The sequence below is a fragment of the Amblyomma maculatum genome, chromosome 7 (assembly GCF_055883805.1).
Source record: "Amblyomma maculatum isolate TAMU_Amacu chromosome 7, ASM5588380v1, whole genome shotgun sequence".
In the NCBI taxonomy this organism is placed as follows: Eukaryota; Metazoa; Arthropoda; class Arachnida; order Ixodida; family Ixodidae; genus Amblyomma; species Amblyomma maculatum.
Window position 1 is genome coordinate 32,455,033 of NC_139350.1, and position 144,179 is coordinate 32,599,211.

The 144,179-nt window shown below is 45.3% G+C and overlaps 3 protein-coding genes and 2 pseudogenes across 4 annotated transcripts; 2 read left to right on the forward strand and 3 right to left on the reverse strand.

Annotated features, from left to right (window-relative positions):
• The first annotated feature begins 17,319 nt into the window (after nucleotides 1-17,319).
• LOC146182918 (uncharacterized) lies at nucleotides 17,320-23,022 on the forward strand. Of its 2 annotated transcripts, none has more exons than XM_084608975.1 (2): nucleotides 17,320-17,625; nucleotides 20,374-23,022. In XM_084608975.1, the coding sequence occupies exons 1-2, from the start codon at nucleotides 17,325-17,327 to the stop codon at nucleotides 22,446-22,448; spliced, it is 2,376 nt and encodes a 791-aa protein (XP_084465101.1). In that variant the 5' UTR covers nucleotides 17,320-17,324; the 3' UTR covers nucleotides 22,449-23,022. The 2 variants fall into 2 exon arrangements, with proteins under 2 accessions (XP_084465101.1, XP_084465102.1); XM_084608976.1 differs by lacking the exon at nucleotides 17,320-17,625 and adding an exon at nucleotides 18,683-18,819.
• Nucleotides 23,023-36,884: 13,862 nt separating this feature from the next.
• Nucleotides 36,885-38,063, reverse strand: LOC146182919 (uncharacterized). Its single transcript, XM_084608666.1, has 3 exons — nucleotides 37,728-38,063; nucleotides 37,468-37,647; nucleotides 36,885-37,385 (listed from the first exon to the last, which is right to left on the reverse strand). The coding sequence occupies exons 1-3, from the start codon at nucleotides 38,043-38,045 to the stop codon at nucleotides 37,140-37,142; spliced, it is 744 nt and encodes a 247-aa protein (XP_084464792.1). The 5' UTR covers nucleotides 38,046-38,063; the 3' UTR covers nucleotides 36,885-37,139.
• A 393-nt stretch (nucleotides 38,064-38,456) lies between these two features.
• LOC146182920 (uncharacterized) lies at nucleotides 38,457-47,659 on the forward strand. Its single transcript, XM_084608298.1, has 5 exons — nucleotides 38,457-38,474; nucleotides 45,666-45,812; nucleotides 45,960-46,109; nucleotides 46,250-46,383; nucleotides 47,487-47,659. The coding sequence occupies exons 1-4, from the start codon at nucleotides 38,457-38,459 to the stop codon at nucleotides 46,265-46,267; spliced, it is 333 nt and encodes a 110-aa protein (XP_084464424.1). The 3' UTR covers nucleotides 46,268-46,383; nucleotides 47,487-47,659.
• Nucleotides 47,660-70,966: 23,307 nt separating this feature from the next.
• On the reverse strand, nucleotides 70,967-76,184 carry LOC146182921 (uncharacterized; annotated as a pseudogene).
• Nucleotides 76,185-127,610: 51,426 nt separating this feature from the next.
• On the reverse strand, nucleotides 127,611-135,213 carry LOC146182922 (uncharacterized; annotated as a pseudogene).
• Between the last annotated feature and the right edge of the window lie 8,966 nt (nucleotides 135,214-144,179).

Genomic DNA, 144,179 nt, shown 5'->3' on the forward strand with positions numbered 1-144,179 from the left:
ACGCCACATGAAATCTCGGAGAGATATAAGTTCTTCAATCGGCCTCAGAAGGCGGAGGAGTCAGTGCAGGAATTTATAATTGCCATAAGACCAATAGCGCAAAACTGCAATTTCTCATCAATGTTGGACAGAATGATCAGACACCGTATTGTATGCGGTGTCAGGTCGACGAACGTAGAAAAGCAGCTGCTGGCGAAGAAAGACCTTACTTTACAAGAAGCAGAGGCTCTCGCATTAGCTGCAGAAAGTGCGGAAGTCGACGCCCAATGCATGACTGGGAACCTCGAAGAAGGGAAAGTAAATAGGATCGTTCAACGCAGTGAGCCTAATATAAAGAAGCAGACCCTTGGTGCACAGAAACAATGCCGATGTTGTGGAAACTATGGACACAAGTCCACAGCTTGCCACTTTAAAAAGCGCTGGTGCTTTCACTGTGGGCAACAAGATCTGGCAAAAATGTGCCTGTCCAAAGACCGCGTTCACAGAACAATGTCAGTAAAGACTGAAACCTTGGACGACGAAGACAGCGATAGCAACGCATCCCAGATTTGGTCCTTGCGTACAGCGCTGTTGCTTGTGCCACCCATTCAGCAGAACTTCGCGTGGAATGGCTTGAACGTAAAGATAGATATTGATACTGGTTCGCCGGTCTGCGTGATTCCAAATTAGCAATCTTTCAAAAAAGCATCGTCAGTGCTGGCCGCCTCTTGAGAATGCAGCGATGATGTTATCTTGTTACCTTGGCCCATTCTCGGTACTGGGTGTCCTCATTATGGAAGTTTCTTATCAGGCTGTGACAGTGCAGTGTAACCTGATGGTGTTGGACTGCAAAGGCCCAAGCCTTTGAGAGCGAGATTTATTACAGAAGCTGAAGGAAAGAGGCCGAGCTGTGCTACACGTGAAGGCGCAACCTGAAATAGAAAGCGTGGCGCCCCAAACGGTCGCGCTAACTGCTTCGACACTATTGCAGCAGCACGCGCACCTGTTCTCAGAAGGTACCGGACTCATTAAAGGCCCGCCGGCACGGATACACCTGAGAAGTGGAGCGATTCCAAAATTTTCCAAGACAAGAAAGGTTCCTTTTGCTCTTTGCGAAAGTCTCACAGGAGCTGGACAGGCTCCAAGCTGCTGGTATAATATCCTCGGTACCTTACTCGGATGACATTGCCTTGCTGAGTAACTCGGGGGAAGAACTGCAAATAATGATTGATTACCTAGACAGGAAAAGTAGAAAGGCAGGCTTAAAAATCAATATGCAGAAGACTAAGGTAATGTTCAACAGCCTCGGGAAGGAACAGCAGTTTACGTTAGGTAGCGAAACACTGGAAGTAGTAGGCGGATATGTCTGCTTAGGACAGGTAGTAACCGCAGATCCGAAACATGAAAAGGGAATAACAAGAATAAGATTGGGATGGAGCACATTTGGCAAGCACTCACAGATTATGACTAGCAGCTTACCGGTATCGTTCAAGAGGAAAGTATACAACAGTTGCATCTTACCTGTACTCACCTATGGGGCTGAAACGTGGAGGCTAACCAAGAGGGTTCTACTTAAGTTGAGGACAACCCAGAGGGCTATGGAACTAAAAATGGTAGGGGTAACATTAAGAGACAGATAACGTGCAGTGTGCGTCAGAGAAATAACTCAGATTACTGACATTCTAGTGGAAATCAAGAAGAAGAATGGGCATGGGCAGGACATGTAGTGCGAAGAGAGGATAACCGATGGTCGCTTAGGGTAACAAACTGGATTCCAAGGGTAGGAAAGCGTAGCAGGGGGCGGCAGAAAGTTAGGTTGGCGGATGAGGTTAAGAAGTTCGCAGGTGATTATTTGCAACATAATAATCAGAGCCGAATTTTTACTCCATGCAAGAGCGCCCATGTTTACCAAATGTTTTCCTGCAAATGCCAAACGATTAGACGCATCGATCAGATCGCGTTCTGTCAGATTTAGCATGTGCTATAATTTGTGAATTTTTCCATACCAATGCAGTACAGTTGTTTTGCTTCATGTGGTCAAACGGAAGCGTTCTTTGTATGCTTCGAAATTCTCACATGCTTCTATGTCACTTTTGCTAACATGATCAAATACCTTTCAGAGCACAGGAAGTCGAGTTGCTTCAAAACATGGTTCAAATATAAAGTCAACAAATTGGGCGTGAGTGGACGCCTGCGTGACACGGTATCTAACTTAAGGCCCCCGCACGGTCGTTTTTAGAGGCGCTGCACTCGTCCGCCCTCCGCCAGCTGGCGGACGCGTTCGGCACGGGTGGCGCATAGGGTGCTATACGGTCACTTTGGGGCATCTTTTGGGTGGCGGATTTCTCCAGCGCTCTGATTGGCGCGCCCGGCGCGCATTGCTTCGAACGTCGAAACGCTGCATATGACGGCTGCGGCGCTGGTTTGGGGAAACTTTTCCTCTTCACGGTGGCTCTCGATCGTCGGCTATCAAATTAATTTGCACCCTAGCTGTAGATTTATTGAGCCCCCGAATATACAGCACAAACAGTATAAACTGACCATTAGTAGAGCGATTAAGTCGCCGGCGATGCAATCATCCAGCAACAGCGTAGACGCGTGCACGCATGCCCCAGCGGCACTTGCTTTCGCCGTCTACTTGGTGTGTTTATGTTAGTATCAGGAGAAGACGGCACGAATTTTTTAAGTACTCCCGGACGTATACATGGAAAGGTAAAGTGTATATATTCATATCTCTCCTGCCTGTGTTCACGCGTGCACTTCGGTATAGCACTCGCGGCAAAGATGCAGGAGCTGGTCATTTAATGTTTTCATCCGAAATTACAGCCTAAACACATTTTACAACACGCCTGTTTTACTATGAGAAAATAGACTGCAAAGCATAAGCAAACATGCACATCATTTGTAGCATGTACAGAAGCACTGTTTTCCGTGCGGTTCTCCCCGGTGGTAGCAATCTCTTAGTGGCGTACATTTCGCCACGTAATCCTCATTTCTGGCTGCAACGTACAGCTGTGGTGTTGCATATGAGATGCATTTGCACGCAGAAAATGTGTCGAGGTTCATGACAGTAACAAATCTTTAAAAATGCATGGAATCATTTGTTATGGTATCCATATGCTATAGCAAATGATTCAAACAGTGAATGTTCAAATTATCTCTAAAATTCAATGTGTTTACTTTTTCAAAGACATTTAAAATAGCTGCTCAACTAGTTTATTTGTATTCAGTTTGGTTTTCAGCAGTATTCATATTTGATTCAGCAGCAAGACTATGCTATTCATAATCAGTTTGGTTGGCAAAACTACAATTCGCATGCCCCCCAGTACGTAATACTAGTTTCTCCATCTCTGTGCTCAGTGCTGCCTATATTAATAAGTGCCTTCATGTCAAGTGCAGCATACACTTCCTTTTCTTGACCTATGCCATTTGGTCTTCCTAGGTTTCATGTGTGTGCACTACTTTTGTCATTTCAGACACAGAAAGTAGCAAATGAAATTTGGCGATTGAGTGTTAACATGCAACACAGCTCAAGCTACTCAGCTGCGGCATGTACTGAAAAGAATTGTTACCGATTGAGACAGCCTCTACCAGTCAAATTTCAAGCGAAATATTTGTACAGTTAGTGCCGAGCACAAATAAACAAGAATTATGGCACAATTGTGCTGCTGGTGAGGAAGAGTCCATAAAGTTTTCGAAACATTGCATGATATGAAATGACTATTCTAAGTACAAATATGTATATATTGGATGTTTTGTGTGGAATGAGTGTTTTATTCTTCTGTTGTAGTTTTATTTCACTGTTTCATCATACTTAAAAACAATACAGCTAAGAGTAAGCACTGAAAAGTCGCGTCACTGCACAACAGAGTAATAGTGCATGGCTGGAGCGGTCAGTTGGGATAAAGAAATACTTAGCGCCCACTGCCTTGCATCAGCTAAGGGTCCCCACTTGTAGAGAAAAACTGTCTAGGGGTTAATTGTAAAACAGTGACCAAGTGTAATGGCATGTCACTTAGTTGCCAGGACAGCATGCAGACTTGATGGAATTTTGACTTGTCTGTGAACACGAAATACTATACTTCTATGACTAGTGTACTTACCTACCCCAGTCCTTTGCTTTGTTTACATAACTATCCTGCAAGCCCATACATCAAGTTCATCGTGGAGTGAATAAACAAATCCTCAATACAATTCAAGGAGCAGAAACCAATTGTAGTGGCATGTAAACACAGTGCAATTCTCCAAAAGAGTCACGACAAAACTGTACCTTGTGATATTGAATAAAAATATCCCCTCTGAGAATTCAATACTCTTCTGAGAAAGAAAACTGTGCTTGGAACTCTGAACTGACAAATAAAAGAAAAATGGAAGAAAGCGAGTGTGTGTGGATGTTAGGAGTCCATGCCACGGGAGGCTAAATGCCTTGCAAACCCAGATGTTTTATACTCGGTGGCTCGTGTAACAAGTAACGAATGCTAAGACAGAGAGGCAAGGAAAGCAGCACTGAACTGCAAGATGTTTGCTAGGTCAATATTATAATTGCATAGAGTGAGAAAGCTGCTGGATAATCTGATCAATCCAAGAAAAATGCTTTTATTGACTGTTTACAATCACCTGGCCTGTTTGAGACTGATTAAAAAAATGCTGGCTATGCCCACCATCAAACCGTTTGAAATTATGGTTGCATTTTGTATACTTACTTATTTCCTTAATCAACTGAAACTGGCAGTGTTTTTTTTCCTCAATGCTACCTATGCTTAAAAACCCATCTAATGTAGCTTTGTGTTTTGGATTGCTCATCTCAGTGAATTTTGTGTATTTACAGGCACATATGGAGGCTGCTTGGTGATATTTTACAATATCACCAAGCAGCAGGTGTACCGTAAAAAACACATTTCATGCTTTGATCAACCGCTGCAGGATCCTTCGTCAGGAAGTCTGTCTCTACAAAAGCATTGAATGTAAATGTATGGACCAGTGATGCTTTACATACCTACCAGAGGATGTATGCATATGTAATAGTCATTCGCAACTCATCCATATGTGCCATTTAGTAACTCAAACAGCATCTGCCTTGCAATGGAAACATGCCACTAGGATGCTACATGTGCTGACAATTTTATGCTTGTAGTACTTGCTGTAATGCTAGTTGGTCCACACTGACCATTTGAGCGGCGCAAGGACATGATCACAGGAAAAGAAGATGGAAAGAAAGAGCGCCTTTCAATCCCTCTTCTTTTCCTGTGATCGTGTTCTTGTGCCGTATTATTGATCATGTTATGCTGGGTTACTATTTCTTGAATGCGTAACGGCGCCCTCACTTCACTGCCACTGGAAGGTTCCAGTTTTTGCCTGGTTCAATAGCCCTTAGTTTAGATCGCCCCACCAGATTCTGCTCGCCTGAAGAGCTCATGCTGCATGATACGTCATCCTGTCCCGTGTTAGATGCGTGTAGGTTTCTATATGCATTCATGATTTTTTTTTTTTTTTGTCTGTGTTTCAATGTTACTTTTTAGATGTTTCCAGGATCATGCACAAATTCCTGTGAAGCTTTGTGGATGCGTTCCTACCTGCGCTGTAGTGTGTTCATTTCCTTCTCTGCCATTGTCATTTCCCTTCATTCACTCTCCAGGCCTTTGGGCTGCGTCGAATAACATTGGCCAGCACTACTGCTTCTTGAGCGCCTTGTTTTTGTGCTTTTCGTTTCCACTTTGTTCCCCTTAAAGCTGGATAGAAACTAGTCCATGCAGTTTCACACTTGGGAGATCCTGTCTGCTTTAATGCGTAGTCCCCAAGTAGACGAGAGGGGGGGGGGGGGGGTGCTGTTGTAATGCAGTAGTGATACACAGTGGTATGCACAACATATAATAGTGATGATCGCACCTTGTAGACTAGCAGACAATGCTGTTTTGCCTTTGAGCAGTGTGGATGACTATATTGCTGGGTTCTTTTCTATCACAAATTGGTTGTTTGGTTGGTTTGTGGGGTTTAAAGTCTCAAAGCAACTCAGGCTATGAGAGACGCCGTAGTGGAGGACTCTGGAAATTTTGACCACCTGGGGTTCTTTAACGTGCACTGACATCGCACAGCACACGGGCGCCTTGCTTTTCGCCTCCATCGAAAAGCTGCCGCCGAGGCCGGGATTCGATCCCGCGTCTTTGGGAACAGTAGTCGAGCGCCGTAACCACTGCGCCACCCCAACAAATTGAATAAATAGATAAGTTGGCAAAGCACTACTCTTGCTCATTCATTACAATTGTGTTTTCTTCAAGCATGCAGCCTTGTACTGTAGTCTCACTTCTTCACACTTGTGCAGTGTTGCATGTGGAGACAGGCTCTGTGGAATTTTCCATACAAAGGGGTCCTTGCAATGGGTGTATACAGTGACAGCTTCATTTAGGGGGACATTATAAAAATAGCCACTGAGCTCTACAGGGAAAGAGAAGTACATTGCTCTGAGAGGACACATAACATGCTGTAAGGTGCTGTGTTCCAGAGTCGTGAAGCGCACTAAGCCTTCGGTCAGTCCGAGATTGCTAACTAAGTACATGCTGACACAACTGCATCAATTTTCACTTGACAACCATATCTGTGGAGTACTTAGAAGCACTCCAGTGATTTTAGGTGTGTGTAACATGGCTTTTTTGAGATTTCAAGCTGTTTGTGTTGCCAGATAGTAATGCTGCACTGCTCTGGTTGAAGCCAGGAAATTCAACAAAGCAAAGGATATTTTATCCAGATTTCTGCATGCTATACCATGAACAAAAAATGAATGTTGCCTGTCTGTAGCAGCAAACTTAAGCTGTTATATGCATATCCCCAGTTGTAGCATCACGCATCTGTTACCAGTATAGTGGTCTTTGAAGCCAGAAAATAAATGTTTATCCTCCCCATTCTGGTTCTCCCCAACATTTGGTTCTTGCCAAGTAATTTCCATTTCCTTGCTACACTAAGCAGCAGCATTTAACATTCTCAAGAAGCATCACTTTATCCAGCTCAAGGCAATGCAAGGTAATGTGGTTGTGCGACGGGATTCTATCCAAATTATCATGCTGTAGAGGGTTGACACTATCGAACCTTCACGGTTTAGTCTCAAGGAAACTTGTTTGAAAATTCATCTTCCTCAGTTGCAACTCGTTATTTGAATTCGTCTTCCCCTCAGTGTGATCAAGGGCCTTGCCCTGGTAAAAGTGTGCAAGTACCTGTATATTGTTGTATCATTGCAACTGGAAGAATGTTTAGCCAAGTTGAAAATTCCTTTCAGATTGTACATTTTTTCTTCATTCTGCACCATAATATTGCCCAATTCATTACAGTCTTATAATGGGACTTACCATCTTTTTTAGCCATTCATTTGGTGGCATCTTGATCTGTTGAGCTAAGGATAGAACGACAGAAGTTGATTACACGGTATGTGCTCTATTGGGACATGAATCTCTCCTCGTTTTTGGCCCAGCACCAAACCCTCGGTACCCATCATAGATATATACCCTTTTCAGAGAGGCAAGAAAATTAACAGTTTTGTCGGCCCGCCATCATGATACCCAGCACCCACAACATAACGATTAATCAGAACAAGACGTGGCACAGACAAGACAGGCTTGCTATAATCTAGCTATAATTGCAAGAATTATACTTCATGAAGAATCAAGCCACTGAGTGGTGCCGATGCTTCTGTAGTCACATCAGAAAGCAGACAGTGGAGATCATTTCATTAATACAAAATAGTTTCCAGAAAGGTCACATCGCACCCAAGGCTGTTTTCAGGCACAGTACACACGAGCCACAATCAATATTAATGACGGACACGTTGCAGGGAAAAAGCCGTGCATACATGGTCACTACAGGGGGAAGAACAAACGCGACTACCTGCACAGATCGAACTTTATTTCAGCATTCAGAATGCAAGATATGTGTAGTGAGCTTTTCAAACGAATCAAATACTTGCAGGCAATTTCAACCACGAAAAAATTAAAAAGTAAAAATTAAAAAAAAAATGAATCAATGAGAGCAGGAAATCTGCAGTAAATAATAGGTGCATGTTATTGCCATTATGAAAAGCATTTTTTTTTTTGGCTGTTCATGAGACAATGAGGGAAATGTATATTGCAAAACAATGCCACTAGTCAGCTGTTCACAGGATTTCACGTGACGTCTGAAGTGCTTACATGTGCAAACTGCCTGTCGTGAGAGTACAAAAGCTTATGAGATGCTATTTTCTGCATATACCTTTGGTTTTTCATTGTAATGCACTTGAAAGAACTGTGGTAGCAGCCCATTTCTTAGCAAATTCAGTCTGAAATTACCTGCTCCTTCTTATACCTCTGCGACGCAAACACTTGTGATCCTCATTAAGGTTTTCAGGAAGCATTGAAGCATCCGGTGCTGCACGGCCGTTTTGAATGACCACTGAGAAGCTTCCTTCGTGTGCGTTAGGTGACATCGAGGGTGGCGACGCCCGCTCTCGGATGTGCTTCAAAACTCAAGAGCGCTCAGAAACAGCTTCGATCCAAGCAGGCTCGGGCACGACTGCACGAGTTGAATGCAGATCGAGTTCAATGAGGATCGAAAGTGTTTGTGTGACCGTGTTACATACCTTCTACTCATTAATTTCTGCTATGAATATCCCTAAAATCTTTGCTCCTTGATTCATACTTGAGAGTACCAGCATTCATCACTCTCATGAAGTGTTACTGCATGCAGCTTAAGGCATGCCAGATGTAAACAAATGCCTTGTGCCATGTATTTGCACCCCAAGGTTCACACTATGCTCTGTGAGCCGCATGATAAAGCTAAAGATAAAGTGCAGGTGGTTTTCTACTGAGATCTCGGTTGCAGGTACTCTTACTCTTTATTATTATGGCTTACTGTGCGTTTTTTTTTTATGAGAATATCATAAGGACTGTCCTGCACAATGTGCAGAAAACTTCCATCCTTCTAACCTTATACTGCTCCAATGGGGAAACTGAATAACACATAAGATGGCATTTCATTTCAGATTGTGTCTGTACTTTTCTTCCTGTACCATATAACACTGCCCAATCTATTACACTTGTCCTAAAAAATCTTACACACATTCTTAGCTTTCTCAGCCATTTCTACGGTAATCGTTCCATTCACAGAACAAGAATGCGTTGTTTTTTTTTTCTCGGTACTAAAACTTGGTTACAAGCCCGCCGTGGTTGTGTGCCCACAACTCATACCTATATATAAAGAGGCCAAGAACACTAACAACAATGCCGTCCGCGCACGGTTGTAATGAGAGCATTCGGAGTACAACGATTAATCCCAATAAACACATCTGTCAAGACATCACACGAAGCAATGATAACAAGCAACCATCGCAAACATACTTCACGAAGCATCAAGCAGCAGATTGGTGCCAGCTTCCCGACGCTTCTCCGTGCAGCCAAAATCGTTTCGCGCACGTAAAACACAGTTTTCAGAAAGGGCACTTCACACCCACGGCAGTTCTGAAGCACAGCACATACACGAAACACGATTGATATCAGTGATTGATCGCGATCACTGCACGCAGACGAATGAATGCGACTAGCACAGCTCAAAATTCATGTCAACATTCGGAAAACAAAGCGGCATTTTGGAATGACTGCTGTTTTGCCAAGTTGGTGAAATCGCCTGCAAGTATATCTGTTACGACGAGTGAAAAGCTCACTGCGCACGGTTTGTTTTCCGAATGTTGATATGAATTTAGAGCTGTGCTAGTCGCATTCATTCGTCTGCGTGCAGCGATCGCGAGCATACGATGTTCGTGTTACGTGCCGATCACTGATATCAATCGTGTTTCGTGTATGTGCTGTGCTTCAGAACTGCCGTGGGTGTGAAGTGCCCTTTCTGAAAACTGTGTTTTACGTGCGCGAAACGATTTTGGCTGCACGGAGAAGCGTCGGGAAGCCGGCACCAATCTGCTGCTTGATGCTTTGTGAAGTATGTTTGCGATGGTTGCTTGTTATCGTTGCTTCGTGTGATGTTTCGACAGATGTGTTTATTGGGATTAATCGTTGTACTCCGAATGCTCTCATTACATCCGTGCGCGGACGGCATTGTTGTTAGTTGTCTTGGCCTCTTTATATATAGGTATGAGTTGGTGGCACACAACCACGGCGGGCTTGTAACAAAGTTTTAGTGCAGAGGAAAAAAAACACACACAAAAAAAACAACGTATTCTTGTTCTGTGAATGGAACGATTACCGTAGAAATGGCTAAGAAAGCTAAGAAGGTGTGTAAGATTTTTTAGGACAAGTGTAATAGATTGGGCAGTGTTATAGGGTACAGGAAGAAAAGTACAGACACAATCTGAAATGAAATGCCATCTTATGTGTTATTCAGTTTCCCCATTGAAGCAGTATAAGGTTAGAAGGATGGAAGTTTTCTGCACATTGTGCAGGACACTCCTCATGATATTCTCATAAAAAAAAAAAAATCCCACTGTGAGCCATGATAATAAAGAGTGAGAGTACCTGCAAGCAAGATCTCAGTAGAAAACCACCTGCACGAAAGTGTATAAGGCTCCATGGATTCAGCTTTATCATGCGGCTCACAGAGCATAGTGGGAACCTTGGGGTGCAAATACATGGCACAAGGCAAATGCTTACATCTGGCATGCCTTAAGCTGCATGCAGTAACACTTCATGAGAGTGATGAATGCTGGTACTCTCAAGTATGACTCAAGGAGCAAAGATTTTAGGGATATTCATAGCAAAAATTAATGAGTAGAAGGTATGTAACACGGTCACACAAACACTTTCGATCCTCATTGAACTCGATCTGCATTCAACTCGTGCAGTCGTGCCCGAGCCTGCTTGGATCGAAGCTGTTTCTGAGCGCTCTTGAGTTTTGAAGCACATCCGAGAGCGGGCGTCGCCACCCTCGATGTCACCTAACGCACACGAAGGAAGCTTCTCAGTGGTCATTCAAAACGGCCGTGCAGCACCGGATGCTTCAATGCTTCCTGAAAACCTTAATGAGGATCACAAGTGTTCGCGTCGCAGAGGTATAAGAAGGAGCAGGTAATTTCAGACTGAGTTTGCTAAGAAATGGGCTGCTACCACAGTTCTTTCAAGTGCATTACAATGAAAAACCAAAGGTATATGCAGAAAATAGCATCTCATAAGGTTTTGTACTCTCAAGACAGGCAGTTTGCGCATGTAAGCACTTCAGACGTCACGTGAAATCCTGTGAACAGCTGACCAGCAGCATTGTTTTGCAATATACATATCCCTCATTGTCTTATGAACAGCAAAAAAAAAATGCTTTTCATAATGGCAATAACATGCACCTATTATTTACTGCAGATTTCCTGCTCTCATTGATTCATTTTTATTTTTACTTCTTAATTATTTCGTGGTTGAAATTGCCTACAAGTATTTGATTCGTTTGAAAAGCTCACTACACATATCTTGCATTCTGAATGCTGAAATAAAGTTCGACCTGTGCAGGTAGTCGCATTTGTTCTTCCCCCTGTAGTGACCATGTATGCACGGCTTTTTCCCTGCAGCGTGTCCGTCATAAATATTAATTGTGGCTCGTGTGTACTATGCCTGAAAACAGCCTTGGGTGCGATGTGACCTTTCTGGAAACTATTTTGTATCAATGAAATGATCTCCACTGTCTGCTTTCTGATGTGACTACAGAAGCATCGGCACCACTCAGTGGCTTGATTCTTCATGAAGTATAATTCTTGCAATTATAGCTATATTATAGCAAGCCTGTCTTGTCTGTGCCACGTCTTGTTCTGATTAATTGTTAGGTTGTGGGTGCTGGGTATCATGATGGTGTGCCGACAAATCTGTTAATTTTCTTGTCTCTCTGAAAAGGGTACATATCTATGATGGATACCGAGGGTTTGGTGCTGACCCAAAAACAAGAGAGATTCATGTCCCAATAGAGCACATGCCGTGTAATCAACTTCTGTCGTTCTATCCTTAGCTCAACAGAGCAAGATGCCACCAAATGAATGGCTAAGAAAGATGGTAAGGCCCATTATAAGACTGTAATGAATTGGGCAGTATTATGGTGCAGAATGAAAAAAAAAAATCTAAATCTGAAAGGAATTTTCAACTTGGCTAAACATTCTTCCAGTTGCAATGATACAACAATATACAGGTACTTGCACACTTTTACCAGGGCAAGGCCCTTGATTACACTGAGGGGAACACGAATTTAAATAAGGAGTTGCAACTGAGCAAGATGAATTTTCAAACAAGTTTCCTTGAGACTAAACCGTGAAGGTTCGATAGTGTCAACCCTCTACAGCATGATAATTCGGATAGAAGACCGTCGCACAACCACTTTACCTTGCATTGCCTTGAGCTGCATAAAGTGATGCTTCTTGAGAATGTTAAATGCTGCTGCTTAGTGTAGCAAGAAAATGGAAATTACTTGGCAAGAACCAAATGTTGAGGAGAAACAGAATGGGGAGGATAAACATTTATTTTCTGGCTTCAAAGACCACTATACTGGTAACAGACGCGAGATGCTACAACTGGAGATATGCATATAACAGCTTAAGTTTGCTGCTACAGACAGGCAACATTCATTTTTTGTTCATGGTAAGCATGCAGAAATCTGGATAAAATATCTTTTGCTTTGTTGAATTTCCTGGCTTCAACCAGAGCAGTGCAGCATTACTATCAGGCAACACAAACAGCTTGAAATCTCAAAAAAGCCATGTTACACACACCTAAAATCACTGGAGTGCTTCTAAGTACTTCACAGATATGGTTGTCAAGTGAAAATTCATGCAGTTGCGTCAGCATGTACCTAATTAGCAATCTCGGACTGACCGAAAGCTTACTGCGCTTCACGACTGAAATACAGCACCTTACAGCATGTTATGTGTCCTCTCAGAGCAATGTACTTCTCTTTCCCTGTTGAGCTCAGTGGCAATTTTTATAATGTCCCCCTAAATGAAGCTGTTACTGTATACACCCATTGCAAGGACCCCTTTGTATGGAAAATTCCACAGAGCCTGTCTCCACATACAACACTGCACAAGTGTGAAGAAGTGAGATTACAGTACAAGGCTGCATGCTTGAAGAAAACACAATTGTAATGAATGAGCAAGAGTAGTGCTTTGCCAACTTATTTATTTATTCAATTTGTTGGGGTGGCGCAGTGGTTACGGCGTTCGACTACTGTTCCCAAAGAGGCGGGGTCGAATCCCGGCCTCGGCGGCAGCTTTTCGATGGTGGCGAAAAGCAAGGCGCCCGTGTGCTGTGCGATGTCAGTGCACGTTAAAGAACCCCAGGTGGTCAAAATTTCCAGAGTCCTCCACTACGGCGTCTCTCATAGCCTGAGTTGCTTTGAGACGTTAAACCCCACAAACCAACCAACCAATTTGTGATAGAAAAGAACCCAGCAATATAGTCATCCACACAGCTCAAAGGCAAAGCAGCATTGTCTGCTAGTCTACAAGGTGCGATCATCACTATTATATGTTGTGCATACCACTGTGTATCACTGCTGCATTACAACAGTACCCCCCCCCCCCCCCCCTCTCGGCTCTTGGGGACTATGCATTAAAGCAGACAGGATCTCCCAAGTGTGAAACTGCATGGACTAGTTTCTATCCAGCTTTAAGGGGAACAAAGTGGAAACGAAAAGCACAAAAACAAGGCGCACAAGAAGCAGTAGTGCTGGCCAATGTTATTCGACGCAGCCCAAAGGCCTGGAGAGTGATTGAAGGGAAATGACAATGGCAGAGAAGGAAATGAACACACTACAGCGCATGTAGGAACGCATCCACAAAGCTTCACAGGAATTTGTGCATGATCCTGGAAACATCTAAAAAGTAACATTGAAACATAGACAAAAAAAAATAAAATCAGGAATGCATATAGAAACCTACACGCATCTAACACGGGACAGGATGACGTATCATGCAGCATGAGCTCTTCAGACGAGCAGAATCTGGTGGGGCGATCTAAACTAAGGGGTATTGAACCAGGCACAGACTGGAACCTTCCAGTGGCAGTGAAGCGAGGGCGCCATTACGCATTCAAGAAATAGAAACCCAGCATAACATGATCAATAAAACGGCACAAGAACACGATCACAGGAAAAGAAGAGGGATTGAAAGGCGCTCTTTCTTTCCATCTTCTTTTCCTGTGATCATGTCCTTGCGCTGCTCAAATGGTCAGTGTGAACCAACTAGCATTACAGCAAGTACTACAAGCATGAAATGGTCAGCACATGTAGCATCCTAGTGGCATGTTTCCATTGCAAGGCAGATGCTGTTTGAGTTACTAAATGGCACATATGGATGAGTTGCGAATGACTATTACATATGCATGCATTCTCTGGTAGGTATGTAAAACCTCACTGGTCCATACATTTACATTCAATGCTTTTGTACAGACAGACTCCCTGACGAAGGATCCTGCAGCGGTTGACCAAAGCATGAAATGTGTTTTTTACGGTACACCTGCTGCTTGGTGATATTGTAAAATGACCCAGAAGCCTCCATATGTGCCTCTAAATACACAAAATTCACTGAGATGAGCAATCCAAAACACAAAGCTACATTAGATGGGTTTTTAAGCGTAGGTAGCATTGAGGAAAAAAAACACTGCCAGTTTCAGTTGATTAAGGAAATAAGTAAGTATACAAAATGCAACCATAATTTCAAACGGTTCGATGGTGGGCATAGCTAGCATTTTTTTAATCAGTCTCAAACAGGCCAGGTGATTGTAAACAGTCAATAAAAGCATTTTTCTTGGATTGACAAGATTATCCAGCAGCTTTCTCACTATATGCAATTATAATATTGACCTAGTAAACATCTTGTAGTTCAGTGCTGCTTTCCTTGCTTCTCTGTCTTAGCATTCGTTACTTGTTACACGAGCCACCAAGTATAAAACATCTGGGTTTGCAAGGCATTTAGCCTCCCGTGGCATGGACTCCTAACATCCACACACACTCAATTTCTTCCATTTTTCTTTTATTTGACAGTTCAGAGTTCCAAGCACAGTTTTCTTTCTCAGAAGAGTATTGAATTCTCAGAGGGGATATTTTATTTGCTATCACAAGGTGCAGTTTTGTCGTGACTCTTTTGGAGAACTGCACTGTGTTTACATGCCACTACAATTGGTTTCTGTTCTTTGAATTGTATTGAGGATCTGTGTATTCACTCCACGATGAACTTGATGTATGGGCTTGCAGGATAGTTATGTAAACAAAGCAAAGGACTCGGGTAGGTAAGTACACTAGTCATAGAAGTATAGTATTTCATGTTCACAGACAAGTTAAAATTCCATCAAGTCTGCATGCTGTCCTGGCAACTAAGTGACATGCCATTACACTTGGTCACTGTTTTACATTTAGCCCCTAGACAGTTTTTCTCTACAAGTGGGGACCCTTAGCTGATGCAAGGCAGTGGGCGCTAAGTATTTCTTGATCCCAACTGACCGCTCCGGCCATGCACTATTACTCTGTCGTGCAGTGACGCGACTTTTCAGTGCTTACTCTTAGCTGAATTGTTTTTAAGTATGAGAAACAGTGAAATAAAACTACAACAGAAGAATAAAACACTCATTCCACACAAAACATCCAATATATACATATTTGTACTTAGAATAGTCATTTCATATCATGCAATGTTTCGAAAACTTTATGGACTCTTCCTCAGCAGCAGCACAATTGTGCCATAATTCTTGTTTATTTGTGCTCAGCACTAACTGTACAAATATTTCACTTGAAATTTGACTGGTAGAGGCTGTCTCAATTGGTAACAATTCTTTTCAGTACATGCCGCAGCTGAGTAGCTTGAGCTGTGTTGCATGTTAACGCTCAATCGCCAGATTTCATTTGCTACTTTCTGTGTCTGAAATGACAAAAGCAGTGCACACACATGAAGCCTAGGAAGACCAAATGGCATAGGTCAAGAAAAGGAAGTGTATGCTGCACTTGACATGAAGGCACTTATTAATATAGGCAGCACTGAGCACAGAGATGGAGAAACTAGTATTACGTACTGGGGGGCATGCGAATTATAGTTTTGCCAACCAAACTGATTATGAATAGCATAGTCTTGCTGCTGAATCAAATATGAATAGTGCTGAAAACCAAACTGAATACAAATAAACTAGTTGAGCAGCTATTTTAAATGTCTTTGAAGAAGTAAACACATTGAATTTTAGAGATAATTTGAACATGCACTGTTTGAATCATTTGCTATGGCATGGATACCATAACAAATGATTCCATGCACTTTTAAAGATTTGTTACTGTCATGAACCTCGACACATTTTCTGCGTGCAAATTAATCTCATATGCAACACCACAGCTGTACGTTGCAGCCAGAAATGAGGATTACGTGGCGAAATGTACTCCACTAAGAGATTGCTACCACCGGGGACAACCGCACGGAAAACAGTGCTTCTGTACATGTTACAAATGATGTGCATGTTTGTTTATGCTTAGCAGTCTATTTTCTCACAGTAAAACAGGCGTGTTGTAAAATGTGTTTAGGCTGTAATTTCGGATGAAAACATTAAGTGACCAGCTCCTGCATCTTTGCCGCGAGTGCTATACCGAAGTGAACGCGCGAACACAAGCAGGGGAGATATGAACATATACACTTTACCTTTCAATGTATACGTCCGGGAGTACTTAAAAAATTCGTGCCGTCTTCTCCTCATACTAACATAAACACACCAAGTAGACGGCGAAAGCAGGTGTCGCTGGGGCATGCGTGCGTCTACGCTGTCGCTGGATGATTGCATCGCCGGCGACTTAATCGCTCTACTAATGGTCAGTTCATACTGTTTGTGCTGTATATGCGGGGGCTCAATAACTCTACAGCTAGGGTGCAAATTAATTTGATAGCCGACGATCGAGAGCCACCGTGAAGAGGAAAAGTTTCCCCAAACCAGCGCCGCAGCCGTCATATGCAGCGTTTCGACGTTCGAAGCAGCACGCGCCGGGCGCGCCAATCTGAGCGCTGGAGTAATCCGCCACCCAAAAGATGCCCAAAAGTGACCGTATAGCACCCTATGCGCCACCCCTGCTGAACGCGTCCGCCAGCTGGCGGAAGGCGGACGAGCGCAGCGCCTCTAAAAACACAAGCGTTTAGGGGTAGATCGGCTGGAAACGCTGATTGGTCAAAAAGTGTGACGTCACGCATGACGTCACGTAAGACGTCACGTGTGACGTCACAAGTCACGTGACATTTTGTGACGTCATGTTTTGTTGGGGACACACGTGTTTTCCCCAGATTGTCTCTAGAGTCCCTGGATTCCCCGTGCTTTTGAGAGCGCGCGCGGGAGGTTAAAAGAAGCGTGCATCTCGCTGCGCGCTTCACACTGCCCGCTCCTGTCGGAATGGCTGCAGAGATTTCCAACCAGGGTGAAAGCGATCCTCGGCACGCTGACCGTGATTCCAATCACGATGATCGTCAGCTACATGATCGGCGCTGTGACATCTGCAACAAAGTCTTCACTGCGCGCAAGAACATGTTACAGCATAAGAGAAATGTTCACAAGTTGGAGGCAGAAGGAGCTGTCCTGAAGTGTGATGAGTGCAACTGCGGGCTCTCGACGCTGGAAAACTTGACTCGTCACTATAGCGACGTACACCAGTTCCCAGCCGAACATCGGCAACTGTCCTTCGCGAACGACAAAGGTAAGTAATTATATACATACTTCGTTTTTATTTTTTTTTCTGTCTCGTTCTTTGATCAGCACATGTGTGATTCCATATATATATATATATATATATATATATATATATATATATATATATATATATACGGTTTTGCGATGTGAGCATTCGCGGCTTGAATTTTGGTACAGGCGAATTCGCATGCGCAATACATGTAAGCATAATTTATTTTTTCCATGTTCTCGGCGATATGCGCTGTGTATATAATCCGCTGCCTTTCAAAATTTCGCAGGGCATTCTGCGATTCGTTTAGCTTGATGAGGCGTTTTCTGGAAGCTGTATTTAAGATGTACTCGATCATTTTTAGATATATAAATGTTAGACTAATGTCAGACTGGACTGTATTGCCGCGTCTCATATTTTTTTTTTTTTTTAGTTCTTGTTCTTTAGGAAGCGTGAATACTTCCATATATCCGCAATAGACCGTTTTTCTGAGAGCTTGATTAATTCTCATGTCTCGTTTTTATTATTATAGTGTTCATGTCCGCGCTGCACTGTTCTTGCCTGTATTTGTGGTCGGTTTTGTATAGGAAGCATAATTTCGATTATTTGATATTTTTCTTTATTTATTTATTTTCATTTATTTTTTGTTCGCTTGTTGCCATGTCAGACGCTTCGAGAAGCTTGGAATTCAACCCCATCATATACGTATATTTATACGAGTTGGGAAAAAAAATGCGTTATTTCGGCTCAGCCGCTGACCACAGGTACCTTTTGAAAGGCTACGTTTTTACATTACTAATTTCACTTTACTATGCATGCTGCATTTTCCGAAATCGAGGAAAACCTATCATTTGCGGCAAAAGCTTAGTGAAGACAATAAACCGAAGCAGAAGAGGGCAAATACGGTCTGGTTGGTACATGCTTAAGAATCGAGTAAAGCGCTAGGAGAGACGAAACACGTGAACGACAGAGCATGTATCTCTCTGTCGTTCACGTGTTTCGTCTCCCCTAGCGCTGTTTTACTCGATTCTTCAACCGAAGCAGCCGATTTTACAGGCTGCGCTACCTGGCGAACTATGACGGAATACAGTTTGGGGGCTGGTCTCGTAGTTCGTCAGGTGGAGCACCCTGTCGAATCAAGTTCTCCGCTCGCCACGGTGAAAAATTCTGCTGTAGCAGACTGCCAATTTTCGCCGATTCCGGAAAACTAAGGCAAGCACAGATGTTAAATTATATCAAGAAACTTAGAACAATGGTCTACGCTTTTCGATCGGCACTTCAGTGAAATTGCCGGTTTTGTTTAGTGCACCGGTTTTCAGCCATGTGGAAAGGTGGTGCGGAACCTTCATCAATTGCGACCGGTATTGAGACTATAAGGTAGAGGGCAGGGCGAATCTTGTATTCGTGCTGCGATCTTTTGCGTACTAGAAGCACGTTGTGTAATTGGGATTGAATTGATCGGTTAAACAACGCGCATTTGATGCCAGCGCGCGGCTACAATAAGGGATTCGACTCCTCCACATATCATGCCGCTCGCCACGCATTGCAGGCCCGTCTATCAGCTAGTTTCAGTGGTGCCGGTATCAACAATCGCACGATCATCTCTCGATCCCTATCTCCTTCTTTCGCGCGCGCTCTTGCGCTTAGAGAAGTTAACATTGACATTGAACCTACGTGGACCCCGCAAGACCAGAGTAGAGTGAACTAGTTCACTCTAACCAGAGCAAAAGCCGGAGAGCTATCGCGCGACCTTTCATTTCTTTTATCGTGGGCGTGGGTTTCGCACACCCACCTCCATTTGAGAAACGCATTGGTGTAAGGCATATATGTAAGCAACTATTTAGATCAAGCATGTATTTCAACCATATATATATATAATGTATATGTATATAATTCAAAGGAGCGAACAGTCTATGAGTCCAAGGGGAACATTTTCAATACCAACAACAAAACATTAAAAAAATATATGTCCAAATGTTCGCCTTGGGCTCGTAGACTATTCTCTCCTTTCAATTATATATAGCGAGCCCCTCGGTTCTCAGTTCCCCTTCAATTCTTTTCTATATATATATACATAATATAAATACGAATCCCAGGTCAAAAGTCCTCACAAAGGTGAATGTTCTGCGTTGGTGAAAAAAATAAGGGGGCTATATGTATATGCTGTAATAATTAATGGTCCTCAGGTGTGGCAGCACTCGGTACTATAACTGTCACAATGTTCGGTACACAAATTCGCATCTGTCTGGTGCAGTGTTCTCTAGTATTTATGGGTCCAGCCAGCGGCACAACAGTCAAATTTAATTGGTCCTGTGAATCTGCAATTTTACAGATAAAAAGGTTCTTCCACAGTCGACTGCGGTTTCTGCCACTTGAAAAAAAATGCGGGCAAATCCCAATGTTAAAATACTGTGGGGAAAAATGTGGACTAGCAAAGCTACCTTTGTGGTTGGCATTTTAGCCGAATTATAGTCGGGTAGTTTGAACAGAATATTTTACAGCCCAAGATTGATAAATATGCAGAATAATTAGTTGCAACAACTAAACCTTCATGGTAGAATTTCCCTGAACATTGCAAGATACTCAGCAATACTGGAAAAAAAAAACTATTCCACACATGCAGTTTTAGGAATGTGGACTACATTATACTGTAAGTAATAGTATGTGTTGTGCACAATGTTTTTCAAACAGTCATGCTTGATGAGTGTAGAAATTACTTTGTCAGTGATACAGAGCCCTGATTTTTTTTTTTTTTTCAATTTACAGAGTTCCAGGAATGGAAAACGAGAGAGGAGGTGAATGAGGACTGCAAATTCATAGCACCTCAAGGCGAAAAAAGGCTCGCTGGTGGAAGTACAAGGGTGTACTATAAATGCCACAGGTCAGGAGTGGCTAGGCCAAGCCGAGGGAACAAGGTACGGGCAATGAAGAGCCAGGGAAGCTGCAAGAGTGGTAAGACATGCCTTTCTTTTATGATTGTTACTAGAGAAAAGAATGAAGTCAAGGTGATGTACCAAAGGACACATTATGGGCATGATGCAGATATTGCACACCTCACCATGACCACCCAGGAAAGAGCAATCATTGCAAGTGACCTTTCAAAAGGAGTGCCCATGAAGACTATAATGAAGAAAATAAGGGCATCAATAACAGTCAAGCTGACTCCTCTTCATTTGACCGACCGCTTAACCTTACACAACATCAAACGGCAGTATAATCTCAATGTGCCTGAAAGATGTCATGACAGTGATGCTGTCAGTGTTAGCACATGGGTGCAAATCATGAGGAACAAGAACCGACCTGTTGTTCGCTTGTACAAGGAGCAGGGGGCTGTTGACTCAACAAATACGTTCAGCACGAAGGATTTTGCTCTTGCTCTAATGACGGAGCCACAGGAAGACCTTCTGAAGGTTTTGGGCTCAGGAACAGTCTGTGTTGATTCCACACATGGAACAACAGGATACCAGTTTGAATTAGTGACTGTTCTGGTGCTGGATGAATTTGGAGCAGGACTGCCTATGGCATACTTTATCTCCAGCACAGTAAATGAAAAAACTTTAACAGCCTTCTTTGAATCTGTGAAGTCTTCCACAGGAGCATTATCAACTAAGATTTTTATGTCAGATGATGCATCTGAGTTCTTCAAGGCTTGGTCAACTGTCATGGGTCCACCTCAGCACCGACTGCTCTGCTCATGGCATGTGGACAAAAACTGGAGGCGAAGGATTATGGAGAAAGTCAAAGGAAGAGAACTTGGAGCTGAGATTTACCGGACAGTTCGCACACTGCTAGAATCCCTTGACAAGAATGAGTTGACTGAGCTTCTTGAGCCATTTTTGGCCAACAACGACCCCAGGCTGCAGGAGTTCATGCAGTATTTTAAAGCAAACTATGCTTACCGCCCAGAAATGTGGGCCTACAGTTTTCGAACTGGCCTCGGGATCAATACAAACATGCATCTTGAAAGAATGCACAGGACTTTAAAGCATAATTTTCTGGAAGGCAAGAAGAATCACCGTGTCGACAAGCTCATCTCGGCACTGATGGACATGACATACCATTTTCTTATGAAGAGGATAAGCCACATCACAAAAGAAAAGAGAACCTGCAAGATGAGTCGAATTGAGAAGAGCCATCGAACTGCCATGGCAAGCCCAGCATCTATAGAGAGGAATGAAGATCGAACATGGACTGTGCAATCCCAGTCCACAAAAGGCCTCGCATACAAAGTCTCAAAGGTGAAAGATGGTGCTTGCTGCCCTCTTGCATGCAGTATGTGCATGGTGTGTGTGCATAGCTATGCATGCACTTGCTATGATCATCTGATGTCCATGATAGTTTGCAAACACATTCATGGTGTGGTCATAGCTAGCACACCAGAAATAGCAGCTGTGAAAATCCCTGAAACTGCTCTAGGAGTGTTGTCAACTTCGAAGATAAGTGAGGCTTTCCACATCTTGGAAAGTGTTCAGGCAGCAGAAGCCTCAACAAGCGTGGCAAACTCAGAGTTGGTTGTGGCCAAGATGCAAGTAATCAAGGAATATACAGTGAAAGAAGAAATTTCTCAAGAAGTGCACAACAAAGCGTGCAAGCTTTTGGACCCTGTGCTGAAGATCTACGAAGAAACTAACAAGCAACAAAAGTCCCACAACTCAAGGGAGCCAGCCAACAAGAAAGCTGGGCATCAACTGAGGTTTCATACTACTAAGAAACCTAGGTTGTCCAGCTTAGGTTTTTCTAAGCCAACTGAGCTTCAGAAAGAGAGTATCAAAAGGCAAATCCTCGACAGCACCACCGAAGATACTCTTATAATTACATCTTCAGGACATGAATATCTTTGAAAAGTGGAATGGAACCCCTATGCCACTCTTCTGCACAGATCTATGAAGATAATGTGAAGCAGGAAATGCACAAGCAAGCATGAAAATTTAGCTTCAAATTACATTTTTTTTTTAACCCAGAAAACTAGCACGTACTTGGAATAAGTGTGAATTCCTACTTCTGAGAAGAGCACTGCCTTAGACTGACTGAGCCTTTCATCTCTGCCGAAATCACCGCCACTACATTTGTAAAAGTCCTTGTGCTTCCTGTATGATCTTACCTAGCTGTAGGTGAAGTTTGCAGCTGTATGGTACCAGTTGGTTGGTGTGTGCGTTAGAGCGCGAGAAACACCTCCAAGCTGGCCATATATGCTGCAGGTAAGTACTTTTCCTTCCAGCCCATCATTGTGCACCACTAACACGCTGGTCATGTGTGCTGCAGGTAAGTATACTTTTTCTTTCAGCGCAGCATCTCGCACATCGTGCGCTGCATCTGGCAGAGCCAGACAACATTTTTTCTCTCGGCAGAGCCTGACTGCTAGAGAGCGCGTCTCCCAGGTGGCGGATAGGGAGGCTCTAACCAAGCACCTGAGCTATGAGCTAACAAAAAAAACAGAATTGCTTCAATCAAAGGAAGGAGTGCTCAGACACGAGGTTTTTTATAATGCCATGGTGCTTCGTAAGAGTGGTGCTTGCACCCACGGACCAACAGAGCTTTTACCTGAATGCCTTGTCATGTTTCTCACTTGTATGTTTTATTTTCACCCAGGTCCATGGCTGCATGCTACTGGCAATTAAAAAATTGCTGTTAGAGTAGAGCTTGCATACAAACATGTTCTAGACAAATTTTCTGGCTGACAGCATTGTGCACTATCACAAGACAGGTAAATGTATGCATACCGAAATAAACAGAACTTTCCATGCTAATTAATCCCACTGTAATGCATTTCAGAGGACAAACAGGCAAAGAGACATGGACACCATTGCTGCCTTTCACAATTGCATTCAAGAATTCAGTTAATAGGGATATCTGGTTGTAATTTGCATCCTGCACCTCATGTTGGAATTTTCTTGTCCTAGCACTTCAATAAAAATATTTATTGATTTTGATCTTGCAAAAGTGTTGTCTTCTCACTTGTTTCTACATGCATGCTTCCAGGGATTTCGATATATAAGCAACACTGCTTGCAGTGCACTGAACACAAAGTAAACTACAACACTTGGTGGTGATGTGTGTTCACACCACTGCAATGAATCACAATCGTTTATCCTAATAATGACATGTTTCAGGCATCAGACATTGCTGAACCACATTCTTCAGCACTTGTATGAATGGCAGCAAAATACTGTTGTAATAGCCAAGGGTATTGGTTGCACAGTGAATTAGATATAGTTATGTAAGCACACAAATTTGCAAAATTAACTTAACACGTAACACTTGTCTGTGTCTAGCAGCTGTTTGTCCAAACCAGTTTTTATCGTGTTCTTGTGATCTTGGCTGGTGCCTCTCTCGCCAGATGTTGCATACTCATTCAAGACTAGAAGAAAAGCTGCAATAGTGGCAAACAGCAATGATGAAATATGAATATTTGTTAACTTAATTGCACTATCTTACTGAAGAACTATTGCTAAATGAAGTTCAAGCAATATGTGCAGAAACAAGACAGCATTTTGCTAAGTGAATAGGTATAAGGCACATTCATAATGGCAGCACAACTCTTCATTATGACATTGAAGAAGAACATTTCAAACTTATATAAATAAGTGTTAGATCACCACTGAAAGTGGAATAGGTATTTGTATTCTAACTGCAATATTTAATTAGAGGCTGCAGAATGCAACAAATTCTAGGATAAGGTGAGCGATGTGGGACCATTTGTATGGTTTCCCTAATAGGACTGTGCAGAAACAAAATTCCATTGAAACTAGGTGCTGCATGCATGTTTCAGTGAAGACAAACTTTTCCAGTGACTGAATCACAGCTACCCCACACATTGTCAATAGAGATGGGAGGGCTCGCTAAAACAAACAAAAGCTTTAAGTATGATGCCCTTAAAAAAAGCTTGAAAATTTGTACTAATAGATGGCTGCTTCTAAATACAAAAGAACACTGGAAAGGGTGCAGAAAAATATTTTTTTGCTGTTATTTAGGTTTGCTTGCACAATTTAGGCTTGCCTGAGAAGCTTCGTGATCAATGCCTAATCTACTGGAAAAATTTAGTATGCTGAAATGCTGCATTTTTGTTTTTCCCACTTCCACTAGCTGAGTGTCAAAGCATTAACATAATGAAATGTAGTCTCGTTTCGCTTATTTGTATTTCAAATGAAGTGCGAAGAGAAGCTAGTCAGGTCGTAGTTTCATGCAGATGTCGAGCGTCGTTGAGCCGTTGATAGTCTGTCACGTTACTAAGATGTGATGTCACTAGCATTCACTGATACCCTTCTGTGTTTCATGTGTCATTAATTATGGTGCTAACGATGAGTCTCAGTTGGGAGAAAGATTTAACAGCTCATTGGAGATGAATAAAATATATGATAAAAGTTTGTTGCGCCCAGAACTTGGCCTTGCATGACCTTACATAAGGCAGAAACCCGTAATATGTTTGTATAGCCTTAAAATTTGGTGTCCCAACCAGTTTAAAGACATGATCGAATTTGAATGGAAGAAAAAAAAAACAAACTCAAAATGAACAGATTAGAACAATCTAGGAAGAAGCGAACACAAAAACATCGTCGATACTAGAGTGCCTTGCCATGTCAATGATTTAGTAAAAATTGTGGTGAAATTTAAACTAAGAAACATTGCAGGAAAATGTACAGAACTGACATTTCAGGTTTCTGTTTTGTATTGACTGTAAAGAAACAGGGCAGAATTTTATTTGTTACATATGGCTTCTTGTACTACTGAAAATTGTGGTCAACTTTAATGTACCATGATTACACAATGAAAAAAAGGCACCGTTCTGTATAAATGATTAGAATATTGCTTACAATGTAGAAGTGTGGTCGATACTTATTATTCTGCATGGCTTATTTAGGGACAAATGGGGTAATCTTTCAACTGCACCTTAGCGTTCCCTTAAAAACATAAACGCACTAGCAAGAGTAAGCATACATCGGAACACAAGAGGAACATACACAATAGTTGCTTGTAGATTTGATCATGCGTTTGACATAAACCTCAAACAGTACAAGATAACTCACAGGAATGTAAAATGACGAGAATACCAGGAAGAAAAAAAAAACCACAGAAACATTGTCAGACCTTATTGCCACATGATTTACTGCAAAAAAAAAGAAGACGTAGATTGAACTACACATAAGATTTCATTAAAAAAAGCTAATCAAAAGCGAAAATGTATGAGGTGAAAAAAACGCACTAGGGAAAAGAGGCACGGAAACAAACCCAGGACTTCGTCTACCCGCAATACTCCGAATCACTGCTGCTCTCATTTCTGGTGCCGCTCTCAAACTAGATGCTTTAAGCTTTACGTTAGAATGAATGAGCACAGCTTCTGCACTCTATCCCATGAACCTGCTCCTGCCCTTGGTATGCACAAAGCCAAATTTTGACCATTTCTTCTCATTGCAGTAGTGGAAGCTGTAAATTAAATAAGGCAGGATAATCTTCTAGAACCATCAGAGGTGTCATTTGTGTCTTTTATAACCATCTAAATGGGGCGCAACTTTTTCATGAGCAACAAACTGCTAGGAGAAAAGACTGTTTGCTGTTTTAATGCAAGTATATGCATTTCTTCATGAATGAAAATATTCAATATTTTTCCAAATTTTTCAATATGGTTTTTCTCAGCCTTTAAATTTTCCAGGAATTTGACATCCCTATTGCCACTGGCAAGGTGGAAGTAAGCAATAAAAAATATTTGTATACAGTGATTCTGTGCAAGAAGGGCACTCCCTGATGTCTTCCATGCACCTTTGCAAAAAAATAAAGAGAAGCAGTGCCTCATGTAGAGATGACTCCATGACGCATTGCGTATACAGCTTAGACCTAGTCATGGAGATGTACTTACGGGAGTGTATGGTGGCATATTTGTGCTTGAGTGGAAGGAAGGTCAGAAAAGGCTTTCACAACTAATGCTGTCTGCTGTTATTACCAGTGTGTAGATATGCTTTATAATATATTACAGGTACTCTGCTGGTATTAAAAAATGTTCTTATAGCTGCTGTTGGTTTCTAAACTTTGTTATTACATAGCCCATTAAGGTCTGTCCGAAAGAGAGTCCACTGTACATCAACCATTTCATGGTATTCCTTTCAGACTGCTAAGAAATTTGTGATGTAATATTTTTTTCGTCACTATTTTGGCTCATGTTTCAACAGCCGAACATGGTAGAATGTGTCTCAGACCACTAACCAATTCAAAAAACAGTATAAAATTTGGAAACCCTACAAGTTTCTCATTCAAGAACCAGCCGTCTAAACCTTTAAGTAGCTTTGACAGGTCAACATTATGATTTTGCATAAGCACGATGAAGATTCCCCTTTGTTCTGTGTTTGGCATTGACTGTATCAGAGATTGCGAGCACAGTTGTGCTGATAGACTTCTATTGGTAGCAATGATTATCATGTCATCCCAAGCAGTTTCATGCCCTTATTTCTGCATGTATTCTACCAAAGCATTTGGTATGCTGTCAAGTTTCTAGTGGCATCGGGGCTCTTTTATCACACTTGTCAAATTTCTCATCTCCGCTATGTAGACAGAGTCTAAGATGATCATCACATGGTATCTTATGTATGATACCTGGCATCTTTGAATGGGGCAAAGCCTCTTTAAAATTCAAAAGAGCCCCTCGCAGTTTACTGGATGGCATGTGGCCAGTATGCACATTTCTTGAAGACCCATGCCTTTGCCTAATTATGCCCAGAATGTACAAAAGCATGCCTTTTGGTCGAGATGATGACGTTGCATTTTGTGTAGGCATCGGCTGCAAATGCTTGTCGATCTGATGTCTGGACACGCATTCAATAAGCTTTTTTGGGTATCCGTTCTTTTCCAAGTTTTGTAATTATTTCGTCATGCTCGATTCCGCGACCTGCTCTCGGAACTGTGGTTGCAGTTCACACCACATTGACCTCCCCTCGGTCTCAATTAAGAGATCGAGGAGCACTGCATTATACAGTGAATGAAAGAAAAAAAAAGGGGGGGGGGGGACAGCTATATTATTTCTAATGAGGTGCAAAGAAACAGTATAATCATTAATAATAATTGCTGCACTGAGCATGCATGCATACAAACCCTATTTGTAAGAAAATCCTTACTGGTTCAACAGGTTTAATTAAGGAACTATTCTTCCCACCAATTCTTCCCACTTAATTTTTTATGTCCCTGGATCAGTTATATTTTTATCTGATACTGATCTTTAAAATGAGATATTTCACAGATGTATACACATACGTGCGCGTGCAGGGTTATGAATTAAAGGAAGTCCCCCCCCCATCCCTAGCTATTACGACCAAAACACCTCGCAAAGGCAAACGATGGCTATAAGACATCTGTTTCGATACAATGGAATTTCAACATTAATAAAATATTGATAAAACTTATATCTGGGCTAGATATGCATATTGCACATATATACTGCTTAAGGGAAAAACAAGGGAAAAACAGATATACAGAAGGAAGAGAATAAAGGGACAAGAAATAACTCCCATGAGAGTTAATTGTTTACAGTATATGTTTTAAGTGCGGGACAAAAGGAACAGAGTAGACTGGAGAAGGCGCTCTAACAACTCAGGTTTTATTGAAAGACCACTTGCTTAACTACTGTATTTGCTCTTATGAACGAAATGAAAGCAAGCACACACGGACAATTACTGCTCACAAGGAGACCTGTATCAAAGAAGCTTGGCCTATTGCTGAGCAAGAAAGTTTAATTCCTTTTTGAAAGCCCAGTCGAACACACACATTATCCGAACACACAATCAAATTTTTCAATCTCATCTGCTTCTATAATCTCCCGGCCTAGTTGAGTCCTGCACCTGTGCAACACTGTGGTGTTTCTCATCTCGGGAGTGCAGTTACGGCTTTTCCGAATGTGTTAAGTCATTTTGCTGCCTGATTTGTCTATAACATTTTTTTGGTATACTCCCTCAGCCTCTCATTAAGGTATCTCCCTGTCTGGCCAACATATCGTTTACCACGGGTGAGTGGTACTGAATACACTGCGCTCCTGGAACACTTCACGAAGCGCTGCTGGTGATGCATTTTACAAGCGACAGACTTGTCCTGTGCGATTAACCCTCCTGCATATCCTGAGAGTTTATCTGGTGCAGAACAAGCCACTTTTATGCCAGCCCTCGCAACCGATTGTGCGCGCACCCATGTATATATGGAATAACCGTAACTTTACTTTGATCCAATTGATCAGGCTTGATAGCTGGCTTTTTCAGCTTATCTTCAGCGACCGATGCCATCAGTGAAGGCTGGTAGCCCGCACTTGAAAGGCGCTGCACCTGGTCGAAAAACCTGTGTCCCACCAAGCGCCTTGTCCTGTCTACTCATACTTGTCATAAAGCATACTTTAAGAAATGCATCAACTTCAGTTCAGTCGTTCAGTCGTGTCCGACTCTTCGTGACCCTATGGACCATATCACGCCACGCTTTCTGGTCTCTCACTATCTTCATAACATAACATAACTTCATCTGCAACGCCCCGAGGATGCCATCTAACCATCGCGTTCGCTGCCTACCCCTTCTCTGGTGACCCTCAACCTATCCCAACATCAAATCTTTCTCCAGCGACTCCCCTCTTCTCATCAGATGACCAAAGTAGCTGAGATTTAACTTTAGAATTTGACCCTCCAATGAGCAGTCAGTGTTTATGGTCGACAATATCGACTGATTTGATCTTCTGGCCATCCAAGGAACTCTCAAGATTCTCCGCCAGCACCACAATTCAAACGCGTCAATTCTTCAGCGGTCAGCCTTCTTCACAGTCCAACTCTCGCATCCATACATCACAACTGGAAATACCATAGCGCATAGTTATACGGATCTTGGTTGGCAGACTAATGTCTCTGCTCTTTACTAGGTGGTCAAGGCTAGCCATGGCTCTTTCCCAGAAGTAGGCGTCTCCTAATTTCATGGCTGCAGTCTCCTTCCGGGGTTATCTTGGAGCCCAAGAAGAGAAAATCTGTCACAGCTTCCACTTCTTGTCCCTTGATGCTCCAGGGCTTGATGGGGCAAGACGCTATATGATCTTTGTCTTTTTAATGTCCAGTTTAAGTCCAAACTTCTCACTCTCTTCTTGTATGCGCATCAGAAGTCTCTTGAGTTCCACTTCACTTACTGCCATTAAAGTGGTATCATCCGCATATCTAAGGTTGTTGGTACGTTTCCCAGCAATCTTCACTCCAGCTGAAGACTCGTCCAGACCAGCTTTCCTCATGATGCACTCAGCATATAGGTTAAATAGGCAGGGCGACAGTATGCAGCCTTGCCTGACTCCTTTCTCAATCGGAAACCAACCAGTAAGACCATGCCCAGTTCTAACTGTGGCCTCTTGCCCTTCATACAGGTTCCTGAGGAGACAGATGAGGTGAATTGGAATTCCCATCTCTTGGAGAGCATGCCACAATCTGCTGTGATCTACGCAGTCAAACGCTTTCGCATAATCAATAAAGCAGAAGTAGATGGGTTCTCTCTTGCTTTTTCCATGATCCAGCGAAGGTTGGCAACTTGGTCTCTATAGTTCCTCTGCCCTTGCGAAACCCGGCTTGCACGTCCGGAAGCTCCCGATCCACATACTGCTGCAGCCTACCTTGGAGGATTTTCAACATCACCTTGCTAGCATGCGAAATAAGTGCGATCATGTGGTAGTTGGAACAATCTTTGGCACTGCCTTTCTTTGGAATGGGGATGTAAACTGACCTCCTCCAATCCTGTGGCCACTGCAGGGTTGTCCAAATTTGCTGACATAATGTATACAGATTGTTAACAGCGTCGTCATGGTTGAGGTTTTGATGCAACTCAGCTGGAATGCCATCAATTCCGCTAGCTTTGTTCTTAGCAAGGCTGGATAAGGCCCATTCAACTTCTCTCTTCAGGATGCCCGGCTCGAGATCAGTAATCACAGCCGTCTTATGTTGGGTTTGCACATCCGGGTCCTTCTTGTACAGTTCTGTGTATTCCTGCCACCTCTTCTTTATCTCTGAGGCTTCCGTGAGGTCCCTGCCTCGTTTGTTCTTTATCACGCCCAGCTTAGCACAGAAGCTTCCTTTGATATCTTTGATTGTCTTATACAGAGCTCTTGTGTTCCTTAATTGGCTGTTGTCCTCAACTGCTTGGCACTGTATGTTCAGGATGGCATTCTTATCTCTCCTTGCGATTTTCTGAAAATCCGCATTGAGAGCCTTGTATCTTTCTTTTTCCCCATAACTTCTGCCATCCTCCTTTCCCCAGCTATTTGCAAAGCCTATTCAGATAACCAGTTTGCTTTCTTGCATTTCTTTTGCTTTGGAACTACTTTAGTAACAACTTCTTGCATTATATCACGCGCATCAGTCCACATCTCTTCAGGCTCTCTGTTTTCTAGATCTAATTCTTGAAATCGATTCCTCACTTTAACAGCATATTTGATCCAGATCATACCTGAAAGGCCTTTTAGTTTTCTGCGTTTTCCTCAATCGAAGCTTAAATTTGGCAACAAGAAGCTGATGATCGGTGCCAGAATCGGTCCCAGGCCTTGCTTTTACTGCTTGTATAGCGCTTCTCCATCTCTGCCGGCAAAGAATATAATCAATCTGATTCCTGTACAGACCATCCGGAGAAATCTATGTGTACAGGCGCCTCTTGTGCTGTTGAAAATGAGTATTCGCTATGGTCAGGTTATTTTCTTGACAAAACTCTACTAGCCTCTGCCCAGCTTCATTTGCCTCACTGAGACCGAACTTGCCTGTAATTCCGGATATTTCTTCACTCCCCACCTTAGCATTCCAGTCTCCATTAAGAAAAAGGACGTCTGATGAGGGAGTGCGGTCGAAAAGACATTGCAGGTCAGCATAAAATTTCTCAACGTCAGCTTCTTCAGCAGTAGTGGTTGGTGCGTAGACTTGGATAACTGTAACTTGAAAGGTTGACCTTGGATCCGAAGTGAAATCATTCGGTCGTTTTTGGGGTTGTACCCTAGCACTGCTTCGCCCATTCTTCTAATGACTATGAGAGCGACCCCATTCCTTCTCCTGGATTCGTGCCCACTATAAAAGACATAATGGTCGCTGGAATTAAATTCTCCCATTCTGGTCCACTTGAGCTTGCTGATACCCAAGATATCAATGTTCAATCTGTCCATTTCTCGCTTGACGATATCCAGTTTACCTTGCGTCATAGATCTTACATTCCATGTTGCTATGTGATATATGTCCTTGCAACATCGGACCTTCCGGTCGCTTCCCGACACATCCACAACTGAGCGTCCTTTTGGCTTTAGCCCAGCCGTTTCATTCGCCCTGGAGCTACTAGGAATCGCCCTTTAACATGTGGGACGCCTTCCCCCCCCTAGTAACATGTGGGACGCCTTCCAACCTGGAGGGCTCATCTTCCGGCGCCATATCATTAATGCTATTGTGACTGGTCATAGGGCTTTCTTGGCAGGAAATACTGGAGTGGGTTGCCATTACCTTCTCCAGTGAATCACATTTTGTCAGAACTCTCTGCCGTAACTTGTCTATCTTGGGTGGCCCTACACAGCAGAGCTCACGACTTCATCGAGTTTCGCAAGCCCCTCCGCCACGACAAGGCAGTGATCCATGAAGGGGATGCATCAACTAGCCTGCAATAATGTCCTTGCAAGAGTTAATTGTCCTGTCGTTTTCTTTGTCTTATGGGTTTTTCAGTGCACTTGTTTTGTTTTATTTCAGTACAAAATGCTGTGCACTATAAAAAGAAATCAAGCTTCGCCATGAATGCAAAATTGAAAATGACATGACGATGTGCTTCTCACAATGGTTCATTCTGCCCCTGGTTTTGCAGTTTGTGCAAAACAACATCACAGGTGGCTGCCAGTATTTACCTTCGAAAACCTGCATGACCATAACTGTGCACGTTTAGAAATGATGGCACAAGTGCAACAAAGTAAAAGTACGGGCTGACTTAGTGCCCCTGAGACAATTCGGGAGGACAGCCGCCCTCCATGCGCATGCCTATGTATATATTTCACTTTGCAGGAATTGTCATTACACAAACATGACTAGAGGAGGCTGATCGGAATGCCTTGAGGATGAAGTGATAGGTGATACAAGCTGATACAAGCTGCATGTAATTGTATGAAGAAGAGTCAAAAGTGCTAGCTAGAAGTGGACATGCTAGGTCATTCAACAATTGGTAAAAAACGGAGCAAGAAAATGTAACTGCCACAATGCATAGTACTTTCATGATGGTAAGTCACTGCAACAAGTGTAAGAGAGAGCATATATAAGCAGTTACTGTTCCAAGCAAATAAATAAAGCACTTAAAAAGCAAGAAAACATGAATTGAAAACCTTTTCCTCAGGAACTGTGAGGGTAAAATAGGTTCATTCTTTTTTACTCACTGGTGGAGACAACACTAAACTGAGAGATGATTTGAACATTTTTATAGTGAGATGACAGAAAAACGACCTGTCAGTTTCCTGCTGAATTTATATAAATTTTCACCGGATCACAGAATGTGGTACAGCTAGGTTAATGCATGTGCTTAACGAAAGAAATTGAAATAACTTCTTTTGTGACTGAAAAAATAAGTACACATAACTTTTCATTCAGCTGTAGTGATAAATGAAGAATATGCAGTGGATATATCACGAGTAAAGAATGCATGCTGATCAGCGGCTGAAATAACAATTGTAAAGCCTTCAAAGATGCATGCATGATGAACATGTGTACTTTATATTTTGCATCATGGGGATATACAATAGCAATGTTACACTGTTCAAAATAGCAGCTAAAGAGGGGAAAATTTGTGGCGCTAGAAAATTTTAGGCAAATTTTATTGCCGCAGAGATGCTGAAATAAGTTTTAGAGGTAGGAAACTTAGCTGCAGAGCAAGCTTGAAAAGCTTAGTAAAGTCAGTGCTCCAAGAAAGGTTACAGTCATTCAGATTGATAAAAATATCAGTAACTATTAACTAAAACTAGCGGTATTTGTCTGACTTCACTGTTGTCAGAGTAATAGTGTATTAATTGTGCGTGTGTCACTGTGCATGAACACATGTACAACATTGTTGATACTTTGTCTTCAAAAATGCAGGTAGAAACATTTTATTTGGGAAAACATTTCATCTGAAGAAGCATAGATTGTCATCTCTTGGCATAAGATATATGTGAAAGGCTTCTGGTTTAGTCCTCACAACTCAGCTTACAGTTGTGTTGCACTCATTGCAGATGAGGTTTAGTAACACACTTTATGTGTTGAGGACAATGGAAAGCCAAGATTGCTTCCTTGTTTCTGGTTGCTTTATCCCCTTGTATCAATACACTATGGGGGTGGCTGACTGTCGCTGCATTCTCTGGGTCCAGCCTGCTCATGAAATGCAAGCGCATAGTTCTTCACAAATGATTTGTCCCATGCACTGCAAAAAAAAATGTACTGGTTTTTCAATTTTTGCCTTCTCTGCAAGTCATGTCTTTGCGTGAATGACCTTCGCTTAATTGTTAGCCTCACCCTTCCATCAAGGCACTGCGAAGAAGATACCACAATGGGTGGGTGCTGCTGCTTTCAGTTCATGCATTCTGCTCCTGGGCTCAGCCCTATGTTGAAACATGCACATTTGAATGCTTAAACGAGCCATTTGATCATATATTTTTTTTAATTTAGAATTTAATATCTGGAAATTGTGTTATCTGGAACATACATATTAAACAGGAAAGGAACAGTGCAGCTGTATGGGAGATATTTACTTCCTGCAACTCTGAACGTATGAACGAGGAATGTGTCGAGGCTCTACTGTAATTTGTAACAGGTTATTGTGTCATAAGGCAACGATGGTTTGCAGAATGCTTTAAAGATATATTTGTATAAGATGACAACTGTGGTGTCAGTTGCATGAAAAGAAATGGCATTGTATGTTTTTGTAAATGTTAGTGTATGTTTGCTGTCAATTGAGATCCATAAGGTTCATGTCTTGTATTAAGTTTGTGTTAGTTCTAATGCAACATATGGTTCATTTGAGTTCGGCCATATGTTTTTGTATGTCCAATATTTATTTATTGAAACAAACCTGTCTTGCGCGTTTCCTTCATGGCAACACGTTTTGCATTCATAACATGGCATATATGTCAAGCTATAGTTTAGTGGACCTGTAGCCTAAAACAGACTGCTTACTTAGCCACCCCAAATTTTTTTTGTACTCAATTTTCTTTTCAAATTAGAATTACATTGCATCATCTGTGTGTGTGTGCACTTGCTATGGAACTGAAGCAAGCAATAGATTGCAGAGTATACTCCTTAGCTGTGCTTTAATTCCTGGGAAAAATATAAACCTAAAAATTAGACTTTCAAATAAAATTTGCAATTAGAAATTGTGCGACAAATTTCAAAGTCCAAATTGGAGTCAATTGATTTCAATCTTATTCAGTTCTTTATTTATCAGCATATTGGACAGTCTCCAGGGATAAATAATGTTGCATCCAACAACTTCCCTGGGTGCACTCCGGAGCCATTTAGAAGGGAGCAGTAGCCGACGTTGAGTTGGGTAAGAAAAAGAAAAATTACCTGGGGTTTACTTTTAGTTAAACCCGGTAGGTTGCATATAAACAAAGCCGACGTAGCTTCTCTTTCTGTTCTTTCTTTTGTCTTCTGCGGTGCGGCGTGGCTATCGACCGAGTTTACCCGACAGCTTAACTGTCAGGCCGGGTTTATGCGACAGGCTGAAACCTGGCGTAGTATTGCTTACGTAATAAAAAAAAATAAACACACTATACAGGAGGTACCAAAAATTATAGATACCTACTGAAAGATTTATTGTGACAATCAGTATTTGTGCATTTAAAATCCTGAAAAATGCAAACATTTTATTAAATGCAGCTAGCTAACAAGAGTGAATTCAAACACGGCATCCCTTCACTTTATGCACGGTTACAATACAAAAGCACACTGCACAATTGAACCTTGCATAGTGAGGCCTTGTACATCGAATACATTTATTTGAAAAAAAAAAATAATGGCGCCGTCCACGGGAAGACACGTACTTTTCCGGTGTTGTCGAAGGGATATTCTTGGCCAGCAGACAGTGATAACCACGTCGCTGACCCTCGAAATGTCCTGCAGTCATCAAAAAAAAAGAAGACAGACCAAAACCGCACTAACTATACTGAAATATTCCTGTCGCGAGGCCTATGTGATCGTCGCGGACATTTCCATTTTTTTTTTCTTATAGATGCATGCATATTTCGAAGCATCTCGTCGCGGTGCTGTCCGAAAATCGTTTCGACAGCATGGGAAATGTAGACAGCATATTTACTACACGTACAGCGTCGTCGCTTCGACGTGCTGGGCCATAAAGTATCGCGCTTGGCCTCTTTTTTTTTTTTTTTTATCTCTCCCTTTAAGAGGAATTCGTCGAGTGACGGTAAGTAAAGTTATATATTTCATACAACATGTGCATAATACTGCTGTACCACTTATAGCTGCTTCCCTCGTGCATTATTTTAAGATCCCAGGGCAGAAATCGCAAAACACGTGTAAGAGTACATGCCGGAGCGAACGCTAGGCCTCTTTTTTTTTTTATCTCTCCCTTTAAGAGGAATTCGTCGAGTGACGGTAAGTAAAGTTATATATTTCATACAACATGTGCATAATACTGCTGTATTATGCACATGTATTATTAGGCATAATACTGCTGTATTATGCACATGTCGCGGTGCTGTACACAGCACCGCGACGAGATGCTTCGAAATATGCATGGGATTTATGAGAGAAAAAAAAAAAACACGGCAGAAAACCGCACTGTGTGCACAATACTCCTGTCGCGAGGCCTATACATGTGATCGTCGGAGCAGCGTTGAAATGAAAGACGCGGGCGGCATGATGCTGCAGAAGATGTCCCACGAGGTAAGCGGCAATTATTTAGGCTGTACAGAATCCATATTTCAGACGATTGTGCCGTTGTTATAGTAAATGGTGCTCACATTAAAAAAAAAAAAAACGACGTAACAAAGCCGTAATGAGCGCAGCCCTGTTGCAATAAGGCCTAGCGTTCGCTGCGGCAGCTACGCTTACACGTGTTTTGCGATTCCTGTCCCCAGGGACTTAAAATAATGCACGAGGGAAGCAGCTATAAGCAGTACAGCAGTATTATGCGCATGTCATATGAAATGTATAACTTTACTTACTGTCACTCGACGAATTCCTCTAAGGGAAAGAAAAAAAAAAAAAGAGGCCTAGCGCGACGCTTTGTGGCCGAGCACAGGCCTAGTGTTCGCTCCGGCAGCTACTCTTAACACGTGTTTTGTGATTCCTGTCCTAGGGTCTTAAATAATGCACGAGGGAAGCAGCGGTACAGCAGTATTATGCGCATGCTATACGAAATATATAATTTCGCTGCGGCAGCTACGCTTTAAGTACAACGATATACTACGTGCAACATATCTAAAGAGAGGGAACTGGATCACGGGACTGCAAGCCTGCGGTCTGCCAGGAAACAATGGGGTGGCCCTGAAAAGGGCCGTTTGTATGCGCAGCGTTCCATCGGTGGCTTGCAGTGGCATGGCAGCGTGGTCAGCAAAACGAGCTGCACTCTCCCGTCTCGTGGCCCTTCGCCCTGCATCGCCGACAGTGGTGGACAACGTACACCGCTCCTGGTTCTGCCCTTGACGCTGCAGCGATGTCGGAGCCGTACACTTTGACCAGGGCCGCGACGATGATCTTCGAGAGCTGATCGATGCCGCGACCCCTTGCCACGTGGTAACTGTCGGCCGCGTACAGACAACGCCTCGGCCGCTTCGCAGCATCCAGGAAACGGTGCTGCAAGAGTGTCGAAAAAGTTGCGTTATGAACTCAACAATTTGATAAATGAGTAACAAACGAGAAAACAAAGCATTCTTACCTCAGGGTTCAGAATGCGTACGTCAGGCATGCGCCGCAGCGCAGCAGTCAGGCGCCGGTTCAGCTGCCGACGACGGGCGTTTTCATGCAGCGCTTCGCTCTCGTTTTTGAAATACCGCGGCAGTATTTTAAAAACCAACACCATCCGTGCGACGTGCTGCTGCAGCTGCCGCACGAGGTCCTGGAAACACGTGGGGCAAGATGAACGGCACAGCACTTTTAAAGCAAATTGTGAGACGATTTTACGTAATTTATACGTACCTTGATGTTGGCGGCGATTTCCCGCGGGCCATGACCATTAGCGAGGTCATTGCCCCCTACATACAAAATAACAAAATCGGCGTGCAAACGCATCTGCGCGACCTTAAATGACAGTGAGGTGGCATCATAACCGCCAAAACTGAAAGTGCACGTCTCAACATGCGGCGAAAGCCGCAGGCGAGACCTGCACAAGAATTTCATTTGGCTATCGCCGATTATGACACCACGCAGGACCGCCATCATAGGAATTACGCGCCGCAACGAGACCCACGAGCCGAATACGCGCCGCAGCGAGAACCACGAACCGAATGCCGGCATATCGCGCGCGCCGCCGGAGCGGCCGGTACCTAGGGATTCCCTAGATGGGTTAGGGACGAAAAAAACAAGCAAACCCAGTTTTCATTGACGTCACATCCGGTTAAGCATCGAGCGTGACGTGAAAAACGTCACGCCAGGCCGCTGCGTGTCCACCAATCAGCGTTTCCAGCCGATCTACCCGCAAACGCTTCTTTAAAAACGACCGTACGGGGGCCTAAGGCGGACGAGCGCAGCGCCTCTAAAAACGACCGAAGGCCCCCGTACGGTCGTTTTTAGAGGCGCTGCGCTCGTCCGCCTTCTGCCAGCTGGCGGACGCGTTCGGCACGGGAGGCGCATAGTGGGTGGCGGATTTCTCCAGCGCTCTGATTGGCGCGCCCGGCGCGCGCTGCTTCGAACGTCAAAACGCTGCATATGACGGCTGCGGCGCTGGTTTGTGGAAACGTTTCCTCTTCACGATGGCTCTCGATCGTCGGCTATCAAATTAATTTGCACCCTAGCTGTAAAGTTATTGAGCCCCCGCATATACAGCACAAACAGTATGAACTGACCATTAGTAGAGCGATTAAGTCGCCGGCGATGCAATCATCCAGCAACAGCGTAGACGCACGCATGCCCCAGCGGCACCTGCTTTCGCCGTCTACTTGGTGTGTTTATGTTAGTATGAGGAGAAGACGGCACGAATTTTTTAAGTACTCCCGAACGTATACATTGAAAGGTAAAGTGTATATATTCATATCTCCCCTGCCTGTGTTCGCGCGTTCACTTCGGTATAGCACTCGCGGCAAAGATGCAGAAGCTGGTCATTAATGTTTTCATCCGAAATTACAGCCTAAACACATTTTACAACACGCCTGTTTTACTGTGAGAAAATAGGCTGCAAAGCATAAACAAACATCCCAAGCATCCTTGGCCGACCATTTACGTGTGGCCGACGTTCGGAAAATGGTCGGCAGCCTACTTAGTCGGCTAGTAAACCACGGCAAGCGGTCGGCCCGGAGGTAGCCGCCAGCCATTTCGGCAAGTAGTTCGCAGCGGCCTTTGGCCCGACTTTTTTGGCGGACTAAATGCCGGGCACGGCGCCAGGTTAATGGCAAGAGTGCGGCAATGCGCTGGCCCGACTGTTGAGGCGGTACATTGAAAAAAAGTTATGAAGAGCACGACTGCTACTTTTTTTTTAAATTTGCCTGTTACTTGGCTTTGGTTTTTCGCGATGTTATGTAATTTGCGCTTAGTATGGAACAAAATGATACATGTTATTCAGTGTAAATGTTTTGTTACATTAATTAATGCTATTGTTTGTTTAACTTGTCGCTCACATTTTTAGTGAACCTTATAGCTGTTAGTAAAATTATTTACCGAGTTCTGATAAACAGCAAGCCACAAGGTGACCGCGATTTCATGTGTAGATCATGTCATTATACTGTTTACTTATTACGAAGCGCAGCTGTAGGTGCTGTAACATCAGTTATATTTTGGCGCACAAGCTCCGTACACCCCATTTAGCCCGTATCACTCACTGAAATGCGTCCGCTATATGGCAAGGCATTTGAGTAGACGCAACTTCTCGTTGTAAGGGAGGAGAAGGCTATTGTGTAAAATAAAAGAAGCGGGCAGAAGAGAAAAAGCACACGGGGGCAGAAATTATGCCACTGGCAAGCCTTGGCCGCGGCGAACGCTCCGGCAGGCAAGCGAAGAGACAAATTCTAAAAACACTACTTCGCAGCAAGAGAAGAGAAATGCGTACACGGAGGGAGACCCGGACGAAACAAAACCGACCTCGTGCTCGGACGTTTTGAAGGAAGGGCGGAAAAGTGGGGGGAAATGGTGGGAAGGGCGGTGCAACTGTGTCACCCCCGCAGCTCGAAAGTTGGTGGCGAGCGTTCCTGACTGGGCGAGAGAAGAGATGTATACACGCCGACTTTGAAGAGAGCATGCAGTTTTGTGGTATTTGATACTATTTTTGAAGGAGCTCTTTTCGAACAAAGTTGTCTTACGATCAAATACATGAAGAAAAAAAAAACGAAGGAAAATGATTATTGTCCAGGTTATTAATCGCATACTTTTTTTCTCAAAACAGTCTGGTAAAGCTAAGAGCCGCGAGAAAACGGGCCAGCGTCCTTGTCATTTGGTTTTGTTTCTTTGCGTGTGGCCCATTCATCCTCTTTTACGACCTGCCGGGGTGGGACGGGCAGCTCTTTTCATTTCTTTTTTTTTTCGGAAGTCGGAGGGGCGCATTTTCGCAGCTAGCGGTCCGATTCTACACCGGAAACTACCCCCCTCTCCTCCCCCGCTTCTTGTCAACAGTTCTTGGAAGACTCGGCAGCTTGTGCTCGTGGGTGCGTGCGTGCTTTCAAGTTCATTGCAGAAGTGTAGAGCGCGACCAAGAGACGATCTCGAGCGGGCGAGGACGCTGTACGTGCGAACGAAATGTTGGAAATGTAAGCGCGTTTTCCAAAGTTGCGCGTTATTAGTTAAAATTACAAGACAGTCAACTTTGTTACCTTCAATAACTAGGCGCTGGACAACCAGACCTCTTTTTCATTCGCATTTATATACTGTCAGGACAAGTGACTGTAGTAGTTTTCAACCGCTGTATCCTTTCAGTAACTCCGCCAAGCCATCCTGAAGTAACGCGCTCCTCCGGCGCGTTTGGACACAAAAAATCGAAGATGCTCCGCTTTTTCTGTTTTTTTTTGTTCCTTTTTTCTTTTTGCTCAAAGAATGGGAGTGTGGTTTAATAGGAACGAAACAGTTGATTTTTATTTATTTTATTAGTATTTTGCTTTTGTTTTACAGATTGTTTTGAATTATGGCTTCTATATTTTCTTGCTTGTTACTGTCCACTCCTGGTCCGCGAGAGACATATTTTCTCAACGCATCCTGCATATCAATATGAGTTTGAGACCCCTATGTTAGACAGAGTGATTGAAAATTAAGAATATTTATTGAGAGCTACACGAGGTACGCGCAATAAAAGAAGCTAATTGAAAAGAATTCTTTCCCGAAGCAGCTGCCGCAATTTCGGGTTTTTGTTGTGGCTTGCAGACTAATAATATGGAGAACTTTTAGTTTTAAGGCGTGAACATGTATCGGAAGTGATTAAAGCGAATTATCTGTCGTACGTACTAAGCCGAGAGATCGCTTGTAGAATAGCCCTGCATATGGAAGGAATGCTGCATAGGTCCAGAAACTTAAGACTTCTGCTTGAAAAGTACCGGGATAAGAGAGTAGAAACGATCATGACGTCATAGGCGTGAACTTCAACCATTTACATAGCAGGGAACCAAAGAAATCTTATTGATAAACATGGAAATAGCTAAGCACACTGGGACAATAAATAATGTTTCAGTAAAACAGCAAACAGTACCGAACATATAAGGTAGCGGCAAGAAATATATAATGCAGTGAGTTTCTGGTCACACGTTGTATATCAATAATGCGCAGCTGCAACAGGACTCCATCGGGAGCTCTGACCCCCTAACAAATTTCCAGACAGTCGATTGCTCGATCCTTTGTGCTCACACATATACGCGTGAGCCGCAGGCTTGCGTCTTTCAAGACAAGAACCCAGTTCAAATCACTTCGATGTACAAGTGACCTTCCTGAGGTGGATGTGCCGCGTCAACAACCTCCGGATAAAGCTTTGCTCTCCAAGAACTAACAGCTGGCTATATCTAGGTGAGACGCACTAGCATGGGGAACAGTAGACAACGGGGTCACCGAAAGAATACGATCGACCGCGTTCCTATTCTGCCAAATGATCAATCCCACGGACTTCACTACACGTTGTTCGAACGCTTCGCGCGGCCTTCCACTGTGCGACGAAAAAGCTCACGGCGCTAGGCAGCGGAATGTCCGAGGAGCCTTAGAATGTCCAAGCTGCGACGCAGTCCTTAAGGACACGTGTGTGAGACTCGACCTGACCAAAGTTGATACAGTGCGGATCAATATGCCAACTGTAAAGCCTGTTTAATTTGGTGGGGATCGAATACGCCACACTCAGTGCGCCACCGAAAGTCTCTTACAGCATGCGGGAGATTGGGTGCAACAGGCGTCTCCCACTTCGCATACCTTTGGCACATATGCATAGGGGCGCAGAATAGCAGAGCGCTTTGCAGAGATTAGATACTGCTATGGCTATCCATGCTCCGTCTACGAACATCTCCTCTAACTATGCGAACACGTGCGCCTGTTTCCCCTGACCATGCACTACAAACATCTGCCTTCTACTTCCAAGCCAGTATAAAAGTAAGGCAGCCCAACGTAATCTATGTGATCCACTAACTCGGATACCCGATAGCGCACAACAAAGGGCATAATGAAGACAAGGCGGAACCCAAATAGGCGCCACCACCTAGCTATAGTGAAAATATAATCAAAGTAGATTGACTTTGCAAGAGGAATCCACAAGAAAACACGTGCTAAGTCATGCAGGGTCGTATCATTGGGAGGCTGGATCAATAAACAATCAAGGAACACAGATGTGGGAAAGTTGGCACCTGTGTGCACTAGGCTTTATCGGAAGTTTCGCGCATACGTTAATTAGCTATAACTTTAGGATGAACAAGATGTCCGAGATTATTGAGTTAATAGTCTATCCCGACATCGGCACGAAGCCGTGTGTGACGCATGCACGTACGCACGCACGCACTTACGCACGTCTGCAGTCGCACAGAGTAAATTGTTCCACGACCTTACACAGTGGTACGATGGAATAGTTAATAATATTTGAAAGAAGGAAATAAAAATTTGGGGGACGCTCAAGCTTCCCCTTAACATTCGACGGGATACAACGCCTTCTCATTCTTCTCTCTATCTCTTTATTTCGGTGGACAACCGCAGTTAATTGTAAATTGGTTATAGGAAAGTAAAGGCGCAGCATCTGTCACAGATCCCGGTGGGAACCTGGACCGCATCTCCATATTTACTACCACATTCCGAATATTTCAGACAAAACCCGACGGTACTCAAGCGAAAACCGGGTTAGCGAGGTGGCTTTTGGACCAAATGAGCTGTAACGCTTCGCATATATACATATATGCTGCACTCTCGATAGACGAAACTCGAGTATATTGCCGACATGAGGATAAATGGAACAGCTTGGGACAAATATTTGCCCGCCTCAGTTAAAACACGGGGATTAGGAAAGCTTTATTCCTTATATATCAATATGCCGAGGCCGACTGTCTTTATCCAGAACACAAATGTGGTCCTAATAGTTTTCAAATAAAAATGAAAAGCACGCAAAGAGCCGATCGCCCGGACGATTCGCCTGTCGAACGTATACTTCCTGCGAACACAAGCATTGTGCAAGAAGTAACCTTTGGTTCTTTTGAGAAAATTCAAAGGGATTGCGTTTTGAGAATCCCGCGCAACATGACGAGGATCGATCGGCTCCTGCACCAGTGGCGGTCTACATTGTTAAATTCTTCAACGTCAGCCTCACACGCAGAAATATGGTATGAAATGCCAGAATATATATAAAGTTCCTCGAATCCCCTTTTCCCCAGCCGCGTATTCACTGCTGCTATAATATATCATTAAATAACATTGTGCATATCAAAGTAAAGTCTCCTGCAATACAGCAGGTTTCCCCTCTACGTTCCATGAGGCAGTCGGCTTAGCAGGAGAAAATTGGAAAATTCGTATCATTGAAACAGCTATTTTTATGCAACATTGAGTTATACCGCGTGCATGATATATATTGACACTATATCATTTGAGCCTGCTGATAGAATTATACATTGCGCAACAGAAGGTGAAATTAACTGTTATTTATACATATTTTGAAATAAAGCTTTAACCGCGCGCTAATTGAGCCGCGGCGGGTACGGTACACTCTGTAGTTGATTGCGAGTTGTCATGAACTTATGCTTGAATTTGTGAACTGGTAGGCGCTGATTGTCTGTTTGAAGCATACTTAATACTAAGTGCCTAAGATTTGCGCGGTAACTGCTATGAACCTACGATTGTAATTGTCCATTTTTTTTTATGGTTAAATGGTAACCTCTGAATTTAAACAACCTCATCATAAAGTTAACCTATAACGTAACCTTAAGCAAACCCACGGTAAACCGAAGAGATCACGTGCCTTTAAGGTTTATATGTTAACCGTCAATTACTTTTGCCAGTGCCCTCGAAACCTATCAATCCTAAACGCCCTTAAATTCGTTTCGCAGCCTCCGTGAGTTTACATTTCGTACGGGGTCAAGAAAAGAGGCGGTGAGCTTTTATGAGCTTTCATCCGGATCCGGTGCACTTTGCCCTGCGACCTTCTACTGATTTTCATGCATCCCTAAAACAAATGGACAAAATATATTTTTGTCAGAAACTTGCAGCAGTTACTATGTGGTTCAGTCGGTATTTACCAGCTTGAGCTCGAGGTCACGGGCTTTAGTCGAGCTGCAGAAGCCGCATTATGATGGAAACCAAACGCGAAAACGGAAATGTGGTTTGCGATTAATATGACAGCCCGAGGGGTTCTAAATAACCCACGTACTGCTTTGGGAAGTATAAATCCGCATGGACTATGTAATCTCTGCAAAAGCACTCATAATATACAGTGTTCTGCAACTTAACCGTCTTGGAAAAGTTTCCAAGACGGTTCCGATAAAATTGCTGAACACTATATACGTAGCCAGGTCTTGCTATTTTGGCTAAATGAAGCTGCAGGTGTTCTACTGCCCCACACTTCGTTTATGTGGAAGATATTCGGTTAAAAGAACATTACATACATTCACTCCAAGCCATATTTTTTTCATGCAAAGAACTACAGCCGCTGGTATCAAGACGGGGGCTCTACAGAAGCCGTAGAAAAAGGAAAAGAAAAGAAAAGAAACTACCTCGACGCTTCTTGAACGACGAGGGAGGGGGGGGGGGGGGCGTGAAAAAGAAAGAAAACTGCTTCTCGCTGCGCGGGACCCGCTGCCCGCTATCGGTCCATCTCTTCTCCCTGCGGCAAAGCGGAAAGAACCACAGGGAGGCGAAAGGCATCGAGGCGCCCAACCGCGGGGGGCGACAGGAATGCCGAAGCAGAGAGAAATAGCGGCGAAAAAAAAAAAAAAGAATTGCATGCACCGCACACAGGAGACTCTCCCTGCTTTTGTAGCTTCTCTCCCCCCCCCTCCTCCCTTCTTGAGGTCACGTGGCCAAAAGGCGGGAAAACACATCCCGCGCGAGCTAAGATGCGCGGCACCACTCAGTCGACGGCCAGCCTCCGTGAGTCCGTGTGGGCGCGCGCGATGCCTACTGCCTGATTTTATCGTCCGCTTTTATTTAGCGCAAATTCAATCTGTCTCAACCTCCTGCAGCAGTCAGCGTTTGAAAAGAACAGCCCACATATGCAGCTGATGATTGCAGCCGCTCTGTACAGATTCTTCGTGCCGAAGTTCACCAAAACATGCGTAAGTACATGATCTTTCGGTCTTGATCAGAGGAGCATTTTGCTAGATTCGATATTATACTGAACATAATAATGTATTGTTTTGGAGCATATGTTCGTCTTGTTATATACTCCTTGCATCTTTCTTCATATATATATATATATATATATATATATATATATATATATATATATATATATATATATATATATAATTGGTGTGGGCGCTGAACGCGCAGGAAGACTTGCTGAGCCGTTTGGAAACAAGGCTGCGGCTGGCTGCGGTGGCAGAATTGGCTCATTTTGCTGCAGTCTGGGTCCTTGGGTATCTCCTGTCCCAAAATGCTCGCCTTTTAATATGGAGGGACACTCACTATACCGATCAGGTAAGTCCAATTAGCACATATTTTGTTCAATACGACAATATACTGCAACTGTTTCTGGATCGCGTATATATGTGCGCATCTTATTACTACGTATTTTTTTTTTTATTTTTATAATCGATGTGTGCGCATTTCGCTCTGATTGCGCAGGAAGACGTGCTGAGCCGACTTGGAAACGATGCTGCGGCGGTGGAATTAGCTCTTTTCGCTGCAGTCCGAGGTCCGATCTCCTCTGCCCCAAAACGCCCGTCTTTCACTTCTTCACATCGAAGTGCATGCACTGACATGTATACCGACCAGGTAAGTCAAATTATCGCTGATTTTCTTCTATACGATAATGTACTGCAACTAATTATGTATTGTTTTGACATTTATGTGCATCTTGTTACTGTAAATGCATATTTTGTAATTGGTGTGCGCGCCTTGCGCTGATCGTGCAGGGAGGCGATATCAGCTGATCTGGAAACTGGCTTCGACAGTGGAAGCTCGTTTCGCCGAAGCCCGAAGTCCTTGGTCTCCTCTACACTAAAACGCTGGTCTTTCGCTTCTTCATGGCGGTGCACTTGCCGGACAGGTATTAGCGCTGATTTTGTTCTATCCGACTCACATCGATGGGACGCATGCAACCCAGTTAAATGTCAAATGCTATCACTGATATAAATATTGCAGCACCCCTCGCCATAGGAGCGATCAGAAGCTGTACTAGCATCATCGCTACTGCCAAGCAAGCTCGTGCCAGGACTGAGTACAAGATTTATGCCGTGTTTATTATTATTATTATTTTTTCTGCTGTAATGATGTATATACGTGAAAATTGATGATTGAGTGATGCGGTATGCTGGCAAGGTAAGTGAGCCAGTGCGTTCATTTTGTGGATTTTGGAATTATATATGTGATGCACACAGATCTGAGCCGTTTCACATTGATTTTGCTCTGTGCGCTCGCTTTCTGGGCAAGCAGTTGTATTTTCATCGTGCGGATTATTTCCTGGTGCTTACATGCTCATGAGGTGTTCAGCTAACTTGTTTCAAGCTTTAAAAATTTAGAACGGGTTCTATAAGCTTCTAAGAGTTGGGCTGTCTAAATAGCCGTCTTGGCTGATGAGACAATTTTTAAAATAATGCTCGGTTGTTAAATAACGAAAATAAATCAGATGACTTATCGTTAAATATCCGGTCGCTTTTGCTGTAAAAGTTCCATCTAGTTTGAGAAAATTAAGCTATATTCTACGGAATAAACTTATTGTAGGTTTCATGTAAATATCGCGGAAACTGTTTGTTCAGCCGCGTTGGAATCCCTCATACGCGCTCTATGACAAGCGCGGACACTTGGTTTTGCTAGAACTATTAAATTGCAGCATTAGCATGCAAGAACGCGCTTCGGGAGGATAAGGTTTGAGTGCGCTACGGTTGCAAATTGCAACATCATGACTCCAGCAAAACAAAGTGATCGCGCCTTTCTCGCGGATTCACGGATCCTGATTACCTATTGCGGCTTTGCGCTAATGCGTTTTCAGTAGGGTCGCATGAAGTCAAGCGCATAAAATATATTGGTGTGATAGTGCAGTTGGTGGCAGTGAGCAGACATTATTTTTTCTACCTTTTCACCCTATATTTGCCTGCAATGTAAAAGTAGGCGAAAAGGAAATGTTTAATTAAAACACTTTTCTTCATACAGCTGACCAAGATGGAACCTGCCGCAGATCCGACCAGTCGCAGACATCAAGTGATCGACAGGCTGCCAAAAGAAGGAGACCAAGCCTCAAGCCCATCTTCCATATGTGGCACACGCGCAGTCATATATCCACGCTTATTAAAAAGCAAATCGCGAGCTTTTTCTGAACGCTGTTGACAAATACATTTTTCACCAAATATTGCAGCTTTTGTTTCTTCATGGCATCAGAAAAGCTACTGCTTTTCTTGATGCATTTGTATGTGCTACCCCGTTATATATGCATGGGCCACGATATATTAAATGCATGGCATGATACCTGCACGAGGGGCGATGCCGGCCACTAACCGGCGTCGGGAAGCAACCGGCCGACGTACGGTCTTTCGTCAGCAAAATGCTAGGGCAGACGAGCGGCCGACCATTCAGTAACGCTGGCAGACGGCAGGCCCACGTGCGGCAGGTGGTCGATCACGTCGGGCCAAAAGGTCGGGCCGTAGTCGATTGCCGAAAATCGGCCGACGTTAGGTCAGTGTCAATCCCCGACGCCGGCCCTCATTCGGGTGCCGAAGGTCGGCCGGCCACTTTTCGGTCGGCGAGAAAGGTCGGCCCTACCTTTTGCCACACACTTTTTTTTGCTTGGGATGCACATCATTTGTAACATGTACAGAAGCACTGTTTTCCGTGCGGTTCTCCCCGGTGGTAGCAATTTCTTAGTGGCGTACATTTCGCCACGTAATCCTCATTTCTGGCTGCAACATACAGCTGTGGTGTTGCATATGAGATGCATTTGCACGCAGATATAGTGTCGAGGTTCATGACAGTAACAAATGTTTAAAAGAGCATGGAATTATTTGTTATGGTATCCATGTCATAGCAAATGATTCAAACAGTGCATGTTCAAATTATCTCTAAAATTCAATGTGTTTACTTCTTCAAAGACATTTAAAATAGCTGCTCAACTAGTTTATTTGTATTCAGTTTGCTTTTCAGCACTATTCATATTTGATTCAGAAGCAAGACTATGCTATTCATAATCAGTTTGGTTGGCAAAACTACAATTCGCATGCCCCCCAGTACGTAATACTAGTTTCTCCATCTCTGTGCTCAGTGCTGCCTATATTAATAAGTGCCTTCATGTCAAGTGCAGCATACACTTCCTTTTCTTGACCTATGCCATTTGGTCTTCCTAGGTTTCATGTGTGTGCACTGCTTTTGTCATTTCAGACACAGAAAGTAGCAAATGAAATCTGGCGATTGAGTGTTAACATGCAACACAGCTCAAGCTACTCAGCTGCGGCATGTACTGAAAATAATTGTTACCAATTGAGACAGCCTCTACCAGTCAAATTTCAAGTGAAATATTTGTACAGTTAGTGCTGAGCACAAATAAACAAGAATTATGGTACAATTGTGCTGCTGCTGAGGAAGAGTCCATAAAGTTTTCGAAACATTGCATGATATGAAATGACTATTCTAAGTACAAATATGTATATATTGGATGTTTTGTGTGGAATGAGTGTTTTATTCTTCTGTTGTAGTTTTATTTCACTGTTTCTCATACTTAAAAACAATACAGCTAAGAGTAAGCACTGAAAAGTCGCGTCACTGCACGACAGAGTAATAGGGCATGGCCGGAGCAATCAGTTGGGATCAAGAAATACTTAGCGCCCACTGCCTTGCATCAGCTAAGGGTCCCCACTTGTAGAGAAAAACTGTCTAAGGGCTAAATGTAAAACAGTGACCAAGTGTAATGGCATGTCACTTAGTTGCCAGGACAGCATGCAGACTTGATAGAATTTTGACTTGTCTGTGAACATGAAATACTATACTTCTATGACTAGTGTACTTACCTACCCGAGTACTTTGCTTTGTTTACATAACTATACTGCAAGCCCATACATCAAGTTCATCGTGGAGTGAATACACAGATCCTCAATACAATTCAAAGAACAGAAACCAATTGTAGTGGCATGTAAACACAGTGCAGTTCTCCAAAAGAGTCACGACAGAACTGTACCTTGTGATATCGAATAAAATATCCCCTCTGAGAATTTCAAGAACTAGATCTAGAAGACAGAGAGCCTGAAGAGATATGGACTGATGTTTGTGATATAATACAAGAAGTTGCTACTAAGGTAGTTCCAAAGCAAATGAAATGCAAGAAAGCAAACTGGTTATCTGAAGAGGCTTTGCAAATAGCTGAGGAAAGGAGGATGGCAAAGTCATGAGGGAAAGAGAAAGATACAAGGTTCTCAATGCGGATTTTCCGAAAATAGCAAGGAGAGATAAGAATGCCTTCCTGAACATACAGTGCCAGGCTGTTGAGGACAACCACCAATTAAGGAACACAAGAGCTCTGTATAAGACAATCAAAGATATCAAAGGAAGCTTTTGTGCTAAGCTGGGCGTGATAAAGGACAAACGAGGCAAGGACCTCACTGAAGCCTCAGAGATAAAGAAGAGGTGGCAGGAATACACAGAAGAACTGTACAAGAAGGACCCGAATGTGCAAACCCAACATAAGACGGTTGTGATTACTGATCTCGAGCCAGGCATCCTGAAGAGTGAAGTAGCCTTGCTAAGAACAAAGCTAGCGGAATTGATGGCATTCCAGCTGAGTTGCTTCAGAACTTCAACCATGACGCTGTTAACATTCTGCACACATTATGTCAGAAGATTTGGACAACCCTGCAGTGGCCACAGGATTGGAGGAGGTCAGTTTACATCCCCATTCCAAAGAAAGGCAGTGCCAAAGATTGTTCCAACTACCGCACGATCGCGCTTATTTCGCATGCTAGCAAGGTGATGTTGAAAATTCTCCAAGGAAGGCTGCAGCAGTATGTGGATCGGGAGCTTCCGGACGTGCAAGCTGGGTTTCACAAGGGCAGAGGAACTAGAGACCAAATTGCCAACCTTCGCTAGATCATGGAAAAAGCAAGAGAGTTCCGGAAACCCATCTACTTCTGCTTTATTGATTATGCGAAAGCGTTTGACTGCGTAGATCACAGCAGATTGTGGCAAGCTCTCCAAGAGATGGGAGTTCCAATTCACCTCATCTGTCTCCTCAGGAACCTGTATGAAGGGCAAGAGGCCACAGTCAGAACTGGGCATGGTCTTACTGATTAGTTTCCGATTGAGAAAGGAGTGAGGCAAGGCTGCATACTGTCGCCCTGCCTATTTACCCTATATGCAGAGTGCATCATGAGGAAGGCCGGTCTGGACGAGTCTTCAGCTGGAGTGAAGATTGCTGGAAAACGTATCAACAACCTTAGATATGCGGATGATACCACTTTATTGGCAGAAAGTGAAGTGGAACTCAAGAGACTTCTGATGCTCGTACAAGAAGAGAGTGAGAAGTTTGGGCTTAAACTGAACATTAAAAAGACAAAGATCATGGCGTCTTGCCCTATCAAGTCCTGGAGCATCAATGGACAAGAAGTGGAAGCTGTGACAGATTTTATCTTTTTGGGCTCCAAGATTACCTCGGAAGGAGACACAGCCATGAAACTAGGAGACGCCTGCTTCTGGGAAAGAGAGCAATGGTTAGCCTTGACCGCCTAGTAAAGAGCAGAGACATTAGTCTGCCAACCAAGATCCGTATAACTCGTGCTATGGTCTTTCCAGTTGTGATGTATGGATGCGAGAGTTTGACTGTGAAAAAGGCTCATCGCCGAAGAATTGACGCGTTTGAATTGTGGTGCTGGCGAAGACTCTTGAGAGTTCCTTGGACTGCCAGAAGATCAAATCAGTCGATATTGTCGACCATAAACCCTGACTGCTCATTGGAGGGTCAAATTCTAAAGTTAAAGCTCAGCTACTTTGGTCATCTGATGAGAAGAGAGGAGTCGCTGGAGAAAGATTGATGTTGGGAAAGGTTGAGGGTCGCCGGAGAAGGGGTAGGCAGCAAACGCGATGGTTAGATGGCATCCTCGAGGCACTGCAGATGAAGTTATGTGATGTTAGGAAGATAGTGAGAGACCGGAAAGCGTGGCGTGACATGGTCCATAGGGTCACGAAGAGTCAGACACGATTGAACGACTAAACTGAACTGAAAAAAATGCTGGCTATGCCCACTATCGAACCATATGAAATTATGGTTGCATTTTGTATACTTACTTATTTCATTAATCAACTGAAACTGGCAGTGTTTTTTTCCTCAATGCTACCTATGCTTAAAAACCCATCTAATGTAGCTATGTGTTTTGGATTGCTCATCTCACTGAATTTTGTGTATTTACAAGCACATATGGAGGCTTCTGGGTCATTTTACAATATCACCAAGCAGCAGGTGTACCGTAAAAAGCACATTTCATGCTTTGGTCAACCGCTGCAGGATCCTTCGTCAGGGAGTCTGTCTCTACAAAAGCATTGAATGTAAATGTATGGACCAGTGAGGCTTTACATACCTACCAGAGGATGCATGCATATGTAATAGTCATTCGCAACTCATCCATATGTGCCATTTAGTAACTCAAACAGCATCTGCCTTGCAATGGAAACATGCCACTAGGATGCTACATGTGCTGACCATTTTATGCTTGTAGTACTTGCTGTAATGCTAGTTGGTTCACACTGACCATTTGAGCGGCGCAAGGACACGATCACAGGAAAAGAAGATGGAAAGAAAGAGCGCCTTTCAATCCCTCTTCTTTTCCTGTGATCGTGTTGTTGTGCCGTTTTATTGATCATGTTATGCTGGGTTACTATTTCTTGAATGAGTAACGGCGCCCTCGCTTCACTGCCACTGGAAGGTTCTAGTCTGTGCCTGGTTCAATAGCCCTTAGTTTAGATCACCCCACCAGATTCTGCTCGCCTGAAGAGCTCATGCTGCACGATACGTCATCCTGTCCCGTGTTAGATGCGTGTAGGTTTCTATATGCATTCCTGAATTTATTTTTTTTGTCTGTGTTTCATTGTTACTTTTTAGATGTTTCCAGGATCATGCACAAATTCCTGTGAAGTTTGCGGAAGCGTTCCTACCTGCGCTGTAGTGTGTTCATTTCCTTCTCTGCCATTGTCATTTCCCTTCATTCACTCTCCAGGCCTTTGGGCTGCGTCGAATAACATTGGCCACCACTACTGCTTCTTGTGCGCCTTGTTTTTGTGCTTTTCGTTTCCACTTGGTTCCCCTTAAAGCTGGATAGAAACTAGTCCATGCAGTTTCACACTTGGGAGATCCTGTCTGCTTTAATGCGTAGTCCCCAAGAGACGAGAGGGGGGGGGGTACTGTTGTAATGCAGCAGTGATACACAGTGGTATGCACAAAATATAATAGTGATGATCGCACCTTGTAGACTAGCAGACAATGCTGTTTTGCCTTTGAGCAGTGTGGATGACTATATTGCTGGGTTCTTTTCTATCACAAATAGGTTGGTTGGTTTGTGGGGTTTAACGTCTCAAAGCAACTTAGGCTATGAGAGACGCCGTAGTGGAGGACTCTGGAAATTTTGACCACCTGGGGTTCTTTAACGTGCACTGACATCGCACAGCACACGGGCGCCTTGCTTTTCGCCTCCATCGAAAAGCTGCCGCCGAGGCCGGGATTTGATCCCGCGTCTTTGGGAACAGTAGTCGAGCGCCGTAACCACTGCGCCACCCCAACAAATTGAATAAATAGATAAGTTGGCAAAGCACTACTCTTGCTCATTCATTACAATTGTGTTTTCTTCAAGCATGCAGCCTTGTACTGTAATCTCACTTCTTCACACTTGTGCAGCGTTGCATGTGGAGACAGGCTCTGTGGAATTTTCTATACAAAGGGGTCCTTGCAATGGGTGTATACAGTGACAGCTTCATTTAGGGGGACATTATAAAAATAGCCACTGAGCTCAACAGGGAAAGAGAAGTACATTGCCTTGAGAGGACACATAACATGCTGTAAGGTGCTGTGTTCCAGAGCCTTGAAGCGCACTAAGCTTTCGGTCAGTCCGAGATTGCTAATTAGGTACATGCCGACGCAACTGCACGAATTTTCACTTGACAACCATATCTGTGGAGTACTTAGAAGCACTCCAGTGATTTTAGGTGTGTGTAACATGGCTTTTTTGAGATTTCAAGCTGTTCGTGTTGCCGGATAGTAATGCTGCATTACTCTGGTTGAAGCCAGGAAATTCAACAAAGCAAAGGATATTTTATCCAGATTTCGGCATGCTATACCATGAACAAAAAATGAATGTTGCCTGTCTGTAGCAGCAAACTTAAGCTGTTATATGCATATCCCCAGTTGTAGCATCTCGCATCTGTTACAATTATAGTGGTCTTTGAAGCCAGAAAATAAATGTTTATCCTCCCCATTCTGGTTCTCCTCAACATTTGGTTCTTGACAAGTAATTTCCATTTTCTTTCTACACTAAGCAGCAGCATTTAACATTCTCAAGAAGCATCACTTTATGCAGCTCAAGGCAATGCAAGGTAATGTGGTTGTGCGACGGGATTCTATCCGAATTATCATGCTGTAGAGGGTTGACACTATCGAACCTTCACGGTTTAGTCTCAAGGAAACTTGTGTTTGAAAATTCATCTTGCTCAGTTGCAACTCGTTATTTGAATTCGTCTTCCCCTCAGTGTGATCAAGGGCCTTGCCCTGGTAAAAGTGTGCAAGTACCTGTATATTGTTGTATCATTGCAACTGGAAGAATGTTTAGCCAAGTTGAAAAATCCTTTCAGATTGTACATTTTTTTTTCATTCTGCACCATAATATTGCCCAATTCATTACAGTCTTATATTAGGCCTTACCATTTTTCTTAGCCATTCATTTGGTGGCATCTTGCTCTGTTGAGCTAAGGCTAGAACGACAGAAGTTGATTACACGGCATGTGCTCTATTGGGACATGAATCTCTCCTCTTGTTTTTGGCTCAGCACCAAACCCTCGGTACCCATCATAGATATGTACGCTTTTCAGAGAGACAAGAAAATTGACAGTTTTGTCGGCACACCATCATGATGCCCAGCACCCACAACATAACGATTAATCAGAACAAGACGTGGCACAGACAAGACAGGCTTGCTATAATCTAGCTATAATTGCAAGAATTATACTTCATGAAGAATCAAGCCACCGAGTGGTGCCGATGCTTCTGTAGTCACATCAGAAAGCAGACAGCGGAGATCATTTCATTAATACAAAATAGTTTCCAGAAAGGTCACATCGCACCCAAGGCTGTTTTCAGGCACAATGCACACGAGCCACAATCAATATTTATGATGGACATGTTGCAGGGAAAAAGCCGTGCATGCATGATCGCTACAGGGGGAAGAACAAACGTGACTACCTGCACAGATCGAACTTTATTTCAGCATTCAGAATGCAAGATATGTGTAGTGAGCTTTTCAAACGAATCAAATACTTGTAGGCAATTTCAACCACGAAATAATTAAGAAGTAAAAATTAAAAAAAAAGAAATGAATCAATGAGAGCAGGAAATCTGCAGTAAATAATAGGTGCATGTTATTGCCATTATGAAAAGCATTTTTTTTTTGCTGTTCATAAGACAATGAGGGAAATGTATATTGCAGAACAATGCCGCTGGTCAGCTGTTCACAGGATTTCATGTGACGTCTGAAGTGCTTACATGTGCAAACTGCCTGTCTTGAGAGTACAAAAGCTTATGAGATGCTATTTTCTGCATATACCTTTGGTTTTTCATTGTAATGCACTTGAAAGAACTGTGGTAGCAGCCCATTTCTTAGCAAATTCAGTCTGAAATTACCTGCTCCTTCTTATACCTCTGCGACGCGAACACTTGTGATCCTCATTAAGGTTTTCAGGAAGCATTGAAGCATCCGGTGCTGCACGGCCGTTTTGAATGACCACTGAGAAGCTTCCTTCGTGTGCGTTAGGTGACATCGAGGGTGGCGACGCCCGCTCTTGGATGTGCTTCAAAACTCAAGAGCGCTCAGAAACAGCTTCGATCCAAGCAGGCTCGGGCACGATTGCATGAGTTGAATGCAGATCGAGTTCAATGAGGATAGAAAGTGTTTGTGTGACCGTGTTACATACCTTCTACTCATTAATTCCTGCTATAAATATCCCTAAAATCTTTGCTCCTTGAGTCATACTTGAGAGTACCAGCATTCATCGCTCTCATGAAGTGTTACTGCATGCAGCTTAAGGCATGCCAGATGTAAACAAATGCCTTGTGCCATGTATTTGCACCCCAAGGTTCACACTATGCTCTGTGAGCCGCATGATAAAGCTAAAGATAAAGTGCAGGTGGTTTTCTACTGAGATCTCGGTTGCAGGTACTCTTACTCTTTATTATTATGGCTTACTGTGCGTTTTTTTTTTATGAGAATATCATAAGGACTGTCCTGCACAATGTGCAGAAAACTTCCATCCTTCTAACCTTATACTGCTCCAATGGGGAAACTGAATAACACATAAGATTGCATTTCATTTCAGATTGTGTCTGTACTTTTCTTCCTGTACCATATAACACTGCCCAATCTATTACACTTGTCCTAAAAAATCTTACACACATTCTTAGCTTTCTCAGCCATTTCTACGGTAATCGTTCCATTCACAGAACAAGAATGCGTTGTGTTTTTTTTTTCTCGGTACTAAAACTTGGTTACAAGCCCGCCGTGGTTGTGTGCCCACAACTCATACCTATATATAAAGAGGCCAAGAACACTAACAACAATGCCGTCCGCGCACGGTTGTAATGAGAGCATACGGAGTACAACGATTAATCCCAATAAACACATCTGTCAAGACATCACACGAAGCAATGATAACAAGCAACCATCGCAAACATACTTCACGAAGCATCAAGCAGCAGATTGGTGCCAGCTTCCCGACGCTTCTCCGTGCAGCCAAAATCGTTTCGCGCACGTAAAACACAGTTTTCAGAAAGGGCACTTCACACCCACGGCAGTTCTGAAGCACAGCACATACACGAAACACGATTGATATCAGTGATTGATCGCGATCACTGCACGCAGACGAATGAATGCGACTAGCACAGCTCAAAATTCATGTCAACATTCGGAAAACAAAGCGGGCGCAGTGAGCTTTTCACTCGTAACAGATATACTTGCAGGAGATTTCACCAACTTGGCAAAACAGCAGTTGTTCCGAACGCTCTCATTACAACTAATTGTCGCTGCTATGAAACTGTATACGCGCACAGGGAATTAATTCACTGCAGGGAGCTGCTTCTTGATGCTGTCCGTGAAAATCCTGCAGCAATCACAAACGGCTCCAAATAAATACGTCTAGGCACCGCAACCATGGTAGAAGAACAAATGGTAGCGTAACTCCCATAGAAGCCTGCGTGTCGAAGTGAACTAGAATATTGGGTAGTGTGCTCACAAGCGCCGCTCGAGGTGTCCCCGCCGGTGTCGACGGGGAGCGGCGGTGGGCGGTGGCGCTGCGCGCGTCTCCACGGTAGGTGCTTCGAAGCGCGCGCGCTCCACGGGTAAAAGCCAGTGCCGCGCTCGGCCGGCGTCGCAGTAGCCGCGCCGACAAATTGAAATATTACCGCGACATTTGCGTGGGTTTTGCTGAAATTGTTAAGCGGACCTTGAATTGAACTTTGTATCTGCGCTGTGCACATGTTCAAACAATGTTAATGCGCTTGGCTCGTTGGGACGTTCACTTAGTGTATGTCACTCGAGCCTGCATTGTTTCACTGGAAAGAAATTATAATGCACTGCATATTCGGGGGTTATACAGTTCTTTCCATTAATGCTTAAAGTCAATAGTTATAGCTTGGGATTCATGCCAGGGATAAATGCGGAGTGAAGGAGTGTCGGCCGCAATAACTGCTTATTCACAAACACCCATGCTGCAGCACACAAAAACAAAAAGGACATGGAGATGACAGGTAGAATGAATGCATGTAATTCTGACAAAGTAAAAGGAAAGATGCATTATTTACAATTCGTGTTTTTCGCAGCACGGGAGCCGCACCACAAGGTTTTTAAACCAGCTACTGCATACAGAGACATAAAGTCACTGCTTTATGAAACATGAACAGATTTGTCACCGCTGCGTATATTTATGTTCACGTATTTTGCCGCTTATTTCCTTCACTTGCTCCAGCACTTCGCAACAACGTTAGCAATGGCTTAGTTTGAGGTGTTTCGCCCGTTCTCGTTTTTCTGCCTTTTTTTGAATTAACCCCTTTCACATAGAAGTGCAGTCTGGTGACTAAATAAAACCTTATTACTTCTTCAGATCGGCCTTCTGCGTGAACGGGGCGACCAACTTCTTTATGCAGTCTATTTCTAACCATTTCCAAAACATCAAGAATACGTTCAGAATCTGTTCGTTTGGGGCCGATTCCTACTCTTCTGTTGTTACGGGTATATCGGGCAGACTAGAAAATTTTGTTTTCGAGGGCCCGTATGAGTTACAACACCAGTGGGTTTCCTCTTCCTTTGTTGTCTTTCTTTCGGTATATTTTTTGAAAGATAGGCCGGCAGATTCGGCAATAGCGTCGGTGTGGCATCGGGGGATAATGCTGGCTTCCAACGAGGGATGCGGACTTTTTCCCCCGTTCACAATATGAACATAGCCCCGTAGAACGAAACGAAGCTCGAAATGAAGCTCACAAACAGCACAGCTCCACAGCTCTCATCCAGCCGCTTGTCCGAGTGACGGAGGTTGATCTCCCACTGCTTCCTTAAAAGTCATCTTTGGGAACGCCTAGCAGGGCTATTTTTGGGCCACCTTTAGTATGCACATAGCCAGTCTTGCATTCAGGCGCGTAGCAATGGTTTTGACGACGGGCCGGCATATTTTGGTTTGGGCCTATCTGCAGTGACGCGGTAAGTTTGTTGTGCGGGTATATGTGAATGATATATGTGACCACGTGAAAGCATCCACTATATTCCTTTACGCCGATGACCCTTTACTAGTATCAGGCAAACCTAAGTTTTCATGTGCCTTGGCTAACCTTCAGGAGGCGCTATTAAATTTAATCATTGGTTTGTCTCAAACTTAATACAAATAAATGGGACCAAATCCCGACTTGTCTGTTTTCGTAGCCCGCACAAAGATGTACCAAATGTAGGTTCTATATATTTAAACCCCTCATATTGCTATTTGTGTTCTTGTCAACCTATATCTAGCGTCCCGTCGGTTACGTATCTTGGTGTACCCATATACAGTGATCTGACATGGAGTACTCAGTTGACCCACATTTGTAAGAAACTTAGAAGTGTTTCATCTTTGTTGTTTAATTTGAAAACCATGATGCCTTTTTCTATCAGAAAACTAATCGCCCATGCTCTGGGGTAGTGTTTTTAACTGCTCATTCACATGGAGTTAATAGGAGTTTGAAAAACATCGCTACAAGCGTCCTCTACATGCCACAGGAGAATTTGCCCAGCAGTGTCTTTAGAACAGCCGGTTTGCCTGCTTTTGACAATCTTTTGAACAAATTGTAGTACTAAAATATTTTTGGAGCAGTCCATACAGGCACAAAAACACGAAACCGGTACCGTTGAGACATGTTCCTCGTTATCTTAAACCGAGAGTCCGCATTCATTACGGTAAAGCAACAAGACGCTATTATATTCCAGCCATCCTCAACGATCGCTGGACGACGTATTTTCTTTGACCACCCGCAAAACATTGAGAGTTAATATGTACTGATGTTGTCAATTCATTTTTGATAGTGTGTAGTGCCAAATGTTTTTTTTTGCCTCTGATGGAGCTCTGATGGAGTTCTGATGTGGCGCGAAGATTGCAGCGGCTGCCGGTTGTCGCCGCACAAGCCCGCTTGTGGCTTCGGCGCTTCCGTATGTGTATGTTGTTCTAACTATACGAAATAAATATTGTTATTATTATTATTATTATTAGCAGTCTGCCCCAGTGAATTAACCGGTTAGTACAGGCCACATGTCCGCTTACCCCCTCATGTGCGAAAGAAAAGCACAAAGAGTTCTGATCTCCAGGCAGAACACGCATACACCGACGCACGTGGTGTAGTCAACACTCACTTTCGATGGGAGCTTAAACAAGAGCCTGAACTGGCCTTTACTGAACAAACGCTTGAAGTTACCTCCGATAAGCGCCAAAAGAACATGCGCACAGCAAAGTAACAACGAAGCCACAAATGCGCACAACGCAGTGACAAATTGAACCGGCTGACAGCGACGGGCGGAGCAAAATTCTACCGTGAAGTCTACCGTGGCGCCACCTGGTGCCGGCGCCGCGAAGCAGTCGCCTGTCGACACACGCGGGGCCTCCGCTCCCCGTAGAGCCGCCGCGGAGTGAGCACACTACCCAATATTCTAGTTCACTGTAGTGTCGACTCTGAGCGAGGATGGATGGATGGAATGGATGGATGGAATATAGGAGCGTCCCCTTTGAAACGGGGTGGTAGCAGTAGCTATCATGCTCATTGTGAACGAGGCTTTAGTTTCCCAGCGCCCCCTGCGAACTGTGAGGCACAACAAACATGTGACGTTGCTTGTGACGTCACAGTGACGTACTTTTGGCGGGGAATTTGATTGTATTTTTACTTATGAACGAAAAACAAGGCCAACAACGACGGAGGCAGAACGATGCTCGGTTAAGGCAGAAAAATGGACACCGTAACTGTTCAGCCAACTTTACTTGACATGGATTTCTACTGTCAAGTTTTAGGTTAACTGAAATGTTACGGCATCTTTAACCACCTTATCATAGCATCGTTCTGCCTCCGTCGTCGTTAGCCTAGTCTTTCGTCGCGCGTCATGTAAACGCATTCTGGGGCTTATTTCTTCGGGCACGTTTGTGAACAAGGGCCTTCAAGTGAATTCGGCAAGCACATGGATAGAACCACATGACTTGAGGCATTTCACTAAGGGCATAAATGAGTGAAGCTGTGCTGCATAGAAAGCCAGGCTTTATTAATTCACGATTACTTACATAGACGCTTCACGGCAATGAAATCTTTAAGTGTAGGAGAGCGACCACCGCTCATTCGTCACGGTCTTCATGAAATCCTCGTGATAACAAAATGACCTGAGCGTAGGTCTCCAAACGAGATGCGGTGAGATTATAAAAGGGTAAAAGATCTTGCTAACAAACAAAGTATACATATCGGCGTCAAAGAACAACAAAAACAAACGAACGGAATAACTAACGCTAGCGCTAGAACGCCAACCTGTAAGAGCTTAGGTAAGCAATTCAAATTGGGATTGCTAGTATTTAGAAGTTAATGCGTCTGAGAAGTGAAAATATCTACGATATAGCTTCGCTCCAATAAATCTCGCCCTGTTCATGATTCCGATATTTTACTCGCGTTTCATTTGCCACTGAAAGGAGTCAATGTGAGGTTACAAATTTACAACTTAAGCATTTAACATGTTCATGAGAAAGATCCCATTGACAATAGGAACATCACTGTAAAAAAAAAAATGCACGTTCAGCGAACGTTGGTGCGGTAATACGACGCAGTAAGCAAAACACGCAGCAAGGGGAGCGGAACGGAAGGCTTTGAGCAATGCGACACGCTTCTTGGGGGCAATAAAATCTCACCTTGACCGCTCAATTAAAACATGCAGCGATACGCCGCTCATGCAGACGTGTATCCGTAAAACAAGCCACCACTTTTGCGACGTGCCTGGGAGGCCGAGCCGAGCCGCCGAGCTGTGACGCAGCATTGTCCCATCGTCCGGAAATGCGCACATGCAGCGGCAATCAGTTTCTCATCGAGCACAGACAGTCTTCGCCTTGCAGTAAAGCTCTACCAAAACCAGCAGAATGAAATACTGACTGTTTGTTACAGATAACCCACTCTGTACGCAGCACGCAACGATGAACGTTGAACCGGGGCCGACGACGCACCCATTCCGCGGATGAAAAAAGCTTCGGTCTGTACAGTCTGAACCATATCTGAGCTGTCTGAGCTTTGGGCAACTACGCAGCGGATAATAAGTGGCCGAGAGAGGCCGTTAGAAACAAGTTAAAATATTATTGAAAACGTGACACGTTTTTTCTTACGCAAGAAACAAAAACTGCATTCATTCTTGAGCGCGAATATTATGTTTACTTTCTAGTTCTTTGGAGTTCTGGCAGATCTTATTTTCTGTGCGTTAGTAATTTGCCTCACAGTTCGCAGGAGCCCTCATCATCGAGTTGATGCCGCTGGCAGTAGGCAGCTGCACGCGTTTTCTTCCAAGTTGCGCGACCAGTTGTACATTGACCTTGCCGCAACTGTGTAGCAGTAGTACATCTTCCGTAGGTTTGTCGGCCACTCGTCAACTCGGTGCAGGCCAACTCAGCTGAGGGAACTGTCACTCGATGCTTGTGCACATGGCAAGCCAAACTTCCAAGTCGCTTTGAACAATCGTAATAAACGAGCAATAGCGACATGAAGTCTATCTTTCATCGACAGGCACCGTCCGCCTAGGCCTTGTTTCGCCTACGCTCGGTCGGCGGCCATCTTTGAAAAAGTAGGAGGAGCTTGCGATGCGCCTCCAGAACGCATGCGACAAAAGTTGAAGTTGACGAACTCTGTGCGGCAGCCGGGCGGAGGACGCATGCCTCCGTCCGCCCCATTGTTTCTAGGCACTATAGTTAGGACCTGGCGGATGCGTCCTCGAGCGGACGGGCGCAGCGCCCAAATAGTGACCGTACAGCGGCCTTTACTCAGATAAAGACCCCATTCTTTTGGAAACGCTCTGCCTGCCGACGGGCTTTTTGAGCATTGGCTCTGTGTCTCACTTGCGCGAGTGGCGCGTTTTTCTAAGAATCGTAAACAGTGCCATCACCATAGCAACATCGCCGTATTCATTGTGCCCGGGCAAACTAGACCGAACGCTCCACGCCCCCGGCCACAGCGGCAAAGCGCGGTAGCGGGCGATGCTAGGCAGTTATAGCATTATAGCAAAATGAACGCCGAACCAGCTTCCCTGTCGAATGCATCAACGGTTTGCCGTAGACGCCGTCGGACAATCCGCGGTATAATATCCCCCTTCACGAAGCGGAATTAGCTGGGAAGAGGACGGGACATCATGCACGTGTAAAATAAATAAAATAAGCGCAAATAAAAGAATCAAACGGGAAACCAATTCAGTGTTTTCTCTCATAATATATATATATATATATATATATATATATATATATATATATATATATATATATATATATAGGGCCACTGATCAGGTCAAAGTATTTGAAGAAGATATAATTAGCGAATGCTTTTTGTCTGGTTTCTCCATTGTGAACAGCGAAGCTGTAGGGCTTTCGAAACAATAGTACGTTTTCATGAAACTTTGACTTGGTCAGTGACCCTGTATATTTTTTTATGCCAACACCTGATCAGACTGCATTTCGTCGAACTCTTGATTACAGTGGTTAATCTCATTTTAGCTAAAGCTCGACATTCGGTTCAGCAGCGTTCAGCCTCATCATTTTTTTTTTAATTTTTAGTGAGGGGAGTGACGGAAATGCTGTGGCAAAACCCGATTCAACATCACATTTTTGTATTGGAGAAGCTTCACATGGCTGTTTCCTACTTGCCCATTCATCGAAAACATCCCCGGCAGCTACCGCGGTACGTTACCTTTACTATCATCACCGGAACACAACATTCGGAAAAAAAAAAAGAAACGTGACTGAAACGCTGGTGATTGATTATCTTCGTCCGCCCACTATATCATTTTTTCTCCTTTTCTTTGGAGCCTGCCCTGCTTGCCCTATATAGGAACATCAGTGGGAAGGTTGAAGAGGCATGCTTGTGCATGTTCAGGTTTTCAAGTTGTACTTGGCAGACTGTCGAAACATTTCATCTGTACCAGTGGCAGGGTACAAGTATTCGTGCAATTTCTCCTAGGGAGACGCTCTTTGAAATTATATTATATTAATTTATGCAGTGTTATAGTTCCCTGCCCTACTATTCATTTTATCGTAGAAAGGGGAAGATATTTTTTCTTCTTGCCACTGAAAAAAAAAGTCTAAATTCCACACTCTCATAATATATGCTAACACCGCGAACATCTGAAGATAGCTTTGTGGCGGAGCTAAGACGAGGAATAACCAGCTCCGACAGCATTCGGGTTCGAACTGTTTTTTTTTTCGCTGCTTGCACTGAGACGCTTAGTGCCAAATTCTTCTTTGTCCAGCGCCGTGCCGTTGTTTGTGATAAAAGCGCGGCGCGAGGGGCGCTACAAGACTACAAAAAAATTTTTTTTTTCATGTCTCCGGCACGATTATATCTTGCTGAGTAAGTAGAGTAAGTAAGTAGCGCGAGAGCCTTAGCTGGCAACGTTTCGGCACACAAACAGTATGACACACTTAATTCGAGGCGATAAATAAATCTTAAAGCAAGCAAGTGTACATTTGGCAAGGGACCATTTTCAAGTAGCGCTACTGCGCATGCGCGAAGCACCTGCACCTCAGTTCGACCCGACCACTCGACCCGACTCGCCAGTGTTTACCTCTCTCGCTCGATGGAAAGGAAAGGGCAGAGGGAAAACGTTGTAGAAGCACAATACCCTCTCGTAAATACCCCTCGATTCAGGGTGTTTGTGGCGCCATCCTCGTAATTTTTCTGAACTGCGACATTTTAGTGCACATGAAATTTCATAGACGGCGCTTTTTTTTATTATTAGCTGGGACACCAATCTGGTGTCCACCCGTTACAAAGGGACTAGCTAACACTATCATCATCATCATCACCATCATCATCTTGTAAAGAACTATAGTGAACTAGAAGTATTCTAGTTCACTATATAAATAACATATCTGGGTTTCAGGAACAATTGCCAGCATAAGGACATGGCTAGGGGTAGTTTATTTAGGAGCAGGACATCAATGCAGGCAAGAAAACAAGGATCTTGTTGAATGTCTCAGTGACGATATAAGCCAGTTTGGAAACGGGGCCAATATTATTCTACTGAGGGACATGAACGGCTACATCGACGGTCTGGATGGATACACGGATTGTAACGGGAAGCTAATGCTAGATTTCTGTGAACGACACGATCTAGTTATAGTAAATAGAGAAACAAAATGGTGAAGGCCAAATCACGGGGGAATTCCGCAACAGGCAGACGACCATTGACTATTGTCTAATGTCGCAGGAAATTTATAGCAAGGTCACAAAAATGGAAATAGACGAAGAAGGGGAGTGTAGTCTGGGAAGTGATCATAAACGTATTAGTCTGGAGATGGGGCCCTTGATGAAAAGAGAAATGGAACTTAGACAAAACGTAAACGCAAAATTAAACGACGATCAAATAGCGCAGATAGCAGCAGACATAGAGGAAGCAATAGAGAATAGCCCCATGGAAGACTGGGATTATGAACAGGTAGAACTACTCATAAGGAGGAAAATTCAGGAGGTTAAAGTAGCAAACCGCTGGAATGAAAAGAGGAAGCCACGGAGCTGGTGGAATAAGGAAATCAGGGTAGCTATTGATCAACGACGGGCTGCTTCAAGGGAACACCGAATGGCAAAGAAAGCACAGGTATCTCAGGAGGAAATCGACCGAAAATGGGAATCATATCGACAAAAGAAACTTCAGGTGCAGGCCCTCGTGTAAAGTAAAATAAGGCAGTTCACCGATCGCTGGATGGCTGACATACAAGATGCCTCTAGAGGCGGAGCAAAAAAATTCTGGAACCATATAAGCTGGCTAGGGAAGAAGAATCAAAGAAAGCAGGATCGGATTCAAGATAACGAGAGAAATTGTTTAAAGGGAGACAGCGCAGTGAACTGCATTACATCAGTTATAGCTGAGTCATTTAAGAGAGACGATAGGGTAATCTCCGCAAATCAGGAAGCAACACAAGGTAGCAGAATACAAAGCAGCTTACAACTGACCAATCTAAACTGGAAAAAGGCAGAAAAAAATATTCCTAAAAACACATCTACAGGAATAGATGGAATTCCGATCAAGCTGATTAATGAACTCGGTCCAAAAAGTAAGGAAACATCGTTAAAAGCTCTGGAAACAGTCATAACAAATAAGCAAATTCCGCACAGCTGGCGGCAGTGTAAAATAAATTTGATTTATAAAGGGAAAGGAGACAGGATGCACATAAGATCCTACAGGCCGATTACCATAACATCTGGTATGTACAGGTTAGCCATGCAGGCGGTGAAATTAAAGGTGCAAGCATGGGTAGAAAGTAACGAAATACTCGGAGAACTTCAGAACGGCTTTAGAAATGGTAGGCGCTTAGATGATAGCCTGTTCGTGCTTACCCAATGCATCGAAATATCTAGAGTGGAAAATAAACCTTTGTATTTGACCTTCCTGGACATAAACGGGGCGTACGACAACGTAAGCAGGGAACTCCTGTGGAACATATAAAAGAAGGTATCGGTTATGAGATAATAGAGTTCCTACAGGAAATATACCGGGATAACAAAGTAGAAATTACGTGGGAAGGGATAAGAAGTACGGAGGATGTCAAAGTATGCAAAGGATTAAGACAAGGCTGTCCTCTATCACCGGTGTTCATGCTTTATATGATAAACCTGGAACGGAGGATACAAGACAGTAACCTAGGTTTTAACCTGTCATATAGATTAGGTGGAAAGGCGGTAGAGCAGCGCCTCCCCGGTTTGATGTATGCAGACGATATTGTGCTGCTCGCTGAGAGTCTGGAAGAATTGCAAACTCTAGTTAAGTATTGCGGAGACGAAGGGGACGCTCTATGCTTCAGTTTCAGCGCAGTTAAGTCGGGTCTGATGATTTTCAATGGCTCAACTGATCAGGGTCTTAAAATACAAGGCCATGAAATACCTAGAGTAGCAGAATATAAATATCTGGGGGTATGGGTAAACGAAGGATTGGCATACATTGGAAAGCATGAGCAATCACTTAAGGCCAAAGAGCGAAGGAATGCCGGGATAATAAAGCATAAGACATTGTGGGGATACAATAGGTATGAGGTTTTGAGGGGTATTTGGAAAGGAATTATGGTGCCCGGACTTACTTTCGGAAATGCGGTTTCATGCCTAAAATCAGAGGTACAGTCGACATTAGAAATAAATCAGAGATCCGTTGGACGATTAGCACTAGGTGCGCCCACGGCAAAACTACAAATGAGGCGGTACAGGGAGATATGGGCTGGGCATCTTTCGAAGAACGGGAAGCTCACAGTAAAATATTATATGAGGAACGCCTGAAGAAATTGAACAGTAACAGATGGGCAGCTAAAGTGTTTAAATACCTCTACTTAAAACGCGTTGGCTCACAATAGAGGAAAAGAACTAGGAAACTAACTAGTAAGTATGCTAGTCACAAGGACGGAGAAATAAAGAGCATTAAGCAACAGGTGAAAAACGCAGAAGGTAAAAATTGGATAAATTCGATGGAAAAGAAACAGTGTGGAATTATACCGAAAGTGGAAAATGCAGATCAGAAAGGAAGATTTCTTTGATAACTCAAGAGGCAGTGCCCTACTTTTTGAAGCTAGATCAGGGTGCCTTAGAACACGCAGCTACAAAAAGAAATTTAACCATTTAACCAATTGACCATGTTATACTCGAATGTAATGGTATCCATCCGGAAGTTGATACAGGCGCAATCACTGTTCCTGAAGCTCTGGGGTTTAGAGATAACAGTGGCCGGGTGAATAAACCGTTGGTGGAAACTAGCAAAAAACGACTGGAAGATTGGTGGCTTAAAAGCAGAGAAGTGACATGAAGTTAGTAATGTAGGAACCAAAATTTAATAAATAGAACGATGGTTAAGTTAACCTTTCTAAATCACTAATTAAGATATAGGGTGAAAAAATAGCATGATAGCTACTGCTACCACCCCGTTTCAAAGGGGACGCTCCTATATTCCATCCCATCCATCCCATCATACGTGGCTCTGTTATTCCACTATTATTTGCTTTTTGTACACTTTGTAGTTTATAATTGTTACCGGTTGAATAAAGGAATGAAAGCCCGAATCTTTAAGTTATATTCGCCAAAAAAAAAAAAAAAACAAGCCATGGAGCATTTCAATCATGCTTAAAATTTTTCATGAAGAGCTCGCGCGCTTCAAGTGAACCACGAAAAAATTAGCTGAAATCAACCTGACCGTGCACATTCCACGACAGTCGTAGAACAAAACCGATGCTTATCCTCTGATAGCGAGGTGTAAAGTTTTTCCACGCGAAATTTCAGCACAGATAAAAGCTTATTACTTGAACAGTTTAGCATTTACTTTTAGCCGTTTTACAAAAAACGCTACGTTTGATCACAGATGACTTTTACACGAAATGAAGCAGACAGATGATATTTTCAGGAAAAAGCGAACTATGTACGACCTCCAACTCCGCAAAAAATCTCATCATCAGAATGCATATCTTGAAAGTTATTGTATGTATAATTACCTGTTTTATACACTTTTCACAGGCGCGTGGCTAATAAACTATGCTATACACAGTAATAAAAATGCTTAACTTTGTTCATTAACATGTAATCTCAAAAGATCTCGAACGGTGTTTTTCTAGGTGCAAAAGATTTTGCACAATTTTGCTTTTCCTGAGACAAGTAGAGCTGAAAAGCCGCTTCTTACCTTTGTGTTTTCCTTTACAGCTTAAATATCGTTGCAGCTATTTATAAACCAGATGCACCATTAGAAAGGAGAGGAAATAAACTTTACAAATATATTAAAGTCACATTTATAAACTAAACGAGTGAGGCGCAGTAGGCGTATGAATATCACCAAAAAGGTCGTCTCTTCACCGCTAGAGTGGGACCGCCACCTTAAGCTTTCACTGTGTCAAGAACAGTGAACAAATAACAGCAAAAAACAGTTGACGATCGACTTCCGTCTTGTTTATGTATACACGTTAGGCCATGGCAGGATCGCGCGGCGGCGGTGCTTGTCACTTCCGCCGCTCGAGTTCGGCCTTGGTTAGGTAAGCTATACTTCGTCTCAGAAACTGTTCGCAGCGCTGCGAAAGGCAGAGGCGACATGGTCCAATCAGGATCATACTCATTACAATAGGTAATTGTGCTCCTATGCGCGTCTGGCCCATCGAATTGGTGGGAATACAGTAAAACCACAATTATCTATTATAGTGCCCAGAGGCGGGATGCATGCGAAAAGGGCGCAGCGATGACCGCTATTTGTGAATTAGGTTTCCCTCTATTGCGAAAATAAAGCTCACACAACGGTGACAACAGCCGCTCCGTGAATCCGGAAAGCCGCATGTAGTTCTGCAGCGGGTCTATGGGGCTCTTGCATTACTCTAGACAACGTATCTGCGACCCTTAATTTCGATCTGTTCTGCATATGTGACCAAGAAATAGCGCTTCAGAGTTTACCCTCTGGGTTACCTGCGAACGTTTAGGACGAGGAACATCCCGGCTAAGCGCAGGATGGACATGAATTAAATTTTCCCAAAAGCTGTACGTATAAAATATGTGACTTCGCCCTGTTTCGGACCTTGAAATGATCGATTCCTGGGGATGTGTGCTGCTTTCCCGGGGTGTCGTGGCCAGCCTGGCGCTTACTTTTTTTTTTCTCTTACACATGCTGGGAATGAGAGTGAGTGAGTGAAAAACTTTATTTACCTCTAGATTGGCTTGTCTTCTGCGGTTTTCAGATGGCTTCGTCCATCTTCTAAGACAAAGGTCGGTTGCCCTTAGTCCAGGGCTCCGCTGGATGCTGCTGCCAGTTGTGCTCGCCGAATCAGACCTTCTTGGTCGACTCGGCGATCGCTGGAGAGCACTCCCTCCCATTGCTCCGCACTCGGGTTTCTTATAACGGGTACCACGCTTATCCTCTGGCATGCCCACGTTATGTGGTACAGCGTGGGTGGTTCTTGGCACCAAGGGCATTTGTCAGTGTACTGTGTGGGATACATTTTGTTGAGTACGTGTAGGTTCGGGTACGAGCCCGTTTGTATCTGCCTCCACGCGACTGAGTCCTCTCTGCTAAGGGAGTTGTGTGGTGGTGGGTACCGCTTTCTGCAACCCTTGTAATGGTTTAGTATCACCGAATAATCTTGGGGTACAGGTTCGTTCCCCTCGAGGTCGCCTACGTTGGATGCTCGGTAATAAGTGTACCCTCGAGTTATCCTGTCCGCCTCTTGGTTCCCAGTTACTCCCGCGTGTGCCGGCGTCCATACTATCGTATGCTTAATTGGTTTTTTGTTTGGTTGTCGTGTTATGTGGCCCCCAGAGCGGAGTATGCGGAGCGTTCTGTGCCCGATTCTGCCGCGAAGATAGTTGCGGCATGCTGTTTGTGAGTCTGTAAGGATTGTAGAGACCGTTTAGATCGATAGCCCTCCGCTGCCGCTAGAGCAACGGCCGCTTCCTCAGCCTCGACTATCGTACAGTCTTGTAGTGATGCGCTGGTGATCTCGTGTAGCGTCGATTCAATCACTGTTGTTACCACATTGCTGTTGTGCTGCCCCGCTGTTCTGGTGTATGTGGCTGCGTCCACGTATACCGTCGTTTCTCTGGGTGCTAATGTCTTTTGTAGGCATTCAGCCCTTGTCTCTCTGCGTGCTTTGTGTAGGTTGGGATCCATGTTCCTGGGTATGGGCGTTACTTTTAGTGTGTGGCGATATTCGTCCGGGATTGTTTGTGTCCTCTGTATCTCTTGAATTTGATCGGCGCGGCCCAGTTTCTTAAGCAGCTCCCTGCCAGGTGGGGTCTGCTATAGTCTGCGCACTTGGGAGACTAGTTGTGTCTCTCTCAATTCATCGAAAGTGTTGTGTAGTCCTAGGGCTAGGAGCTTTTCGGTTGAAGTGCTGTGAGGAAGGTGGAGTGCAGTTTTGTAGGCTTTGCGTAGAATCACGTCCGCCTGTTGTACCTCACTCTTGATGCGGTTGTAGTAGGGGAGGCTGTATGTCACTCGGCTGACTACCAGGCTTCTAACCAGCTTGAGTGTATCCTCCTCTCGCATGCCATGAGGTCTGCGTGAGATGCGCGTGATCATGCGGTTCACTTGTAGAGTGGATGCCTTGAGTAGGGCGAGGGTGTGGGTACAGCGTTGGTTTGAATGTATCCACATCCCCAAAACTCTGATGAGTGTTTTTTCTGGTATCGACTTCCCCTCGAGGTAAACGTTTAGCTTTAAGTCGTCGCTAGTGGGGACTGTGCGGTTGTGTCTTCCTCTCCAAACTCTTAAGAGCTCGGATTTCTCGGTGGAGCATTCTAGCCCTCTTGTTCTGACGTAGTTCTCTACGCAGGTGGCTGCCTTTTGTAATTTCTCTTCTTTCTCTTCGAGCGAGCCTGCGTTGACCCAGATGGTGATGTCGTCGGCATACATGGCATGGTGTTTGCCGTCGATTTCTTTCAACTGTTTTGCCAAGCCAATCATGGCTATGTTGAAGAGCGCAGGAGAGATAACCGATCCTTGAGGTGTTCCTTTGTTTGGCGTAAAGAATTTGTCTGATCTGAGGTCCCCCAGGCCAATTGTTGCCGTTCTGTTTGACAGGACGGCTTTGACGTAGCCGTAGACTCTCCTCCCGCAGTTCAGGTCATGCATGCCCGTAAGGATAGCCTCGTGACTGACATTGTCAAAAAGCCCCCTTGATGTCCAATGCCATTATTATGTTCTCTCCGCTCTTGGGGACGTTCCCTAGTACTTCTTCTTTGATTTGAAGTAGTACATCCTGTGTCGATAGTTTTGCTCTGAAACCGAACATGCTGTGGGGATTCGTTGTCCTCCATGTACTGTTGTAGTCTCAGCGTCACTACTCGTTCGTAGAGTTTCCCAAGGCACGATGTGAGCGAGATCGGTCTGAGGTTCTCAATTTGTAGTTTCTTGCCCGGTTTAGGAATCATGACTACTTCCGCATGCTTCCACTCCTCGGGGACGGTCTCCGCTTCCCAGTGTTTTACCCCGGTCAGATGAGCAAGTTTAGTGTCACTTTCAACGAGTGCACAGTGCACTCGCCTTTAGTGTCATTCGCATCGTGTTACACGATGAACTTTAATGACACTCGCTGCCGAACACACTCGGCGGGAAGTGAGTTTGGCGAACTCACTACACTTTAACTACACTTTGTCCGGCAGGCGAGTGTGTAGTCTCTACAACAGGGCACTTCATATTACTCATACATTTTTTGAGAATTACAATGTTTTGAAATTTTTATCGTAATTTTATGAGCGTTTCTATTAATAGGCAATGAATTTAAGCTGTCACCAACTAAAAACAATGCGTATACTTGAATAGCTACCCTCGCTCTCAGTGCTTGCGCTAAGGCGAAGGCGTTCGTCTGCTGCTGCACCTCGATAGTATGCGGTATCTCAAGCTGCATCAACGAAGTTGGAGTTATCTGTAACCCAATCTCTAGAAAGTCGTCACTTGACACGGCAGCATTTCGCTCAAGCGCCGGCCGAAGACAGCACCTTTTTTGTTCCTGCAAGCCGCCAGCTCCAAGCCAGCACCTTTACGGCGCATCCGGTCCCGCTGTCACCGGCGTCAGAAAAGTGTGCGAGAATTCGTTTTTCTCGTAAATAATAATCCCTGGAGTAAAGCAATGTCATAAATTAATCCTTCTTGGGGATCGTTGACCCGTACCGAGTCGCTAGCAGGAGTAATTGCTGCCATACAAGCAAATTTCTGCTCTCTACTTCATAGCCATCGTCGCCGGCGGCGCGGCGCAGCTCACCATTGTAGTACACGTATACGCTAGCTACGCTCCTAAGGAGTCGTCGATTTGAATTGCACATTTCTCTCATTGTTCTCATTTCTCTCAAGACAGTGCCACAAGTGAGCCATATATCCTATTAAGCTGGCCATACGAAAGCGCCGCCCACTGATACTCCGATGCGAAACAAACCATAGGCCTAGTGACGACCACGGAGGAGCGCACGGCCAAGCGCTACTTGCCCCGCGCGCTCTGCCGTTCACGGGCGCTCACGGGCGGCATTACAGCGGAAAGTTAGTAGCACCCGGTGCTGTGAACGCTGCGGACTTCTCGCCTACTTTTGTGATGCTGCGGAAACTGGGCATTTTTCGACGCTGGGTCAAGCAAACGCTGTTAAGACGTGACGATGCTGCCGTGCGTGGGTGCTGCGCAGCTGGACATTTTAGGCTGCATAGAAGCGCCGTCGAACTTGATTTCGTGTGAAAAATGCACGCTGCTCTGAATCATACAACTCGTGCATTTTTCGCGCTCGAACACTGGTGAACTCCGCTCCCTACGTAGGCGCGCTACCGGCATTTTCTCGGTTAACGATGCAAATCGAAGTCGCAAAGCTACGTTCACAATAACCGCAGCTATATATCATAAGCGAGGTTGGGTTTGCATGTAAACAGCAGTAAACATGCATGTTAGCGAAAAGCGCGTGCGACATCGCGATGCTTTTTTAGGGAAAACCGTGTACTCAAATGCACAAATAAACTAAATATTAGCTTGTGGTAATTCTGCTTGCAGTAAAATTGAATTTTAAGGTATTTTCGTTAAAACTAATTACTTTCCACATAGGGCTGCAGCATCCGCATCGGCACTGCCGTCATTTCAAAATGACACTTGATTTTGCCGTGTGACAGCGGGCACCGAAAGTGTCATTCTTCCTATGTAAGTGCACTTCGTGAAAGTGTCACTAAACTTGCCCGTGTGACTGGGGTATTTGTTGAGACAGTCGGTTAATTCAGCGACTCGGTCATCACTGAGGTTGCGGATGAGTGCGTTATTGATCTTGGCCGCACCTGCGGCCGTGTTTCTGGTTGTGTTTCGAATCGCTGCGTAGACCTCTTCTCGCGTGATGGGCCTGTCCAGGGTCTCGTTTTCTCTTCCCCGGTAGTGCTCTGCGTAAGCCGCTGGGTTTGTATCGCCGAAGCACTTAACGCGTACTTTCTCCGGGAGTTCTGAGTCTGGTCCCTCGAACTGGTGGATTAACCGGTAGATGGCCTTGTTGTTTTCTGCCTTGGTCTTGGTTGGATCTATGAGAGATTTGAGGATATGCCATGTCCTCGCTGTGCTCAATGTTCCGTTGAGGGAGTCGCTGAATTGTTGCCAATTTCGCCTTGCCAATTGCGCCGCGTACTCCTCTGCTTTCGCTGTGACTTCTGCGATCTTAAGTTTTAGTTTTCTGTTGTACTTTTGTTTCTTCCATCTCTTAGTGAGCCCGCGTGCGGCTTCCCACAGCATGAGCAGCCTGGCGTCTACCTCGGGTGTCTGCGTCGTTCGCGCGATTTCTTTGGTGTACTTGCGCTGGTTTTCCTTGAGCAGGCTTCCCCACTCTTCTATCGATTGGATCCCGTTCCCGGCGAGATTCCCGTCGCATGCCTCTCGAAAAGCGCTCCAGTCCGTGATTTTTGCCGATTCCAGCTGGCGCTTTAGTCTGTCTGAGGTTACTTGCGTTTTGAGTATGTAGTGGTCACTGCCCAGATTCTCTAACAGGTTCTCCGACACTGCCTGTTCCGCTCCCCGTATGAATGTGAGGTCGGGGCAGGTGTCGGTACTGACGCTGTTTCCGATTCTGGTTGGAGTGTCTGAGTCTGTGAGGAGGTTGTAGTCAGTGTTTTTGCTGCCTCTGCTAGTGCTTTACCTTTTGGGTTAGCTGTTTGGTATCCCCAGCTTTTGTCCATGGCATTGAAGTCTCCTAGTATGATTAGCGTGTTGTTTTTTGCGAGTTTGCGTGCGCCATGGAAAAGTTCGTGGAATTTTGCTTTCCTCTGTTTTGGAGGGCTGTATGCATTCACAATGAAGATGCTGTCCCTCTTTCTTTTCTTCTTTGGTATAATTTCTACAATCACGTGTTCTACGTCGGTGTCGGTTATCCTTGCGTGGTTTATGGCGATGAGCGCCTTACTGACTAGGGTTGCCGTTCTTCCTTTCTCTTGAGTCTCGTAACACGTATATCCTATGAGTGTTGGCGTAGTACCCGTCTCTTGAAGCGCTATGATGTCGGGTGGTGTTTGTTGTGTACGGATGTGTTGTTGGAGTAGGCACTGCTTCTTGCGGTAGCCTCTGCAGTTCCATTGCCATATGTCTAAGGTTTCTTGCTTGCCTAAGGTTTTGTTGGCCATATTTAAGCTTCCGTGTTGTCTGTGGGCGGGTTGCCGAGGGCTGCCAGCGCAGGACGGTGGTAGGCCTTTTCTCTAAAGTTCTCGGTGAACTTCTGCTTGCGGATGCTACTCCGGAGTTCTGTGACTTATAGTTGCAGTTGCTGCGTCATATGCTGCATCATTTGCTGCATTTCTGCCTTAAATTTAGTGAGATCCTCGTTGCCTGTTTTCGACGGGGCTTGGGTTTGTAATGTTTGTGGCTGCGGAGGGCTGTTTGACTTAAGGTCTCATATTGCCTTCGTGAGCTCTGCTATTTGGCGCTCTAGCTCGCTCTGCCTAGCGCGCGATAGTTGTAATCCGCGTATCAGCGCTGTTTTCTCCGCGTCCTCCTGTCTAGGTTGTTCGCGGTTGCTGTTTGTGTTTGTGGACTGTTTGTTAGTTATCCCTCCCGAGTGCGGAGCAAACCAGGGGTTTTCGGCTCCCCAGCTCACCTTGACGCCGCCGCTATTTCGGGATTGCTTCTGCTTCTTCTTGTTCTGCTATTGCTGCTGCTGGCTTCCTCCCTTGATGGCCGGGGGTGGCAGGGGCGGGAAGGACCGTGACCGGCTCCGTGACGCCCGGGATGTCGAGCGGCTCTGCGAGGTCTCCCCCTCCGAGCTGAACCACCTTGGTTTCTCGCTGCGGTCGTTCCGGCTGCGGCGTTTGCTCTCGCGTCCGCCGCCGTTGTTGCCTTGCCTCGCAGCTCCCTGGCTTTCTTCAGTCGGTCTCGACACTCCCTCGATCCGGTACCGTGGTCGCCTCCGCAGATCAGGCATCTCGGGGTACACTAATGGTCTTTTGGCGGGTTTTGCAGCCCGCAATGTTTGCAAGCCTTGGCGTCCGGTGTGGGGCACACGTCGGAGCGGTGACCTGGTTGGCAGCAAATGTAGCAGATTTGTCTTGTGGGCCGATACGGGTAGCACTTGTGCTCGGCTCCGCTGTAGATGACGTGTTTCGGTGTGATGGGTCCGTCAAAAGTGATGACGGCTGTCTTGGTCTTGCCTAGTCCTCGGGCGCTGTGGATGGTAACACCCTGTGTGCGCGTCCACAAGTCGGCTTTCAGTTCCTCCGGTGTTGTTCCTGGGTCCACTCTGTGTATCACGCCCCGCCAGGTGTCTTCCGGAACGGCCACGTAAGCGTTCACGTCGTATGAGCGTCCCTCGATCTTGAGGCTAGTGATGCGTCTCGCGAGCTGGGCGGCTTCTTCATTCGGCGTGCTCACGATTATAATATTGGATCCTGTACGGAGCCTGGTGATCAGGTCTCTTCCCTCGAACTTGTTGTTGCATGCCGTGGCTACGGCCCGGGCCACTTGGAATTGCTGGAGCGACTTGACTACAAGTCCCTTCGGTCGCAAAATAATCTTTAAATCGTTCCTGGGGAGCGGGGGCAGCCTTCGCCTGGGCTGCTGTTGCGTTCCTTTCCCGCCTTTTTTCAGCGTGCCGGCAGCTGGCGCGCCAGCTGTCGACGTAGACGCCGGGGATTCCCCTCCGAGGTCACCTTGAGCGGCGGAGGAAATTCCGGTGTTTGCGGCGGCGGCGTTCCGTCCGTTTCTTCTTTGTCGCTTCTTTTGGCGTTTGGTCAGGGCCAATTCCCAATTTACGTCATCTTTTTGGATGTCTTGCTTCTCCTGCATGGCGGAGTCCTCGATTCCCCCTACTGCCGATATCTCGGAATCGGAGATGTCGAAGTGGGCGTCGTCCATCTCTTGTGCGTCTAGCAGATTCTGGGCTATTCTGCTCGTTGATGGTTCAACATTCGGGTATTCTGCGCTGCGGGAGGCGGTTGCAGGCTGCATTGCTGTCGTTGAGTGGGCCTGGCTGTCTGCGAACGCCCGTAGTCGTGCTAAACCTACGTAGGCTTAGCGACGAACGTTTCCCGCAACAAAGTCGCCCGAACCACGTGGGACTTCAAAGTCCGGTAAAATTGCCAAAAATGGCCCTACCGTCTTGAAACCGGTGTCCGGGTAATCCAGCTTGTGAGTTCTTTCAGATCCAACCAAAAGCTGGTGGCCCACTGGGTCGAGATAGTCCGTGAGGGTTGAAATCTGCGGAGCCCATGCGACGTGTGCTGTCCTCTAGCTAAGCGTTTCACTCCATGCTGGGAATCTACGCTTCCGCCCAGGTTGATAATGCAAGCTCGCCGCCTAGCTCGGCAATCGTCCAGTTTAACTCGATCACTTCATTATAGGTGCACTGTATTTAAGCAAGTGTCAATAAGACAGACACAGCAGGTATGAAGCGTGGACTACCGTGTATCGGCTACACACTCGAGTGTCGACTTTTGTTAACACGCACTGCCCACAGCCCAAAAATGAACCACCACCATGAACTGAGCCCATTTTGGTGCATTAATGAGCAGCGAATAACTGCGACAGTGGACAGCAACATTTTATAAAAAAAAATTCCCCAGTGAATTAACAAATAACGCTTTCAAATTTCGACTCTCCAATTTCACGGAAGCGCCGCTGCCCCTGACTATTACCTGCGTTTCAAGTCAGCCCACGGCGTCGGTGGACATGTTTCTCGACCTCGGCTCGAGCAGTTCAGGTTATCTGCAACGGCATCTGGCTTCCTTGTGTGTGCCGAACCCATTTGCGACCCCAAACTCGGACATATTTGTCGAGTTTTTAAAGCTGGACAACCCTGGCACCTGCACGTTTTTCAGCATTGACGTGGTGGACCTTTATTATTCGTTGTCGCATCCTGAACTGATGAAAGGTGTCAAGTTGTGCATAACAGAGGACAATGATGAACGTTCTTTTATTGACAAATGCGGTGTGTCAGTGGGCAGTTTTCTAGAACTCTTGGCATTTTATTTATCGGCAACAGTGGTTGAATGGGAGGGAAAGTCCTTTGTTCAAGCATCCGGAGTGTCCATAGGTTCCAAGGTGGCATTGGCCAAATTTTTTTTGAGCAGCGTCTATAGAACCATTGCAAATGCAACAAATAGGTTAGGTCGAATTTTCGGTACCTCGACGATTATTTGGTGCTGAGCCGACCTCACTGCTTTCCTAGAAGCCTGGTTAATGTTCTGAAAATTTTTAATGAATGTGGACCTGAACTGAAATTGACAACCGAGGTGCCAAGCAACAATAAACTGTAGTTTTTGGATTTGACCTTGTTTAGTGAGTATAAACACGTGTGCTGGTGCTATCGTCCACGATGTGCAAAACCATTGCAAAACTTCCTGTCTGGTCATACAAAACTCATAAGGGAGGCCATTGTTGTCTCGTGCTTACAATCTGCGCTCAAGAAGTCTTGCCATGAAAGGATAAGGGACAGCATTGTAGCTCAAGCAGGGCGGTTGCGCGCCAACGGCTACCCTGCTATATTCATTGTGGGGCCCTGCACCACGTATCCGTAAGGCCCGTGCGCGCCGCGCATTAAAAGGCCGCGCCACTATCCCAATGCCCCCTGCGCGGTGCCTGTTTCCCTCTCCCCGCTCGTTCGGGGATAACCGGTCCCGCGCGAGGGGGCTATAAAGGAAGCCTCGCGCCGCCGTCGCTCTCTTCTTGGTCCCTGGCTCTTCTTGGTCCCTGGCTCGTCGCTCCTGCTTCGCTCCCGGCTCTATCCACGGAAACGACCCGCAGCCACCCGGACGACGACCCCGGACAGCCTCGACGACGCCCGCGCTTAACGTGAGATAAAAGATGTTTGTTATCCGGCCCACTGTATGTTTGTCGTACGCATCCCTCGGGCAGAGGAATCGCCCACAACTGGCACCCAACTGGGGCTGAATATGCACCCATGTGGACGATTTTTCTGCCAACGTGGCAGCGCACGGCAACACGACGGGCCGGTCCTTTGTATGTTAGGCGCGACGCCATTTTGAGTTTAGGGCTATCGTGTGTGCAGATGACACGGAGTGTAGTATAGTAGTGTTTGTACAGTGTTTTATTTTGTTTTGGGTTATGTGTGTGTTTGTTAGTGTCGGGCGGTTTGTGTTTTAATTTTTTTGTGCATATGTTAGTTTTATGAAGTGTTTAGCCTTTGTGACTAGCCTCTTGATGCGGGCTAGGTGGTAGTCGTGCGCGTTTAGGCTCCCGGCCGGCCTTAGTTGTTGAGTGCAATGCCTCCGAGAAAAGACGTGCCAGATAGGGCCGCCGCTTCGGACGCCAGTGCGTCCGGTAGTGAGGTAAAGGACGCAGTAGAGTCTGCGCAGGTTACCGATGCGGCCGCCCTGATGAGGCAGATGAACTAAGTGTTGTCGGTGTTCACCCTTCAGCTCGGTTCGGTGGCTAGCGCCAACCAAGCCACAGCTGCAGCGGCAGTCTCGCGTCCGCGGATAAATGTAGAGGTTCCCTCCTTTTCCGGTTACACGGACGTGAAGTCAGTCCACGAGTTCTTCAAGAACTCGAGGATTATCAGACGGCACTGGGTTCCGCAGACGACGTGGTGCTAGCGCAGGTAATCCCCGTGGCACTTGTTGAGAGCGCGGCGCGGTGGAGACGCTGCCAGCCGGCCTTCCAGTCGATGGCAGACTTCACAGATCGCTTCCGCGCCGAGTTCTTGCCGCCCGATTACGAACGCCGGATGCTTGAGGAGCTAGCGTTGCGCACACAGCACCCAGAGGAGAGCCTCCTCGAGTATGTACGCGCAATGCAGGAGCTCTACAAGAGGGCAGATCCCACGGCAACCGATCTAGAACAGGTCACGCGCGTGATGAGGCAATGCCATCCGCGCTTCAAGCCGTATTTGCGGGGACGTGGTTTTGCAAACCTCTAGGCCCTAGCACAGGAAGCGAAGGTAGTACAGGCGGATTTACTCGCTGAATTGCGCTACCAGCCACCCCCCAGGCCAGCCGAATCGCTAGAGCCGCGATGCGCCTGGGCCGGAGGCCAAGACTCCGTGCCGCGCGCCAGAGGTGCAGACGTAATGACGGTAGGGCAGGAAAGGCCAGCGGAAGGCTCCGCGATTCCTCGCGCTCTTGACCCGTACGCGTTCGAGCAGCGGCGTCGAGCTGGGCTCGCCAGCGACGTCCGCACAGGCGCGGAGAGAGGGGAAAGACGTCCCCAGCCGCTTTGTGGAACGCGGCATCCCCCGACCGCGCGGCAGGTGAACGATCGGCTTTGCTGGAATTGCAACCAGCCGGGCCACGTGGCACGAGAGTGTCAAGCAAGGCGTATGCAGGGAAACGCGGACCGCCGGCGGCCATAATTGGTAACACCAGCCTCTCGCCGTCGGCGGGAGAATTTCGTGGTAGCCACGGCGGAAAATGGGAAATGTACTCCCACGCCGCGTCACCGGGCGACCGCCCCGGGGGCACAGAGGCTTTTGTCCCCATCGCCTGTAGAGCGCAAGGAATGTTGTCGCGCTCGAGCCCTTTTATGCTAGTGCGGTTAGTTGGTCAAAGCTACTCGGCACTCGTTGACACGGGCTCAACTCTGTCATTGGTCGGTGATGATGTTTTCGAGGCCTGCCGTAGATGTAACATCCGTGTCAGGCCAGCAGAAACCCCTTTGAGCTTAGCAGCAGGGACGACAAAAGCAGAAGGAGCGGTGCGTCTGGTCCTGCGTTTTGACGGCAGGAAGCGGAGGCATCGCTTCGTCTATCTGCCCGGCTTAGCCATACCAGTTATTCTGGGAAGAGATTTTCTTTCGAGCGAAGGCATTGTGCTTGACATGGGGGAGAACGGCTATCACTACAGCCCCTTCACCCCCCTCATTCCCTTTGTTAGCGCACCCAAACAGGAATGCGTCGCTGAGCGAGCGAGCGTTCACGCTTTTGTGGCAGAGGGCTCCCCCGCGACACTGAATGGTAGCCCATTAGAAGCAATTATCGCATCCTTCTCGGGAACCGGTAGTCAGCGCCGAAGGCTCGTAGAAACTTTACTCCCGTTTTCGGATTGTTTCACAGAGAAACCAGGCAGGACCGACTTGCTTCAGCACGAGATCGAAACGGGTGATGCGCGCCCTTTCAGATGTAACCCGCGGCCGTTAAGCGCACATAAGAGACAGCTTCTCGACAGCGCCCTTGACGAGATGATTGATACCGGCGTGGTGAGACCCTCACAAAGTCCCTGGGCGTCCCCAGTGGTTCTAGCGCCAAAGAAAGATGGTTCGGTCAGGCTGTGTGTTGATTATCGAAAGCTCAACTCACTGACGCCTACGGTTGCGTACCCTTTCCAGTCGATCGAGGCTGTAATGTACGCGTTAGGGAACGCAAGGTTCTTCACAGTCCTGGATGCAAGCAGAGGGTACCTGCAGATTGAGGTGGCGGAAGGTGACATTCAGAAAACCGCATTCACCTGTCACCGTGGGCTCTTCGAATTTACTCGACTCCCGTTTGGTTTGTCTAATGCACCGAGCACGTTCATGCGATTGATGGACATCGTGCTGGGCGATGCAAGGTTCAACTACGCGATGGCGTACCTCGACGACGTCGTGATATTCTCACAGTCGTTCGAAGAGCATCTCATTCACCTGAATTCCGTTCTTGAAAGAATGAGACGTGCGGGTATAACGATCAACCCAAAGAAAGTGCAGTTGGCATCAAAGAGAGTGAACCTCTTGGGATTTGTGGTTGATGATGGCACTTTGAGACCGAACGATGACAAACTGCAGGCAATTCTGAACTACCCCTGCCCGACGGACGTGAAAAGCTTGCAAAGGTTTTTGGGAATGGTTGCCTTCTACAGACAATTCATCCCTAGTTGTTCAGAGCTCGCTAGGCCATTGAACCAGCTGTTGCGGAAAGGCTCGAAGTGGGTCTGGGGCAAGAAACAGAACGACGCTTTTGTTGCCTTGGCTCTCGCGATAGCGAACACCGCTAGTTTGCTCCTCCCCGACCTGAACAAGCCGTTTGTTTTGCAGACAGATGCTAGTGATGCCTGTGTAGGAGCTGTTTTGTTGCAGGAACACGAGGGCAAGCTGCGCCCTGTCGCGTTCGCTAGCCGCACGCTCACATCGGCGGAGCGGAATTACTCCGTGACCGAAAAGGAATGCCTGGCGATAATGTTCGCATTGTCAAAGTTCGACATGTACCTAGACGGAACGGTTTTCACCGTGCAGACAGATCACCAGGCACTTTCGTGGTTAAAGAGGCTGAAAAACCCCGCAGGCAGACTCGCGAGATGGGCGCTGACGTTGCAACGTTACGCGTACGCCATTGAGTACCGCCGGGGCAGCATGAATAAGGTGGCCGATGCGTTATCGCGCGCACCGTTGAAGGCTGGCAGAAGCGCAGAAGAGGCGCAGACCAGCTTTGCTGAAAGCGGCGTCGCCGCTAGTGGAGAGGAGGAGAGGGCGGACGCGAGTGTAGCGCCCTGCGTAGTTAAAGAGAGAAAGGAGGCGGACAGAGGTGCCGCGCGGTGCTGCGACAGAGAGAAGGCGCAGCAGCTGGTGGCGGTGACTACTCGCCTGCCAAAAAGCGAGGCAGAGAGAAATCTGTCATGGGGAGTAGCGGTCAGTAGGGAAGAGCTAATTGAGGACCAGAAAGCAGACGGTCTATGCCAGCGGGTGCTGACAGAGCTTGCGAGTAGTGCAGCTTGCACCGGGAACGCTGAGGGCAAGTACGACGCGTATCTGCTGGGCGATGATGGCCTACTGTTCCGCTACATCCCCCAACTTGACGAGGAAGAGGCGATTGCATCCCCCTTCCGAGTCGTGGTCCCGAGGAAGTTGCGGAAACGATTCCTCCAGTACTTCCATGACTCAGCGCTGGCAGGCCATGGCAGCGGCAGTAAGACTTATGACAAGTTATGCCGTGTCGCGACCTGGCCAGGTATGAGAAAGGATGTGCTGGGCTACGCCCGTACATGTCCTGTTTGCCAGGTAGCCAAGCCTCGGGCGGGGAAACCTGCTGGCATGATGAAGCCGGTAGTTAGCAACTATCCGTGGCAAGTGGTCGCGTGCGATATCATGGGACCCCTCCCTCGCTCCGCGCGCGGACACCAATATATCCTGGTAATAACGGACCACTATTCCAAGTGGGTTGAGGTTTTCCCCCTTAGGAAGCTTGTGTCAGAACGGATTTGGGAGAAACTGTTGGAGACATTCACTCGTTTCGGTTTCCCTTCCGACCTGATTACAGACAATGCCTCGTATTTCACAAGCAAAGTCTTTGTTGATTCCTGTCGGGCGCTTCAAAGCCGCCACAGGAAAACGAGTCCCTACCACGCTTAGAGCAACATAACCTAGAGAGTGAATCGGAATGTTAAGAGTATGCTGGTCGCGACGACCGAGCAGCACAGAGATTGGGACGCACGGCTGTCCGAACTGGCTTTCGCCACTAGAACAACCGTGAACAGGTCGGTAGGTATGACACCTGCTTACTTGAATTTTGGGAAAGATATCGCTTTTCCGCTAGAGAACGCCCTACTTGACGCGGCGGGGCCCGCGCCCCCTCCGCTTACACAGTACGGGGCAAAGCTCCGCGAGCGCCTTGAGGCAGCGCAGCGCGCGGCTCGTGAGAACCTCGATATCGCGCGCATGGAGCAAGCGGATCAGTACAACAAAGGTCGTCGTCACGTCGTTTTCAACACGGGCGACTTGGTACTGAAAAGAACGCACCCGCTTAGTAACGCAGCGCGTGGTTTCGCCGCGTCGCTAGCGCACAAGTGGGTTGGACCGTTCGAAGTTACGGCACGGACTACGCCACTCACCTACCAGCTGCGGTTGCTGGCGAGCGGTGAAACCGCTGGTCCGGTGCACGTCGCAGACTTGAAAGCTTACCACCTTCGCAAGGACGATAACTGCGAAGCGGGGGAAGCGCAAAGCGATGCAGCGATCTCCCCCAAAGTAAGGCGTACAGGTAGCAACCCGGTTCGCAACCGACGCTATAACCTAAGGCCAAGGTAGTGCACTACTTTGTCTAACGTCTTTGCTTCTTTCAGAATGCATTCTGATAAGATTTTGCAGCAGCCAGATGAACCACCGTCGCTGGGGCGGGAAACCGCACCCAGCGCATGGTTCCAGGAGGGGCCACATAAACAGGGGGTACCCCCCTAGTTTGTAGTGGTTTGTGGCCCATCATTGTGACCAGCGCGGCCATGCTGGCCGTCTTCAACGAGTCTGGATTGGAGCCCGCTGCCCAGGCCTGGAGTACGGGCCTCAGGAAGCCAGGTGTGCCCGGGGCGGAAACGCCTGCTGCAATGTGCATCCAGCACGGCGCCACGTGCAAAGGATTCAACGATGTAGAGCAGCAGCTCAGGGCCGCTGCCAGGCGTATCCGTGGCCGAGCCCAGCTGCGCTGTGACCCCGAGGATGTGGCCGCTGCTGGAGAGGGACCAGTCGGAACAGTCCCGCCATGCCTGCTGCTTCTCCCGTCACACGAACCAGCTGAGAGGGCATCTCGCCAGAGCCAGGCGACAAGCCTCCCTATTTTACGCCGACCCGGGCTCGGACATAGACATGGCCCGGCTGTTGGCGTAGCCCGGGTCGGACGCTGAGGGGGGGGAAGATGTGGGGCCCTGCACCACGTATCCGTAAGGCCCGTGCGCGCCGCACATTAAAAGGCCGCGCCACTATCCCAATGCCCCTGCGCGGTGCCTGTTTCCCTCTCCCCGCTCGTTCGGGGATAACCGGTCCCGCGCGAGGGGGCTATAAAGGAAGCCTCGCGCCGCCGTCGCTCTCTTCTTGGTCCCTGGCTCTTCTTGGTCCCTGGCTCGTCGCTCCTGCTTCGCTCCCGGCTCTATCCACGGAAACGACCCGCAGCCACCCGGACGACGACCCCGGACAGCCTCGACGACGCCCGCGCTTAACGTGAGATAAAAGATGTTTGTTATCCGGCCCACTGTATGTTTGTCGTACGCATCCCTCGGGCAGAGGAATCGCCCACATCATTCAGCCAAAAGCAGAAAGGAAGAAAATGGTTTGCAGTTGTTTCAAACGCACATTGCATGTCCCATGGGCTTAAAGGGCAGCTGCATCACTTTAAAAAAAAAGAGTTCGGAATACACATATATAGTTTACGACCCCCTGAACACGAATACGACGTTAAATGTAGTCATAAGTGACCGCAAACTACTTTTTAATTAGAAAAACGTGCACCAACGCCGTGGAGCGTTTTGAAAGTGGCGCTCTTGCCTCTGATTGGTGAAGCGTGCCATGACGTCAATGACGGCATGCCATTCAGTGGTAGCGGCGGTCCAAGCGATTGTACATGCACGCATGTGCTTTTCTGTGGATGTATGCCGCTGAACATGCAACGATCACGCTGCTCAGGGGAATATGATATTGAGCCGTACTTGTTCGAGCGGCTTCGGAACAAGGTGACACTGGCTGCAGCGGCGACATGACGAGCGAGGAGGCAGCGCTAACCTTTTCCCGCATGGGAAATTCACACCGGTACGTACCGCTGCGCTGCACTGCTGTATGCGCCTGTGATCCGCTCTCAATTGAACATATCTGCGTTACTCGTGCCCTAAATCTCCTGCCTGACTCGAACGAAGCAGTGTCACGTCAATGCGCTTGATGTGCCGATTGTAAACAAATGAATTCATCCAGACGAGCCGTCGCCCCAGTTTTGTTGCGTGAATTTAGTCATTTATATGCCAGCAAGAGCAGCAACAGTCATGCTCTCAGCTCCTGCAACCTCGAGTACGCATACATTTTATTCTGGCGGGATTTAGCAAATTAACGCGGGAGCGCGGTATCGACGAGAAGCCAGGCCGCTGCCTTGCTGCGCGCGCGTAATCCCATTTAGAACATCGGTAAAAATACCGAAACGCTAGGACAGCTATCGGCAGTCACGCGCTGCCATGTCGCGAGTTTAGCGCACTTCATTTAGCTGCGCCTAACATCGCGACTTCGACCACAGACATCAAGCTGCCCCGATTTCTTTTCTTAATTGGGATAGTTGTTGAAATGAGTCTAACAGTGGGTAGCTCAAAAGAAAGATGACCACAGAAGACAGGGGGACAAGACACACACTAGACTTGCGACTGAATTTTGCTCCGGAAAGAACGAGTTTATACGCATTTTTTTATATTTATCCAGGTGCAACCAAGGAAGATAAAAAAATGCATAAACGCATCCTCTTCGGAGTAAAATTCAGTTGCAAGTCTAGCGTGTGTCCTTGTTCCACTGACAGAGATATATAACGCGCCCCAGTCCGACGCGCGCGGCTAGCGCGGTCGTTCGCGTTCTCCCGGTTCAAGTTACGAAGCACGGCGCGCACTTCGTGCACTGGGTGCGGCGTTGGGGTTCCTGGCTATGCATGAGCGCGTGGAGAAGGTATGGCACTCCTCACATTCCACTAATTACCCACTCCCTCCTCTTAAAAAAAAAAAAAGTTCTACTCTCTGACATTACTTCTCACAGTTTTCCAGCCGCGTCAGCGGGCGCCAATGCTGAATAGTTTTACTTTCACCTGTGCCTTCATCTGCACGGCCACCCATCTGCTCCACAGAACAAAAACGCAAACAGAACATAAGAGCAATATGATGTGTTGGGCCTCTTACTTCGAGTTTTCTTCTTTTTGCGAAAGCAGCTCTTGGCGGCGGAGAGGTGCTCTTGTGTGCGAAGACAGAAGGCACAGCACCGGTTTTCAATCGCGCAGATTTGATCGGTATCCCAAAAGATCGCATCAACGACAAGCTTTGGTGATAGTCACTGTCGCGAAAATGATCTGAGCAGATCACCGACGATTTTGTAGGCTTGAAATCCTTCCTCTTGACCGCGGCAACCCACTGTGCCGATAGCTTGCGCTCCTTTGGGAATTTATGAAACGCGACATCCTCTCGGCCGCCAGTGTTCGTGCAGCCATAGGCTGCGCAGAACCACGGCATGGTCGTTCTTTTCGTGAAGAACGGTGCAAGATGCACTGAAAAAGCTTGCGGTAACGTTCGCAAGAAGAAAACAAGCGCGAGACAAGAAAAAGGTTGCACTGCGTGGCCTGCAAGCGACAGGTGGTGCACAGCCTGCTCGGGCAATAGAAGCGGAAGAGAGGTAGACGCCGTCCTTGACGTCACTACCGCCTGCCGTACTCCTGTCGTCTGCTACTGACATCCCCCCTCCAGCGCTGTGCACTGCGGAGAAGCCTGAACGCGGTAGCAACTTTAATTGATGATTACGTCACTATTTCAAAAGCTAAAGCCAAAATATTTCGTATACTTAACATACAAACCCTGCAGATTCGACCCTCAGAAGCGCATCAAATTCTAAAACCGGTGCAGCTTCCCTTTAAGAAGGTCGCCGGGAGATATTACATTGATGTGGTGTTTTCTGCCCCTAGGAAATTAAGCACAAAGTGCAAACAGGTCATGCAGAGGCAAGATGGCAAGAGGGAAGCATGTCATGCGCGTCACGTATCACCAGCGGTTACCTGCGAGGTATTCGCCGCGGGATCGACCTAGAGGTGGCGCCACCGTCGCTCCGGTAGTGTGGATCGGCAGCCGGCGGCGCTCGCGGAAACGCACGCTGCGTAGGTCCGCTTCCGAGTTTACGGAGGGTTTTTTGGCGACGAAAATGTGTCTTCTGCAGTATTTCTGCAATATTGCAGAAAAAAAAATCCAAGGATTTCGCCAATGCAGCAGAAGAAGCGCGGATTTTAGGAAAACAAAGCACGCAACCACCAGTATTCTAGATTTACTTTGCACGTTTCTTGCGCTGTACCGCGCTCACGCGCCTAATACTTAAGCCTGCCTAGACAGCTTTATTTTTTTTATCGACTTTTAAGCAGTTTGCGCGTGTCACATGCGAGTGAAACAGGCGAATTTAGTGTCAAGCTCACGCAGATACAAGGTTCGTGCTCTGACCTGCAGTACTTTAGATTGAATCGAGAAAGCCTGGTTCATTATATCGTACTTGACTCGATGATTAAGCAGGTTATAAACTGAGCATGGGCACTGTCATGTTCTGGGAAGCAATATTTCAGGCTGAAAATTTCTTTAACACTAATTATTTAGCAGGGACTAAATCTTATGCGAAGTAAAATATTAAGGTTGCTTCCAAAACAGGTGCTGGATATAAAACTATTCCGAAAGAAATGGAGGGCATCTTATCATGCGACTATAAAAATGTATTTATTCCCGAACTAAACACTGATATTTAAGCCCGCATGAAGCTGTGTTACTCCCCTTGTCAGAAACGACGAGTTTGCTCGGAAGGCAGCACTTGGGCGAAAAGGGATTATAATGATTATAATTGGCTACGAGTAAAGTATATTAATCTAGGTGTATTATGTAATATTTAGTGTAACAATTAGGGGCAGGGAAGATGTTTCCCAAACATTCGAGCATTTCTCTAAAGCAAAATTTGCTCACTACCACTTTTACGGATGCAAAGAAGCCTTCAACAGCAAAAAAAAGAAAAGAAAAGAAATGCATATTGGCCCGGGTTTAACGTATGAAAGCGGCATCGGCTATGACGGATGATTGCAGTGGCTGGTTTTGGTGTCGTTTTTTTTCATTATTAACACCACATTTGCCACATGGGATTGTTTATTGTGCAGTCAAATCCCACAGCAGAGGAGCGCCTTTTGAAACGGTTGTGATTGAATCCCCCGTTCTCGAAATCAGCAGTCGAGCGCCCTTACCATTGAGACACCGCGACAGAGGTTTAAAAGCAAAAAAAAAGAAGAAAAGTACTGACAACTCTATCGTGCATACAGAAGGCATAGCAGGCATAGAGTGGTCTGTTCAAACTGCATTCTGCTATATGAAGCAGTCTGCGGTGGCATATGTTTTAGTAGCTGTGGTATTCAAAACAGAAACGGGAATATGCGATTTCTGAGCGTTTGCATTAACTTTTATTGACGGCAGCGACCTGTTTTGCTTTGACACGGCGCTAACGACAGTACCACTTCGTATGAGACATTGCGTGTCAAAGGATCTCAAGCGCCGAAGACCGCGACTGATGATATGTCCTTTCCAAGCATGACATACTCGATGCGGACAAGTATATATATATTTTTTAAAGAAGCGTGCGGTTATAGACTGTTCATATTTATTTTGCAAGAGGCATATAGGTAAGCAAAAGCTCACAGGAACTGCGAAACAAACAAAAACACTCCTGTACACGCCGCATGCGCGCGCGTAAATCACTGCGGGCTGGCACGCGACGCGAAAACGCATCCACACTGAGTAGGTTTCGCCGCTGAGCCGCAAGGTGGCGACTCTGCTCGATCTCGAGGCCAATAGGGGGGGTGTATCGGATTCTCTTTTCATTCGGCGCCACGTACAGCCTCGTCCACTTCTAGCTGTAACACGCTCACTGCTTTCAAAGCGTCATTGCGTCCTGCCAGGCCAAGCAATACAGATGCGTGGCAGGCCGTGTAAAGCAGCACGCCCGGGTCCCTGTGTGCTTGCATCGATTTGCATCAATATGTGCCTGCATCGGATGCGGAGTTGCTTTTAAAGCAGTGACAGTGTTATAGCTAGAAGTGGATGACCCTATACATTGGGCAGACTGGGAGGTGTGTGAATAATGAAAACACCAGAAAAAGGATGCCTTATCACACACTGTCGTTCACTGCAGAAATTGAAAATGCAAACACGAGAAATAATATGAAGAATGGAAAGCAAAAGGCCATCCTCTAGCCCAGTCCACTTTTATTGCAAAAAGTGCAAATGTACCCAGACTAGAAAAACGCGCATTTTTTTCCACAGTGATAAGGCGACACGTGAGGCAATGGAGGCCTTTCACAATCATAATCATGGCACGACTAGTATCAGCAGGCCTTCCGTTGCACTATCAGAAAAGGAAATAACATATCTTTCCGACCGCATAGCGTTTAGATAACTTCCTTGTAATGACAAGTTATTTCAAGGAATATTTATGTTTTTTGTTCTTCAATAATCTCAGATGACAGTCAGCGCTTGTTTGTGTTTCCTTCTTCGTCTTTAGTCTCGTATTGGTGCGCTGTGGGTGAAATGATTATGCAGAATAATTTAGTAGCGTTTCTGCAAGGCTTGTTTTTCAACTGCATGGCCTTGTTCTGAGACGTCTCGCATTTTTTGTGGAAACGAAAGAGCCAATTTTCCCCTTCTCTGTAAACTCGGGAATGTTGCTAGTTGACAAAGATGGCTTGGAGAGCTATCGAAAGAGTACAGTGGTTTAATACACCCCTATGAATGAAGGGGTGGAGGATTCTCCGGTGTCTCGAACCCTGCTTTGTCAGTTTGTTCAACCAAATCAACAGGTATCCAGTGTGGAACGTCCGCGATCGACTCACATGTGCGAATGTGCCCTAAATGAACAAGCCTTTTTCGTTCTAAAACAATCGAGAAATTTATATCGAGGAATTACGTTTTTGTTGGAAAACATGCTTTGGTGAGCTTTTACAGATTTCTGCAAATTAGCCAATAACCAAAATATACCTCAATACAAAAAAGCGCAATACAAAAGCGCATCTATGGCTCGATCGACGCGACTCGCACGGAGCACTCCTTTCGCCTCGCGGGCTTCATAAGTGCAAACCAACTATTATCATAAATGAAGCTCAATCATTAAAAAAAAAACAGAAATAAAAGACGAACGTATAGTACACCTATCTCCCTAGCCAGCGAGCCGGTTATGTCGCCTGCAGTGCAAGGCGAACTAGTCGACTAGCGTTTGTGCCTCTGAAGAAAAACGTCTTTCAGATTGTATACTTATTCTTTGACTGGAATATTTGCTCTGGTAACGTATCAATATAAAAACAAAACCGTATATCATGCTGCAGCCCTAAACGATGCATCAATGAGCGAACCGCTTTATTTCACTATGGTAATATTATTTTTGGATATTTAAAACATATTATAGACAATATACATAGCGGACTTACCTCGAGATGCACTTCCTACACTGTTTTCGTTCACGTGGGAAGCGCATTTCATTATAAATAGTTACTCATCGCTGACTGTCGTTTGGTCTACAGTGCAGACGTGAATAAGAAGTCTCTCGCCTTTAAGTTTCCTTCATATAAATCCGCAGCAGGTTGCCCAATCATCAAAACTGAATTCAGGCGGTATGTCGCGATGCGCCCAGGGTTACCAGATGGATTCGAGCACTCACCGCCAAAGGTGTTCAAAAAGTAGCCCAAATGTAGCCAAATGTAAAAATGTCATGTAGCCCAAAAATAGCCCAAAATAAATGTTTAAACATAAGCACAAAAATTATTACGGACAACATCACTTCCTTTCCGCTTCCTTCTGAATCGCTCATTCCGCTATTCTCTTCCTTGGATTCTACCAGCAGTTCAGTGTCTGCTCCTTTTTTTTTTTTGCAACATGCGAAATGTGCTTCAGTATTAGAAAGAATAATCAGAACGATGTGAAGGAAACCGAATGCTGTTAATTACATGGGTGAAAAGACTGTCGTTTCGTTTTTTTCTTTAAAGACGTGACGTCACGGGTGACACCTTTGGTCGCACAGGTTAACCTGCCTGATTCCGCAGTGTACACGCAGAAACCGGTTGTCGATAAGCGAATTTCACTGCTCTTATTGAACACGGTGAAAACGTTGGTGAAAATTCTGCATCTATTAGAAGGTTGCACCCTGCGAAAGGGTAAGGAGAGGAATTTTTATAAAATCAGCCCTTTCAAAAGGGCAGGACACGAGATATCAGAATCTACTCATTTCCTCCATCAGGTGCAGCTGTGAACGAGTTGGTTGCCTCTTGAATCCCTCGTTTAGTCATCCGCCGGGTCACCGACCCTACATCCTAGATGTAATGGGAAGGAAGAGTGCAATGATTCCGACAAAGTTAACCTTGTGCAGACATGTCTCCCATGCATGAACGCGTCAGAATGCGGGTCGAGTTGATTATTTAAGGGAAAAACCGAGTTTTGAAAAAGAAACATGTGACAGGCCCTCTACTCTCTTCCTTTGCGTGTTTTTCCTTCCCTCTTGTCGAGCTTATGTAAACCTTGCTACCCTTGTTCGCTCTTTGATCCCTGTTCATTTGTTTGGCATCCGCTTTGAGCTGCTCTCTCTGGTGTAAACAGTGGGATGTCAAAGCCCAGAGAGGAGGCGTTTTGACATCTTCCTCGCCCGATGCAAAGTTCTGTACACGCTTCCGCCTGTATTACAATTTACAATTACAATTTACAATTTACAGTCTTTCTTATCCTGTTTAGGTCCCCCTTCGTACAGTACGTTTTGACCATTGGTCCAAAAACACCTGCTCTGATGACGTAAGCCAGCAGGGGTCTATTTTTTGGGGGAAGTTCGTAGCCTCGCCATTGTACGACGCCGAGGGCTCGGACGAGGGGAGCTTTTTCTTTCAGGTGGGGGAGAAGGCGTCCGATGGTGGAAGTCGTTTTGTGTGTCGTTTGTATTCCTTCCTTTTCGAGAACACGGGTAGGGGCCAAGGTGTCAGACACACTTTCACATACGAAATGCAAATGTGTTTTTGCCGATCACACGTGCTTGGGCCAGAGGTAGAAGTTTTGTTGTTTTTGTTGAGTCTCTTCTGTTCTTTTCTGAACTCCTAAGTAGCACTACTAGCGAAAGAGATTATCTATTTTCCTTGTCCACGCTTATCTGCGAATGCCCTGTTTTCGAGTTGGTGGCGTTTGAAAGAGAGTGTGCTTGGTTGCAGCACTTCGTTTTTCTTCTTCCTTCTGCATTGTTCCGCAAGGAATAGACAGTGAGTTTATTTATTTTATTTATTTATTTATTTACAATATACTGCCGGCCCTTTGGTGGGCCCTAGCAGGAGTGGCAATAATAATATTATGCACAGCAAGAACACAATAATCATGGCAGCCAGGGGTAGAAAAATCGAAAATTTTGCACAATAATCAAATGAAATACGTCAGTGAAATCAGCAGTATAAGGGGAAAACATTTTTATTGCGAAAGCAATACTACTCGCACTTTCAAGTCGTCAGCGTAGTCCCAGCGGTAACCACGTTTGACCTTTGAACTTTAGAGAACCCCCGTAGACGACCCCAAGCTGGCAGGAGCTGCCAACTTGGGTCTCTCGTTTCACATGGGACAATTATGTCAAAATCAACCTGCTAGGACTCTAGCATTCACATTAGCCCTATAGACCACTAAGGCACGCTCATACGGCTTGGCTAAAGCAGGGCTTTATATGTGGGCTGGCAGGAGCAGCCAACTTGGGTCTCTCATTTCACATGGGACAGTTATGTTAAAATGAGCCTGCCAGGACCCTGGCATTCACGTTACCCCTATAAGATACTAAGGCACGCTCATACGGCTTGGCTAAAGCAGGGCTTTATATGTGGGCTGGCAGGAGCAGCCAACTTGGGTCTCTCATTTCGCATGGGACAGTTATGTTAAAATCAGCCTGCCAGGACCCTGGCATTCACGTTACCCCTATGGGACACTAAGGCACATTCAAACGGCTTGGTTGAAGCGGCGTTTTATATGTATGTGGGCTGGAGAAGAAGACGAAGAAGAACGCTCGGTGCACCCGCAGCTAATGCTTTCGCTCCATATTCGGTTCAGCAGCGTTGAACCCTTCTAATTTTTTTTTGTTATTTCAAACAAAAAATATTTAAAGCAGCAACCCAATAACAGCTTAGGCAAGGTAGTCAAGGCTCTATTAGAGTTGATGCTATTTGTCAGGTGAGGTGGCAGTCGGTTCCAGGCTTATATAGTACGAGGAAAAAAGCTAGCAGCGTCATGTTCTGTTCTCTTGTCCTGTTGTGCGCGCGAAATTATTCGAGGAGATGAAGGCACCATAGCTGTTTCTATTGTTTGCTAGAAACATTGACCTGAAAAAAAGTGAAATAGGTACTGAGGAGACAACATTGCAGGAATTACAAGTCGGCATGTAAGCAGAAGGAGATGTGTCACACTAGCAGAGAAGGCTGCACTCCTCATTCACATTTTCTTTCTTCCGCGAAACCCTTAGCCAGAGCTCTTCAGTGCGGATTGGCCAAAACGCTTATCTATGCCAGCAGTGTGTCCTTTTTGTAGCTTCATCCTGGGAGACAGAAAATGGCCAAACAGTGTGCACGAGCAAGTCGCAGCAGCAGGTGGAAGTATACTTCGTCTCACAAGATATCTGCAGCACTGGGAAAGGCAGAGGAGCCCTTGCAATTGTGCTCCTAAGTGCCTCTCGCCCCTGCGCACTGTAATAGAGAATTGTGCTCCTACTGTCACCCCCACCAATTTGGGGGCGAGGGGCGGGTAGGAGCACAATTGCCTGTTGTAGTGCACCTAATCCTGATTGGACCGGGTGCCTTTGCCTCTCCCAGTGCTGCAAACATCTTGTGAGAGGAAATATAGTTCTAGTGCTTACCCTTTCTTAACGCTGTAAACGCCCCCCCCCCCCCCCATCCCTCCGTGGGAAATTATGATTACGCAGATTATGAATAGCAGCTTACTGGTATCGTTCAAGAGGAAAGTATATAACAGTTGCATATTACCTATACATACCTATGGGGCTGAAACGTGGAGGCTAACAAAGAGGGTTCCACTTAAGTTAACGACAACACAGACGGCTATGGAAAGAAAAATGGCAGTGGTAACATTAAGAGATAGGAAACGCCCCCCCCCCCCCCCAGAGTGGGTAAGATAAATAACTCAAGTCATTGACATTCTAGTGGAAATCAAGAAGTAGAAATGGGCATGGGCAGGACATGTAGTGCGAAGAGAGGATAACCGATGGTCGCTTAGGGTAAAAAATTGGGTTCTTAGGAAAGGAAAGAGTAGCAGGGGGTGGCAGAAAGTTAGGTGAGCGTATGAGATTAGACGTTCGCAGGGGTCAAGTGGATGCAGCTAGCGCAGGACCGGGTTAATTGGAGAAATATGGGAGAGGCCTTCTCTCTGCAGTGGATATAGTCAGGCTGATGATGATGATGATGCTAATAATGATAATTCAAGCAATAAATAATGCCGCGAAACCTTCAAAACTGTATTTGTTTTTTTTTAGCCGCCACTTGCGTTCGGCCTTTTCGCTCTGATTCCGGCACACATATCAATTCTGTATGCTTTGTTTGTTAATACTTGATGTCACGAGACGCGCTTTTATCAGCTTCTTTGTCGCGCAAGATGCGCCGAATTGGTCTCGAAGATTTCGGCCACTCACTAATGTTTCTACAATGTTCCAGGTTGTGCTAGTAATAAACGGCCTTTAAATTCAGCGTTGACGTGCGCGACAGGCATTCTTTGTTCGTCGACCGCTGAGCACGATTGTTGCTATCGCCGCCGCCGAATCGTTTAGTACTTTGCGGGCGCAAGTCAGCCCAATAGAGTTTCCTCCGTGCGCTCACCGACTCTTCATTTGTGTCATCGACCTTGTCACCCCCCCCCCCCCCTCTTCGTGACAAAATGTCAAACCCTTAATGGTGAATTGGTCAACCTTCTTTTTTAATATTTCTTTTTCTGTAAAGAAGTTCAGCAACTTCCTTCAAAGTGCAGCTGGTAATGTGAAAGGCTTTTGAATGAACTGTTCAAAATTTATAAGTAATTGACCGAATTGCCTGCTATATCTGCGAAACCACAATGTTAAGTTACGTTTTTCCACAGTAGTAAAAATAGGCACTCGCCTAAGATTTGTTTGGTCTAAATATGACAATTAATTAGCTTCCTTAACTCAAATGTATTTGTGACAAACAGCGAGCTCGTTTCACTATATTTCTCTGGTGCCATATTGTCATGCTATTTTGTGATAGCCTGTAAGATATTGTTTATCTGCTCAATAAACACATTTCTAGATACCGGCTTTCCAGGCTCTCAATTAACAGACTACAATGGAAAACAGTTAATTTCAGGGGGAATAGTTTTTCCAATTTGGCACTCCAAATTGGTCAAAATGAACATGTCAATTGGTTTGAAAGAGGCTAAAAGTGTATACATGGAGTAGGCATATCAAATTATCTGGGTGATGCATCTTTCATAGGACTATATATGAAAGATGCATCAGCCAGATAATATAAATATATTTATATATAATTTATAATGATAATAACACACATATATAATATATATATATATATATATATATATATATATATATATATATATATATATATATATATATATATATATGTTGGACCTCACAACCTACAAGGACGCTTCCGTATAAGCTACAAAATCTTCAAGATAAATAGATATACAAAAGGATATGCCACGGTCAGCCACCACACTGGCTTCTGCAGATTTCTTTGCGATAAGGCTGTTTCGTAGAATGTCAACCTTGGATCTAAATTTTCTGTGTAAGTTCCACGGCAATTAAAAATGCCACCACTATTTTTAATAAGAACATGGAATTAATATGGCAAGAGAATGACGTGAAATAAGTGCTAATATTCAGGTAGTTATTGACCGTATTACTGCATGCAGTGCAATTAATTTCCCTTAATTCATACCAATATTGTATACATTACAGAAAATAAACTGATTAAAATTATACACTATATCTGCAATGTATTACTCACACAGTGATCAAATCCGCCAGATGGAAAGACCAAACGACAACAAGAAAATTAGTTTTAAGCTCCTTCCAATTATTGTAATAACACAAATATGCTTGGACTGCAATGAATCAGTGCGGCTTTATTTATATATATTTTTCTACATATACCTCTAATCTTCAAAACGTTCCTGTTTGAATTGGACAATTTGCTCACGATTATTCTCATGAGGTTAGCAGCTACTAAACATATACTCCATGTATTCACCGATCCTATAATTCACAGATAATTCACAGGAGGGAAGGGCAGTACTTTAAAAGCCTCGATGTAATAAACGTCGATATATATCGAAATCCTCGGTGTAATGAAACATTTTTAATTTGGTTATCACAAATTAACTTCGTGTTCATAGAATACCATATACATTTAGCTTCACTATAAGGAAGCAAATTTTGCCGCCATCTTGGAAGTAGTTCAGATTCTGCCACCAGGCTACGCCACTAATCCATGACTGAGGAACTGTACCCAGCCACTCAGCCCTCTCGACTTGCACTGCCTGAAGGCTTTTCTTGTGTTGCTGCGCGGACTTTGAAAAGTTTTTGCGGCTCCACATCAGTGTCCAGGCAGAGAAGGGGAGGACTTTTGTCCCCATCCTGCGCAGCATGGGCTGCCCCATTGAACTCCCCTCTTCACCCCACGCACCACTACTTCGAACAATACGCGCCCCGAAAATGGGACAAGAGCCTTCCCTCTTTTGTCTATACTTTGTCTCACAAGATTTTTGCAGCACAGCGAAAGGCAGAGGCACCCCAGCTGGTCCAACCAGGATCACGCGTACAATAGGCAATTGTGCTCCTAAGCGCCTCTCGCCCCCCCCCCCCCCCCAAATTGGCGGGGGTGACAGTAGGAGCACAATTCTCTATTATAGTGCGCACAGGCGAGAGGCACTTAGGAGCACAATTGAAAGGGCTCCTCTGCCTTTCGCAGTGCTGCAGATATCTTGTGAGACGAAGTATAGTTTCCGCTGTAGAGCCAGGAACCCGAATGCTCCTACCCGCCGAGCGTGTGGGGGTTGGACTGGACTGCAGCAGGCTAGCTTGACTGAACACAAATAAAACAGGGTTTCAACATGATTGCACAGTGCAGTCTTAGTACCAGTGAAAAGGAAAAGCGAATGGCATTATTTCTGCAGACTTCGTCAATGAACCTTAGTTGAAGTCGGCGCCTGTCTTGTGTTCTTTTGATCCTCGTCTTTAGGGCTGTGCAATCGAGTGATCATTAGCGAACTTTAGAATACGGCGACCCATTCCGTAAGTGGGATAGAGTAATAGCGGAACGTGCGCACTATAATAGAGAATTGTGCTCCTACTGTCACCCGCGCTATTACCCTGTCCCCCTAAGCGGTAGGGGTACCATATTCTAAACCTCCCTATTGTTGATGCCATAGATATAGTAGGGATCGGAACACTCCTTGACTGGAGTGGAAGCTGCCAGCTCTTGTGGTCAACAGAAATTTGTTTTATCAAACGTGATTACAAATGTGATAATGTAGCTATAATTAGCTGAACTTCACTCAACAGTCGCCCTCGTTTATTTTTTGTTCGTGCTTGTCCAATCTTGGAAACTAGAGCTGATAAGTTAAAATGTGCAAATAAATGAATGATTGCCAATTTTTTCCTTTTGAGATGAATCGATATTTGGAAATAGATGTGAAATCCACCAAGAGGCTATGTATCGCGCAGGAAGCCGGCATGTATTCATGTTCTCTTCGGCACTGAGGAGGCGCATTCACACTAAACTATGTGGGAAAGGGGGGAAGGGGAAAGGGGGTTGTAAAGGAAGGTTGCCAGAAGAAAGGACCTAACGGGGACAGTTTTGTAGGCGCTTATGGCGGCCACTTCCCCACTCCCAATTGGATGCTCCACAGAGTCCTCATTTTATTTATTCGCTCGCGCGTATGTACGCGCGCACGCGCGCGCGCGCGTGTGTGTGTGTGTGCGCCCGCAATTAAAGGAACACAGTATTTTCAGGCAATTAGAATAAAATTTTAACAATCAATCTCCTTGAAATATTTTTCTCCTGCAGAATTTCCCTCGACACTGAAATCTGATGTGAAAAGTAGCATGCTATGGAAGACGCTGACCTGTCCTGCTGCAGCTTCCCGTGATGACGCATGCGCTTTCTGAACCAATATATTGGGTGGACTACTGTTCATTATTAGCTTGGAGCCTGACTTTATTGTACTCATTTCACAGGGCACACACGTATGCAACAAGTATACTTTAGTATTGAGCCCGCCTTTCGGCTTCATGTGTTGGTAGTAAATAATTTCGTGATGTAGCACTTACTTGTACATTCACACATTTGGAACATGATAATCAGAGCCCAAGTTTTACTCCATGCAAGAGCGCCCATGCTTACCAAATGTTTTCCTGCAAATGCCAAACGATTAGACGCATCGATCAAATCGCGTTCTGTCAGATTTGGCATGTGCTATAATTTGTGAATTTTTCCATACCAATGCAGTACAGTGGTTTTGCTTCATGTGGTCAAACGGAAGCACGTTCTTTGTATGCTTTGAAATTCTCACATGCTTCTATGTCACGTTTGCTAACATGATCGGGCACCTTTCAGAGCACAGGAAGTCGAGTTGCTTCAAAACAAGGTTCAAATATAAAGTCAACAAATTGGGCGTTGAGACGGCGGGTGAGTGGACGCCTGGGTGACACGGTATCTACCTTACTCGAGATAATTAAGGGCCCCATTCTTTTGGAAACGCTCTGCCTGCCGACGGGCTTTTAGAGCGTTAGCTCTGTTGCTCACTTGCGCGAGTGGCGCGTTTTTCTAAGAATCGTAAACAGTACCATCACCATAGCAACATCGCCGTCTTCGTTGTGCCCGGGCAAACTAGACCGAACGCTCCACGCCCCCGGCCACAGCGGCAAAGCGCAGTAGCGGGCGATGCTATGCAGGTATAGCATTATAGCAAAAATGAACGCCGAACCAGCTTCCCTGCCGAATGCATCAACGGTTTACCGTAGACGCCGTAATGCTTCGGACAATCCGCAGTATATCCCCCTTCACGAAGCGGAATTAGCTGGGAAGAGGACGGGACATCATGCACGTATAAAATAAATAAAATAAGCGCAAATAAAAGCATCAAACGGGAAACCAATTCAGTGTTTTCTCTCATAAAAAAGATATAGTTATAGGGCCACTGATCAAGTCAAAGTATTTGAAGAAGATATAAACGAATGCTTTTTGTGTGATTTATCCATTGTGAACAACGAAGCTGTAGGGCTTCCGAAACGTTAGTACGTTTTCATGAAACTTTGACTTGGTCAGTGACCCTGTATATTTTTTTATGCCATCACCTGATCAGACTGCATTTCGTCGAACTCTTGATTACAGTGGTTTCTCTCATTTGAGCTAAAGCTCGACATTCGGTTCAGCAGCGTTGAGCCTCGTCGTGTTTTTTTTTTTCCTTTTCGATTTTAGTGAAGGGAATGACGGAAACGCAGTGGCAAAACCCGATTCAACATCACATTTTTGTATTGAAGAAGCTTCACATGGCTGTTTCCTACTTGCCCATTCACCGAAAAAGTCCCCGGCAGCTACTGCGGCACGTTACCTTTACTATCATCACCGAAACACAACATTCGGAAAAAAAAAAAAGAAACATGACTGAAACGCTGGTGATTGATTATCTTCGGCCGCCCACTACATCATTTTTTCTCCTTTTCTTTGGAGCCTGCACTGCTTGGGCTATATAGGAACTTCAGTAGGAAGGTTGAAGAGGCATGCTTGTGCATGTTCAGGTTTTCAAGTTGCACTTGGCAGACTTTCGAAACATTTTATCTGTACCAGTAAAGTGGCAGAGAGTACAAGTACAGTGCTCTAGAATCTTGGGCAGTGTGTCGTCCGCGCCGGGGAACAATAGAAGAGCGAGGTCGCCGCCGCGATGAAAGCGCGCGTGACACCCAGGGGGCGCTGCCAGTAACAGGTGTACCAAGGGGTGCCGAGCCGAGCTCCGTTCGCTTGCATGCAAAGACGAGCGCAGACCGTCTTTGCGCGTTGATTTGAGGAATCCGTGTTTCGCCGTTCTGCATGTTCTTAACCGTTTGTTGCGCTTTCTTGGTATGTTGTTGAAACCTCGTCTGTGCTCTCCACTTGGAACATCTAAGCAATGCGTGCACTGCGACGGAAAGACTACGCGACACAAGGGACAGTGCCGGGCTGCAACAGCGGTTACAGCTTGTGCAAGGGAGTTCCTCTCTCTTCCGTGTATCCATCAACGCCGATCGCTGTGAGATTTGGTCACAGAACGTCAAGAAAGCAGACAGAGTGCTGAACGAAGCAAGCGTTGTGTGCGAGCGCTATTTTGAACAAGTTTTCATTCAGCGCACGTATAAAGCAACGGTGAACTAAAGTAGAGGCCGGTCACATACTTACTGATGACGCCGTTCCGACCATCTTCCCCGGACGCGCTTCCCGCGCGCACCAAAGTATGTTTCAAAGTCGCTGCCAAAGAAAATGAAAGTCGGGAACATTTGTGAACAGACAATTCATGCAGCGAAGCGGAGACGGTGTTTACAAGCTAGCTCATGAACAGCAGCCGACATCTGACGGCGACAGTCCCGAGGAGCCCAACAGGGGGGATTTGGCCAAGAAAAACGAATGTGCCGTCTTTGCCAAAAGTAACCAGGCTCCGTGTTTTGCTTCTCACTTGTATTAAAAGCCAATGAGGATTTCCACTTTATCACAACTAGTTAAGAAGTGAGGGCAGGTAGGTGCTCGCCTTTACATTTGAGATTTAGAGCTTCAGAAGTTTAGTATGAATCCACTACTAGATGGCTGAAAAGCAGATCTTGCAGCCTGGTTACTAAAACACCCGAAATGTGGTCAAGGATCGCCTTGCCACGCTGAGAAAAAGCTTTCCACTACGGTGCATGTGAGCTGGATGCTGCCAGAGACAGTAGCAAATTGGCCCTGAAAAAGCTGTCAAAATTGATATGTCGGCTGCAAAATCGGGTGAGGAGGCTCTTATCCAACCGCGCGGGACTCCAGTTCCCAGTGGGCCGAGTTCACCGTCTCCTGCGCAAGGGTAACTACGCCGAGCGCGTCGGAGCGGGCGCTCCCGCCTACCTGGCAGCCGTCCTCGAGTATCTGGCCGCCGAGGTGCTCGAGCTGGCCGTGGCGGATGTTTCTATAAGAGGAAAAACGTTTTTCGCAAGACATTTCAAATCCACTAGAGGCGGAGGCATTAATTGAACATGTTAATGGGCTACAGTAGTGCATACGACCAGTTGCTGGTGAGTGCTCGTCGTTCAGCGGAAATTTCTTTTCCCAGAAGTGTACGCTTGTGGTCAAAGACGGTACGGCCTACCAAGGCTCTGATTTGCATGTTGTGCCATGTTTGGAACCTGAATAAATGACTGTCTGCAGGATAACGTTCTTTGCTTGTTTTTTTTTTTTTTTTTGCACAACGCAAGAGCTCACTAAAACACTTTGCTATTCAGACAGGATTATAAGATTCGCGAGTTTCGAAACACCGCAGGCTTCGAATGAATTTCTTTCTGTGCAACATATTTACCCAAGTGTGTGCAATAGACTCACATAGGTTCGGAAACACGAGATGCACTCATAACACACGGGAAGTGCGACCTAAGCTGTATTTAGCTCGTGGCTAATAGCGCGCACCGCACCAATATTACAGTGAAATATTCTAGTTGCATTACAGCGCCATACAGCCGCGCAGACCATGGAACAATGCATTATGGTTGAAATGTTTAAATTCTTAAGCAAATAGGCGATCACCAAGCATTAAATATCGAATTAAGCCCACCACGCAGTGCAGATACGATGAGCCGACGCTCCGGCAGCGCAGCCAGCGGACGGCTCGCTGCGCACACCTGTTACACGAAGCGCCCCATGGCCGATGACGCAGCAGTCATCGCAAAAAGAGCCCATGCTCCGCCCTCGCACGAGACACTGCCCAATATTCTAGAGCACTGTAGTACAAGTATGCGTGCAATTTCTCCTAGGGAGACGCTCTTTGAAATTATATTATATTAATTTATGCAGTGTTATAGTTCCGTGCCCTCTACTATTCATTTTATCGTAGAAAAGGGAAGATATTTTTTCTTCTTGCCACTGAAAAAAAAGAAAAAAGTCTACATTCCACACCCTCACAATATATGCTAACACCGCGAACATCTGAAGATAGCTTTGTGGGGGCTCCCGCCGTGGTGGCGCAGTGGTTACGGCCCTCGACCACTGTTCCCAAGGACGCGGGATCGAATCCCGGCCTCGGCGGCAGCTTTTCGATGGAGGCGAAAAGGAAGGCGTCCGTGTGCTGTGCGATGTCAGTGCACGTTAAAGAACCCCAGGTGGTCGAAATTTCCGGAGTCCTCCACTACGGCGTCTCTCATAGCCTGAGTTGCTTTGGGACGCTAAACCCCACAAACCGAACCAAACCGATAGCCTTGTGGCGGAGCTAAGACGAGGAATAACCAGCTCCGACAGCGTTCGGGTTCGAACTGCTTTCTTTTTTTCGCTGCTTACACTGAGACGTTTAGTGCCAAATTCTTCTTTGTCAAGCGCCGTGCCGTTGTTTGTGATAAAAGCGCGGTGCGAGGGGCGCTCCAAGAGGGGCTTTATCCAAGACTACAAGCAACTACGACCCTGCCAACCACTTTTTTTCGTCCCTCGGCTGCGGCGGCAAAGTCAAATTTATTCACACTTTTGTAACATTTGTTTTTCCTGTCCTGCCTAAGATATGGAAAAAAAAAACAGCAATGCAGTTGGGCTGATACCAGTAAATAAACTACACTTTAGCAGCCAATGCATTCTTTATCATGTGTGCAGAGCGAAGCAGAATTTTAGTATTTCTTTTACCGTTTGTATCTTTGTTCTGAACTCGTTAAAATCTTCGTATCATGCAGTAAATTTATGCGGCACGTAACCTCTTATCCTCATTTGATAATTTCCATAGCATCAAGTTTTATTTTTTCTTTTAGGGTTTGCATGATACCGACCCTCTAACGAGTGTAAGACTGACTCGATAATAAGAATGCAGATATTTCGCGTTGTCTGGTTGTATCTCTAGCTACTCGGTTGAAATTATGACAGCACTGTTCTTTGAATTGCTCATTCCGCTTAGTCGTTTCTGAGGAAGGAAAGAGGCCTCCTTTGTTCGTCGGTTTCCGCATGTTAGCGGCTATTCGCTTCTCGAGCGAGGCAGCCCCATGAGCAGAAAGATGCCTGCTTTTGCCAAACACAAGCATATATCATGTGTGTTACTAAAAAAGCTAGAAACGATAACGAAAGCCACTACTTGTACTGGACAAGAAACACGTTTCTTTCGCCAGGGTACAGTGTTCATTGTAGCCGGGGTGCACCTCAGCTGCACGCGCGAGAGCCTTAGCTAGCAACGTTTCGGCACACAAACAGTATGACACACTTAATTCGAGGCGATAAATAAATCTCAAAGCAAGCATGTGTACATTTGTTAAGGGACCATTTTCAAGTAGTGCTACTGCGCATGCGCGAAGCACCTGCACCTCAGTTCGACCCGACCACTCGACCCGACTCGCCAGTGTTAACCTCTCTCGCCCGATGAAAAGAAAAGGGCAGAGGGAAAACGTAGATGCACAATACCCTCTCGTAAACACCCCTCGATTCAGGGTGTTTGTGGCGCCATCCTCGTAATTTTTCTGAACTGCGACGTTATAGTGCACATAAAATTTCATAGATGGTGCTACCTACTACATTTATCATACGTGGCTTTGTTATTCCACTATTATTTGCTTTTTGTACACTTTGTAGTTGATAATTGTTAGCGGTTGAATAAAGGAACGAAAGCCCGAACCTTCAAGCTATATTCGCCAGAAACAAACAAGCCATGGAGCATTTCAATCATGCTTAAAATACTTCATGAAGAGCTCGCGCGCTTCAAGTGAACCACGAAAAAATTAGCTGAAATCACCCTGCCTCTGCACATTCCTCGAGAGTCGTAGAACAAAACCGATGCTTATCCGCTGACAGCGAGGTGTAAAGTTTTTCCACGGGAAATTTGAGCACAGATAAAAGCTTATCACTTGAACAGTTTAGCACTTACTTTTAGCCATTTTACAAAAAACGCTAAGTTTGATCACAAATAACTTTTACACTAAATGAAGCAGACAGATGATATTTTCAGGAAAAAGCGACCTATGTACGACCTCCAACTCCGTAACAAAATCTCCGCAGCAGAATGCATATCTTGAAAGTTATTGTAAGTATAATTACCTGTTTTATACACTTTTCACAGGCACGTGGGTAATAAACTATGCGATACACAGTAATAAAAATGCATAACTTTGTTCATTAACATCTAATCTGAAAACGCCTCGAACGGTTTTTTTCTAGGTGCAAAAGATTTTGCACAATTTTGCTTTTCCCGAGACAAGTAGAGCTGAAAAGCCGTTTCTTACCTTTGTGTTTTCCTTTACAGCTTAAACATCGTTGCAGCTATTTATAAACCAAATGCACCACTAAAAAGGAGAGGAAATAAACTTTACAAATATTTAAAAGTTACATTTATAAACTAAACGAGTGAGGCGCAATAGGCGTATGAATATCACCAAAAATGTCGTCTTTTCCCCGCTAGAGTGGGACCGCCACCTTAAAGCGCCTGCGCCATCTGGGGTAGTACGGGTGAGGTTTGCGAACGTAGTGTTGGCTGAATCCACTAGGCGACGCGATCAACTCCGCAGCATTACGCAGCATTAGGGTGCTTCGATGTCAGGGCGGCGCTGACATCGAGGCACGCTACGCAGCATAGAGAAAGAGTTTGGTAAAGACACGGCCGGTCTCGAGGAAGAGCGCGCGCTCTTTCTTACGGCCTTCTTAATTGCTGCGTGAACAATGGGAACATTTCTCCTCGAGTCACGCTCTCCGCCACCGCAAGGGGCGCGATCTGCTGACTGTTCGCTCCGCATCTGCTTCAGCAAACGGCTTCAGCGGCGGCGGGTGGCTTTTGCATTTTTTCGCGCTGTCGCTCGCTTGTTTCGTGGTGAGTGCAGCCCCGGAATGAAAGAACATGGAAGGTAGATACTGCAGCGGCATGTCGTTAGCGTACTACAGACGTGAACCGAGCCTATATAAAAACACTGTCGCTCAGCAAACGTTCGACAAGCATATGACATGCAGTGCGGCATGGTAGCTACTTTTGTCCATTTTAATCCGAATTTTTCCCAAGCCTGCACAAGAATAGCAAAAAAAAAAAAAAAATCTGATCACATCGAAGCTTTTCAAGGCTAACATGACAGCAACTCGTCTGCAACAGCAAAACAGTCTTTCAGCGCTAGATGCGAAACCATCCATACATAGCACCGAAGATGAAAATAATTTCATAAAAATGTACTGTAAGTTGCATATAGCTTGCATGATATAAAGTATTAGTATAACAGTCAAAGTAAAGACTTTAAAGTTGAGTTTTAAATGTTATTATAATTTATATATTAGCAAATGTGTTGTATTTAAACATTAATTTATTTCGCAAACACTGTTTTAATGAAATTTTACATGATATTATGCTTATTATGAAAACAATAAAGAAATGGTTTGATATTCATGACACCACTTGTGCTCGAAGTGGTAAAAAAAGGCCAATAAATGATGAAGGTGATACTCGACTGCAGTGGCTGACAAACGAGTTCACTTGCTATATCGAAAGCATCCAAGAAACTTCTATAGCGTTAAAGAAGGAAACTTTCACTGAAGAAACGTTTCAAGAAATGCTGTTCATCACGAGTCTACTGTACAATTGGTAGAATACCTCCTGGGGAAAGGTGTCGGCTCCGCCCTCATCTGGAAACTCAATATATAGTGGCCCCATTAAGGCTCTCTTAGGGAAAGTAAGGCTGATGTGCGGAGAGACGACATGCTAAATTCGAGGGCCACAACAGCGGCACTTGACCACATTGTCAAGACGGACGTTTCATCTTGGAGCAATATCAAGGCAGTTTTCGTCGATGCCAAAGAAATAATTTCTGCTCGGCCACAATCAGTAACCGAGGAAATGACGGAATTGTGATGGCATCTCCTGTCATCCCATTCCTGTCACATATTCCGGTTTAGCTTACGTCGATGGATACATCGATAAGTTAATCAGTGACTTCGGGTTTGACGCTTGCTCTATCTTTCTTGAAACTAGCGAAAGAAGCAGCCCCATGTACATTCTTCTACGAGGACAAGAATTCTAGTGGACTGCATTATCCGAAACCAGAGTTTATTGCCCTATTGGACAACGTTTTCTTAAAAAGAAAAAAAAATAATTCTGCATCTACCACACACAAATGCTCTCGAAGTACTTCAAATCCTGATTCAAGCAGGGCAATTGAGAATTCGCCATTGCTGAGTTGCCCTGATGGAACTAACTGCCTATAAGGTCCGCTTCTTTGATATCTGAAAAATTTATCTGAATCCTTCTTGTCAATTATGCCAAGAAAGTGACAGACAGGAATTACAGGCCAGCTCCCTATATGAACAAACCGGCCAGGAAGATTGAGACTGAATTTTCTAGCCGCAGGTCTCGTTTTGATGCATTGATGAATATGTATTGATGAATATGTACAATGTATAACTTCAAAGGACATTTTTTTATAGTTTGCTGCTCTTTTCAATTAGGCATAACTTTTCATGTCCATTTCCTTGATTAAAAGTTGTTGTTTATCTATGTATTAAACCGACTACGTCTGTTATACAAGTGCGTCAGTCACGAGACTAAATATACATATTCTGTCTTTCAACCGACTGATTTGTTTTGAACGAAGCTAGAACAGCTTACTCCACTAGACAACTGCAATTGTAACTATATGTGTAAATTTTGTTCCTTACTCTGGATCTGAGACGCACCATGAATTTTCGCCGGTGCCTGTTTTGCTCTAAACGAAAACAGAAGCGGTTGACAGAATCTCCAGCCAACAGTTTGCCATGCATTCACGTCAGGTCGCGCTGCACCTGCTTACAGCTTTCGAAGGAACGCTGCATAACCTGATAAATTTATTTCTGTACAAACGTTAGGGGCAAAAAATGTCGAAGTAAGGGTACCAGCTTCATTCGACTGTGCTCAACCGCACTGACGAAGGCGCGCGCGCGCGTGAGCGGTGTTAACTATATTGTATTCCTCGTACACGATAAATTTTAGACGCTGATTACGGCGTCTTTGTATAAATCACAACGGGTGAAATGTCGGACCTTCCGGTTGCAACTGAGGCGGGCGCGGAGCGAAGAGCGAGCGCGCGTTTCCCTTGCGCGTGAACGGCGGTAGCAGAGGCGCAGCAGTGGGGCGGTGGCGACCCCACCGAGGCGCGGCGGGTGGTGGAAACAGACCCCATTGGTGTGGTGAGGCCGTAAGAGGAGAGAAGCGCGCATCCCTCGAGACCGGCCATGGTAAAGAGCGGACACTCGGAGAAAACTGGCCCCAGGATATGACGCGCGACTTGTTGCGCTGCCGCCGGTTGATGGATGGCGGCACCAGCGTGGACATGCGCGGACGCGCGCGCGACGGCACTCGCTGCTCGCTGGCGGTAGCCCGCCGGAGCAGACGACAGAAAGTTGTCGAAGGGAGCGAGCGGTTGTCAGCTCGTGCCTCGCCGCGCCTGTGCGGCGCAGACCGCATATTTTATGCGAAGCATATTAACGTAGGTTTCGGGCCTTCGCGCGACGCCCGGCGGTAGCCACCATTGACCCTGAAGTGGGGTCACGTGACATGACGTCACGTGATGACGTCACACCGGCTGCAGATGGGGCCTCATATCGCGCCGTCGGTATTCTAGAGCACTTTACCGTCGGTCGCCTCCCGGCGGTGGCCACCATTGATCTTGAAGTCAGATCACATGATGTGACGTCACGTGATGACGTCACACCGGCTGCAGATGGGGCCTCATATCGCGCCGTCGGACGTCGCCCGGCGGAGGCCTCCACGCTTCGGTTCGCGCCGTCGCGCGCGACGCAGCGGCGGCGCCACCATTGCTGCATCACGTGATATGTGACGCCACGCCGGGGATGAAGTGACGTGCAAACCAAGAGTCATGACTTTACGGACCATAAGAGTGTGTTTGTCGGGCTGCAAAGAATAACGTATGACGATTAACCGAAAACCACGTCTCCGTTACTTAGCCCCATCCACAGTGAGGCAGCTGCTTAACATGCTTCGCATCCACTGGGCTTAACCTTGATAAGCCTCCAATTTTTTGTCTCTCGTGGGCTGCTACGCGGAACAACTGTGGTTTGGAACGACGGCAAGGTGAGCGACGTTTTTTGCTGAACTACGCTGCATTTCAAGCAGTTTACGCTGACCACACCGGCCGGTGCCAATTAAGATTCGCAGCTCGTGAACAGGCGCGCCGGCTGTTCAGGTATAGAGAAGTTCAGGCGCAGTTCGTGATGCTCCTGCAGTTTTCAACCGCGGCGAGTTTTAATATGTTGTGTTCCTGCGAAACTGAGCTGCATTTCGAACAGTTTATCTTAGCGCGCTGGAGAAAGCGGCATGTGAAGGCCCCAAGGCACGCCGTTGCGCCAACATTGCGTATTAGCCGGCCGGTGCGGCCAGGCCTGACGCGGTTTGCCGAACGGCTAGTTTTCCTAAGTGTCGCGTTTAACAGGGCGACGGTAAGGGGAGAAATGTTGCTTTCTTGTCAAACTGCGCAGTATTTCAGGCAGTTTAGCTCAGTAGGGCGGCGACTGCGCTTCACAAAGTCGCGCGTGAAGGGCAAGCTAACAGGCATGACAAGGCGTGCTAGCTGGCCGCCGCGGTGACGTGACATGGCGTGAGGAGGTTTTGCGAACCGCTAGTTTTGAGTGGTGTTGCGTTTAACAGGGCAACCGCAAGGTAAGAAATGTTTCATTCTTGTCGAACTGCGAGGCATTCCGGGCAGTTTAGCTCAGCACGGCGGTCTGCTCTTCGCAAAGTCGCGTATGAAGGGCAAGCCAACACGGCGTGCTCGCCGGCCGTGGTTTTGCGCACGGCTAGTTTTGCGTGGTGTCGCGTTGCATTTAACGGGAGAACGTTAAAGTTAGAAATGTTTTATTACGCTGCAAGCTTCATTGCTTCAGCTGTTCAGTGCTTTTGAGGAATATTGTTAGTTTAGTGGCTGTTATTTCACTCACTGTAGAAATGCATTTTCAGATAGGTTCGGTTAGCCTGCATTTCCTGACCTCTACGTTGCAAGAGTAGCTTTTGTATCAATTTTACGAATGACAGCTTTTCTGTTCTGGACCATAACTGCTGCTCACCAAGTCTTCAGTACGCACCCACATGCACAGATGTGTGCGCAGTGCAGTGGCCTTACATTTCATTGCAACCTTCTGCATCATGTTCATTCCTTTTCCAACAGCACCGCATGGACGCACGGACTGTTGCCGAAGCACGGCAGATGCGACGAGTGAACGGTGTGGCCTTCCCCCCAAGCGCCAGTACTCTCTGCCCTGAACAATATAGTTACTCTTGCTAAGGTAGCCGCGACTGGGACTGTGTAGTTTATGTATATTGCCGGTTTTGTTACATATCGTTTGCCATAATTCGGAAATCAATGTTATGCTATTTTTTGTCTCCACCTAAGTGCTGTTTCTCGCCTTGTGTATTTTTATTTTTCTGTATTTTGCACATCGCCTTATGTGTGCCAAGTTTTGTCAGTGCATCCGTCTATATCTGTTGCGTCTCTTGTGTGTTTTATATCCAGCAAAATAAATGTTCATTTCCCAAAGCACTTGGCGTCCTTTCTGCAATACTGTTTTGCAAAGGCTGTGGCGCAGCTGCGTTGATGGCCAATTTAGAGAACTGGGAATCTATTTTTCATGTTGTTGTGCATGCTGGACATAAATAGAAACACTAGCAGACCGTGTAAAACCGAAATAATGCGCCAAAAGGGCAGGGAAGGGCGCAGCACATGCTAGCATTCAAATAGCGCGCCTTTCAGAAAAACCGCAAGTAGTTGCCACCGGCCGCTTGGTGCGCTACAGTCAAATGGGCCGCTGGGCCCTATGGGAGTGTCCGCTCTTTACCAATCTCTTTCTCTATGTGCGCAGTGGCGCATTAGCAGGACCAGACGGGACAAGGAGCAGCTTCCTCAGTCACGGCCTATCTCGCCGTGCCTCAGTACGTCTCCCCGTCCCCCCCCCCCCCCCCAAAAAAAAAAAAAAGCCGTGCAAAAAAACGCCTTCCTTCCACTTGACGACGGCAACAGGCAACGAATGCGGCGCGCCTTCTGCGCTGAAAGGAAGCCGAGCTGCAATTATCGAAGTTATTTACTCCAAAGGCTGGTAAAATTTTGGAAGGGTCGGCATATACGGCATGATAGCCGCATGTCAGCCTCATTTCCCAAATATATGGCTGAACTGAACGATTGGATGGACACGTAAGCTTCGGCTCATCTCGCTGATTGTTCACGAGCGTGCACTCTAATGTCGTATATATCACCAGTGGCGCAAATCGCGAGCGTACAGCCGCGGTCCGTGACCGTCCTTTTGATTTGGTCTGTTAGATGGAGACCGTGGGACACAGCATATGCAAATGGCTCAGCAGGATTAGATGTCAAAAAGCATATATATGTTGCAATTTTCCTAGAATAAAAAGCCATGCAACGATCTACGTGTGTTTATGTTTGAAATAAAGCCTATTTTGTTTGCAGTCAGTCTCTAATAGGCACTACCGTTAATTTAAGGTATAGTCTTGTGCTGACGCCTCGAAGCTATATATTATTCTTTGGCGCCCTTCTCAATTGCGCAGAGATGTGGCTAATGCGCGACAGTGGCATTGAGAGTGTGGCTGGCATAGGTATACCATAGGCGTGCTCACAGGAGGAGGGAGGGTGGGGGGGGGGAGGGTAATCTTCTCAGCGGTGCTCAAAGTCACGTTTATGGCGATGTAGTTTCTTTTGCATTTTAACGATACTGGCGGCTGAGGACCCGTGATGCAATTGAATTACAAGAACTTCTCACTTGCCACGTTTACCTACAGAAAGCCGAGGACTCAAGGAATCCGTTGTGAGAGCGCGTCGTCGCGTATATAGATATTGAAATTTTAAGTGCACGCTATTATGCTTCAGTGGCATGATGTCAAATTAAGGTTTGGTTCCTCATCATAATTTGAGCTGCGTTTTGTCCTTAGGTACTTTGGTGAGAGGGTGAGGCGTTGAGCGGTGATCGTCACACTCCTAATGAACCCTGAGCACGCCTATGGCGTTGTGTGCACGAACAAAGACAACGCCTCGTGAGCACAAAATGTCCTGCGGACGCCTTGAAATCTTAATTGATCACCTCGAAAGACATCGATGGTGTCTTTGAGAAATATTTTAGCCAAGTCGTCTGGAAGCGCTCTCAGCAAAAAAATTCTCCCCGGCGGACGCCAAGGCGCGACGGCTCCAAACCTGGCGCAGTATTGCTATCGCAATAATAATAAAAAAAAGGAGCTGCCGCATCAGACACATATTCCGCACGCGCGCTTGTAAGAGACATGAAGTGATGTGACCCATCAGCCAGTAGGCGGGCTGGTGGCGCGCGGGAAACGAATGTCATACTCTGAAAATTTGCAGTTAATCTACTCTGGTCAGTACTTAAAGTCAGGGAGGCCTCGGGGGGTATGAGACCCCATTACCAGCATTTTAGAGGGTCCTGAGACTAACGTTACTAAAACCTGGTGTGACCCCCCCCTCTTTGTTCTCAATTGTATAAGGGCTGCATGAATATGAAGCGGGCTGCAATCGTTTTAGTTTTTTTTCTGCGGTTTTCACATTTCTTTTCTGATTATTAACCCAAGAAGGGGAAGAGCGAAACAGGCTACACGCTGCTTTCTTTCTCACCCTCTTTATTTTCCTTTCCAACTGTGCTCTAACCGCTTCGTGACTTCCTCCGGTGATAGACTAATTTAAGGCCTGGCCCTGGTCCTGCCAAACGCGCCAGCTTGCGTGGCCTGCAACGATATGCATGAGGGCAGTGCAAGCCATTTGAAGGGCGAGAACCTCAAAGCCCACCGGTGCAGAAGTGCAGATTACGTACGCAGCGCTGTGTGTCATGTTACCAGTTTTAATTCAGCAAACACTACACGCAAAAAAGCCGCTATTTCACGCGGGTAATGGCGGCGTAATTGCAATGAAACAGCGAGCTCAAAACTTTATTCAGGTGCCTAAAGTCGACGGTGACATTTAAGAAAGAGCTGAAATTGCAAGATAAAAAACTAAAATAACGAACAACTTCATCAGAGACCGCAGCTCCACAATGGGAACTAGGGCACCTCGATACACGCGCCTCCCTATAATGGGACCTGCGATGGTAAGCATGGAACTGGCGATTTTCAATGGTTCAACAAGGTGCTCAAAATACAAGGTCATGAATTACCCAGACTGGCCGAATATAAATATCTCCGGGTGTACGTAAACGAAAGATTGACATACAGCACGAACAGTACGTTATACCACAGAAGGGCGAAAAGATGCCGGGATAATAGAACATAGGCTATAGTGGAGTACAACAGGTATGATGTGCTAATAGGCGATTCAGAAATGAGTTATGGCGGCAGGGCTTATTACTAGAATGCCGTTTTGGGGCTAAAGACAGCGGTACAGTCGAGATAAGAAATAAGAGAGCTTTTGGACGATTCAAACTATCGCTTTCGTAAAACTATAGGTTTCCACGGCCAAACCACAAACGAGGTGGTACAGAGAGGGGGATATGGGCTGGACATCTTTCGAAACACGGGAAGCGTGGAGTACAATATTACATGAGGAATGTGAGAATAAAATGGACAGCAAGAAGTGGGTAGCTAAAGTATTTAAATATATATGCCTAAAAAGCGTTGACTAACAATGGAGGAAAATAACTAGGAATCTATAGTAAGTTTGCAGGGCTCAAGGACTGAGAAATAAAGAGCGTTAAGCAAGAGGTGAAAAACGCAGAAGGTAAACAGTGAATAAACTGCAGGGAAAAGTAGCAGAGTGTAAAAAGATATCAAAACTGCAAAAGGCAGATCAGGGAGGGACCTTTCTTTGATAACTCAGCAGCTGTGTACTATACTTTTTGAAGCTAGATCAGGGTGCCTTAGAAGACGCAGTGTTTTAGTGAATAATCAAAAGGGAAGGAAAAGAATGCTGCCGACCGCGGGAACTGCTGTCACAATTTTGAAGCACCCGAACTGCGAGCAGCGGAAAAAGTGATATGGGGAGGATAGCGTGGAAAAGTAAAGAGGGCAGCGATAGCATGATAGGACACAGGGAGTTTTGTACGTTATTTACAAAATACAAAAAGTGGAAGAGTTTCTGTCATTCGCACACAAGTTAACAAGACAGAGAAGTGTCTCGTTGATATCTCCACCAGCTCCGCCTTGTGAAGGCGCCGCTAACGACTCTCGGAACTTCGGTGGCCCCTCGTAGCGCGGCTCAGAAGTCGGGACCTCTCTGCTAAGACTCACAAAATGCGAGTTCCTCACTCCAAGCACAGAAGCGAGGAATGCGCTTTCCTCCTTTCCGCCTCGAGAGGGGCACCTTCACGTTTCCCCCTTGTTATTTCGATTCCTTTGCGGTATTCACCCCCCCCCCCCCCCCCTCCCCAGAACAAGTACATTTCTTGTTCCTTCCGTCGACCCCCTCGAAAGAGGACGTCATGTCGACAAGCGGTAGTATAAAACTTGATTTGGGAAAATGGGCTATGTTTTAATGGCGGCGTTGGCCGAGCCCTAAATCCGGGACTCCGTTGCGTTGGCTGAAATCCCTGCCTGAGCTGTCGAAAACAAGGGCCCTTGTGCCGCAAGGTTGGAGCTGGACAGAAGCCCCTCCCATTCCGCCCAAGTTCGTTTTTTTTTTTTTTACGAGGTATTGCATGGCTTTCTTGGCAAGCCCGTGCAAAATGGTTAAAGGTCAGCTTTCTGGCCGCAAAAGGTGCATTCAGCCGATAAAGTACCGGAACTAATTGTATGGAGTTTATCTGGGCTGTTTGAGGACAATGTTTGTAACCGCCTGAAATGGCATTCCTATGATTTATCGAGTCCTTTAGCAGAGCTGTGAGTGTTGGTCTCGTGGACGTGCTGCAGTATCTCGAGATATTTAGTGAGGGGCTGGGGGTGGTCACATAAGGGGAGTTATGAGGGAGCCCAGGAGGGGAATGCTCGGGCTACGGCGTGTGCACACTCGTTTTCCTCTCCCACTTGACGACCAGGTATAAATATTACTTCTTTGTCAGAGGGCTGATGTCTGGCTTGGGATAATATTTTACAGGCCAAGGGTGAAACCAGACTTCGCTTGTAATTTCTGTTGGCGTTTTGGCAGTCGGTAACGCTGTGTGTTGCGGCTAATGCGATCGCTGCCTCCTCCATCTGTGCGACATCTGAATTTCTAGCCGTCAGCCCCGCTACTGTATGACCTAGTGATGGAGACTGTTGTGATGCCTTTGCAGTGCATCACAGCACCGCAGCATCACAAAGAAGGCTTCTTCGTCCTTGGAGTAGTTCTTATCCATCGTCCTGGCTCGTGCGTAGCATCGCGCCTCAAAATATTCGGATTACATATTGCGTGGCATGGGCCTGTTGTGGAGTTTTCACCTTCACTCATGTGGTATCTATTGTCTCTGCTGTACATGCACGCGTAGTGCTGCAAACACTAATGCCGAGCTTGACAGGACGCGCGGAAAGATTGCATTAGAAGGTGAGCCTCTACCATTTCGTCGATGGTGCGGTGGACGCCAAGTTTAAGGAGTCTGTCGGTAGACGCGGTGAGGGGTAGCCCTAGCGCCAGCGTGTAGGCCATGCGAATTATGGTGTCGAGTGGCTTGAGGTAGTAGATTGGCAGCTTGACACACGAGGTTAATTAGGTAATGCGGCTGACGATAAAGGTCTGAATCAATTACATCGTGTCGTTCTCTGCCATACCATTCTTCTTGGTCGTAACACGCGAGATCATTCTGCTGACTTCACACTACGTCCGGGGATCAGCGATAGCTGTTCCGTTGACCCTTTCGTTGCTAATGTGCAGGCCGAAGATGCTAATGGTGTCCGCTTGGGGAGTGGGTGTATCGGGGATCTTAATTTGTACCTGCTCGTTGCTGCCGCGGGGCGCGTGACTAGAAGTTGGGACTTCGTACAGCAGGTAAGTCCGCAGTCATTGACGTAGTTCTGCACAGTGTTAGCGGCAGCCTGAAGTGCATCCTCAATCTGTCCTGCGTTACCTCTTGTTGCACAAATAATGATGTCATCTGCATACAGGGCACGGAGCGTGCCTTTTATGGCATTGCATCAGTACGCTAGGTGTAGGGCCAGATTAAAAAGAAGAGCGTAGAGTACCCCTCTTTGTGGCGTGCTCCTCATGCACATGAGGATTGGGTTTGATCTTGTATCGTTCACTCTGATATGTACTTGACGATTTTGCAGGAATTACTTAGATTAGTTAAAGTTTCGGACTCCGCATTGTGTGCTTTGAAGGTTGTCCAAGATTTTTGAGTGCTGGCATACGGTGCCAACACTTTTTCTTTCTTCAAGTCGACAATCGACAGAACAGGTAATTGGTGCGTGGTAGATGCTACTGGTTTTTCGAGGCTCTTGTTGAAGTAAACAAATATTGAAATTCAGAATAAAATCAAATAAATACTTGTACGCATGGAACACAAAGACGTACTTCGAAAGATCGCCTCAATAATTGCAGCCATAATTGTCGTACGCTACCTGCAGGGCTCAGCTTTTATACCCAGGCCTTGCATTCTTCAGGCAAAAAGGAGAGGCTGTGTCCTAATATGATTGGGAAAGGGACCGATGGCTTAACTGCCGTGTAAGAAGGCGAATAAGGGCAGCAGTCAGAAGTAGCAAGCTTGAATCATTCTTTTTCACCTTTGCAACAGTTTAGAGAATACGTGCGAGCTCCTAAGAGACCAAGGAAACTCGCTGTCCTTTTTTTTCTTATTTTGTAAATAATGTACAAAGCTCCCACTGTCTTTTCTTTATATCGCTCCCATCTGTACTTCCCCTCGCTGTACTCTCTCTATCCCCTTTTCTTTCCTTCCGGGCGCAGCTCGGGTGCTTTAGATTTTAGATAGCAGTTGCCGCAGCCGGCAACTGTTTTCCTTCCTTTTTGACCATTCAATAAACCACTACCACCAACACCACGACCACCACCAAAAGTGAAAATTATGAAAGGCCCGCAAAACCACAGGGTTGCAGATATTACAGTGGTTCGTCAGTGGTGATAACTATTTAAGAGTCCGCTGTACTGCGCGAGTTGTTAGTACATCTTGCCCGCCAGCGAAAAACAATTAGGACCAACGAGTTAGAACGGGCACCCTGTTCCGTCTTTTCTTTCATTGATAATTAGTCTGTTCTGCGCTGGTTCTCTAGAGAGAGAGAGCGGATGAGAACCGGCGTATTCAGCACAGTGTGGCCGATGGTAGGTCCTCTAGATGATCATCACACTTGGCATATTGTCACGCTAATGACGACGATGAAGGATGGTGATGGTGTGGCAGAAGAGGAAGAAGAAGCGTTGGTTTCTGGGCGCCAGTAGGCTTCATCTTGTTCCGCTACATCAGCACTGTAAATAAACACCCCTTCTTATTTCATCGTAACAATATGATTTCCCTGCAAGAAAATCCCACCGTATTACTAGACCTATTCACTTTCGAACAGGCATATCCGAAAATGTGCTCAAAACAAAATATGCATACAACAGGAAAAAAAATATAAACGCGGTTGCTACTATTATTGTTCGCCCTGGCTGTTATGTACGTTCTTTCTGCTATGACATTATAGCGACAAGAAAATTATAAAACCAAACTTAGTAATAGAAAATAGATTATTCTACAAATATATGCGCTGCCCAATTTACAAAACAGGGGGTCAAATCTCGCACAATATATTCAAATACAGTAATGACCACTGATTAAATTTGGGCAGAGAAATTAAACGTTCAAAATGCCTTTTTAATGAATATTACATATAAAACAAAGAATAAGCCTAAAAAAGCAGCATCCACGCGAACGATATACTACACTTAGGTTAAGAGAGTTCAAGTATGGCGTATCTCAATCACACTGATCGAGCTCATGAACTATGGTCAGCTAGGGACAACCTTGTGTTGGCAGCGTTACTTTAGATTATGCATTAAAAAAGTGGCTGCGGTCATAACTGGCTCATTTACAGCATGCTACATATCGTCAAATTCAGATTGCAGTGCGAATTTCCCTCTCCTCTCGAAGAAGGAAATTAAGACTTAAACTGTTGTACCAAATTTACCACAACAAAACAGGCATTCGAAAGGAAATATACTTACATAGGCCACATTATGTCTCTGCTCGCACAGATCATTGTTTTAAAATTTTAGAATACAGTGCCAGAACTAACATGTATGCCAGTTCCTTTTTTGTTCGATCCATCAGTGAATGGAATCGGCTTTCAAGTCATCAAGTGTGCTCCATAAATGAAGATGTGTTTTTTTCCACTCTGTAACCCCCCTGCTGTAGCGCCCTCGGGCTAAGCGGGGTAATCATTGAATAAAGAATAAAGAATAAAGAATGTAGGGGGGAGGAGGCGGCGTTGGCCTCTCAGTATGTATATATATATATATATTTTTTTTCTTTTTTTTTGAACAGCGAACCCCCTCAATCCAGTTCTTGCGTGACCGCCTACTGGCGCTCCACGTGGCTTCTCTGCATGGCGAGGCCTAAATAGCGTATGACGCCGCTTTGCACTGCAATGAAAGCAATCTGAACTGTAACCAGATGATTCGTATTCTGCGTTCTCACTGCAGGAAACCAGCGAAAAGAAGCGACGATGAACAGATTGGTGAACACCTTTCTGGTTTATGATGCACTTTAGTTTTACGGTGATGTGGAAACACATTCAATTGTCTCTGTAGCTTGTGCCACGTCGCATTCGGCTTCCGGCTGCTATCAGCCGGATAACTCTACATATGCACTGACATTTTGTGGAGTGTGAAATTGTGAACACTAACTCATATGCGTGATCATGGCATAAGGCAGTGTTGTATTTCATAGACCTCCAGGCATTTACTCTCCTGCACGTTATTTTAGAGACATTGCTATCAGAATAATAAATTAGGAGCGCTCAAGAATGTTTAAATTATGCTGCGCAGTGGCCAGTGCTATGAATTTCGCATACGAAGATTATGGCATCGCCTTCTGTATAAGGAAACACGTTCATCGCGCTTATAGAAAAGAATGGGAAAGCTAATATTAACAAATAACAATGGTTATATTAACAAATAATTAATACCAAGTTCAATGTTAGTTCTTCAAGAAGTTCACTCGAAAGGTCGCACAGTGGTACAATCGCTCCCTGCACATGTAGGCTTTGACAAGCGCCTAAATTCTACGGCGTACGTTATAAAAGCAAATGGATATCATATTCTAAGCCCATAAAGGGAAAAACTTGTTTTTACAAGAAAGGGGACGGCAATTTTGAGAAGTAATCAAACCCACCAAGGCGAAAGCAAAAAAAATCAGAAATACTGTTCTCATTAAGGCTATTACAGCTTAAAAATATGCAGCTGCATTTGACCCAAACAATCATGAATCATGGTTTTCAATGGCTCAGAAGTGTGCATCAAGCCTCCGTTATCAAATCTGACTGTGAACGGTGAAGCTCCATTGTTTCCGGCACACAACTTCTCCATCTTAAAGGAGTATAGACACGTACATTATCGGGATTATTGCTTTACTCGATCCTCCATGCTCCAAAACAAAGGGACTGTAGTTCAAAAAACCTCAGCACAGCTCAGTTAATTAATTATCAGCGCATTTATCGAGACCAGTTTCGGTTTCATGCTCTCCGAGCACGGGCGCGGGATGACGTCAAAGATACGGATGGATGGATGGAATATAGGAGCGTCCCCTTTGAAACAGGGTGGTAGCAGTAGCTATCATGCTAATTTTTCTCACTATATCTTAATTATTGATTTAGAATGGTTAAATAAAACCATCATTCTATTTATTAAATTTTGTTCCTATATTACTAACAAATACGAAATCGCCACAATAGCGCCTCCTGCTGGCAAGACTTGTGATGACGTGAGCACACATTCTTCTGACGCCCTCGGGTAGTGTTTGTCGTCTGCTTGCGATCGCACGTGGACCGAAATGTCGTCGTTAAGCAGCGCTTCAAACTCCGATTCCGGAATTATTTCGGGCGATGACGCGGATGTCGGCGACATTGCGAGACACTTTGACCCGTTCGCCAGTGACTCAAGCGAAGACGCAGAAAGCAACAGCAGCGACGAAAGCTTGGAGCGTTGGCGTGTTGGAAATGTCAACTGGTCAGCCATCTTGTACCGATTACTTCTTCGAAACAGGCCGTCAAGTACGGCACATTTTTATTCCTTTAGCACGTACTGTGAATGTTGTAGGTCAAGGAGACAACAAAGTCTGCATACGTACTTTTTTGCCAGTTAGGCGCACAATATTGTAGAGCATGCTACAGCTTCGAAAATGGCCACCCTAGCAAATGTTTAACTACCGCCGCAAGCATGCTGTGTGGTTTGCTCATGCTCAAGCGGTTTTAAAATATAGGCTGTGTTTATCTCGTGAATACAGACATTAATACGTACAAAGCTATCAGTAAAAGATCTCATGCCAGTAGCATTTTGATTGACTTTTTTTTTTCTTTTTAGGTGCCAGTGCGGCCACTGCCGCGCTATGGATACGGCGGTAGAATCGATATGCTGCCGCGAAATTCCGTGCGTGGTCGCCTTAGTGCCCGAAGGAGCCGACTGCGTAACAGAACACCGCACTTTCGGGGTAGCGTGCCTCGATATCGCCGCCGTGGAGGTCGCTTATTATGGCCTGGCGGAAGTTCGGCCAGGTATCGTGCAGGCGATAGACATCCACAGGTAACGTAAAACTGGCTGCACGCGGCACGTATTTGGCGTCAGCAATATCGGGAGCACACTGACTCGATTTTCATTGTGTGAACGAGGGAAGGGGGGGGGGGTTATAGGTAGGGACACCCTGCCCCTTTGGTTGCGGTGTCTCTGCAGAGTGCAAAATGGCTTTCGATAGCTATTTTTGAGTATCTTACCTGTTCCCATTTCCATGGGCACTTTTTCTGTTGTGCAAAAAAAAAATTGCATAACGCGAACCTATTGCAACGAATGCTTTTATTCATTCGTATTTTTTTTAAACCATATTGCTTGGCTTTCGAGAAATGCAATTGACATATAGGACATATATTATAGCGATATAATTGCCTGGAAGAAATTCACATGCTTCATATTAATGAAAAGCATTTTCTTGCTTGGTATATATTTTGTGGCTATCTTTTTCTTATATAGTTGATGTAATGTAGATTTAGATGTACATTTTTTTTTTCAACAAATGACGAGCATGCTTGTTTTGGTTTGTAGTTTTCTGTAAGCATGCTTTTTCATCAGTCTCTTCTTGAGTATTCTGAAATAAATAAATCAATGCACAGTATTAGCATACATTGCTCAGCCAAATGATAGTGTCCACTTTTCAGCCGCTACAGGTACACAGCATACCGGCAGTTCGTGCGGTGGGTGGGGCACTGCCTTGGAAGAAACAACCGGACTGTCCTGCCGAGCTGTGTGGTTAGGACCATACGCGACACATTCCCTTCAGAACAATACTGAGGCTTTAGGTAACCCGAGTATTAAAGAAAAATTTCCAAACGAAAATGACTCACTTTTATTCAGATGCAGTGTACTTGAATAGAACACAGTACTCATAGAAGCAGGAACACACGTGGAATTTACAAAGAAAAATAACAAAAAAACATTCAATGAAACTTTGCATGCAAATCTTTGTGATTCATCGCTGTGGCTGTACAAGAAGCAAAAGCATGGTGCCATACAAGCTCATGCCACTTTTTCCTTCAGTTGTATTGGACTATATACCAAAGCAGTTACATGTGAAAACTAACCACAGGAAAATAGAGCACCCGCGATTGCTGAAAACACCTGCATGAGCTAAGTACATGATCACAGTACTCATACGCTTGCAGGCAGTACGACCGCAAGGTTAGTGGATGCTCCGAATTGTAAACCTGCCGCTAACACAACAATATGGGAGGCGGTACCGAGCACACACAACTGGCACACCTCATTCAGAGCAGCATACATCATGGATAGAAATAGCCGAAACAATTGGAAAGAGATTACACAATGAAACTGCAGAGGGCTCTCGGGAAATCAAGACAAAATTATTTTACGACAAGCTGCATTCATGGGCGTTCTTGATACAGAAACATAATAAGTTATATTCAATAACAGGACAAATAGGGTACCAGTGTCCGTCTATCCCTGATAAACGAGCAAGAGCAGAGACCGAAATGCCAGGAAAAGTTGCAGCCTATATTAGGGCCAACATTCCCCAAACGCCACTTGACTTGAGTAAGTGGTGCAACACTCAGCAGGAAGTAGTTGCTGTACTCACGAATCCAAACAAAACGCCCCTGATATTAGTCTCTTGTATGCGTGTCCAAGAAACACAGTACTTAATCTTGGATGGGTTAAGCATATTCGTCATTCATACCCTGGAATTGCAATACTAATCGGTGGAGATTTTAACGCTCTGCACACTGTATGGGGATATGATTATGATTCTAAAAGGCGTGATCAAGTTCACACTGCCTTCACAGAAATGGAATTTACACTTCTAAATCATCCAGGAGTCGCAACACTACCTGCAACACAAACACACTCACCAGACGGTACAGTGGAGATGATTGCTAAAACAGGAATCACATCACCATTTACCAAACTGGAGCTATTGGCTGCTATAGAAGAAACGAATGGTAAAACTGCACCTGGACATGATGATGTTCCTTATGAATTCTTCGAGAATTTAGAAGGAACCGCAGTTGACAGCTTGTTGGATGTGGTAAATGAGGTATGGTAAGGAGGAGAGATTCCACTCGGCTGGAAACACTCGGTGGTGGTCCCGATACCAAAGGCTGGGAAACCTCCCACAAGCCTAGAATCTTTGCGGCCTATCTCGCTAACACCCACAATTTGGAAGATTTATGAAAAGATGACAGCCACCCACCTGTCATGGTGGTTGGAAAGTAATCAAAAATACATGCTTGGCACAGAAAATGGACTGGCTATGCTGGCTGAAGAGGTCATACACGTGTCGCCTTATAGCCACCTTGTACACACTGTAGTGACTAGCGACGTGGCGAAGACATACGACAGCGTGTTACATGCCAAGATTCTTAGAAACATGGAATGTACGGGCTTTCCGTTACAGCTCACAAAAGCAGTACATAATCTGCTTAAGGACAGGACATTTTCTATGTGGATAAACAAAAAATGAATTTGCAATTAGTACATCTCGAACAGAGGCGTGCCACAAGGGTCAGAGGTAGCACCTTTGCTATTCAATATGGCACTGATCCTTCTTAGCAGGGGGTGCTATGAATTCCTGGCTCCGCTGGACAGGCGGACATTGGAAATTGACCCTGGCAACGTTTAACGCTAGAACCCTAGCTAGTGAAGCTAGTTTAGCAGTGCTGTTAGAGGAACTAGAGGGTATGAAATGGGATGTCATAGGGCTTAGTGAGGTTAGGAGGTCGAATGAGGTATATACTGTACTGAAGGATGGGCATGTACTGTGTTATCAAGGTTTACCGGAGAGGCGAGAACTAGTAGGTTTTCTTGTCAATAAGTAGATAGCAGGTAATATAGATGAATTCTATAGTATTAATGAGGGTGGCAGGCATCGTAATTAGGCTTAATAAGCAGTAATAAGTATGACGATGTAGAATCGGCAATGCGAAAAGCAAAGACGCAGTATATTGTACTAATGGGTGACTTCAATGCCAAGATAGGGGAAAAGCAGGCAGGAGACCAGGCAGTATAGGTGACTATGGCATTGGTTCTAGGAATAGCAGGGGGGAGTTTCTAGCTGAGTTTGAAAGAGCGCAATAACTTAAGAATCATGAATATCTTCTTCAGCAAACGAAAGAACCAGAAATAGACATAGAAAAGTCCTAACGGGGAGAGTAAAAATGAAATTGACTTCATACTGTGTTCAACCCCCGCCATTATGCAAGATGTAGAGGTAATCGGGAAAGTGCGATGCAGTGACCACAGGATGGTGAAGTCCCGAATTAGCCCAGATCTGAAGAAGGAACGCAACAGATTAGTAAGGAAGAAATCCATCAACGAATTAGCTGTGAGGGGGAGGGCAGAAGAGTTCAGGATCTCGCTACAGAATAGATATTCAGCTCTAACAGAGGATGGCGACATTACCCTAGAAGCAATGAACAATAATTTCAGAGATATCATTACTGACTGCGCTGTAGAAGTAGGCGGTAGGATAGTTAGAGATGATACCGGTAAGCTGGTTAAGAAAATGTAAGATTTGATTAAGAAACGCCAGAGTATGAAAGCTTCCAATCCAACAGACCAGATAAAATTGGCAGAGATATCAAAGTTAATCAATAAGCGCAAAGTGGCCGATATAAGGAACTATAACATGGAGAAAATTGAGCATGCTGTAAAGAACGGAGGAAGCCTTAAAGCGGTGAAGAAAAAATTAGGAATAGGCAAAAATCAGATGTATGCGCTAAGGGACAAGGCGGGCAATGTCATCACGAATATGGACAAGATAGTCAAAGTAGCTGAGGAGTTCTATACTGATCTCTACAGTAGCCAAAGTAGTCAGGACCGTAATGAGATTGGTGGTAGGGAGAAACAGTCAAACGTTCCACCAGTGACGAAGGACGAGGTTAAGAAAGCAATAGAAACTATGAAAAGAGGGGAAGCAGCTGGAGAGGATAACTATAGATTTGTTGAAAGATGGGGGGGGGGGGGGATGCTAGAAAAACTGGCCACCCTGTATACGCAGTGCCTGGTGTCGTCGACAGTACCGGAACCATGGAACAACGCAAATATTATCCTGATTCATAAGAAAGGGGACGCTAAGGACCCTAAAAATTAGACATATCAGCTTACTGTTACGTATAAGGTATTTACTAAGGTAATCGCTAATAGAATAGGACAACCTTAGACTGCAATCAAGCAAAGGATCAAGGAGGTTTTCGGAAGCGGTACTCTACTATTGATCATATCCATACCATCAACCAGGTGATAGAAAAATGCTCGGAATATAAGCAGCGCTTATACATAGCATTCATTTATTAAGAAAAAGCATTTGACTCAGTAGAAACCTCGGCGGTGATGCAGGCATTGCGAAATCAGGGGGTAGACAAGCCGTACATGAAAGTGCTGGAAGATATAGTGGCTGCACAGCAACCATAATTCTGCATAACGAAACTAATAAAATTACCATCAAGAAAGATGTTAGGCAAGGAGACACGATCTCCCCAGTACTATTCACAGCTTGCTTAGAGGAAGTATTCAGAGACTTGCAATGGGAGCAGTTAGGGATAAGGGTAGATGGAGAATACCTCAGTAATCTGCGATTTGCTGATGAGATTGCCTTGCTAAGCAACTCGGGGGATGAACTGCAAATGATGATTGATGGCCTAGACACGAAAGGTAGAAAGGTAGGCTTAAAAATCAATATGCAGAAGACTAAGGTAATGTTCAACAGCCTCGGGAAGGAACAGCAGTTAACGTTAGGTAGCGAAGCACTGGAAGTAGTAGGCGAATGTCTACTTAGAACAGGTAGTAACCGCAGATCCGGACCATGAAAAGGAAATAACAAGAAGAATAAGATTGGGATGGAGTGCATTTGGCAAGCACTCGCAGATTATGACTAGCAGCTTACCGGTATCCCTCAAGGGAGAGTATACAACATTTGCATCTTACCTGTACTCACCTATGGGGCTGAAACGTGGAGGCTAACCAAGAGGGTTCTACATAAGTTGAGGACAACCCAGAGGGCTATGGAACGAAAAATGGTAGGGGTAACATTAAGAGATAGGAAGCATGCAGAGTGGGTCAGAGAAATAACTCAGATTACTGACATTCTAGTGGAAATCAAGAAGAAGAATGGGCATGGGCAGGACATGTAGTGCGAAGAGATGATAACCGATGGTCGCTTAGGGTAACAAACTGGATTCCAAGGGAAGGAAAGCGTAGCATGGGGCGGCAGAAAGTTAGGTGGGCGGATGAGGTTAAGAAGTTTGCAGGGGTCAAGTGGATGCAGCTAGCACAGAATCGGGTTAATTGGAGAAAAATGGGAGAGGCCTTCGCCCTGCAGTGGGTATAGTTAGGCTGATGATGATAATGATGATGATCCCATTGGCGTGGAAATTAGTTGAAATATCAGAAGTGCGGTTCATGATATACACAGATGATGTCATGATTTGGTCTGCTCATAAACAACTTGAGAGACAAAAGCTACATCTGCAAGTGGCTTTACATACCATAGATGAGTACGGCCAAGATGCAGGTCTGGAATTGTCACCTCAAAGTCCAGCTACATTCATGTTATAAACGAGAATGGAAGAAAATAGTTGGCAACGCAATGAGTCACCCTAAAGACTGAAAATCAGGCATTGCAAGAGGTTGATGAATTCAGAGTTCTTGGCCTAGAAATTCACAAATCCGGCAAAGAAACACAATGGCTCCATAAGATGAAAAAAGTAGCTGCGACTTCCTTAAACTTGATCAAACGCATTTTGTCCAGGAGAGGAGGAGCTCGAGCGGACATGGCAAGACGTCTTGTACAATTGGTGTTACAGCCGAGGATACTATATCAGGCACAATTGCAAAGACTCACGAGGTGGCAATAGGCGGAATTGAAAATAAATAGAAATGCAATGCGCACAACCACGGCTTTACCAAAATTTACCCCTATTCCTGTTCTCCAAGCATTTGTACAGCTGAATATGTCGACAGAATTAATTGAACAACGAGAGGCAACAAGGAATATGAAGCGAAAGTATGTTATGCCCATAGCATCCTTGTATGATGAAGTGGCAGTGCAAACACCAACAATGGCTGACCTCCCTCAATCTTCGGCCCAGTCACACAACTGCCTCACACTTTCATAACGCTGAAAGGCATGGAATGTCCGTTGCTCAGTGGAATGGCAAGCCTCTCTACTACGCGCTGACGAAAAAAAAAGAGAAGGAGGGCACCTTTAGTGAGGCCAGGTGCTTTAAAAGGGGAATTAAGAGTGAATGTACTCAAGAGTGCTAACGTAGTGCATTTTGTGGTTCTTTCCTTCTTTCTCCGAAAAAGGCGAAGTCATTGTTAAAATGAGAAATGCAACAGAAAGCGTTAAAAAGAAAATGAGCCCGGAGACGCCCATCGTCTCCCAGCTCCAAAAACCATTTCGCGCTCAATATTTCCTGTTTGTATGGCATCACTGCGTGTTGGTAACTTTGCAGTCTGAATACAGAAGTCAGCTTGCACCTTTTGGGGGAAACGAGAGGACAAAAGTTAAATGTTGAGAATGCAAAGTAAAAGGCTTTCACCTATGCATATATGGCATATGAAGGGCTCTGCTTGGGACCTAACTAGTACAACGTATGGTCTCATACTGGGGAATCACCTGTCTTAAGCTGCTTGCTCAGTGAATTTCCTCGCTACTTACACGTGCTAGTGTTTCTGCGTTTTTCGGAAATATGTGCTTTTGAAGTGATCTTTTGCTGAATTGTCAATCGTGGGGCACGATCGCTGCGTCCAAGTGTTAAAAAAAGAAAAAAAAAGCCACATCACTCGCATCGCGTGGCTAGGTGCAGAGCAAACTTGGCTTTGAAGCAAATCATGAGGACTGAACAGATAGAAAGGAAGTTGCGATTTGGTGCCTAAAACAAGGGAGGGGGGGGGGAGCCGTGCCTCTGCACCGGGTGCGGGTGACCCTAGCGACACCACTGGGTAAAAGAGTGGTCTAGCTAGCAACATACTTTGGCACATATGGCTGCCTCTGAAAGGGGCATGCACTTGCTATCAGGAGTGTATGGTAAAATTGTGTCCATTCTAGGGAATGGCTGATGCCCATAAAGAAGGAAGAGAAAAGTAAATGCCGGAGAATTGCAAGTAGCTGCTGGCAACTATCGGGCATATAGTTACTTTGTAAAGATGGTTGTCTCAGAAAGCTAAAGGTGATATTTGCTGCAGTGTTTAGCGAGGTGGAAATGGCGCTGATAATGGACGCAAGCCACTTTCCGCTGCTCCACAGGTATATCAGTTATGGTAAGAGTCGAAGTGAGGATCTGCTGCTAAGGGACATACCACAGCTTTGGGAAACCAAAATGTGGGCCTCACAGTAGGTGTATAGGCTGGTCATAAAATGTTAGAACTGCGGTGTAGGGCACAGGAGCAATGAAAGGAACGAGGTGAGGAGCATGAGCTCCATCGTATTATTCTTGAATGGCCCACTGCAACACCAGCACCAGGTGAGAGGCTGTCATTACACAGGGACACCCTAATACATAGCCGGCATGCAACTTTGTCCCTAATAGACTGCTTGATCTGGCTATGTGAGGCATAGAAAAAACTTCAACATAAGCATTCCCGTGTCATTATTTCAATTCACTGCAACGTGCCTGCTAGCTTCATAGAACGACAATAAACAATATATCAGTAATTACACTTTAACTTTTCATGCACAGAGTGACCTAAACCTACTTTTGACATCTGGGCTATCATTTGGTCATTTAAACTGAAGCATTAAAAGAAAATATAATTAACTTATAGGTTGTTTAGCAATAATAGAAGCGTATCATGTGGTGAACCACGTACACTAGCAAGATGCTATGCATCATTACAGAAAAGAAAACATATGCAACTAAAGTTAGGTGTCTGCATTCCTTTTAACTGAAGCCGACATTATCATCGTCTGCAAAGAAGGTTCACTCAGATGTGCTAGGCATTGGGCGGTCATGCAGTTCATAACGTGACCTGCACACTTCCACGAGATCTGATATGTTGATGACCTCATAAGCACTTGTGAGGGGAGGTGGCAGGGACAAGGTTCACTCAGATGTGCTAGGCATTTGGCGGTCATGTTGTTCATAACGTGACCTGCGCGCTTCCACGAGATCCGATATGTTGACGACCTCATAAGCACTTGTGCGGGGAGGTGGCGGGGACAGCAGCCTGGCTGTTTGAGTCCATTTCTTCCTGCACAGCACAGAGGAGGCGACCCACATACCCTGCAAGAGCACATAAAGACACAAATGTTTTGAGCAAGCAGAATAAAATGGAAGCATAAACCAATTAGTCAGTCTTACAGTTACTTCCTTTACTGGCTTCGTGTCGCACAATGAATTATCAATTAATGATCACGGCCCCTCCAGATATTGTGCGCACTAGCCAACTAGGCTAGAGTTGAAAAGCATCACAGCCTCCTGGGTCATTTTTACCTCAGCATCGAAATGACAGCCAAAACCTGCTTGCAAAAAAAGATTACATCCCGCATAATGACCTGTGAGGGAGAAAAGGTGTGCATTCCTTTGTTGGCGAGCATGGATATAGAGAACAATGCTATCTGATAGTTACTGAAGTTAACCTAGTTAAACTTGCACAATAAGTTACTAGCATGTTCAGTTAGGTTTCGGGTTGTGTTGAGGCTATGTACAGACCATGAGTGATGCCACTGAGGAAGGCTCCAGATTATTCTTCAATCACAAAAAAATAATTAATCTGGTGCATTTTATGCGCACTGAACTGATATTGCACAGCGGAGAGGCATTTTAATTTCTTTTATTTTAAAGTGCAGCTGTCTTCAACGCGATATAATCCTTCAGTATCAGGCCCCATTAGACAAAACAACTGTACTCACTATCTTTGCCAATTTTCCAACCTTCTGCTAGTGCACAATAATGTGTACAATGAAAGGAAGTGTAATATGTAATACTTTTATAAAACAGTTATATTATTCAAGCATGGCAAACTGAGAAGAAATGCTCTACAAACCATAAGTAGGGGCTTCCTTGATGGGGCACACGGTGACCTCCCCTTTCCTCGCTTTTGGATACCTCCGCTGCCATCGCCGCTCTCCACTTTTTGTCACCGAGTGACTGTTGCCAGCATTCTCATTATGATGTAGAGCCGACAGGGCAGTCCTATAAAGTGTCATATAATGCACCGTTGTCTAAGTTCCAAGCGGAGACAGGGCAACAACATATAATTACAAATGAAATGGTAACATTGAGAGAAAAAAGAACAAAAGGAAGAAAATATAAGCAAAAACATGCATATTTTTCATCCTGTTCTTTTGACCAAGCTGCTTGTTTTATTGTTATTGCTGTGGCATGAAAATTGTCACCAACAAAGTTTTTAGGCACAAGCCTCTTAGAACCATGACACTGCTAAGGCCATTTTGGCAAGGTTGCTTGATGGAGCCACAACACCCACACCTGAAAATATGCACAATGAAAACTGCATTAAAGCAACTCATGCAGACCGTAAAGTGCAGGATATAAATCAGGATGCACTGTAAACAGAGGCATCCGATTCACAGTAAAATTCAATTTTTTAGGGCTTTCTAGAGGTTTGTTTAGCTTTGGCTCAATCGGAATTCCGTGGCCTGCTCGTGGAACTGTAGCAGCACTCTGTAGAAAATGAAAGCACCAGATGCCACTTAATGTTTTGGGGACCTCTTGAATAACATGAGGGAAGGGGGGGGGGGCTCATGTTATTCAAGAGGTCCCCAACACATTCATGGCTGAGAACTGCATTAGACCATCTCCATCAATATGTCCCTAACCGAACCTAATAATACTAAACACTTGCCTGAAAAATAAAGTGATGTGTAAGGAAGCTGAACTTGCAGCATACACCAACCATGAGTGTTACAGGTGACAAAGACAAGATGCAGAAAGAAACAAAACATGTTTCAAAAAGGAAACTAATGGTTTAAACACTAAGAAAACTATTGGTTAGAGAATAGCCTCCTTCATTTCACTGCAATAAATACTTTTCCCTTTAAGAGAGCCAGCAGTTATTTTTGCCCAACTTTTTCAGAGTGCCTACTGCATTAAGGGGACATATGTGGCCCGCTTTCTTAGCACTTCTAATTGGTGTGGCAGGTTTGAAATAGTGCAGAGAGCATTCTTTTGCTATAAATCATGAGGCCACAGTTGGAACTGTAATAATTACAAAGAATTCATGTTAGCCAAGGCTTGAAAGGCAGCTGGACCTTGATTGAGCAGACCCACCTTGCTTGCATTCCATGATATGAAAAGGCATAAGCCTATGGTGCAAACCGGTTTATGACTGCATGAAACGATTCCACACCAAATGTTTGCTGGTGGGGTGACAACTGCCGAATGTCATTCAGGAGACGCTTGCAGTTCAAGAGGCGGCAAAGTTTGTTGAATGCATCTGAGTCTGAAACAATATATGCAATAATAACAAGACAGATCTGAGTACCAAGAAACTGCAAGGAAGCTTGCATTACCACAAAAACAAGCTAAATGTCTGTTTTCATAACTGAGTGGTTTGCCTCTGCATAGGTTCATTTATGACTGTAAAGGGTACACTTTTGCTCAGATAAAATACAAGAAATGCTCAATGCATATTAAGACTTCAACACAATGACATGCAATAATGTTTGAAATTAGTCTATATTTCAAGGTTCTTTTCTCTCGGCCTTGTTAAACTTTCTGAATGTTAAATCTATAATTAACAAATTCAGAGATTAGTGATTGAATCTTTCATGAACCATTCCAACATAACTAGGCATCTATTTAATTTATAACAAGCAATTTAGCTGTTCAATATCATTCTAAATTCTATGAAGATGATGTTAATACTTAGAAACAGCACCTGGATAAAACCACTTTCGTGGTTGCAGTTGGCAATGCTGGCACCTGTCATACAGGCCACCGTGGCCATGGTGCTTATTCTGCACGTGGTTCAGCAGACTCAGCCACACATGGACAGCCAGGTCTCCACTGGCAGCACCAGCACTCGCCGCAAAATAAAGGTGATTGATTATGGACTTGGTCCACAGCCCAATCAGTTCACAATGTGCGGAATTTGAGGCGGCAAGAAGCTTTTTCCTCAGCCCTGGAAAGAGAACATGGGTATCCCTGAAAGTGACGAAGCATGTTGTCTTTGTGTTAAGTGCATTCTTCTGCAACTGACCTTTGAGCACGTGCCATGTATCAAAGAGATGAGTCGTCTTCGCCCGGTTGGTCCGAAGGTACTTTCGTACCTGAGGATGACGATCAGTGACTATTTCGTTGATTGTAATCCCATGGCTATCCAAAGAGGCCAAGGCCCTCTTTAGGCCCTCCAACTCCATGTTGCCACTGCAAGTGACTTCAGTAGACTGTAAGAAATTGTATATTTAAATAATGAGCTAGACTTCTGGAAAGAAAACTGTAGTCAAGACTAGTACAAAATGATTCCTGTTCCAATAAACATACTGCTGTGACAACTAGCCCACCAGAAAACAAATTTTTCGACAAACAATTCGTGGCAGACAATTTTTTTTATCTGCTTTGAAAGCCACCATGAAAAAACAAACTTTTAGTCGTGAAGCATGGTATGCTGCACATTTTTTTAACACTGACTTTTCCTTCCATACTACTAGCCTGATTCCAGACGTTACTAGAAACATAGGCCATAAACATATTAGCATGTATATGCCATACTTACACCATATTCCCTAAAATAATAAATGCAATACACGTTGTGGTTTTTCAATCATACTGCTGGCTGTTCTTTCTCATACTTTCATCAATTCTTTCTATGATTACTTTACTTCAAACAGCAAATTCAAATTAATCAGAAAGCATGAGTGGCTGTTGCCTCCCTTAGTGTGGATCTCATAATGAGCCTCTCATTTCTCTACATTTATTTGCTTATGTGCCTGCTGGGCTGAACAAACACCAGTAAAGGTGATGAGTTATCTTAACATCTAAGAAAAATGATGGGTATGACTAATGGTTAGGTACTTAGAAGAGTTTGCTCTCACCTGCACAAGCTGGACATCAATGATTTTATTGTCAGATGTTTCGAGCAAAGAGTATGTTTCATATTTGGCACTATAGCCTGGGGAGTCCGCTCGGCTGTCCCCAGCAAGTTTTGCCCCATTGCTCCTCACTTTCAGTGCGTCGAGCAATGCCGCCCGCTCCTCTTGCCACACCTTGGGTAACAAAACAACACCATATGCTTTGCAACATGCTTGTAATAGAAATGAAACCTTTTTGTTCCTGACTTTTGTTTGGTCAGAAATACATGTTTTCTGAGCAATGCATGCAAAAGTTCACCACAGGTTCGGCTCACAAAATCTACACACCTTCTGCACCGCTGGAAATAAGAGGCGGCTCTGTATGCGGTCATACGTTCGCCTGCTAAAGCAAGCCACTCCAGCATGGCTGAACAAATGGAGGGCCTGAGTAGAGCTGTACCCTGCAAACAGAATTGCTGCGGCAATCGCAACATTTCCGCACAGAAAGTTTTTTTGCCTTGGCTGGCTGAACCAAGTACAGCGGTGACCCTCCTCACATGTTGTTGTGATGACGGCCATTGAGCTAGACACCTGAAAATTAAAGAAAGCTTGGAATAATGAACCAATGCAAGCCTGTGGCTCCTTCAAATACACACGCTATGACTAGCACTGCTCTCATTTCAAAATTATTATTCAAATGAGGCTTGATAACAGGAAGTGGAAGGAAACAATTTCGGAGACATTTAGATCAATGTAATCTTCCTGTGACAAGGACACAGTTAGTGCCACTTTGAATGAATAACATTGACATTTAGTGTTATTCCTGCAGTTTCACATGGTGAATTTTAGGGCTAGTAGTTGCAGAGTGCCCTCACATCGTGGTGAGTTTGGCAATCTCACTTCATTTGGTCAGGCTAAAGAAGGAAATAAATAAGTAATAAATAAGTAAATAAATAATAAGTAAATAAGTAATTAATAAGTAAGTAAGTCTCAACATCAGCACACCCCTATAAGGTTATAATATACATTTTTGAAATCGCAATGTCTTTAAAATTTTCGTCTGATTTCTTGACTGTGTATTTGAATGGCCATCTCTTTTAAGTCAACACAAAATATAGTGCCCACGTCTTTACAGCTGCTCTCACTGCCAGTTCTTTTGAGCACAGTGTTAGCTACAGCAGCAGCAATGGCAAAATCATTCACTTGTTGTTACTAATCAGTCAAGCCATAGCATGCTTAGATAAAAACAAACTGACGAAAACGAAACAATCACGTGAAACAACCCCTGGGTTCACCTGCTGCACAAAAAGTCACTCAAAAAGATACCTCTTTGCTTGAAAGAGCAAGAGAAGTCTTGCTGACACACTTATTGTCCGTTGAAATAAAATATGATTCAACCATCTCTCTCGTCATCTTTGTGGCGATACAAAATCCTAACCTGGTCAAACATAGGAGTGCACTTCTCCTTCTTCATTGTTTCACATGATTGGCAATGTGAGACCAGAAATGTTTTGTCCTTGCCACTTTCCAAGTTGTTCTTGTGTTCCAGTAGTCTCTTGTTAATACATCGTCCTGTTTGTCCTGTATAACAGGCTCCACGTAGCTTCCTACTTGTACGGACACTTACACTCACTATGCCTTTTGTACTTTGCAACACATAACTTTAAGAAGCAGCCAGGAATGACAAGTAATGAAAGCACAGCTGGGCATGAATTTCGCTATGATAGCTTGCTTACCTCCAACATAGGTTCAGCAGGAAGATGACACATGCTGCAGAACCTGAACAACTCCAGGAGACATCCCTCGTATACAATGAATTTCCTGTTTAGACAGGCTTCATGAATCGACCTGTAAGCCAATGTACTTTGTCAGTTCACTATTCGATAACTGTTTTCCTCTCTCAGGCTCATTCTCTGCAGACAGTTACTTCATTATGGTTGGGGTGCCATCGTGCTTGATGCAACAATGTTTCTTCTACAAGATGGATGACTGTAGTGCTTGTTTTACGAAAATGTTTGTTTTTTAAATTGGCTTTTCGCTAACTAGAATGAATTCTTGTATAAACAAAAACAGAAAGGAGGACGAAAGAACTAGTTATAACACATGCAAATCTGCAACTGAAGTTTTGACAAAAGATGATGTGGAACGATGATCTATACAAGTGAAAAGTGTGCAGTTGTGGGCATGATCTCATAAAGGCTACAATATGATATGTGTAGTGCAGGCAAATAATTTCCTATCTCAATTTGCAGAATGAAGTTGCAGCTTCATCTCTGCTGCACTTGCAGAAAAGGTTACTGCTGCCATGGCAGGTAGTCCAGGGTAAGCAACTCCAGCACTTACGCTGCTGTGTTGTCCAGTGAAGGCCGGTTTGATTTGTCGTTAGGGTCATCAACAAAATCAAGTGAAGGCTCCGAGGCTAGAGGCGTGGAGCACAGTCTGTCTCCATTTATGAATGGCAAAAAGTCATCAGCATCAAGTTCTGTCTGGCATTCTGTAAAAGCATCGCATGAGCACCTATGTTATCAAAATTCACTTCTTCAGATGACTTAGCTTGCTAAGGAACTATGGAACTGAGCACAAGACTGCACGCTTTATATCAGAATATAGGTAGTGAATGCATACACACCAACTTAATTCCTTGAGTTGTCAGTCTGAGTTCCAAAGGATCTGGTTCTAGGTTTAATCTCTACTTGAATTGACTTCATGGCCACTTGTGCCTGAACTTGTGTCGCTATACTTTTTTTTTTTTGACACAGAGCTGCTTGGGCATTGTGTAGTCGTGCCTGCATAATAAGGCGATATCAACACATATGCAACCATTAAAAAAAAATCTACTCCCAAGCTCTTTGAATTCAGGTTAACAGTGATCCTCTGATAAGGTGACACGAAATGCAAATTTCACTACAGTCCACACATGTACTGCATGTACTGAATGTCACCTTGTTACTATCTTTTTTTTAACAGAGGTCATAATCGCCCCTTGCCATCATATATGCAAAAAAAAAAAAAATAAAACACTCATGTTCAGCTCTTCGCATGAGGTGACGCGACAGACACGTGCCTGGCATTGCGACTCCATGAGCTGCCTTATACAAATTTAGGTACAATAATTGATCTATTAATTGAAATATCTGAACAAAATGCGTACAAAGGTGTCAAATTGCTCAGATTGCAACAAACCGTGCTTGCTGATGCAAAAAGTACGGTGTACAAAAATAAAAACAAAATTTAAAAAATTGAAATAGCGAAAAAACGTCGTTCATGTGTGCAAAACACAATCGCGTCATAAGGCGGGGCTTTTTCTTTTTTTTTCTTCTTCTTTTACGCCGCCTCTTTATACCGCTGTAAACACTCCAGGTCTAGAAATGCATGCCAACTTCAACAAAATCCACGCGCAGCTACTGTTGCGATGTGTTACACCGCGCGAGCGCCCAGGCAAGCGCTATCGCGATGTGTAGAAGGGGGCCGCCAATGCTCGCGTGAAAGCGAATGACATACCAGCACTTGCCAACTCGGACACCAAGTTGCAGTCGTCAACTTGCAAGCTGGAAGTACTGCTGTACGAGTCGACGTTCACCTGCGTTTTTTGTTCCAATTAGTGGTCAAACACGGCATACACGCTGCATGAAAATTGCTGATTGATCTACAAACCTGATGCTTCGCATGTTTCGGCGGTCTTGTGTCGACTTCAGCGCTGGTGGTGTAGAGAATGCTGGGCACGTCGCCAGGCTTCAAGCGCGACTGTTTAGTTGTCATGCCGAACTGCACCATTAACTTCGGGTTGAAGTTGTAGGATTGCGGCGTGAAGTGAAGCGAGCAAATTCTACTCCCCTTCCTCGGAATCCAATCTGCGCGTCCGGACGTGCGAACAAAGTCTACCCAAGCTTTGCGTTGCGCTTCATCGCGGGGAAAGCCGTGGAACACAATCGCTTCGCCTGTTTTGCTCTGGCAGAAGTCTACAACACAGTTATGAGCCATGTTTAGCTTCAAACGCGTGAGAGGCACTCGTGCGGAAAGCGAGCAGCAGCGTGTACCTCCACGAGCAAGCACAAATGAAACAGACAGGATGTTAGTGTGTCGTCACTGTTCTTTGCTCTGGCAACTCGACGTCATGGTTGTTTGATGGCGTCATGCTGTTTACCTTTGATCACGTTTTCGTCACAATGATGTCGCTGTTGATGGATTTTGAAAAACGGGTTGTTTGCCTGGCTTGTGTTTAAAATCAAATTAAAATATCTTCGCGGCAGCGAAAGAGGTTGGCATTGCATGGGTAGCATCTCTGTATATCTGGGAAAGCAATCCCATCTCTTCAGACGCTTCGAAAATTGGTGTCTATACTCCTTTAATGAAGATTCACAAGCCTTGCATTACGTCATGTTTATGCCTTTCCGGCGTTAACAATGACGCGGTGTTCTCCACTGTATGTGGGTTCATGGTGATCGCAGTAGCACTAAGAATCGTTTTTTAGACCTCTCGCTCTGGAGGGCGTGCATGCGGTGATCTATGACCGTCAGCAACACCCACGCATCGCGCGCTCATCGTCGCGCCTTCAGCGTTCAATGATCATCAGTGTGCGTCGGCTGCGTGTGGCCCGGGGTAAGAAGCGTGGTGATTGCGGTGCAGTGGAGACATTGGAGTCCATGCTGCTTCGCTGTACTGCATCCGCAGAGCCACGTCGCGAGATGCTCATGGCTTATACGGTGCGTGACCCGAACGCTCCGTGTGACGTACGCTGCCGGGCGTCCCACACCGGCTACGTGCGCGCGGCTATAAACCCATGTAACTATTTTTTAAACAGTTGTAGTGGCCTCTCGCGCGCAGGCATTTGTGGACAGTGCTTGGACACTCCCACGCGAGCAAAGCGACCTCGTTGACCTTTTGTATTTTGTAAATAATATACAAACTACAACTACTCCCCTCTGTACTTCCCTTTACTATCCTCTCCCTATCCCCTTCTCTTTCCCACCGGCCGCCGCTTAGGTGCTTCAGCTTTTTAGATAGCAGTTGCCGCGGCTGGCAACACTTTTTACCTCGTTTTTTGATTATTGAATAAAAACATGATAAATAAAAGGGGGTACTGCGCACAAAAATACAAGGACAAGAAGTGAGCACCACAAGCGCAGATTCGCGACTGATTTTATTTGAAAAAACACACCTTATATGGCTTCAACGTGTCAAGTCACACAATAAGCGCAGCCTAAAAACCTGCCTTCATTCTCATACAATCTGACTGATGGGTCACTTACGCAAACTTCAAATTCCTTCTCTATACAGAACGCCTCGGCCAACTCACGTGCTACCTGGTAACGGCTCCTCTTCAAAACTTTAGTATCTGCTAACAAAGGCAGGCATGCCTTATCGCGTGTAGCGTCTGGGCATGCGCCACAGTGGAGGGATAAATTTGACCACCTGATTTCATCGAAAGCTGTTCTTTTATGCGATCATTCAAACAGCGGCCTGTTTGTCCGATTTAAGCCCTGCCACAGGTTAGGGGGCTCTCATAGACAACACTCATCAGACAGCTGACGAAACGAGTGGCTTGACGCAGACCGCCTTACTCCTCCCTTTTAGACATAATCCGAGTACACAATCAGGCCATCTTGAACGGGGCTGAAAAAAAACCAACGTCACACCGTAGCGCGGCACACCGTACAATGTGACAAAGCGCTACAGTGTGCCGGCGTTTTTTTTTTTTTTTTTTTTTTTCAGTCCTGTGCAAGTTGGCCTCATTGTGCCCTCGGCGCTTTGTATAAAGTAGAAAGGTGAAGTCTGCGTAACTGACTCAACACTCAGATTGTATCAGAATTAAGGCAAGCCTCTAGGCTGCGCTTAGTTTGTGACTTGACAGGTGGCAGTTATGTAAGGTGTGTTTTTCAAATAAAATCAGTCGCGTGTCTGTGCTTGTGGTGCTAACTTCTTGTCCGTGTATTTTTGTCACAGTACCCCTCCCTCTCCCTTTTACTTATCATGATTGACCGACTCGCCCAACAACGCTCTCTCTTAATAATAAACCACTATCACCACCACCTCATTCTTTAAGTCCACACTTTACTTACTGGAGGTGCATCCCTTCCTCAAGAAAGGATTTCGTTATTTCTGATTCAATCGTTCCGAAACCATATAATGAAAATTATCCCTAATGAATACCTGGCACTATCAAACTTAAAGCTGAAAAACCGATGTGGACTGATTACAGAGACAGAGCAAGCAGATTACGTGCTTCCAGGCCCCCATATTCGCGGAGACAGTTAATTCAAGAAGATCAAGTAGAATTCAAATACTGCCCACTTGTGTGTTACCGGTTGGTTTTATAAGCTTATAAAATTGTGAGAACGTTAGGCAATGAGCTTTTTTATTTTTTCTAATAGCGGGAAATCACCCTAGCAGTCCTTGCGAACGTAATTCCTATGAATCAAGTTCACTCGAAGTAGGGTGAACGGTAAAACCTAATATTTTAAAAAAAAAAGAACTGGTAGATGTACGAATGAAATGTCTCGAGAGCATGCAGAAAAAAAAGTGTGTCAATTGTAGACATAACTGCTAAGCAGTTTGTCGCAACAAAAGTTCTGGGCAACGTTTATGCATGCACGTTTCATTACTAGGTACATCAACATAATAGCTAAAAGGACTGCTGGGCTAGGCACGTCCTTCAAACTTTCTCACTTAAAACCCAAATTCCCAGACCCAATATCTATAGCCCCCCCCCCCCCCCCCCCCCTCCCTGTTTTCAAGAAGCGTTTAACGTTTGGGCGTATTGGTCAGACCATAGTGTGGACCATATAGCCTCCTTTATACTATGGCACGGCCGGTCTCGAGGGAGAGCGCGCTTCTCTTCTCTTACGGCCTCTCCAATGAGGTCTGTTTCCACCGCCTGCCGCGCCTCGATGGGGTCGCCACCGCCCCACTGCTGCTCCTCCGCCACAGCCGTTCACGCGCAAGGGAAACGCGCGCTCGCTTTTAGCTTCGCCCGCGTCAGTTGCAACCGGAAGGTCCTGACATTTCGCCCCTTATGGTTTATGCAAAGGCCGTAATCAGCATTGAACATTTATCGTGTACGAGGGATAAAATACAGTCAACAATCCGCTCACGCGCGCGCGCGCCTTCGTCAGTGCGGCCGTATGTGCACCGTCGAATGAAGCTTCGGGTACACTTCAACATGTTTTACCCCTACGTTTTGTACAAAAATAAATTTACCAGGTTATGCAATGTACCTTTGAAAGCTGCAAACAGGTGCAGCGCGACTTGACGGGAGTGCATGGTGAACTGCTGGGTGGAGATTCTGTCAACCGCTACCGTTTTCGTTTAGATCAGAAGATGGCACCGGCAAAAATTCATGGCGCGTCTCAGATTCAGAGTAAACAACAAAATTTACTCATATAGTAAACATTTCCCTTGTCTAGTGGAGTGGACTCTTCTAGCTTCGTTCAAAACGTATCAGTCGGTTGAAAGATCGGAGATGTATATGTAGTCTCGCGACTACATTTAATCAAGGAATCGGGCATAAACAGTTAAGCAGAATCGAAAAGAGCGGCAAACAATAAAAAAATTGTCCTTCAAAGATACACATTGCACTACATATTCATCAATTCATCAAAATGCGACCTGCATCTAGAAAATTCAGTCTCAAAATCTTCCTGCACGGCTTGTGCACATAAGGAGTTGGCCTCTCGGTCTTCTCTGTCGCTTTCCTGGTATAAATAATTGAGATGAAGAATTCTGAGAAATTTTTGAAATATCAAAGAAGCGGACCTAATAACATTGCTGTTGTCAATTCCTTTCGGGCAACTCAGAGTTGAATTCTGAAATGCTGACTGAATCAGGATCTTAAGTACTTCGAGAACATTTGTGTGTAGTAGGTGCACGGCAGCTTTTTCGAAAAAAAAAAAAAAACTTGTCCAATAGGGCAGCAAGCTTTGGCTTTGGATAATGCAGTCCACTAGAATATTGTCCTCGGTGAAGAGTGTACTACATATGGGGCTGCTTCTTTCGCTAGTTTCAAAAAGAATAGCGCAAGCGTCACACCCGAAGTCGATTAACTAAACGATATATCCAGCGACGTAAGGTAAACCGGAATATGTGACAGTGGGAAATGAGATGGTAGGAGATGCCATCACTTCCTTCAGTGCCTTGATTTTGCTCTCAGATGAAACGTCCGTCTTGGCAATGTAGTCATGTGCCGCTAGCTGTTACGGCCCGCGCATCTAGCATATGTCGTTCCTTTCCGCACATTAACCTTACTTTCCCGAAGAGAACCTCAATGGGTCGCTATATAGGGCTTGAAATGAGTATTCAGTGAGAGTGTCCTTCTTTAACGCTTTAGAAGTTTCTTGCATACTTTCGATATAGCAGGTGAACTCATTTGTAAGTCACTGCATCGAGTATCACCTTCATCATTTATTGGCCTCTTTTTACCACTTCGAGCACAAGTGGTGTCATGAATATCAAACCATTTTTGATTGTTTTCATAATAACTTAATATCATATAAAATGTTATTAAAACAATGTTTATTTGCAAAATTAAAATAATGTTTATAGTACCACACATTGGCTAATATATGAATTGTAATAACATTTAAAACTCAACCCTACAACGTTTACTTTGACTGTTATATTAATACTTTATATCATGCAAGCATTTTGCAATTTACATTACATTTTTATGAAATTATTTTCATGTTCGGTGCTACATGGATGGTTTCGCATCTAGCGCTGAAAGACGGTTATGCTGTTGCAGACGAGTTGCTGTCATGTTAGCCTTGAAGAAGCTTCGATGAGATCACTGCTCATTCAGTTTTTTTTTTGTTCCTATTCTTGTACAGGCTTTGGAAAAATTCGGATTAAAATGGACAAACGTAGCCACCATGCCGCAATGTATGCCATGCTTGTCGAACGTTTGCTGAACGAAAGTGTTTTTTATATCCGTTCACGTGTGTAGAACGTTGACGACATGCGTCTGCAGCATCTTCCTTCTGTGTTCTTTTAATTTCGGGGCTGCACTCACCACGAAACTCACGGGCGACAGCGCGAAACCAGGCAAAAGCCACCCGCCGCCGCTGAAGTAGACGCGGAGCGAACAGTGAGCAGGTCGCACCCCTTGCGGCGACGGAGAGCTTAACTCAAGGAGAAACGTTCCCATTGTTCCCGCGGCGATTGAGAAGGCCGTAAGAAAAGGCGCCCGCTCTCCTTCGAGACCGGCCGTGACTATGGTCCGACATACTCGACATGAAAGGCTCGGCAGAAAGAGAACACTGTCCTCCTCTCTCTCTGCCAAGTCTTTCATGTCAAGTATTCCCGTTTTCGCCGCCACATATATGCGCCGCGGCCGTTTTAGGCATATCCATCCCTTCTTACAGTCTGCTTCACGCCGCGTCGTCAAATCTGATTGTAATTTTCCAAGGCATCTATTTATCGTTCAGAGCAGACAACACGCTGCAGTCGGCGCTGTTTGTACATGAAAGAACAAGTTTTTTTTTCTGTTAGGCTGGCTGCGGAAAGGACCATTCGCAGTTTGAAAAAACTACTGATAACAAGCATGGCTTAAAGCGTTCCCGTCGCAGCAAGAAAAAGAAAACATACAATAAACCGGTGACGACGACAAATCGCAGCATTTCCCGGAGGACCGCGACGGTGGGGAGCCGACCACGCTTGTTCCGTCTCTGCTGTGCCGAGCGGGGAGAGGGCAGACAAACCAGGGACCGCAGTAGGGGCAGTAGAACGCCGAAACAGCACAAGAAGTCAGTCGTCTGGGGAGCTCATTTCCCCGACTGAATTTCCCGGAACTCGAGGTCACACACCTGCCTTGGGCTTTCTTAGCTCTGGGGATCTCTGCCCCTAAGCACGCTATTAAGCTAGACAACTTGGCGGCGCGCCTTTGCATTCTGCCAAAAAGGGAAGAGTATTCCTTGTCACCCCTGCTGGCGCCAGGCAGGATTAAGACTTGAATGCGTCGCTACCTTCCTAGTGCGCTGGTATGGAGGCGCCACTGCTCCGGAACAAGTAGCGCCACCTCCCGCCGGCGCACCCATATGTGGTATGTCTGCTCGTCGAAGAGATGCGGCGGAGTGAACGCGAAGTCTACTCTTCTCGGCAGAAACCTTGTGAGAAGAAAACTTTTGTCGGTCATTTCCTGCCTCGTGTCACACGCGTACATAACAGACACATGTACCATGTGTGCGTGTTGAAAAATAAACCAAAAACAAAGCGAAGAAAGCCGCTACCCATTCATGCCGTCTGGTAGAAGGCCGCCGGCGCTTTGGGCGCAGCGCATCGTCGGCGCGCGAGCGCTTCTGCTGGCGGCTCTACGGTTTTTTTATTTTACTTTGAAGTAGAAATTCGGAACCCGAACAATATGGCACTTTGAAAGTAAGGAGATAAATAAACTAAAACTAAGCCAGTGTGCAATGCGCAGCACTGGCTTTTCCCCTCGGTGGCAGTGTATGTGGAAACGGCATGCTAGACCCCCCAGAAGCGACAGCCGAGAGCTGGGCTCCGTTGGTCAATAGAAAGGCGAACCCCAGGTGGTCGAAATTTCCGGAGTCCTCCACTACGGCGTCTCTCATAGCCTGAGTTGCTTTGGGACGTTAAACCCCACAAACCATCCATCCATCCATCATCAGCCTGATTATACCCACTGCAGGGCGAAGGCCTCTCCCATATTTCTCCACTTAACCCGGTTCTGTGCTAGCTGCATCCACTTGACCCCTGCGAACTTCTTAATCTCATCCGCCCACCTAACTTTCTGCCGCCCCCTGCTACGCTTTCCTTCCCTTGGAATCCAGTTTGTTACCCTCAGCGACCATCGGTTATCCTCTCTTCGCCCTACGTGTCCTGCCCATGTCCATTTCTTCTTCTTAATTTCCACTAGAATGTCGGTAACTTGAGTTATTTCTCTGACCCACTCTGCACGCTTTCTATCTCTTAATGTTACCCCTACCATTTTTCGTTCCATAGCCCTCTGGGTTGTCCTCAACTTAAGTAGAACTCTCTTGGTTAGCCTCCACGTTTCAGCCCCATAGGTGAGTACAGGCAAGATGCAACTGTTGTATACTTTCCTCTTGAGCGATACCGGTAAGCTGCTAGTCATAATCTGCGAGTGCTTGCCAAATGCGCACCATCCCAATCTTATTCTTCTTGTTATTTCCTTTTTCATGGTCCGGATCTGCGGTTACTACCTGTCCTAAGTAGACATATTCGCCTACTACTTCCAGTATTTCGCTACCTAATGTAAACTGCTGTTCCTTCCCGAGGCTGTTGAACATTACCTTAGTCTTCTGCATATTGATTTTCAAGCCTACCTTTCTACTTTTTCTGTCTAGGTCATCAATCATTATTTGCAGTTCATCCCCGGAGTTGCTTAGCAAGGCAATGTCATCAGCAAATCGCAGATTACTGAGGTATTCTCCATCTACCCTTATCCCTAACTGCTCCCATTCCAAGTCTCTGAATACTTCCTCTAAACAAGCTGTGAATAGTACTGGGGAGATTGTGTCTCCTTGCCTAACACCTTTCTCTATGGGAATTTTGTTACTTTCTTTATGCAGAACTATGGTTGCTGTGCAGCCACTATATATATCTTCCAGCACTTTCACGTACGGCTCGTCTACCCCCTGATTTCGCAATGCCTGCATCACCGCCGCCCACAAACCAAACCAAACCAAAAAAAAAAAGAAAAAAAAAGAAATCACGTCTTCCCCAGGACGGGACGAGCAGGCTGTATATGGAGATGTACCCTAAGGCGTCGGGCCTCGCGTGCACGTGCTTTTTCGGCGCTCGGCAGTTCTACCGTAGTTTTTATTTTCTACTCGATGCGTCGAAATAAGTGGTGACGGTTCAGTGCGCGGAAAAACAGCCATAGCTGAGCAAGCTCCACAGCGTGTGCTATTCGGGGGATTTCGCGTGATCGGGAATGTTGAGACTTGATTTAAGACTTGGTGCGCGGTCAGAAACTGTACGAAGCCAGCACGTGCGTGGAGTGCGCGGGGAACTTCACAGTGCAGAAGGGCCCTCGGATATCTTCAGAAAATGCGCAAACGAAATGAAAACCGCCTTCTACGACGTCAGCTTGAAGGTAAGTTTTATTCGGCCCTTTCGGCGTCTCTTCACCACATATGTAATTCATTTTTTTTTTGTATGTAGTTGTTGGCAAACCCACGCAATATCACGGATGCCTTGTTGCATCTGCAAGGCCGGGTGCCACTGTTAACGACACATCGCTCTCGTATGATTTCCAAGGAAACCGCAAAAAGAAACAACAACTTGATTTTCGATTGCCTCCCGACGTTTTTTTTTAACTATTATGACACCCGTAAACACAACAGCAGATCGAGCTGCTAGTTTAAAAGGACGTTTTCTCTTTGCGGGGAGCCATGAACGTGTGTCAAGTCAGCAAGCGCGCACTCCTGCAATGTGCTTCGCTCTCCATGTCGTGCTTCTACGTCTTTTACGTCAGGCTAGGCTTCCCAAAAGCGAGCACCGAGAACAGCTGGAAACTATCATTAGGAAGTCGTTAGAAAAAAAAAGAAAAAAAAGCTCCCGTTGGGCAGGAAGGCTCCGCGCTCTCTACAACACAGGCTGTGTCCGAAGACCTGCCAGCGCTGGTTACAACAACTTTTAGTAGTTGTTACAACTTTTAGAGCTCGAGTTGGGTCCAGAAGTAAAAAAAAAAAAGGCTCCCGTTGGGCAGGAAGGCTCCGCGCTCTCTACAACACAGGCTGTGTCCGAAG

Excerpts from the sequence above, each read along its gene's own strand:
- LOC146182918 (XM_084608975.1), top strand. The coding sequence starts at position 17,325 with ATGGCTGCAGAGATTTCCAACCAGGGTGAAAGCGATCCTCGGCACGCT. Across the intron at positions 17,626-20,373 it reads GTCCTTCGCGAACGACAAAG|AGTTCCAGGAATGGAAAACG; the intron begins GTAAGTAATTAT and ends TTCAATTTACAG.
- LOC146182919 (XM_084608666.1), bottom strand. The coding sequence starts at position 38,045 with ATGCCGGCATTCGGTTCGTGGTTCTCGCTGCGGCGCGTATTCGGCTCG. Across the intron at positions 37,648-37,727 it reads AAATCGCCGCCAACATCAAG|GACCTCGTGCGGCAGCTGCA; the intron begins GTACGTATAAAT and ends ACGTGTTTCCAG. Across the intron at positions 37,386-37,467 it reads TACGCATTCTGAACCCTGAG|CACCGTTTCCTGGATGCTGC; the intron begins GTAAGAATGCTT and ends ACACTCTTGCAG.
- LOC146182920 (XM_084608298.1), top strand. Across the intron at positions 45,813-45,959 it reads ACACTCACTATACCGATCAG|GAAGACGTGCTGAGCCGACT; the intron begins GTAAGTCCAATT and ends CTGATTGCGCAG.